The sequence below is a fragment of the Mesoplodon densirostris genome, chromosome 5, assembly GCF_025265405.1.
Source record: "Mesoplodon densirostris isolate mMesDen1 chromosome 5, mMesDen1 primary haplotype, whole genome shotgun sequence".
Lineage (NCBI taxonomy): Eukaryota > Metazoa > Chordata > Mammalia > Artiodactyla > Ziphiidae > Mesoplodon > Mesoplodon densirostris.
This window is the reverse complement of record NC_082665.1, coordinates 19,606,373-19,750,551: the sequence shown is the minus strand read 5'-3', so window position 1 is coordinate 19,750,551 and position 144,179 is coordinate 19,606,373. Positions and strand designations below refer to the sequence as shown.

The window sequence follows — 144,179 nt, the reverse complement described above, 5'->3', positions numbered from 1 at the left end:
ATTCTGTGCACTTCTGTTTTCCTTGTTTATTCATTCCAACTTTTATATCCAATGATAGTGCCTTAGGCTTTGCCTTCATAACAGTTTTTTATGCGTAAGAACTTTTTCATGCTCATCCCATGAAGACAGGCTATTTCTGTCTTTTTTACTTCTCTACCCTCAGTACAAACCCATTAAGACTCTCAATATCTGGTGAATGATTTAAAGAATAAGTGAATGAGTGATATTTATAATCTCTTTAAATTCTATAATCTACAAGAGTTTTAGGAGTATTCCATAGTAGACCAGATACCAACTCATCAAGGAAGGGCAAACATGGAACCCAGGAGGTCTAATACTGTATCTCAAGGAATCTGCTTATTTACCTTTCCTGAAACAACAGGTAATTAATATTCCAGGAAAATTTGTTTATTTTCATAATCTAGAAAGTATACATTTTAAGTGGTTTATTAGAATTTTTGGATATTTATGAATATTAAGGATTCATCTCAAGCTTCATCTCTATATAAAAATAACTGGAAATATGGGAGACCAGTTGCTCCTCTCCAAGGTGTGAACCTCTTCTCTAACATGTATCTGGGGCCTCTGAGGCCTACACGTTTTCTGGGGTGGGAGGTGGTTATGCCCACCTAATCAGCATTCTATCTGCAATGCTCATGGTGTTGGCTGTTGATTGAACCTGGCCTTGGCCAGAATGTCAGCAGTGCAGTAGCTTGTCTTGGTTTCCAATTCAACAACAGTAATAAAACTAGGTGCTTTGTTTTCACTTTTAGTTTTGTAAAATTTGGTAAAGTTTAAATTTTATGTGTGAATTACATTTTAATTTGAATACCAACAAATACGTGATATACTTTTCCAGAGGAATAATCCTTGGACAATTTTTAAATCATTTTTTGTAGAATTGGTGGTCAATTGGTTCAGGTACATCTATATACTGAAGAGGGCTGAGTTTAGTTATGACTTAGAGCAGAAAGTTGCAAAGTAGTATATAAGTTTAGGAAAGCAGCTTATTTTTATGGAGCAAATCAAAGCTAACCAGTCCCTCTAGAATATTCAATTTGAAAATTTCATTCTTTCCACAAACACTTATTGAGTACCTACTATGAGCCAAATATTGCTCTATATGTTAATCCCAAATATCAAGGAACTAAAAATCAAATGTCCTATTTATACTAAATTATATTGGAAAGCATTTTAAAGCCTCAAAACTCACGCTAGGCCTATAAATATAATGGGATCCACCAGAAATCAGTCGGTATAAAACAAATTTTTTATTTCAAGATTTCAACAAGCAGAGAAGAAGAGTTCTGAATGAGTTTATTAATATGGTACAGAGCTATGTATCAGAAATTGGGTCAGTTTCATGCTTTAATAGGTAAGCTTTAAAAAATCAGAAAAAAATTATTCTAGGAAATTGATTTTCTTATATAAAAAATATTACTAGATATTTCAATATGAAAAGAATGCTTTCAAATTTTGAATGTGTCTCTCTCACTTTAGACACTCTTTTTCATTCTTTTTTTAAATATCTTTATTGGATTATAATTGATTTACAATGGTGTGTTAGATTCTGCTTTATAATAAAGTGAATCAGCTATACATATACATATATCCCCATATCTCCTCCCTCTTGTGTCTCCCTCCCACCCTCCCTATCCCACCCCTCTAGGTGGTCACAAAGCACCGAGTTGATCTCCCTATGCTATGCAGCTGCTTCCCACTAGCTATCTATTTTACATTTCATAGTGTATGTATGTCCATGCCACTCTCTCACTTCATCCCAGCTTACCTTTTGCCCTCCCTGTGTCCTCAAGTCCATTCTCTACATCTGCACCTTTATTCCTGTCCTGTCCCTAGGTTCTTCATAAGCTTTTTTTTTTCTTTAGATTCCATATATATGTGTTAGCATACAGTATTTGTTTTTCTCTTTCTGACTTACTTCACTCTGTATGACAGACTAGGTCCATCCACATCACTACAAATAAGTCAAATCCATTTCTTTTTATAGCTGAGTAATATTCCACTGTACATATGTGCCACATTTTCTTTATTCATTCATCTGTTGATGGACACTTAGGTTGTTTCCATATCCTGGCTATTGTAAATAGAGCTGCAATGAACATTGTTGTACATGACACTTTTTGAATTATGGTATTCTCAGGGTATATGCCAGGTAGTGGGATTGCTGGGTCATATGGCAGTTCTATTTTCAGTTTTCTAAGGAACCTCCATACTGTTTTCCATAGTGGCTGTATCAATTTACATTCCTACCAACACTGCCAGAGGCTTCCCTTTTCTCCACACCCTCTCCAGCATTTATTGTTGGTAGACTCTTTGATGATGACCATTCTGACTGGTGTGAGCTGATACCTCATTATAGTTTTGATTTGTATTTATCTAATGATTACTGATGTTGAACAGCCTTTCATGTGTTTGTTGGAAATCTGTATATCTTCTTTGGAGAAATGTCTATTTAGGACTTCTGCCCATTTTTTGATTGGATTGTTTGTTTTTTTGATATTGAGCTGCATGAGCTGCTTGTGTATTTTGGATATTAATCCTTTGTCATTTGCTTCATTTGCAAATATTTTCTCCCATTCTGAGGGTTGTCTTTTGGTCTTGTTTATGGTTTCCTTTGCTGTGCAAAAGATTTTAAGTTTCATTAGGTCCCATTTATTTATTTTTGTTTTTATTTTCATTTCTCTAAGAGGTGGGTCAGAAAGGATCTTGCTGTGATTTATGTCACAGAGTGTTCTACCTATGTTTTCTTCTAAGAGTTTTTGTAGGGTCTGACCTTACATTTAGGGCTTTAATCCATTTTGAGTTTATTTTTGTGTATGGTGTTAGGGAGTGTTTATTTCATTATTTTACATGTAGCTGTCCAGTTTTCCCTGCACCACTTATTGAAGAGTCTGTCCTTTCTCCATTATATATACTTACCTCCTTTATCAAAGATAAGGTGACCATATTTGTGTGGGTTTATCTCTGGGCTTTATATCCTGTTCCATTGATCTACATTTCTCTTTTTGTGCCAGTACCATACTGTCTTGATTACTGTAGCTTTGTAGTAGAGTCTGAGGTCTGGGAGCCTGATTCTTCCAGCTCTCTTTTTCTTTCTGAAGATTGCTTTGGCTATTCAGAGTCTTTTGTGTTTCCATACAAATTGTGAAATTTTTTGTTCTACTTCTGTGATAAATGCCATTAGTAGTTTGATAGGGATTGCATTCAATCTGTAGATTGCTTTGGGTAGTAAAGTCATTTTCACAATGTTGATTCTTCCAATCCAAGAACATGGTATGTCTCTCCATCTGTTTGTATCATCTTTAATTTCTTTCAACAGTGTCTTATAGTATTCTGCATACAGTTCTTTTGTCTCCTTAGGTAGGTTTATTCCTAGGTATTTTATTCTTTTTGTTGCAATGGTAAATGGGAGTTTTCCTTAATTTCTCTTTCATCACTAGTGTACAGGAATGCAAGAGATTTCTGTGCATTAATTTTGTATCCTGCCACTTTACCAGATTCATTGATTAGCCCTAGTAGTTTTCTGGTAGCATCTATAGGATTCTCTATGTATAGTATGTCATCTGCAAACAGTGACAGCTTTACTTCTTTTCCAATTTGGATTCCTTTTATTTCCTTTTCTTCTCTGATTGCTGTGGCTAAAACCTCCAAAACTATGTTGAATAATAGGGGTGAGAGTGGGGAACCTTGTCTTGTTCCTGTTCTTAGTGGAAATGGTTTCAAATTTTCACCTTTGAGAAGGATGTTGGCTGTTGGGTTGTCATATATGGCCTTTATTATGCTGAGGTAAGTTTCCTGTATGCCTACTTTCCAGAGGGTATTTATCATAAATGGGTGTTGAATTTTGTCAAAAGCTTTTTCTTCATCTATTGAGATGATCATATGGTTTTTCTCCTTCAATTTGTTAATATGGTTTATCACATTGATTGTTTGGCGTATATTGAAGAATCCTTGCATTCTTGGGATAAACCCCACTTGATCATGTTGTGTGATCCTTTTAATGTGATGTTGGATTCTGTTTGCTAGTATTTTGTTGAGGATTTTTGCATCTATGTTCATCAGTAATATTGGCCTGTAGTATTCTTTCTTTGTGACATCTTTGTCTGGTTTGGGTATCAGGGTGATGGTGGCCTCGTAGAATGAGTTGGGGAGTGTTCCTTCCTCGGCTATATTATGGAAGAGTTTGAGAAGGATAGGTGTGAGCTCTTCTCTCAATGTTTGATAGAATTTGCCTCTGAAGCCATCTGGTCCTGGGCTTTTGTTTGTTGAAAGGTTTTTAATCACAGTTTCAATTTCAGTGCTTGTAATTGATCTGTTCATATTTTCTATTTTTTCCTGGTTCTATCTCAGAAGGTTGTGCATTTCTAAGAATTTGTCCATTTCTTCCAGGTTGTCCATTTTATTGGCATAGAGTTGCTTGTAGTAATCTCTCATGATCCTTTGTATTTCTGCAGTGTCAGTTGTTACATTTCCTTTTTCATTTCTACTTCCATTGATTTGAGTTTTCTCCCTTTTTTTCTTGATGGGTCTGGCTAGTCATTTATCAGTTTTGTTTATCTTCTCAAAGAAACAGCTTTTAGTTTTATTGATCTTTGCTATTGTTTCCTTCATTTCTTTTTCATTTATTTCTGATCTGATATTTATGATTTCTTTCCTTTTTGCTAACTTTGGGGTACTTTTGTTCTTCTTTTTCTAATTACTTTAGATGTAAGGTTCGGTTGTTTATTTGAGATGTTTCTTGTTTCTTGAGGTAGGATTGTATTGCTATAAACTTCCCTCTTAGAACTGCTCTTGCTGCATCCCATTGGTTTTGGGTTGTCGTGTTTTCATTGTCATTTGTTTCTAGGTATTTTTTGATTTCCTCTTTCATTTCTTCAGTGATCTCTTGGTTCTTAAGTAGTCTACTATTTAGCCTCCATGTGTTTGTATTTTTTACAAATGTTTACCTGTAATTGATATCTACTCTCATAGCATTGTGGTCAGAAAAGATACTTGATATGAATTCAATTTTCTTACATTTACCAAGGGTTGATTTGTGACCCAAGACATATGATCTATCCTGGAGAATATTCCATGAGAACGTGAGAAGAAAGTGTATTCTGTTGTTTTTGGATGGAATGTCCTATAAATATCAATTAAGTCCATCTTGTTTAATGTATCATTTAAAGCTTGTGTTTCCTTATTTATTTTCATTTTGTATGATCTGTCCATTTGTGGAAGTGGGGTGTTAAAGTCCCCTACTATGATTGTGTTACTGTTGATTTCCCCTTTTATGGCTGTTAGCATTTGCCTTATGTATTGACATGCTCCTATGTTGAGTGCATAAATATCTACAACTCTTATGTCTTCTTTTGGATTGATCCCTTGATCATCATGTAGTCTCCTTCTTTGTCTCTTCTAATAGTCTTTATTTTAAAGTCTATTTTGTCAGATATGAGAAATGCTACTCCAGCTTTCTTTGATTTCCATTTGCATGGAATATATTTTTCCATCCCCTCACTTTCAGTCTGTATGTGTCTCTAGGTCTGAAGTGGGTCTCTTGTACACAGCATATATACAGATCTTGTTTTTGTATCCATTCAGCCAGTCTATGTCTTTTGGTGGGAGTATTTAATCCATTTACATTTAAGGTACCTGTCAATATGTATGTTCCTCTTACCATTTTCTTAATTCTTTTGGGTTTGTTATTGTAGTTCTTTTCCTTCTCTTGTGTTTCTTGCCTAGAGAAGTTCCTTTAGCATTTGTTGTAAAGCTGGTTTGGTCACACTGAATTCTGTTAGCTTTTGCTTGTCTGTAAAAGTTTTAATTTCTCTGTCAAATCTGAATGAGATCCTTGCTGAGTAGAGAAACTTTGGTTGTATGTTTTTCTCTTTCATCACTTTAAATATTTCCTGCCACTCACTTCTGGCTTGCAGATTTTCTGCTGAATGATTATCTGTCCACATTTTGGGGATACCCTTGTATGTTATTTGTTGTTTTTCCCTTGATGCTTTTAATTTTTTTGTATTTAATTTTTGATAGTTTAATTAGTATGTGTCTTGGCGTGTTTCTCCTTATATTGTCCTGTATGGAACTCTCTGCACTTCCTGGAATTGATTGACTATTTCCTTTCCCATATTAAGGAAGTTTTCAACTATAATCTCTTCAAATACTTTCTCATTCCCTTTCTTTTTCTCTTCTTCTTCTGGGACCCCTATAATTTGAATATTGGTGCATTTAATGTCCCAGATGTATCTGAGACTCCCCAATTCTTTTCATTCTTTTTTCTTTATTCTGCTCTGTGGTAGTTATTTCCACTATTTTATCTTCCAGGTCACTTATCTGTTCTTCTGTCTCAGTTATTCTGCTATTGATTTCTTCTAGAGAATTTTTAAATTCATTTATTGTGTTATTCATCATTCTTTGTTTGTTCTTTAGTTCTTCTAAGTTGTTGTTCAACATTTCATGTATTTTCTCTATTTTATTTCCAAGATTTTGGATCATCTTTACTGTCATTACTCTGAATTCTTTTTCAGGTATACTGCCTATTTCTTCTTCATTTGTTTGGTCTGGTGAGCTTTTACCTTGCTCCTTCATCTGCTGTGTTTTTCTCTGTCTTCTCATTTTGCTTAACTTACTGTATTTGGGGTCTCCTCTACACAGGCTGCAGGTTCGTACTTACCGTTGTTTTCGGTGTCTTCCCCCAGTAGCTAAATTTGGTTCAGTGGGTAGCTAAAGTTGCTTCAGTTGGTTCAGTGCTTCAGTTGATTCAGTGGTTCAGTGTAGGCTTCCTAGTGGAGGGGACTGGTGCCTGTGTTCTGGTGGATGAGTCTGGATCTTGTCTTTCTGGTAGGACAGACTGGGTCTGGTGGTGTGTTTTAGGGTGTCTGTAACCTTATTATGATTTTAGGCAGCCTGTCTGCTAATGGGTGTGGTTGTGTTCCTGTCTTGCTATTTGTTTGGCATAGGGTGTCGAGCACTGTAACTTGCTGGTCGTTGAGTGGAGCTGGGTCTTAGCATTGAGATGGAGGTCTCTGAGAGAGCCTTTGCTGTTTGATATTATGTGGATCCAGGAGGTCTCTCGTGGACCAATGTCCTGAACTTGGCTCTCCCACCTCTGAGGCACAGGCCTGACACATGCCTGGAGTACCAAGAGCCTGTCAGCCACAAGTCTCAGAAGGAAAGGGAGAAAGAAAGAGAAAGAAAGAAAGGACAGAAAGAAAGAAAAAGTAAAGAAAGAAAGAAAGAAAGAAAAGAAAAGAAAAGAAGTTATTAAAACAAAAAATTAAAAAATATTAAAAATAAAAAAAAATTTGAGTAATAAAAAAGAAAGAAAGAAAGAAAGAAAGAAAGCAACCAAACCAAAAAATATATCCACCAATGATAACAAGCACTAAAACCCATACTAAAAAAAAAAAAAAAAAAAAAAAAACGGACAGACAGAACCCTAGGACAAATGGTAAAACCAAAGCTATACAGACAAAATCACACAAAATCACACAAAGAAGCATACACATACAAACTCACAAAAAGAGAAAAAGAAAAAAATATATTTTTTTAAAAAAATGGAAGAGATCAACCAAATCAATAAACAAATCTACCAGTGATAATAATCTCTCAATACTAAACTAAGATAAACATAAAACCAGAAACAAATTAGGTGCAGAAAGCAAACCCCAAGTCTACAGTTGCTCCCAAAGTCCAATGCCTCAATTTTGGGATGATTCATTGTCTATTCAGGTATTCTACAGACGCAGGGTACATCAAGTTGATTGTGGAGATTTAATCCTCTGCTCCTGAGGCTGCTGGGAGAGATTTCCCTTTCTCTTCATTATTCGTACAGCTCTTGGGGTTCAGCTTTAGATTTGGACCTGCCTCTACGTGTAGGTTGCCTGAGGGCATCTGTTCCTTGCCCAGACAGGATAGGGTTAAAGAGTAGCTGATTAGGAGGCTCTGGCTCACTCAGACCGGTTGGAGGGAGGGATACGGAATGCAGGGCGAACCTGCAGAGGCAGAGGCTAGCGTGACACTGCAACAGCCTGAGGTGAGCCATGTGTTCTCCCAGAAAAGTTGTCCCTGGATCACAGGACCCTGGCAGTGGCAGGCTGCACAGGCTCCCGGTGGGGGAGGTGTGGATAGTGGTCTGTGCTTGCACACAGGCTTCTTGGTGGCTGCAGCAGTAGCCTTAGCATTTCATGCCCGTCTCTGGTGTCTGCACTGACAGCTGTGGCTTGTGCCAGTTTCTGGAGCTCACTTAGGTGGTGCTCTGAATCCCCTCTCCTGGCACACCCCAAAACAATGGTCTCTTGCCTCTTAGGCAGTTCCAGACATTTTCCTGGGCTCCCTCCCAGCTAGCTGTGGTGCACTAGCCCCCTTTGGGCTGTGTTCACACAGCCAACCCCAGTCCTCTCCCTGGGATCTGACCTCCAAAGCCCGAGCCTCAGTTCCCAGCTCCCACCTGCCCCAGTGGGTGAGCAGACAAGTCTCTCATGCTGCTGAGTGCTGGTTGGTACCAATTCTCTCTGCAGGAATCTCTCTGCTTTGCCCTCTGCACCTCTGTGGCTCCGAAGCTCCCCCCCACCTCCCATCTCCACCCACAAAGGGGCTTCCTAGTGTGTGGAAACCTTTCCTCCTTCACAGCTCCCTCCCCAAAGTGCAGGTCCTGTCCCTATTCTTTTGTCTCTGCTTTTCCTTTTTTCTTTTGCCCTACCCAGGTATGTGGGGAGTTTCTTGCCTTTTGGGAAGTCTGAGGTCTTTTGCCAGCATTCAGTAGGTGTTCTGTAGGAGTTGTTCCACATGTAGATGTATTTCTGATGTATTTGTGGGGAGGAAGGTGATCTCCACGTCTTACTCCTCTGCCATCTTAAAGGTCTCTGGTCTCTGTTTTTCATTCTTTATGGCAAAATGCTTGAATATATTTAATTTACAGTACTTTAAAACTTTTTAAAGGATGATTCTGGTCTAATTCATTGATCTAGTAATTATAATAATATAATACAAATAATTATATTAATTTTACCTAATCATTCTTATCAACAATGTGATCATCTTGACAGTTATATGAAGGAAAACAGAAAAATCAAATCCAAATTATAAATTGAGGTAAAATTTTGGACCAGAACCTATTCATGTACCTTAGGAAATAAATGCATAACTATAGAATTTTTAAATTACTACGGACAGGGCTTACCTGGTGGCGCAGTGGTTAAGAATCCACCTGCCAATGCAGGGGACATGAGTTTGAGCCCTGGTCCAGGAAGATCTCACATGCCACAGAGCAACTAAGCCTGTGTACAACAACTATTGACCCTGTACTCTAAAGCCCGTGAGCCACAACTACCGAGCCCGCAAGCCACAGCTACTTAAGCCCGTGCACCTAGAGCCTGTGCTCTGCAACAAGAGAAGCCAACACAATGAGACGCCTGTGCACCACAATGAAGGTTAGCCCCCATTCACTGAACAAGAGAAAGCCCACACACAGCAATGAAGACCCAATGAAGCCAAAAAAATTTTTTTTAATTACTAAGGACAATATCCTATCTAACCAATCTCTTTCTTCCTAGTATTCCTTTATAGCCATGTTTTTCTATTTTGCATTATTTTAGACCAAAGTCTATACTTTAAGTATAGATGTGTACTTTTTATTTACCACTCTTCTTTCTCCTCCTTCAAACACCTCTTTTTCTGTCTCCCTGTCTGTCTCTGTCTCTTTCACTCTGTCTCTCTCTTTCTTTTGTTTTTTCTTACATACCTACACCCACACACACACAATCTTCTTGAGTCTTATAATCAATAACCCATGAAACATTTGTTCATGGTCTCTCCCTTTTTTACTTTTCATAAAAAGAATATGACAGTATCTGTTTCTATATAAGAAAATCAGTGGAAATTTGAAGTAAATTTCTAGATGATTGTCCATAGTATACAATTTTTTAAATATTAAAATGTAATACTCTTAATTACTCAAATTTTACCTTCATTGTACTTATACAGAGGGACACACATGAATTAGAAGCAATATTTGTAGTCTTTCTCCTCAGTTACATTGAACATATATTTTATCATGGAGCTACTAGAGAAAAAAAAATATTCTCCAGTTGTTGACCCAAAATCAAATTCCTTTTTCCAGAGAACTGTTTCATATTTGTTCCTAAGGTAATAAGAGTTTATCATGTACAAATGACATACCGGAAAAAGATATGTAATTGCCAGGAAGAACTAAAATTTTTTTCAAAAGTTTTCTGGGTTCTTTCATTTCTACTTATAAAGTCACTGAAGTGACAAGACTTCAAAAAGGAAATTCCCTTCTGATTGTAACTTATACTGGGTAAGAGATGCCTAGAAGAGTAGATATGGCCTGGGACAAACCGTAGGAGGTTACCAGTAATACAGTAGTAAGTTTCCTCCCTAATGTAAAAAATATCCTTCAGGACTGACAAGTCCCTATGAGAGTAACTTGAACTTTATGTGTCATATGAAAACAACATGCAACTTCACTCCTCTCTGCCTTTTCTATCCCTAGCATCATAGAATCAATCTATTTCCAACTAAGTTATTTTCCTCTATATTTTCATAAACCTAACTGTAAAAAAAGAGGGTCCATCCTGTTGTTTTTGTGGGTATGTTTGTTTATAAACTTCTAAATTTTTAAAATTTTTTATAAGGAAAAGGATTAGATCTTTGAAGTTATGCAGAATGTAACAGTAAAAAGGAGGGAGAAAGAAAGGAGACAGAATATAAAGAAAAGTATCCCTGGAATAAAAATCTCTTATTGAAAAGATCTGTAAAAATCTCAGCTACCACTTAAACATGTATCACAAAATCACTAAGTGTAGTCTTAGTAACAGACTCCACACCCACACAGCTGGAACTCACAGCAGTCATCATCCCCTTCTCCAGGGGAACTGAGCCATTTAAAATAGGTCTCTGACTTTCCAAGGTGTACCTCTTAGTCTTTAATTCCTTGCTGTTTTCAGCAGGGTAGAGACAACAAAGTAAATACAATGGGTTCAAAAAGCCAGGAACACATTTTCCCAATACTATAGCCTCCATGGTTCCCATAATCTCCAGCATATAAAACCTACAAATGGCTCCCATCTTGGAATAAGGCCTGGGTGAGGATGAATGAGAAGAACTGTTTATGGGTAAGGGCTGTAACTTCAACACACACTTTGCTGGTGGCACCCATAATTAGTACTTTTTTTTTAATTTTTAAATGTTGCTTATTTATTCCTTTTTCAACATCCACATTAAAACTGGCTCTTCTGTAGTCTTTCCAAAACATATTTTTTTTTTAGAGTATAGATGATTTACAATGTTGTATTTGTTTCAGGTGTACATCAATGTGAATCTGTTATATATATACATATTGGGATTGACATATACACACTACTATATATAAAACAGATAACTAATAAAGATCTACTGTATAGCACAGGGAACTCTACTCAGTACTCTGCAATGGCCTATATGGGAAAAGAATCTAAAAAGGAATGGATATATGTATATGTATTAGTACTTTTTTATAGTTGGTATTTAACATATATCTGTTGGATACAATAAAGGAGTGAATGAATAAAAGCACAATAACAACATATCAAATAAAGCTGATATCTAGGGCTAAAAATATGCCCTCTTGGAGACGTATTTCCTTCAGATAGACTAAAATAAAATACTGGTGTTATCCAATTGTCTCAGTTGTAATTCACCCACATTTGGCCCTTACCTCTCAGCCGGCAAAATTCCTGCAAGACTTTATTAGCTTTTTTACTTCTCCCTTTTTATGATTTCAAATTTTTCTCATTATTAAGCAATTCATTGTATTTTTTTTGTTTTGTTTTGTTTTGTTTTGTTTTGTTTTTTTGCGGTATGTGGGCCTCTCACTGTTGTGGCCTCCCCCGTCGCGGAGCACAGGCTCCGGACGCGCAGGCTCCGGACGCGCAGGCTCAGCGGCCATGGCTCACGGGCCCAGCCGCTCCGCAGCATATGGGATCCTCCCAGACCGGGGCACGAACCCGCATCCCCTGCATCGGCAGGCGGACTCTCAACCACTTGCGCCACCAGGGAGGCCCCATTGTATTTTTGGATTGAAATTCCCCTTTGGATTCTGATAGAAAAAATTGAGGTGCAAAAACAAAAGTCATTTGCAAGGGCACTACAGTGACTCAGCTGCTGAAAAGACTTCAAACTGAGCTTTCAATATTCTGACATATAGCCCCCAATAGTATCATAATTATTGTTTGATCACCACCAGAAGCTTTCCAAGTGACCTTGTCCAGAATAGAATCTTAGTCATTTCTCAACCAGACAACACATGAACAAGTCTATGTACTTTCTGAGACTAATCTAGGTATACTAGGTAGGAATAAGACAAATAGTTCTTTCTTTCAACTCAGTGAAAAATTGCTCCCTTTTTGTGTGGATTTGTATCAAGGAGCATGTTTCATTTATATATATATATATTTTTTTTTTCTTACTGAATTTACAACTTATTTGAGATTTAGTTTGGATTTTTTCAAATAAAATAACCTGAAAGTTTAGGAAAGCTTTCTCAATACCATACAAAATAAAGTATTTCTTCAACATAGAATTGGCCACCCATGGATTTTTTTCTAATTAACTGCACAAATCAGATTTTAATGAAAGTAATTATATTCAGCCTTAATTGCCTTCTCCAAATTGTGAATCATAAAATGTTTGCTAAATATCCAATTTTAATGTCCCAGAAAAAAAATTGTTTATTCATTTCTTAACCAGGGTTATGGAGAAACATATTAAATGGATTAAGTTCCAAAGCCAAATAATTAACAAAAAAGAGGAAAAAAATTTGTGTAGTATGTTTGTTTTATATGACCCCCAATATTTAATACATTTAAATCTCATATTCCTATTATGTCTCTTAATATTATTAAATAAACTTAGCTTGACAATAAACACAAGTTCCCAAATAAGTATTACACCACTCTAAGGTGTAAAAGTATTTCTTCTCCAATGTTTACCTATGTTTTGTTTTTCATGTACAAAATTGACATTTTTTAATGGACATGGTAATTAATTATTGAGTATTTAAGTTTCACAGAAGAAATATCAATTTGAGTGCTGTCCTCAAAGTGCAAATAAGCTGCTCGAGAACAGTGTTTTCACAGAGTTCAAAACAGATTCTAACCTGAATGTTACAGCACAAAAGAAATATAGAAAAGGGAGTTGTCCTTATTGACTGGAAAGTAGTAAAATCTAAGAAAGAGATGAAAGTAAGAGATGAAAAATGAGAAGATAGCAGGGGTTCAAGGTACTTAGAAATATGAAGGTTGAGCACAAGTTAAAAACTCAGAACACATGAAGATATGATACTTTTCATCATCAAAGTTATGATGAAAACTCTAAGTAAATAAAACTCTGTGAAGAAATTAGTGTATAAAAGAAAAAAGAAAGTTAAAGACTAATCCTTGAGAGACTCCACTGATTGGGATGTAGGGGGAAAAGAAGTGCCAGTGGGGAAAAAATTGGGTATGTTGTAGTGACACAGAAAAGGGTAAGAGATTTTTTCAAGAAAGAAGTTCTCAATAGAATCACATGCAGCAGAATAGCCCAAGAGGTTGAGAATTTTTAAAGGTCACTGATTTTCACTAGAAATATGTCACCAATGACCTTCCCATAAGCAGTTTCACGAGAGTAAGATTCCATGTCAAAGTTTATGAACAAAACAGATAATGGAAAAATGAGAGTGAGTGTAGACTATTTCTTGAAAGAGTTGGTCATGAAAAGGAAGAAAATAAGTTCAAAGTTCATTCAATAGGCATCAGGTTCCAAAGAAAAGCATTAATTTGTTTAAAGTAATTGACCACTAGGCATGACTAATAGCAAGAAAGATTTTTAAAAAGAAAGAAACAAAAAGACAGATTGAGTACCCTAAGGAGAATGGGTTATGGTGAGGTATGGGAGCAATGCATGAAAATCCATTCAAGGATGGGTTCCAACGCAGAGAAGAAAAATTAACTTTAGAGATTAAAGTAGAAATAATAGTGGTTAACATTTATTGAGCAGTGGTTATGTGCAAAGAGCTCTACATTATCTCTTTAAATACTTATAAAAACCTTGTCATCATTCCCATTTCACCTACGAAGAAATTGGAACTAAAAGAAGTAACTGCCTAAGATCACCCAGAAAGTACGAGGCATTATCCACACACAAGCTTACCTGACTTCAAGCTTAACCTTGAAAATTCTTACTTCTGATTAATTGCCTGGTGTCACAAGGCATAAAAGCACAATTCTCATTCAGTGTGATTAGTAGAAGTTATATTCTTAAAACTAATCTACAAACACATAATTTGGACACACACAACTTCTGATACTGAAAATACAGACTCTTCATCCAATGTTTGCTGCATAGCTTATATTCAGAGAGGCTCTGAAGGTGGGTAAGAATAAACCCTTATTCCTGCAGCAGTCTCCTTCTAAGGAGAAGTCCCTTGATCTCCATGAGTGGGGTGCACACATAGAGAAATTATGTGAGGCTGATTTCAGTAATCTTACTTCAAGAAGCCAGAAGAAATACTTTTCTACCATGCTACCTCTTTATGGATATTGGAGTGGTGTGCAAACCCTAAGTTGACACCTCTCTCCCCAGTCATCTCTAACCACACAAAGCCCTATCCCAGTGAGGAAAGTGAGCAACAAAATTTGTCATTAAACTAAAGACAATGTTATTTCAATCTTCCCCCTATTGCTAAATTCAAAGGATGCTTTTCAATCTTTTCTCACTTCTCTGTAGAATTTGAAGAAGTTCCATACATACTCTTTTTGGAAGTTCTCACCTCCTTTTGCTTTATTGACTATAGTCAACCCTGGATTATTTTCCACCTAGCTGGTTTTTCCTTCTCTTCACTTTTCAGATGCTCCTCTTCCTCTGCCCATCCTTTAAATGTTGGAGCTTCCTCTACTCATCCTCTTCCTTCTCTTTCTTCACACTATCCCTAAAACATCTCATTCCCTCTAAGGACCTGAGTTACCAAATCCTTTATGCTGATGAGTTCTAGAAGCACATCTTTAGCTTGGACCTCTCTGCTGAGCTCCAGATCCACTGGTACAACTCTAAACCTCCCCCTCTGTGTGTCCTGTAGAAGTACCCCATCATTTTCCTAATAACCTGTTCCTCTTATGTAGCCACTCCTTTGATAAAACAGTCAGCCAATACAGAAAACTAGCAATCATCTTTGAGGTTTTCTTCTTTTTCATCTCCTCTTTACATTCAATCCAATCACCAAATTTAGTAAATCCGATTCTCAACATCTCTCAAATCTTCTCTTCCTCTTCATCCACAGCATAAATATCATATTTGGGGACTCATCTCTTCTTGCATAAATTACTTTTTAACAACAAAATATGTCTGGGTGTCAACTGCAGAAAAATAGTATGTCATTTCCAATATGTGCACATGCCCTTCCCATGCCTGAAATATGGTTTTCTTCCATCACTATTGACTGATTCTTACTTATCAGCATGATCACTTTCTCCAGGGTACCATGTCTTATCGCATCAATCAAGTTTTTTTGTCTCCCCCATATTCTCTTAGTGTCTGTGCTTTCCTCCATCATAATCTGCTTGATTGATTACTAACAGGTTTACTACTATGACTCGAATTTCAGTCCCTCTGTTATCAAACTAGTTTCTTTTTGCCCGATGTACTTCAAGCCAAAATGCTGAGACACAGAAATCTGCAGTAAAGAGAGGGTTTATTTGAAAGGTAACCAAGCATAGAGACAGGAGAAAACCCTCAAATCCACTTCCCTGAAGGCAAGGACTTGTGGTATTTATGGCATAAAGAGTAAAGAAGCAGGGTGGGGAGCATGGGGAGCATAGATACAGGTGATTGGAAAATGTGTCATAGTGATCATCCTGTGTAGGTATAACTAGGCTACAAGCCTCTGCACATTCAAAAGGTCACCAAGCAGACACTTGCACATGCCCAGCTGAAGGGTCACTGGTCCCATGCAGTCTTAACCAGCTCAGCTCAAACTAGACAGAACTGTTTCTTGAAAACTATTTATGGTTTAAGCAAACATCTTATTGTTTAGGCTATGTGCAACTTGGAGGACATGCAAGTCTTTTGTGGCAGCAATTAAAATGACCCTGACTAGTAAAGGCAGATTACAGGTGAAATGGATTTAATTAATGATTACCCATGGTTTCACCTTGAAGGCAAAAAAAAAAAAAAAAGGTATTTGGAAGCAGTAGGTATATTAGTTAAGAGCACCAGATTAAGAATAAAATAAACTTGGATTTGAATCCTGAAGTTTCCACTTAATTGTTATGTGTATTTGTGTAGAGGGGAGCAGGCAGTCTCACCTCTTTAAACTCCAGCCTCTGTATCTGTAAAATATATTTCAATAATATCTTCTTTTTAGGGTTTCTTTTAAGATTAAACCAAAATAGTACATAGGCTTTGACACAGTGCCTTAAATATGATAGAGTGACATCATATTACCCATTTTGCCCAACTGGTAACTGGTACATAGTAGATATTTAAAGGATATAAACATTTGCTATGGATGCCCCCTTGTTGACAGCAGTGGTCAGTGAACTCCAGAAGCAATGGCAAGCAGACAGAGAACTAGTGGAGCCTTCAGAATCTTGACACACTTTTTTTGATCCTAGAGTGCCTGAATGATTGCGGGCATTGATGAAAGGCTATACAAAGTCTCAAGCTCGGCTTTAAGGAAAACACTTTCATGAAGGTCTGCACTTTTATCTCATAATAAAAAGTTCCCTCCAAGCTCAGTCCCTCTCTAATCACCATAGAATCTACATCCCATTGTATGCAACATATTGCTTGTCAGGAATAAGAACCATAATCCCTCATATCCAATCTTTACTCCCAGTTCAGAGATATTGCCTTTGGGGCTCTAAACCAGAAATGTTATCTTCTTAAAGGCTCTTGATGTGAACTCTACACTCATCATTTACCCTTGGGAAAGTTCCAAAATCACCCTATATCCTACTGATATCTGGTACCAGGGATATCACATAAAAAAGATGAAGATATCTGTTCTAAATTACTGAAAAAACATTTCAAAAGGAACTGCAGGTCAACCCCGGATTTTCTCATCCATAGACAAGGCCAGATATTAGAGAGCTATGAAGAACTGAGGTTCTGCAATAAAGAAAATAAAGATGATTATTCTTTTGTAATTTTTTAAATTTTTATTTTATATTGGAGTATAGTTGACTTACATGTTGTGTCAGTTTCAGGGGTACAGCAAAGTGATTTAGTTATACATATACATATATATATTGAAAAGAAAGATGAGTCTTCTGATTTCAGATCTTTAACCTTTGAGTTCAGCTCGATCTTTGTTTGAATAACCCCCTCTGAAGGCCAATTAAAAGGTTTGTGAAATAAATGAAATACATTTATAATATTATCCAGCGTAGTTCTCTATGCTGTAGAAAACAATTTTTCTAAAAACACTTGTTCATACAGCTACAGGGATGAAACTTTCTCATAAGGAATGAGATCTAAGGACTAGGTCAATTGATATTATTGCTGTATCACTAAATCTTGAAGTATGGTCAGAGGTGATCTCTTTGGTTGTCCATAAACTGCAAGAGCTCAGACTAATCCCTTCTGAAGGAAAAAGGGAAAATCCAACTGAATGACTTCTAAAATCCTCTGGATTGGAAATAAATGATGCTTGCTTGTACACTTGTGCTGATTGTCTAAGATAAAAACCCATCTAATACATGCATTTCATACCTCATTGAAGCAACATCTTCCTTTGCTTGGCTACTGGTTTTTCACAATCTATTTGGGCAACATGAAATAAATTTCTGTTCTGAAACCTAAATTTCCCAAGAGGAAGAATAATTCATTTTTTTCAATAGTTGGTCTTCATATTTATCTTTATAGTTTATCAAAGAAAAGGAAAAAACCCCAGATATATCATCCCATTTAATTCTTGTCTTGGTCAGTGATTGTTTGGTGGTGAGGGAAAACATTTTCTCCAACAAAGGCAAATAAAAGGAGTTTTATTAGAAGGCTACAAAAGGAAATTTTCATGGATATTCATAGGTAAGATATAAAGTATAGCAGGGCCTCTTAGAAAGAGATTAGGAACTGGAAATTCAGTAACTGAAAACATCTCTCCTGGTCAACATGATTTCTCACCTCCTTCTCTCTAACAGACTTTACTTCCATCTATTAGAGATGGTAAAATTTTGTCAATGTATTTATTTATGTACTTGAATTAAACCATCTTGCTTTTCACCTCAATGGATCTGTTTTTCTTGCAGAATATCTGGAATAATCTTTCTATTCATTAATAAAGATTTTTTCTCAGTTTTCTGAGTCTATATTTTTCTTCCACTTAAACAAAAATATCCAGAGGTCCTGGTTATGGGACCATCAGAGGTGATTTTCTCTTAATCACATTTCATTAAAAATTCGTCCATTTATTTTTCCAAAACAAACAAAAAAATGCATGTTCATAGAAAACAAACTTATGGTTACCAAAGGGGAAAGAGGTGGGTGAGGGAGGGATATATTAGGAATTTGGAGTTAACTGATACACACTACTGTATATAAAATAGATTTTAAAAGGACCTACTTAATAGCACAGGGAATTACATTAAATATCTTGTAATAACATAAAATGGAAAAGAATCTGAAAAAGTATACATATATAAATATATAGAGAATACATATATATATATATATATATATATATATATATATATATATATATAAAACTGAATCACTTTGCTGTAACAAACCTGAACAGTTATACTTCAAATAAACAAATAAATAAAACTGTTCTCTCCAAAACAGTTAATTAATAAGCAAAAGAAAACCAAAAAATGCATGTGCATAAATAAGTACAGTCCCTGAGAGCCTAGATGTCCAGCATAATCACTAACAAAAATAAAGAGGAGATGGGCATAGTCATGTGGTTCTTTTTCCCCAAGCTTAAGAAACAGGGAGGTCTAAAATAAAGTATGGAAGAGTAAAAACAGCATGACCTGATTTCAGCTCCACGTTCTTCTACCTACCAGTTTTGCAATCTTGGGCGTGTCAGTAAACCAACTGAACGTCTCTGGCTGCACATGGAAACTGTGGAATGAAAGTAGCTACGAGGGAGAGTTGACATGAGCACTGATTGAAACAATACACTTATTTATCCTTCTCTGTTAGAGCAGAGATACAATAGAAGGGGAAAAAAGACACAGGCCTTTTTGGACTTCTGAATGCTTATATTCCAGTGGAGGACACAGATAATAATCAAAGGATCACATGAACAAAGGTAATGAATAATTAAGGTAAATTCTCTGAAGGAGAATAATTCTCTGAGAACATAGGGAAGGGGGGTGAAGGCAGAGGAATAGGTCCTATGGCCAAAAGTCGCATGATTGGAACAAGGTAATGGCAAAAGATCTGTGTGGTCAAATGACGAGAACCCTGAGTTGTAGTTAGGGTCCAGAAGGCTGCAGTTGTAGTTAGGGTCCAGAAATTACAACCTTAATTTATCCAATGAACATGAGAAATATTAAACATTTTTAGAAGAGTAATGATATGATGAGATTTGAAATTCAAAAATACCAGCCTGGCTACAGTGTGGATAAGAAGTTAGAAGGGGGTCAAAAAGAGTGCAAAGATTAATCCAGTGATCCAGTGAGAAACAATGGCAGCCTTGGATTCAGAGGAATAGAACTAAGTCTTGATGTTGTGTTGGATTTGGAGAATAAAGGAGAGGAATAAGGTATAACTCATAAGTTTCTGCTTTGTAAGATACAAGTTGGAAACACTGACAATGAACAAGGTGTATGTGATGGGGAGAGGCAGGCGAACACGTTTTAAGACTGGAATATGAGATGTCTCTGAGACGTAGAGTGGAGGGAATCAGGTACGCATTTGATTATTCAGATCCGGAGCTCAGTGGAAAAGTTTGGACTCTAGCTACAAATATGTGAATCATGTGCAGTATATGTGGTAACCAAGGCCTTGCATGAGTATGTATGGAATTTTCTAGGAAGAGAGCTTAAAATGAGAAGAATAAGGAGATAAGGATTGAACTTGACCCAGAAGAGGACAAATTGTGCAAAGGAGCCAAAGTTGGAGCACACAGGAGACTGGAGAAAACCAGGAAACAATCATGCTAAAAATCCAGTGTTTTGAAAAGAAGGCCATGGTCAGCACTGGTGAGTGCTGCTGAGGTCAGGTACAATCAGAACCAAAAGGAGTGCCAAGAACAGTGCCAAGTGCATTCACCAAATGATACAAGAAGTCAACTCAAGTTGGTTGAACTCTAAGTCACAGAATATATTAATTGAGACCCAGCTGCTGATTTCCCTGTGGTAAGACAGAAAGTGAAGACCAGAGAAGAGAGTCTGATGTTCCCTTCACTGGAAATTCATCCCGTTTCAATAAGCCCTTCAGGATCTATCTAGCTCCCCATCCATCCAGATTCTGCTCAAGCACAACCTTCTTTAAGTAATATTTACTGTAATACACTGAAATACACTGTCTCAGACGCTGTTCTAAATATTTTAATGTATAAAATCATTTAAACTACATAATAACCCCATGCAGGAGGCTTAATTACTACCCCCATTTTACAGATAAGGAAAACAAGGCACAGAGAGAGTAAATTTCTTGCTCTAGTCCACCCATCCAGTGAAGTGACAGAGCAGAGATTCAACCCAAGCATTCTGGTTCCAGGGTTTGTACTTTAATCATCTTACCATCCCTGCAAAATCTTCCTTAACAGCCTCAAATAGATGTCAATGTCTTTCTTTTATGTTCACATGGCACTTTGTGCATATATCTTCTATGAAACTTGCTATCTACTTTCATAAATGTCTAGAGCAGTAGAGTCCAATAGAAATCTGATGTGAGTGACAAATGTGAGCCACATACAAAATTTTTGATTTTCTAGTAATCACGTTTTAAAAAGAAAAATGGAAATAATTTTAATTGTATATTTTATTGAGCCCAAGTGTGATGGTTAATTTTGTGTGTCAGTGTGGCTAGGCTATGGCACCCAGTTGTTTGCTCAAACACTAATCCAGATATTACTGTGAAAGTATTTTTTAGACGTGATTAACATTTTAATCAATAGATTTTAAGTAAAGCAAATTACTCTCTATAATGTGGGTGGGCCTCATCCAATCAGTTGAAGGCCTTAAAAGCAAGGATTGAGATTTCCCAAAGAAGGAATTCAACCTCAAGATTGCAACATAGAAACCCCGCCTGTATTAGTTTCTTAGGCCTGTCTTACAAAATACCACAGACTAGCTGGCTTAAATAATAAAAACTTATTTTTTCACAGTTCTGGAGGCTGGAAGTCCAAGATCAAGGTTGGCAGTTTAATTTTTCCTGAGGCCTCTCTCCTTGGCTTTCAGAGAGCCTTTTTCTCACTGTGTATACACATGGCCATTTCTCTGAGTTCATGCATTCCTCATGACTCCTCCTCTTCTTATAAAGACACAAGTCATATTAGATTAGGGCCCCACCCTTATGACCTCATTTAACCTTCATTACCTCTTAAAGGCCATATCTTCAAATATAGTTGCACTGTGGATTACTGCTTCTACATATGAATTGTTAGGGGAGGGAAAAGAGGTGGGAACAATTCAGTCCATAACACTACCTGAGTTTCCAGCCTGCCTGGTCTGCCCTGCAGATCACAGACTCAAGACTGCAATAGCAACTTTTACCTGAATCTCCAGACTGCCAGCCTACTCTGTAGATTTCAGTCCTGCCAGCCCCTACAAACACATGAGCCAATTCCTTAAAATAAATCCCTTTCTCTCTCTCTTCTCTGTCTGTCTCTCTGTCTCTTTCTCTATCTCTGTGTCTCTCTGACAGATAGATAGATAGATGAAAGATAGATGATGATAGATGATACATAGATAGATAGATAGATAGATAGATGATAGACAGATGGACAGATAAGTACTATGGGATCTGTTTCTCTGGAAAACCATGACAAATACATCAGTATATCCATAAATTATCAATTCTACAAGTAATCAATATAAAAATTATTAATAAGATATTTTACATTGTTTTTCATACTATGTCTCTGAAATCTGCTTTGCAGTCTATGCTTATAGTACATCTCAGTTTGGACTGGCCACATTTTTTTTTTAATGTAATTTCTTTTTTTAACATCTTTATTGGAGTATGATAGCTTTACGATGGTGTGTTAGTTTCTGCTTTATAACAAAGCGAATCAGTTATACATAAACATATGTCCCCATATCTCTTCCCTCTTGTGTCTCCCTCCCTCCCACCCTCCCTATCCGACCCCTCTAGGTGGTCACAAAGCACGGAGCTGACCTCCCTGTGCTATGTGGCTACTTCCCACTAGCTATCTATTTTAAGTTTGGTAGTGTATAAATGTCCACGCCACTCTCTCACTTTGTCACAGCTTACCCTTTCCCCTCCCCGTATCCTCAAGTCCATTCTCTAGTAGGTCTGTGTCTTTATTCCCATCTTGCCCCTAGGTTCTTCATGACCATTTTTTTTTCTTTAGATTCCATATATATGTGTTAGCATATGGTATTTGATCTTCTCTTTCTGACTTACTTCACTCTGTATGACAGACTCTAGGTCCATTCACCTCACTACAAATGACTCAATTTCATTTCTTTTTATGGCTGAGTAACATTCCATTGTATATATGTGTCACATCTTCTTTATCCATTCATCTGTCGATGGACACTTAGGTTGCTTCCATGTCCTGGCTATTGTAAATAGAGCTGCAATCAACATTTTGGTACATGACTCTTTTTGAATTATGGTTTTCTCAGGGTATATGCCTAGTAGTGGGATTGCTGGGTCGTTCTATTTTTAGTCTTTTAAGGAACCTCCATACTGTTCTTCATAGTGGCTGTATCAATTTACATTCCCACCAGCAGTGCAAGAGGGTTCCCTTTTCTCCACACCCTCTCCAGCATTTATTGTTTCTAGATATTTTGATGATGGCCATTCTGACTGGTGTCAGATGATATCTCATTGTAGTTTTGATTTGCATTTCTCTAATGATTAATGATGTTGAGCATTCTTTCATGTGTTTGTTGGCAAGCTGTATATCTTCTTTGGAGAAATGTCTGTTTAGGTCTTCTGCCCATTTTTGGATTGGATTGTTTTTTTTTTTGATATTGAGCTGCATGAGCTGCTTGTAAATTTTGGAGATTAATCGTTTGCCTGTTGCTTCATTAGCAAATACTTTCTCCCATTCTGAGAGTTGTCTTTTGGTCTTGTTTATGGTTTCCTTTGCTGTGCAAAAGATTTTAAGTTTCATTAGGTCCCATGTGTTTATTTTTGTTCTTATTTCCATTCCTCTAGGAGGGGTGACAAAAAGGATTTTGCTGTGATTTACGTTATAGTGTTCTGCCTATGCTTTCCTATAAGAGTTTGATAGTGTCTGGCCTTACATTTAGGTCTTTAATCCATTTTGAGTTTATTTTTGTATATGGTGTTAGGGAGTGTTCTAATTTCATTCTTTTACATGTAGCTGTCCAGTTTTCCCAGCACCAGTTACTGAAGAGGCTGTCTTTTCCCCACTGTATATTCTTTCCTCCTTTGTCAAAGATAAGGTGACCATATGTGCCTGGGTTTATCTCTGGGCTTTCTATCCTGTTCCATTGATCTATATTTCTGTTTTTGTGAACTGGCCACATTTCAAGTGCCTAATAGCCACATGTATCTAGTGGCTATCATATCACACAATGTGGCTCTAGAACAAAGCAACAAGGTGAAGTAGAAAGCAGAAAATGTGTGAAGGTATAAACCCCGTTTGAACTCCACTCTGTCACTGAGGCTCAGTGAATGCTAGCCTTAATTTCCACTGTCCTAACTGGAGGATCTCTCTGAGCCTAGGTGTCCTCATACATGAGAGAGGGATAATAGTACCTACTTTAGAGAGCTCTTGGGAAGATCCATTGTAAAGTCTTTAACAGCACCTGGTAAAGCATAGAAGCTCCATAAACACCAGGCACTTTCTTTTTCCTCTTAGCCTTCATATCTGTTTTCCTATCTTCCGTCTTTAAGGAAAGGGTCTGTGTTTGTTTCATATTTGTTTCTCCAGTCTGATACATTGGTACGTGCCCAATAAATGCTTGTGGAATTAATGCATGGTCTTTTGTTACCATCATGGAGTATGTCAACTTGTTGATTTATATTTTCCTTTAATACATGAGTCTTAAAAATACTTTTGTAGGGCTTGCAAGTTGTGGAATTGTTGACATTGTAGTGGAGAGATGAGTCAAGTTTGAGTTTGGGGATTTGAGGGAAGAACCTATTAAGCTAAATTAAATATGGCAGCATCACAAATAAAACCAGCCAGGTGAGATGTACCACAGGTACCTCTGACATAAGAGGACACCAAACTTTTAAGTTCATTACTTTATATAATTTTCCATTACTGATTTAGATTTGACAAGTGTTAATGAGATGGGATGTATTCTCATTAAAGAAAAAAATAAGAAACATATTCACACTGAGTCACAGAAAAATCTAGTGTAGATTAAAACATTTTTCCCCTGCCAGTGAGTACATTAAGGACCTAATTCATTTGCAACAGTAAAATGTTCTTGTGATTGCCATTTCAGGAAGACTCTTGATGTATTTAGTCAGGGTTCTCTAGAAAAACAGAACAAATAGGAGGTATATAGATGGGGAAAGAGACTTATTTATAAGGAACAAACTCACATGATTATGAAGGCTGACAAGTCCCAAGATCTTCAATCGGCCAGCTGGAGACTCACTAGAACTGGTGATGTAGTTCCAGTCTGAATGCCAGCAGACAGACCCAGGAAGAGCCGATGTTTCAATTAGAGTCTGAAAGCTGCAAAAAAACCGATGCCTCAGCTCAAAGGCAGCCAGGGCAGAAGGAGTTTTCTCTCATGCAGGAGGTTCAACCTTTTGTTCATTCCAGGCCTTCAACTGATTGGATAAGACCCATCCACATTGCAGAGGACTGCCTGCTTTACTGAGTCTACCAATTCAAATGTCAGTCTCATCAGTAAACATCCTCACTGACATCATCATCATCATCATCAATAATGTTTGACCAAATATCTGTGTACCCTATGACCCAGCTAAGTTGACACATGAAATTAACCATCATACCTGACAAGGTACCATATATCGGAGCTTAATATGTCAATAAAGCAAGGATGCTGAATGCTCTCTTTTTTCTCTCTGCTCTGCTTCTTCTCAGTACTCTGTTTTCTTTCCTTCTTCCTCATGTAAGTGGTGCACCACTATATGCCACGCATTTTACCAGATACACTTTCATCAGTCCCCATAAGAAATGAGGAGAGCCCATCAAAGTGGTGACACCCTTGGGGAAGCCATTGCAGCTCAATCTGTTGCTCAACTTTGTCTATTTGAAAATTCAATTTCCTCAGTGTCCCAGACTTGTTCAGACTTGGGAATTGTAACTTATTCAAGCTACATTCAAGAGAGTTCTGTACAAACCAGGGGAAAAAATCTCTTATTAATTATAATGAGAGATATAACTGCCAAAGTGTCCTCTAGCCGAAGCATTCCTTCCTTGTAAAGTTATATCAGAAATCAAATTATAATAAAAATATTACTTAGTGAATATGAATTCAGAGTCAGTGAGGGTTGATATAAACAAGATGTTTAATGACATCAAGCAAAGAATAATGCTACAATTTCAACAATCAGCACTAGAAAGGACAAATCGCAGGAACAAATGTCTCTGGAATTCTCTGCCAAAGTGTACTTCATAGGTTCTTTGTTTTCTTCTTTCATATGCCAGGCTGACGAACTCGCTTTCTTTTTAACTTACTATTTCTTTAAAAAGTATTTAACAGGTTATAAATCAAGTCTTAATGGCTTATAAGCTATTCTGTCTCAGTAAGATTACTTCCAATTTCTGCTCTTAATTTTCTTAAGTTTTCAAAGAGAAGCTCACTGTTTGACATTCTTTTCAGTAATATCCATTTAATCTTTATAGCAATTTTGTTGTGATAATCTATTGCTGATTAATCTTTTGCTATCCCAAAATGTAATGGTTTAAAGAAAGAACCTTTTTTTTTTTTACTATCACTGCTATTCTCAGCATATTCTCAATGTTATTTTCAGCTCAGGTTATTGGTATAACTGGCATTGGGATGTTTTAATATTTTTAAATGATGTTTAGGGGCTTCCAGACAATTTTTGGAAGGAGTAACTTTTCTATTTCCGACTAAACAGTCTTCTAAACATTTTTCACTCCTTACCACTTATACAGTCATATCCCTCCTGTGTTCCGACCTCTTAGAAATACAAAGAGTGACTGACTAACTGGTCTGTTAGATTACCCCATTTTAAGATGTTAATTATGGTTTAAAATAGAAGGGTACCTCCTCTCTTAGATAAGATCATTCTTCAATGCCTTAAGCTAAAGGAGCTGTTAGATCTGAAGTACAAACATTAAAACAGTGTAGATAGAAAAATATCTTTAGTCTGAGAAGGAGACATTTCATTTTGAGGAATTCATTCATTCATAGGAAACACATATTGACCCACAAGACATAATTCTTTGGTAGGAACTGTCCTTTGGTGACAGACAGCCAAGGAAAATAAATTTATACTTAATGAAAGATATTTTAAATCACATTAGTCTTTAGAAAGGGTTTATAATCTTTGGGAAAATTCCCATTCTACAAATAATGTTAAATGAAGAATCACAAGGCATTGAGGCATCTAGTTTTAGACCTCATAGCTTATGATACCCTTAAAGTAACATTGCTACATTAAGGATCTCGTAAGAGAAGGATCTCATTAGATTCCTGATACTTCTTGGTTACTAGTATGCTGAGACCTCAGAACACATTTTTTTCTTGTGGTTTTCCACAGAAAACCATGAAGTTCAAGAAGTTGCTTTTAACCTGCTGTGTTTATTTACTCAACAAATATTTGTTGAATGTTGCTTTGTGCCAGGAACTGGCAAAGGTACAAGAGACAGAGCAATGAACAGGCATGACACCTGCCCTAAGGAAACTTAAAGTATGAATAAAGGCTCTCAAGCCTGGAATTATGTTGGAAATTTCCATATGGTTATTTTTTCTTTCTTGCTCTTTCTTTCTTTCTTTCTTTCTCTAACTAGCTAGCATCATCTTTCTACCATAGTGTAATTGTTAAGATAACAAATACTAGAGGTAAAAGGCTATGATTCATAAACCAGTTCCATGAAGAAAGAGTATTAAAAGATTTATTGATAGATAGATGACAGATAGATAGATAGATAGATACACAGATGTCAGAAGGAATCATAAGCAATGCTCCCATGTAGAGCAGAACTCTGACAATCGTCACGGTTAAATCCCAGATTCACTTTCTAAGAGCAATTTTTGGGTCACAACTACATACTTTTTCCCTTAAGAAATGGTTTTCACAATATTCTTAGACAATAAACCTTAAATATTTTGTAAATTATTATATCAACGATATTTTTCTTCTCCCTAGTGAACTGTTTGCCAGTGAAACACAGTTTCACTTTCACTTTTTCAAAATGATAGTATAAAAACAGAAGTGAAAGTATGAATCATAATATAATCAGGAGTTCATGGTGAGCTATCCACTTATAACTCAGAAACCACGGGGTATTTCCAAACTGATGTCATTCATAGAAAGAATGCCATGTGTTGTGGGAGAATAAGAAAAATTACCTAGGCTAACTGGGGGCTTTAGAATGCATGTGGGATAGTCCCAACTAATTTCTTTTTTTAATTTTATCACAAAGATCAAGCTGTATTTCAAATACTTATATTGACGCTCACCTTGGAAATTACACCCTGGATTCTGGGTTACACTTTTTAATTCTGAAAACTTAGATGTACACTGAGATTTTACTTCAGAAGGCATAATACTAGTATAAATGCTTTTTTTTTTAAGTTGAAGTGTAGTTGACTTACAATGTTGTGTTAATTTCTGGTGTACAGCAAAGTGAATATATCTATATTATTTTTCATATTCTTTTCCATTATAGGTTATTACAAGATATTGAATATAGTTCTCTGTGTTCCAGTATAAATGCTTTTTATAATTCAATGTTTTATTTTCTTTAAAAAGCTGTATAAATACTAAAATTACTGTGAAATTTCTTGTAGTTGTTTTACTTATAGGACAAAATTGTAATCTCTGCTCAAATAGTTAAAATTGATTTTATTTTTGTTTTAGAAGGGGAGAAATAAATATAAATTTTATGTTTTCCAACTAAACAATTAAAATAGTATATTTCTTTTCTCTCCACTGTGTTGAGTTTTTTAAAAACTTAAAGAAGACTACAGTGCATGTTAAATAAATTAGTGACATTACAGAGAGGAAACATTATCCAGAAAATGCTTTCCTCTGGATTGTCTACATTTGGTTGGATAATACTTTGGCTGTGTTAGCTCTGCCATATTTGCTGCTATGTTTGCTGGTAGGTTTGTTGTTTTGACCCAGACCCTGATATCCAGTTGTGAGTCTAGGCCCGCTGTATACTTTTTCAATCAGTTTAATGTCCCTGGTTCCCCATTAGTTAATGTTCATGATATGGGGGATTCTACAGAGGTCATTCCACTCACTAATCCAGGTAACACCGCTAGTTCACTGTTTGGTTTATGAAGCTCATCCATGAGCCCAGTGGTTTACTCACAATGCTCAGTCCTGATGCCTGCTATGAACTTCTTTGCTACCCTCGATCTTTCAGTGTGGCTGCAGGTGAATCTGCCAATAGGATGGGTTGACCTCATGTGATTGAGGAACAAATTTTAAAATGTATCAGAATATTGAATTCCTCCTCATTCCATACACAAATAGGAAGAACACATGGATTAAAGACTTAAAGGCAACCCTCAAAAGTTTTAGAAGAAAATGTAGGAGACAATCTCATAACATTGAAGTAAGGAAAAATCTCTTAAAAATTAAAAAGGTTCATCAATTGTAACACATGTATGACTCTGGTGGGGCTATTGATAATGGAGGAGGCTGTGCATGTATAGGGGTAGGGAGTATATGGGATTTCTGAGTACCTTCTTCTCAATTTTACTATGAAGCTAAAACTGCTCTGAAGCAAAGTCTTTTAAGAATAAAAAAACCAAGCCATTAAGTACAGACTAAAAGATGAATAAATTTGATAACAGAAACATTTTAAATATCATACTTTAGATGTCATAAACAAAGTTTAAAAGGCAAGCTAGAGACAGAGAAAATACTTACAAGGCATTTGAGAAATAACTGCCATCTAGAATATATAAAAATATCCTATAAGTAAGAAAAAGATAAAAAGTCCAGTAAAGAAATGAATATAAAACTTCAGTTCACAGACAAGAAGCTCTATAGGACCAATAAAGATATGAGGAAAAAAGTTGTAACTTACTAATAATAGAAGCATGCAAATTAAAACAAGATACCATTTCATATCGTCACACTGGAAAAAATTCAAAAGTTTGTCAATGACAAGTAGTGGTAAGGAAGTCGGGGAAACGGGAACTTTCAAAGTCTTAATTACCCATGATTAATGAGCAGTGAAGTTTTACAATAGGGAGTGTAGTTTAAATTTAAGAAGAAAAAGATCAAGCGTTTGAGAGAGAAAATTGGTATAATGCTAAAAACTTTTTGCAATATCTAGCAAAGTTTGAAGGTTAGGACACAGAAAGTCAACTTCTAAAATATAAATTCCAAAAACATCTAGTACAGGGACACAAGGATAATTCATTGCAACATTTTTTTGTAATACCAAAATGTCTGTCATTGGGGAAATGGATCCTCTTAGTTTCATTTGTTTCAATACCAAGCATCCATTTTCTGCATGGAGTCTTACTACTCCCTTCTTAACATAGTTGGAAATCAGGAACTGACCCTATCTCCTTGCTCCTACAGACCCCTCCCTTCATCTCCTCCCTCCACTTCCCTATTCCTATCGGAAGCACTTTCTAGCTTGGAAAGTTCCACCCCCCATCATATCTCTGACCCAGATACTTACTTGGTCGAGGTCCATATTCTCTTTCTTTTTTGCCTTTTCTGGCAATCTTGCCTGATTTCTCCTTCAAATTTCGGTCACTGGCAATTAATAGCCAGAAAAAATATCCTGCCTCACACTTCCCCAGGATCTGCTTAAATGAAGAGGAACAGAAAGATGAAAAGATATATACAGGGAGAAGAAAAAGTATGGATTAATAACTTCAAATATTATCCTACTATATTCTTCTCCTAGAAAATCTTTGGCAGTCAAACCCACACAAAAATTGGTGCCTAGCTCTGTGGGTGGGATGAGGAGGGAATCATGGATATGGGGCAAATTTCTTGACTCATCTAGAAGTTTTGACTCATACCTGGAGTAGATGTACTTTCATCTATCAATAACCTTATGCTGCCCTCATCCTCCCCACCCTAGGAGCTTGAGTTTGTCACTGGTAAGGGCAGAACATCTCCTGAGGCAAGGTATTACTGGGTGGTTGCACATAGCTGTGAAAAGAGTTGCACTGGGCAACCTAAAAACAACTGTACAAGGGAGAGGGGCTGTCAGTAAGTGCAAGCAATTTGGGAGGTCCAGCCATTCTCTTCCTTCTCAGGCAACATCCTTCTCCAAACCTCTGTGCTTAAAAAGAGGAAGCCCCCTGCTCCTATATATGGAGGAGATGATGAGGTTGACTGCCATATTGGTGTCCAGCCCTCTTCTCACCCAACATCCAACACCAGGAGAGTGTTCCACCTCTTTTCTTCTACTCTCTGTGTCTTCCATTTTTTAATATAATGAATAAATGAATGAATGACAAGTAAATAATTCCCCATATCTCCCATAGTTAACACATGTGAAGAATTGGATATATACTTGTCCCATTTTCTCTTTTGTTAATCACATAATTTGTTTTTTTTTTTTTGGTGGGGGATGTTTGTTTTACATTTCAAATTGAAAGCAGTCACTGTTTATTAACTGACTAGATTACAAAATGAATCAAGGTAGACACCTTATTTCATCCTTCTAATAAGCCTGTTGATTTGATCTTTTCTGTTGTCAGCATCTCTACCGTCTACAAAATAGATGATCTTCATCATCTTCATTCTACCTCATGGAAAAGATCATTTGAAGGGCCAGCAGAAGTTGTTGGTTTCTTGAAAGTATTGTTCAACAGTATAGATCTAGTGAATCAGATCTTCCATGCAGATGATTCCAAATTTAACAAGAGAGCCAGCAATCAATGTGTTGTCAATTTATGTGCAATATGTGGTTCCACAATCCTCAGCATGTTAACTGAAACGTTGTTGATCTTCACAAAGGTACCCCTGAAGATATGGCAATGATGAAGAAGCTGCAACACTTTTCAGACCTTTGGGGTCACACCATGGATACTGATCCTGATGACAAATGCCAGTATGGGTTCTGCAGGTACATGGAAGTTGCCAGCTTATCTTGCCATCCTAACCATTCTTGTGTCAGTTCTGTACATCTGCCCATATTCCTTGTGATTGGGCTTACCTTTTAATATATAACATTTGTCCTTGCCTTTCAAAACATCTTTTGGGCAAAATTCTTTCTCAGGTGCCTGATCTTGAGCTCTGTGAAATTCCTTCACTGTTTTTAGGAGTTTCAGCAGGAACCATCTTTTCTTCTCTTCTGCAACCTCCATGGTTCCAGCTGGAAAAAAGGACTACATAGCCTATTTTTAGGTTTGGGTTTTTTTAAGGTTGATATTATTCACTTTACTTTGAATTTGCTTTATTTAATCTCATGGTATATTGTGAACAGTCATCCCATTTGGGACATTAATATATCCCAATATATCATTTTTCAGTGTGTGTGCGTGTGTGTGGTATGTGCCTGTGCATGCTCACACACATGTGCCATGATTTATTCAATTCCCTACTCATGAACATTCAATTTGTTTATGTTTTTTTGACACTATAAACCATAATAAAAATAGCATTATGTCCACATAGTCCTTTATCAGGTGTAGTTTTTTTTTTAATGTAAGGTAAAATTCAAGAACTGGAATTGCTTGCTATATAATGTATAGTAATTTTAATTCAAATAATTGGTGCCAGGTCAGTTAAGGAATTCACATTCCTACCACTGAAGTAAAGGAACGTTCACATCCCTGAGTATTTGCCAGCGATGGCTGTTATTGCTTGTTTAAAACATTTGCAAATCCAACAGGTGAAAAAAAATGATTTATCATTATTGTTCCAATTCAGCATCCCAGGCTAGGGGCAAAGATGTAAATCCCAAGCACAGAGAATTCTGCCTGAGAACCTGAAATTCTTAATTGTACCCATTGGTAGCTCTGTCTCCACCTGATCCTGGTAGGGACCTGCATTCCTCCTTACAGAGGTCTGAGAAAGTTGGAAATAGCCAGCGTTTTCCTTAATAGTGTTTTCTTTCAGCTCAAGAGGATTATGTCAACTGTTATTACAAGGAAAGGCCATCGACATACCAGTTTAAAAAGGAAAAGGTGTGTCCACCGGCTAAAATAAATAAAAGAGCAAAACACATAGAAAGAGTTTTAAACCCCGACACATACAATAGTACTGAGGAAGCTGGTAGGACAAAGCCAGGCTTAATGCTTGTAAACTCAGGGTACTCCTGACCTTTTACAGCCTCACTTGGGAAACTAACCATAGAATAGCCTTGAAAAGGTCTGATAGTGGCATCAATATTCAAAAGTGTATTAACTGTGGTCTTTTGGCCACTCTTGATACCAACAATTTCAGAACTATTTGTGACGAATGAAAGGGTAAAAAAAAGCATAAATTACATAATACACTGATGTATGGACACACACAATTTCATTTTACATCAAAACGGAAATTGACACAATTGCAAAACTTTAATGCTTGCTTAATTTTATTTCAAAAATCTGTGAGAAAATGTTCTTCAGCAGTGCCAAGTGATTCAACTCCAATTAAAAACAGCCTTATCAAAACAATATGGAGGTTCCTTTAAAAACTAAAAACAGAGTTACCATACGATCCAGCAGTCCCACTCCTGGGCATATATTCAGACAAAACTCGAATTTGAAAAGATACCTGCACCTCAATGTTCATAGCAGCACTATTTACAGTAGCCAAGACTTGGAAGCAACCTAAATGCCCATCGATGGATGAATGGATATAGAAGATGTGGAACATATATACAATGGAATATTACTCAGCCATAAAAAGAATGAAATGATGCCATTTAGATGGACCTAGAGATTATCATACTATGTGAAGTAAATCAGAAAAAGACAAATATCATGATATGACCTATATGTAGAACCTCAAAAATGATACAAATGAACATATTTACAATACAGAAATAGACTCACAGACATAGAAAACAAACTTACGGTTACCAAAGGGGAAAGGAGAGGGAAGGAATAAATTAGGAATCTGGGATTAACAGATACACACTACTATATATAAAATAGGTAACCAACAAGGACCTACTGAATAGCAGAAGGAACTGTATTCAATGTCTTGCAATAACCTATAATGGAAAAGAGTCTGAAAAAGAACTGAATCACTTTGTTGTACACCCAAAACATTGTAAATCAACTATCCCTCAATTTAAAAAAACAGTCCTATCCGTTGATGGGGAAATGAATTAACTTTTCAAGGATGTGAAAATCATCTAAGCATTCTAAATCATACTGATCATATATCGAGGAAGAGAAAAGATTGAAGAGAAATGATGCCACAAGGATAGCCTTTGCCACAGTCACTGAAACAAGCGAAAATTCCGGCACAAGATCCTAAGGCAGATCAGATATAAAATGTTCTCCCTAAAACCTAATACAGTTTTCTTGTGGCTCAATGGACAATATGTGCTATATCAGAGGTCAGAGCAGAAAAAAATGGACTGCTACTATATAAAAATATATATATCATGAATTAAGATATACTGATGGGAAATACAGTATAGAGAGAATTTTTTTGCTGAATTAGCATGTGCACATTTCTATTTGCTTCTCACATGGTATTATGATGTTTGTGGGTATACACATCAATCTCACCCATTAGACTGTAAGCATATAGGCAGAAGACTCTTGTTCATCTTTATAACACCCAAGGTCTAGCACAGTGTCAGGTACAGAGTACATGCTCTGTAAATGTTGCTTGTAGAAACTGAAACATTGTGCAGGATACTAAACCACTGGGAATATTCATATTGTTATGTCTGATGCTATATCAGGACTATGGACTGAATTGTGTCCCCCTCAAATTCATATGTTGAAGCCCTAAGCCCCATTGTGATTGTATTTGGAGATGGGGCTTTTAGGAGGTAATTACGGTTAAATGAATTCATACAAGTAGAGTCCTGATCCAATAGGATTGGTGGCTTTATATGAAGAGGAAAAAAGAGAGATCCCTCCAAATAAACACACCAAGGAAAGCTATGTGAGCACACATCTACAAGCCCTCTTGCCAAAAGAGAGCTGACCCACATTTTGATCTTGGACTTCTAGTTTCCAAAACTGTGCAAAAATAAATTTCAGTTGTTTAAGCCACCCACTCTATTGCATTATGTTCGGACAACCAATAACCCAAACTTCTGATGTTTTTCATTGATTTTATGACAATAAAGAAAACCAGGAGAAGATGGCGGAGGAGTAAGGAGAAGATGGCGGAAGACTAAGACATGGAGATCACCTTCCTCCCCACAGATACATCAGAAATTTATCTACATGTGGAACAACTCCTACAGAACACCTACTGAATGCTGGCAGAAGACCTCAGACCCCCAAAAAGGCCAGAAACTCCCCACATACCTGGGTAGGGCAAAAGAAAAAAGAATAAACAGAGACAAAAAGATAGGGACGGGACCTGCACCAGTGGGAGGGAGCCGTGAAGGCGGAAAGGTTTCCACACACTAGGAAGCCCCTTCACGGGCGGAGATTGCGGGTGGCGGAGGGGGAAAGCTTCGGAGTAGCGGAGGAGAGCACAGCCACAGGGGTGCGGAGGGCAAAGCGCAGAGATTCCCGCACAGAGGATCGGTGCCCTCAGGCACTCACCAGCCCTAGAGGCTTGTCTGCTCGGCCGCCGGGGCGGGCGGGGCTGGGAGCTGAGGCTCGGGTATCGGCTTTCAGTCGGAGCGCAGGGAGAGGACTGGGGCTGGCGGCAGGAAGAGAGCCTGAAGGGGTTAGTGCACCACGGCTAACCCGGAGGGAGTCCGGGAAAAAGTCTGGAGCTGCCGAAGAGGCAAGAGACTTTTTCTTCCCTCTTTGTTTCCTGGTGTGCGAGGAGAGGGGATTAAGAGCACTGCTTAAAGGAGCTCCAGAGATGGGCGCGAACTGCGGCTAAAGGTGCGGACCCCGGAGATGGGCGTGGGACGCTGGGGCTGCTGCCGCCGCCGCCAAGAGGCCTGTGTGTGAGCGCAAGTCACTGTCCACGCCCCCCTTCCGGGGAGCCTGTGCAGCCCGCCACTGCTGGGGTCCCGGGATCCAGGGACAGCTTCCCCGGGGAAGTGCACGGACCGCCTCGGGCTGGTGCAATGTCACGCCAGCCGCTGCTGCCGCAGGCTCACCCCGCACTCCGTACCCTTCCCTCCCCTCGGCCTGAGTGAGCCAGAGACCCTGAATCAGCAGCTCCTTTAAACCCGTCCTGTCTGGCGAAGAACAGACGCCCTCCGGCGACCCACACGCAGAGGCGGGGCCAAATCCAAAGCTGAGACTGGGGAGCTGTGAGAACAAAGAAGAGACAGGGAAATCTCTCTGTGCAGCCTCAGAAGCAGCGGATCAAAGCTCCACAATCAACTTGATGTACCCTGCATCTGTGGAATACATGAATAGACAACGAATCATCCCAAATTGAGGAGGTGGACTTTGAGGACAAGATTTAAGATTTTTCCCCCTTTTCCTCTTTTTACAACGAATTATCCCAAATTGAGGAGGTGGACTTTGAGAGCAAGATTTACGATTTTTTCCCCCTGTTCTCTTTTTGTGAATCTGTATGTGTATCCTTCTGTGTGAGATTTTCTCTGTATAGCTTTGCTTCCACCATTTGTCCCAGGGTTCTATCCATACGTTTTTTTTAATTAATTACTTTTTTATTTTAATAATGCTACTATATTTTATCATACTTTATTCTATTTTATCTTCTCTCTTTCTTTTTTCCTACCTACTCTTCCTCCCTCCCTCCCTCTGTCCCTCCTTTCTTTCTTGCTTTCTTTCCTTCCTCCCTCCATCCCTCCCGCCCTTCTTCCTTTCACTCTTTCTTTTTCTTTCCTCCCGCCCTCCCTCCCTTTCTTTCTTTCTTGCTTTCCTTCCTTCCTCCCTCCCTCCCTCCTATCTTTCTTTCTTCCTTCCTTCCTTCCTTCCTTTCTTTCCTTCTTTCTTTCTCTCTTTCTTTCCTTCTTTCTTTCTCTCTTTCTTTCTTCTACTCATTCTTTCTTTCTACTTTTTCTCCCTTTTATTCAGAGCCGGGTAAATGAAAGGCTCTTGGTGCTGCAGCCAGGAGTCAGTACTGTGCCTCTAAAGTGGGAGAGCCAACTTCAGGACACAGGTCCACAAGACACCTCCCACTTCCACATATCAAGCGGCGAAAATCTCCCAGAGATCTCCATCTCAACACCAGCACCCAGCTTCAGTCAACGACCAGCAAGCTACAGTGCTGGTCACCCTATGCCAAGCAACTAGCAAGACAGGAACACAACCCCACCCATTAACAGACAGGTTGCCTAAAAAAATAATAAGGCCATAGGCACCCCAAAACACACCACCAGACGTGGACCTGCCCACCAGAAAGACAAGATCGAGCCTCAACCACCAGAACACAGGCACTAGTCACTCCCACCAGGGAGCCTACACAACCTACTAAAACAAACTTAGCCACTGGGGACAGACACGAAAAACAATGGGAACTACGAATCGGCAGCCTGCAAAAAAGGAGACCCCAAACACAGTAAGATAAGCAAAATGAGAAAACAGAAAAACACAAAGCAGGTGAAGGAGCAAGATAAAAACCTACCAGACCTAACAAATGAAGAGGTAATAGGCAGTCTACCTGAAAAAAAATCAGAATAATGATAGTAAAGATGATCCAAGATTCTATTTCCAAGATCCAAAATCTTGGAAATAGAATAGACAAACTGCAAGAAACAGTTAACAAGGACCTAGAAGAACTAAAGATGAATCAAGCATTGATTAAAAACACAATAAATGAAATGAAAAATACTCTAGATGGGATCAATAGCAGAATAACTGAGGCAGAAGAATGGATAAGTGAGGTGGAAGATAAAATAGTGGAAATAACTGCTGCAGAGCGAATTTTAAAAAAAGAATTGAAAGAACAGAGGACAGTCTCAGAGACCTCTGGGACAACATTAAATGCACCAACATTCGAATTATAGGGGTTCCAGAAGAAGAAGAGAAAAAGAAAGGGACTGAGAAAATATTTGAAGAGATTATAGTTGAAAACTTCCTTAATATGGGAAAGGAAATAGTTAATCAAGTCCAGGAGGCACAGAGAGTCCCATACAGAATAAATCCAAGGAGAAATATGCCAAGACACATATTAATCAAACTGTCAAAAATTAAACACAAAGAAATCATATTAAAAGCAGCAAGAGAAAAACAACAAATAACACACAAGGGAATCCCCAACAAGTTAACAGCTGATCTCTCAGCAGAAACTCTACAAGCTAGAAAGGAGTGGCAGGACATATTTAAAGTGATGAAGGAGAAAAACCTGCAAGCAAGATTACTCTACCCAGCAAGGATCTCATTCAGATTTGATGTAGAAATTAAAAACTTTACAGACAAGCAAAAGCTGAGAGAGTTCAGCACCACCAAACCAGCTTTACAACAAATGCTAATGGAATTTCTCTAGGCAAGAAACACAACAGAAGGAAAATAACTACAATAACGAACCCAAAACAATCAAGGAAATGGGAATAGGAACATACATATCAATAATTACCTTAAATGTAAATGGACTAAATGCTCCCACCAAAAGACACAGATTGGCTGAATGGATACAAAAACAAAACCCATATATATGCTGTCTACAAGAGACCCACTTCACACCTAGAGACACATACAGATTGAAAGTAAGGGATGGAAAATGATATTCCATGCAAATGGAAATCAAAAGAAAGCTGGAGTAGCAATTCTTATATCAGACAAAATAGACTTTAAAATAAAGACTATTCGAAGAGACAAAGAAGGACACTACATAATGATAAAGGGATCGATCCAAGAAGAAGATATAACAATTGTAAGTATTTATGCACCCAACATAGGAGCACCTCAATACATAAGGCAAATACTAACAGCCATAAAAGAGGAAATCAACAGTAACACACTCATAGTAGGGGACTTTAACACCCCACTTTCACCAATGGACAGATCGTCCAAGATGAAAATAAAAAAGGAAACAGAAGCTTTAAATGATACATTAAACAAGATGGACTTAATTGACATTTATAGGACATTCCATCCAAAAACAACAGAATACACACTTTTCTCAAGTGCCCATGGAACATTCTCCAGGATAGATCATACCTTGGGTCACAAATCAAGCCTTGGTAAATTTAAGAAAATTGAAATTGTATCAAGTATCTTTTCCGACCACAATGCTATGAGACTAGACATCAATTACAGGAAAACATCTGTAAAAATTACAAACACATGGAGACTAAACAATACACTACTTAATAACGAAGTGATCACTGAAGAAATCAAAGAGGAAATTAAAAAATACCTAGAAACAAATGACAATGGAGACATGACGACCCACAACCTATGGGATGCAGCAAAAGCAGTTCTAAGGGGGAAGATTATAGCAATACAACCCCACTTTAAGAAACAGGAAACATCTCGAGTAAACAACCTGACCCTGCACCTAAAGCAATTAGAGAAAGAAGAACAAAAAAACCCCAAAAGTTAGCAGAAGGAAAGAAATCATAAAGATCAGATCAGAAACAAATGAAAAAGAAATGAAGGAAACGATAGCAAAGATCAATAATACTAAAAGCTGGTGCTTTGAGAAGATAAACAAAATTGATAAACCATTAGCCAGAAACATCAAGAAAAAAAGGGAGAAGACTCAAAACAATAGAATTAAAAATGAAAAAGGAGAAGTAACAACTGACACTGCAGAAACACAAAAGATCATGAGAGATTACTACAAGCAACTCTATGCCAATAAAATGGACAACCTGGAAGAAATGGACAAATTCTTAGAAATGCACAACCTGAAAAGACTGGCTCAGGAAGAAATATAAAATATGAAAAGACCAATCACAAGCACTGAAATTGAAACTGTGATTAAAAATCTTCCAACAAACAAAAGCCCAGGACCAGATGGCTTCACAGGCGAATTCTATCAAACATTTAGTGAAGAGCTAACACCTATACTTCTCAAACTCTTCCAAAATATAGCAGAGGGAGGAGCACTCCCAAACTCATTCTATGAGGCCACCATCACCTTGATACCAAAACCAGGCAAGGATGTCACAAAGAAAGAAAACTACAGGCCAATATCACTGATGAACATAGATGCAAAAATCCTCAACAAAATACTAGCAAACAGAATCCAACAGCACATTAAAAGGATCATACACCATGATCAAGTCGGGTTTATTCCAGGAATGCAAAGATTCTTCAATATATGCAAATCAATCAATGTGATACACCATATTAACAAATTGAAGGAGAAAAACCATATGATCATCTCAATAGATGCAGAGAAAGCTTTCGACAAAATTCAACACCCATTTATGATAAAAACCCTGAAAAATGTAGGCATAGAGGGAACTTTCCTCAACATAATAAAGGCCATATATGACAAACCTACAGCCAACATCGTCCTCAATGGTGAAAAATTGAAACCATTTCCACTAGGATCAGGAACAAGACAAGGCTGCCCACTATCACCCCTCTTATTCAACTTAGTTTTGGAAGTTTTAGCCACAGCAATCAGAGAAGAAAACAAGTAAAAGTAATCCAAATTGGAAAAGAAGAAGTAAAGCTGTCACTGTTTGCAGATGACATGATACTATACATAGAGAATCCTAAAGATGCTTCCAGAAAACTACTAAAGCTAATCAATGAATTTGGTAAAGTAGCAGGATACAAAATTAATGCACAGAAATCTCTGGCATTCCTGTACACTAATGATAAAAAATCTGAAAGTGAAATCAAGAAAACACTCCCATTTACCTTTGCAACAAAAAGAATAAAATATCTAGGAATAAACCTACCGAAGGAGACAAAAGACCTGTATGCAGAATACTATAAGACACTGTTGAAAGAAATTAAAGATGATACAAACAGATGGAGAGATATACCATGTTCCTGGATTGGAAGAATCAGTATTGTGAAAATGACTCTACTACCCAAAGCAATGTACAGATTCAATGCAATCCCTATCAAACTACCACTGGCATTTTTCACAGAACTAGAACAAAAAATTTCACAATTTGTTTGGAAAAACAAAAGACCCTGAATAGCCAAAGCAATCTTGAGAACGAAAAACGGAGCTGGAGGAATCAGGCTCCCTGACTTCAGACTATACTACAAAGCTACAGTAATCAAGACCGTGTGGTACTGGCACAAAAACAGAGAGATAGATCAATGGAACAGGATAGAAAGCCCAGAGATAAACCGACGCACATATGGTCAACTTATCTTTGATAAAGGAGGCAGGAATGTACAGTGGAGAAAGGACAGCCTCTTCAATATGTGGTGCTGGGAAAACTGGACAGGGACATGTAAAAGTATGAGATTAGATCATTCCCTAACACCATACACAAAAATAAGCTCAAAATGGATTAAAGACCTAAATGTAAGGCCAGAAATTATCAAACTCTTAGAGGAAAACATAGGCAGAACACTCTATGACATAAATCACAGCAAGATCCTTTTGGACCCACCTCCTAGAGAAATGGAAATAAGAACAAAAATTAAAAAATGGGACCTAATGAAACTTCAAAGCCTTTGCACAACAAAGGAAGCCATAAACAAGACCAAAAAACAACCCTCAGAATGGGAGAAAATATTTGCTCATGAAGCAACTGACAAAGGATTAATCTCCAAAATTTATAAGCAGCTCATGCAGCTCAATAACAAAAAAACAAACAACCCAATCCAAAAATGGGCAGAAGACTTAAATAGGCATTTCTCCAAAGAAGATATACAGACTGCCAACAAACACATGAAAGAATGCTCAACATCATTAATCATTAGAGAAATGCAAATCAAAACTACAATGAGATATCATCTCACACCAGTCAGAATGACCATCATCAAAAAATCTAGAAACACTAAATGCTGGAGAAGGTGTGGAGAAAAGGGAACACTCTTGCACTGCTGGTGGGAATGTGAATTGGTACAGCCACTATGGAGAACAGTATGGAGGTTCCTTAAAAAACTACAAATAGAACTACCATATGACCCAGCAATCCCACTACTAGGCATATACCCTGAGAAAACCATAATTCAAAAAGAGTCATGTACCACAATGTTCATTGCAGCTCTATTCACAATAACCCGGAGCTGGAAACAACCTAAGTGTCCATCATCGGATGAATGGATAAAGCAGATGTGGCACATATATACAATGGAGTATTACTCAGCCATAAAAAGAAACGAAACTGAGCGATTTGTAATGAGGTGGATAGACCTAGAGTCTGTCATACAGAGTGAAGTAAGTCAGAAAGAGAAAGACAAATATGGTATGCTAACACATATATATAGAATTTAAGAAAAAAATGTCATGAAAAAGCTAGGGGTAAAACAGGAATAAAGACACAGACCTACTTGAGAATGGACTTGAGGATATGGGGAGGGGGAAGGGTAAGCTGTGACAAAGCGAGAGAGAGGCATGGACATATATACAGTACCAAACATAAGGTAGATAGCTAGTGGGAAGCAGCCGCATAGCACAGCGAGATTAGCTCGGTGCTTGGTAACCGCCTGGAGCGGTGGGATAGGCAGGGTGGGAGGGAGGGAGACGCAAGAGGGAAGGGATGTGGGAACAGATGTATATGTATGACTGATTCACTTTGTTATAAAGCAGAAACTAATAAAAAGAAAAAGAAAACCAAAGAAAAATGGCTTTTTAAGTCATTGTAACTATCATCCAAGAAAGAATTTTAGCACAATATTTGACATGCATGAATTTAAGAGTGACCCAAAAGCTTGAGAATACTTTGTAACAAAGTAGAGAAGAGAAGATAAATTAAAATATGAGTTAGTGTAAAGTAAACATAAAAAGATTTTGTTCTGGGCCTCCCTGGTGGCGCAAGTGGTTGAGAGTCCGCCTGCCGATGCAGGGGATGCGGGTTCGTGCCCCGGTCTGGGAGGATCCCATATGCCGCGGAGCGGCTGGGCCCGTGAGCCATGGCCGCTGAGCCTGCGCGTCTGGAGCCTGCGCGTCCGGAGCCTGTGCTCCGCAGCGGGGGAGGCCACAACAGTGAGAGGCCCGCATACCGCAAAAAAAAAAAAAAAAAAAAAAAAAAAAAGATTTTGTTCTATATGGAAACTTTTATTCAGCCTGCATCTCATTTGACAGGAGACTCTTTGATTAAGTTTGATTAACCTTGAGGAAGTTTGAAAATCAATTTGACCTAATGCAAATGCTCCATTCTTTTCTTAGATTTCATCAAGAATTGGTAACCAATTGCATAAGTGTTACTTTTAAAATATAACCCCAATTCATTTTCTAAATTGGAGAATGGAAACCCTTCAGCCTATTTTAGAAAGCATAAGATCTACAGAAAAAGAAAGATTTATTTCTCATATTTGTCTCATGATATTACATGTATTTATGTAAAGTTGATCATCAGAAATTTGCAAATCAAAATTAGTAAGATAACAATGTGCAACTTCACCCTCATTATGGACTCCTTGAATGAAAGTTGCCTTTATGAATTGAAGGGATTAACTGAGAAATTTGACACATGCTTTACTCATTTACCATTCTTGTGCTCAATAACATACTAATGTAGGTTTAGAAATCCAGATCTAGTTGTTTTTTTTTTTTTTTGGTAAGCAAAATAATATCTTTTTGTTTGTTTGTTTTATTTTATTTTTTAACGTCTTTATTGGAGTATAATAGCTTTACAATGGTGTGTTAGTTTCTGCTTTATAACAAAGTGAATCAGTTATACATATACATATGTCCCCATATCTCTTCCCTCTTGTATCTCCCTCCTTCCACCCTCCCTATCCCACCACTCTAGGTAGTTTATTTTCACACTTTAACAACTTTTAAAGCAGTAAATGGAAGGATGTTCTAAGCCATGATCACAAGGATACTTGACATCTTTATAACAATGCAAGCAATTGAAGAAGGACAGTGGTTTGGTTCTTCTGAAGATAACTTTTTCTTTGGTTTGCTTTGCTTTTTTCCTTCAAAATTTGGATCTGCCTCAGTCAGTTGATGGCCTAATATGCTGCTTATTTCTAGGCTAACATATTTGTCATCACCATCTCTCCAACAACTTTAAGAATGGTCACAGTAGTATGTGAACTGTTGCAAACTAAAGCTCGAAAATGTATTCTCTTATATTTTCTATGCCTTTTTATTGAGAATTATGAGTCTCATGAATTGAATTTGTATTTTTTCCTTTGGCAAAAACTTTGAAAGTAAAATTCTGAGTTTTATTTTTCGTTATATCATTTTACTCTAAAGTATATGTTCCAATAAATCTTCCATGCTGTGTAGTATTGCACCATGCAGAGAACATTTGTAACTAGGTCAACATACACAGTTTCTAGGCATCACCAAGGAAATCACTTTGGTCTACCCATATTACAATATTACCAGAGTAACAGGACAAAAATGACTCATGGGGTTCTTTGTTGGGGTACTCGGTGCTGCAATTGGTGCCAAGTTGAGTGCTCAGAAGACTGATGCAATTGTGGATGTCTCTTTGAAAGGGCATAAGTGACTCTCTTCCAAAACACAAAAGCATCAACTAGGACAGTGTGTTGGACTGAGAGAAAAGGAAATGTGGAAAGCTTCTTCTAAGAAGAAGCTTTATTCAAAAGCTTAGAAGAAGCACAGGAAGCTGGTCCCCACAAAACCTTGTCCTGCGTGATCTAGAAGAATAAAGGAATTACCAGTTGCTGCCTTTCAGAGCTAGAGCCACCAGTGTTAGAATAACAGGAGGACATCTGGAAGAGACACGTGGATGTGAAAAGGAAGACTCTTCCTCTCTGCTCTCTGCTTCATATACAAGCTATCGATGCAGTGATGACATTATTTTATTTATTTAGTCAGTACTGATTATTGCTTCCTGTGGATGAGATGCTAGAAAAGGATACAACCTGAACAAGCACGTAGGACTCCTGTCTCTACACAGCTTACTATCTAATGAGGAGCTAGATTCCACGCTCACTTGCCTTTTCTCGTTTTTTCCCACCTCCTTTGCCGGTTCTTCCTTATCTCCTGATGTCTAGATTCTGGAGTGCTCCAGAGCTCAGTCCTTGATTGCTTCTCTTTCATCTACTTTTCCTGTAGTTGATCTCATCCAGTCTCAGGGTTGTAAGTACTATCCACACACTAATGACTCCTAAATTTACATCCCCAATCAGAATCTCTCCTCAGAATTCTAAATGCCTGCCCAACAAATCCACTTGGAAGGCAGTTCAAACAAAATGACTAAAACCCAACTCCTGATAACTACCTATCTTCCCCTCTCCCCCAAACTCCAGACCTGTCCCTCTCCAGTCTTTCCCATCATATATAGTGGCAACTCCATCCTTTTAGTTATCAACCAAACACTTCAGGCATCCTCCTTGATGTCTTTCCTTCTTTTAAACTCTACACAAAACTTGTCAGCAAATTCTATTTGCTCTATCTTCAGAACATATCCAGAATCTGGTTGTTTATCACACATCAACCCAGTCCAAGACACAATTATTTTTGCCTGTATTATTACAGTCTCCCCCTAACTGCCTTACCAGTTTTATATGTTTGTCCAGATTCAGCATATTCTCCAAACTGCAGAGATAGAGATTCTATTAAAATATAATCTAATTCCTCTACTCACAAATTTCTATGTCTCCCCAGGTCACTCAGAATAAAAGTTAAATGTCCTTACCATGATATATGGGGACCTATGAGATCTGATCCACATTTTTTCCCTGACTACATCTCCCCCTATTCTTTCATTCCACCTTAACTCAATTGGCTTCATCACTATTCTTTCAACAAAGCAGGCAAGTCCCTTGTCCAGGGAGGGCTTTGTCCTTAATGTTCCCTCTGCCTGAAATGCTTTTCCCCCCAATAATCCAAATGATCTCAAGAAGCCATGGAGTGCACAGTTAAAAGTTTAAAATTTGCATTTCTTTTAAAATGGGAGAACACAGGTTGACATATACACACTACTATATATAAAATAGATAACTAATAAATACCTCTGGTATAGCACAGGGAACTCTACTCAATATTCTGTAATGGCCTATATTGGAAAAGAATCTAAACCAGAGTGGATATATGTATATGTATAACTGATTCACTTTGCTGGACACCTGAAACTAACACAACATTGTAAATCAACTATACCCCAAAAATAAAATAAAATAAAATAAAATGTTAGAATGCAGACTACACATTATTTTGTACTGACCTCAAGCCCAATTTGGTTATATTAGCAAGATCCTCATATACAAATACTTTACAGACACTTTAATTCTTGCTCTAAGTATTTTTGTCCACTCAGAGAAGCCTAATTATATCCGTCAAGACCATATACTTGACACTCATTTTTGCCAGATCCCAATTTTAACATAAACCATGGTTTAACATAAATCATAGTTAATAGAGCCTGACTAATGGCATTAATTATTCCACAAATGCCATAGCTGAACTTGAAAATTTGAACAAAAAAGGATAATTTTCTTGCCTTTAAAATTCTGTCAAGGTGGCAGGTTTGTTCATATATTTTTCTCTAATACTTTACAAACCCTGCTGATAAAAATGTATGAAAAGGAATAAAGTCATTACAGAGAAGATAATGTGGTAAAGAAATGGTTGGGAGAGTGTTTTGCTAACAAACAAGAAATATTAACATATTTCTGAAAGATCAAAAATGAATGGGACTGGGTTGATGAATAAAACAAGCCAGGAAAGTCTTGAATAAACTGCTCAGTAACTACAAAGTGAAAAGCCAGTCATATGGATAAGACATCTTATATCATGCTTTTCCCAAGACAGTCTTTAATCCTAAAAACATTTTGTTAAGTGAAAGAAGTCACAACCTAGCATATGATTCCATTCATATGAAGTGTCCAGAATACTAAAACATAGGCACAGAAAATAAACTAGTGCTTGTCAGGGGGTGGGGGAGGGAGCAAATGAGGAGTGAATGCTAATGGGTATGGCTTTCTTTTGGGGGTGATGAAAATGTTCTGGAATTGGATAGTGGTGATGGGTGCACAATTCTGTGAATATACTAAAAACCACTTAACTGTATACTTATGAGGGTGAATTTTATGGTATGTGAATTATAGCTCAATAAGGTTGTTATTTAAATAAATGTAAAGGTTAATAAATATTGAAAGCATTTATATAAATAACTATTAAACAGGAAGAAATGGTAAGACAGACACACACCAAAAAATCCTCATCAAGGTTCAGAAAAAAGGATCATCACTTTCAACTGGGATTATTATGGGGTCCTATGAAAGATATAGCAATAAAGCTGAACACTGAGAGATGGATGGTATTGGGATTTTTGTTTAACGAGAAGACAAGGTAAGAAAAGTAAACACCAATGAGGGAGGAAAATGTATAAGCGAAGACCCAAAGATGGGAAATGGAGAAGAGGAAACATTTTTTAAATCCCATGCAGTTGTAAATGAAGTGTAGATGAGGACAAGTTAATTATTCATCTATTATTCTTTAGACCAGGTTTTTTCAACCTCAGTACAATTGACATTTGGAGCCAGATCATTTTTTTCTATAGCGAGCTGTCCTGTGCACTGTAGGATGTTTAACAGCACTCTAGGCACACCCTGCCCTAGTTATGACAGTCAAATATGGCTGCAAATATTGCCAAATGATCCCGAGCAGGGGTTGGGGGTGGGGTGAGGTAAGCAGCACCAGCTGAGAACTGCTGCTTTAACAAAAGAGAGTCATTGATGATTTGAACCAGAGGATGACATTATAAAAACTAAATTGAAGAAAGATTAAACTGGCAAGACTTCAAAAGCTAACCTGGTAGAGTAGGTGGGAGAGAAAAGCTAACATATTTTTGCAATGTTCCTAGTCAAAGGTAATAGGGTTCTGAAATATAAAAGAGCTCACAGAATCGGAAGTGAGCGATTAAATGATATTTAATTTGTGGAGGGAGAGAGACACTCATTATGGGTATACACTCAGACAGGCTTATTAACATTTGATGTTTTGACAAGAGACAGGAACAATGGGAATCAAAGGTGACCTTGATATATTGAGCCTAAATGACAAGGTAGTAGTTGTACTGAAAATGGGAAACGGTGATAGACACAGATTTAAAAGGGAAGACAAGAAGTTCAGTTCTTTGAATTGCTAAATAGAATGTGCTAGAAGGATAACCAGACAGAAATGTCAAGCCAGAAATTGGAAAATTGAGACTGAACTTTGGAGGAAAATTCAGGAGTATAAACATGGATTTGGAAGCCGTTTACACAGAAAGTAAAGTTGAAGCCATGGAATTATATTGTCCAGGAGGAGAGCTCAAAACAGAGAGAAAAGGAAGCAACAAGGAGTAGATGTTCCTTGGACTCCCATATCTAAGTGGATATCACACTTAAAAAAGTAAAGAGGGGCTTCCCTGGTGGCGCAGTGGTTGAGAGTCCGCCTGCCGATGCAGGGAACGTGGGTTCGTGCCCCGGTCCAGGAAGATCCCACATGCCGTGGAGTGGCTAGGCCTGTGAGCCATGGCCGCTGAGCCTGCACGTCCGGAGCCTGTGCTCTGCAACGGGAGAGGCCACAACAGTGAGAGGCCCGCATACGGCAAAAAAAAAAAGTAAAGAGAGTGGTCGGAGGAGTAGCATAAGAACAATATAAGAACATGTCTGAAGTGACACAAAGGAGAGATTTCAGCAAAGAAATGATGTGTAGGTGGATTGGTTAATGGTGTCAATTAATACTGAAGGTTAAAGAATATGACAACTGAAAAAATGGCTGGATTCAGGGAATAGTAATTTGTTGGGGGTTGTGAAGAATGCTGTGTAAACCTGATGGGGACAGAAAATAAATTAGAACAAATTTAAAACCACATCACTGCTGATGAGGTGGATATTTAAGAAATTCATTGGTAAAAGCAAAAAAGAAATAGAGATATTGCATTTCTCAGACTGAAGTGAATCATATTTGTAAGTGATGGTGAAATTAAGTGAGTGATTGAAAATGTAAGAAGGCTCGATAGAGGCAAACAAAAGTGATACATAATGGAGCATAGTTCCAGAGGAGATGAGAAAGTTTGAAATTAAAAGCACAAGTGTTCGACATATACACACTACAATATATATAATAGATAACTAATAAGGACCTACTCTAGAGCACAGGGAACTCTTTTCAATACTCTGTAATGACCTATATAGGAAAAGAATCTTTTAAAAAGTGGATATATGTATATGTATAACCAATTCACTTTGCTGTACAGCAGAGACTAACAAAACATCATAAATCAACTATACCCCAATAAAATATTTTTTTAAAGCACAAGTGTTTGTTGTAAAACAGGAATGTATCATTCTCTAAAATGGGAGGAAAAGGAATAAGATAATACAGTTTTGTAACATGATAAATTTGAGGATGATTCTCCAAACAATATTTTATATGTAGTTTAATCTAAAAAATATTTACATAGAGAAGAGCTTTTTAAATGAAACAGTTGGTCATGATTTTTGTCTTCACTGTAACACTTGGAAAGAGGAATCCCTTCCACCAGTCTCGGAGCCAGGTATCCACAGACTGAAGCCAGATTTTTATGGTGTACTTTATTACTTTGTTCCAACTAAATTCCCAGAACATCAGCACATGCTCAGTTAAATATGATATGAAAGCACATTGCAAATACAGAAATGTTATTTTTGGATTATACATGGATTTTGGTCTATTTCTACCTCCATGCTGCCCAATGATGGTAACTAATCATGTTATTATAGTAAAATATCTTCTATTACAACTTACCCTGCAAATACCCAAGGCTTGGCATAGAGAGAAAAGAGAGGGGGAAAAAAAAAGCAGAAATGTTGTGCAATCTGGGTTTCATTTCTTAAATTCTCTGAGAAAAGCTGACTATTTCTCCCATTCCCTTTCATTCAGCTTTCCCTTATGTACCGGCACAAGAATAAAATAAGAGAATCCTATATTGTGAGACAGTTAATACAAAATGTCAATGAATCATAATGGTAATTATATAAATTAGGCAAGACTTTAATACCCCCAACTAAATGAGAGGAAAGCACTAGTATCCTTTTTGCTTTGTTAGATTATTAACTTTTTGTTCTTTAATTTGTATTATATGAAACTACTACAATTACCCCAAAAATGAAGCTTAATTAGTCTTCACAAATAAAAATATTTTCCTCCAACAAAAGATACATCAAAACAAAAAATGAGGGTGTGAACAAATAGATGTATCAAGATTGGTAAAATACTAAGCATTGTTGAAGTTGGGTGATGGATACTTGGATTTCTCTTGACTCTTCACTCTATTTTTGAGTATGTTTGAATATGTTCATTTATAAGTAAATAATATACATAATAAAAAATTCTTATTACAGATGTTTGTGAACACTCTCCCTTAGTTTCAAAAGACAAAAACATCATATTCCTGCTCTAGAATTAAGGAATGCAGTAGGCAAGCAAAATAATGAAGGCCTTGTATGGTTTGGTAGGCAGAACGGGCCCCAAAATATCCACACCCTAACCCTGGAACTAATAAATACATTATCTAATGTAATGGTTATTTTCACGTGTCACCTTGACTGGCCATGGAGTGCCCAGATTAAACATTATTTCTGTGTCTCTGAGAGTATTCCTGGATGACATTAGCATTTGAATACATGGACTCAGTAAAGTACAATAGATTCTCCTCCCCAGTATGGGTAGGCATCATCTAATCCATTGAGGACTGGGATAAAACAAGAAGCAAAGGAGGAAACTGATTAAAAATCTTCCAACAAACAAAAGCTCAGGACCAGATGGTTTCACAGGCGAATTCTATCAAACATTTAGAGAAGAGCTAACACCTATCCTTCTCAAACTCTTTCAGAATATAGCAGAGGTAGGAACACTCCCAAACTCATTCTACGAGGTGACCATCACCCTAATACCAAAACCAGAAAAAGATGTCACAAAGAAAGAAAACTACACGCCGATATCACTGATGAATAAAGATGCAAAAATCCTCAACAAAATACTGGCAAACAGAATACAACAGCACATTAAAAGGATCATACACCATGATCAAGTGGGGTTTATTCCAGGAATGCATGGATTCTTCAATATACACAAAACAATCAACATGATAAACCATATTAACAAATTGAAGGAGAAAAACCATATGATCATCTCAATAGATGCAGAGAAAGCTTTTGACAAAATTCAACACCCATTTATGGTAAAAACCATCCAGAAAGTAGGCATAGAGGGAACTTTCCTCAACATAATAAAGGCCATATATGACAAACCCACAGCCAACATCATCCTCAATGGTGAAAAACTGAAACCATTTCCACTAAGATCAGGAAATAGACAAAGTTGCCCATTCTCACCACTATTATTCAACCTAGTTTTGGAAGTTTTAGCCACAGCAATCAGAAAACAAAACAAATAAAAGTAATCCAAATTGGAAAAGAATAAGTAAAGTTGTCACTGTTTGCAGATGACACGATATTATACATACAGAATCCTAAGAATGCTACCAGAAAACTACTAGAGCTAATCAATGAATTTGGTAAAGTAGCAGGATACAAAATTAATGCACAGAAATCTCTTGCATTCCTATACACTAATGATGAAAACTCTGAAAGTGAAATTAAGAAAACACTCCCATTTACCATTGCAACAAAAAGAATAAAATATCTAGGAATAAACCTACCTAAGGAGACAAAAGACCTGTATGCAGAAAATTATAAGACACTGATGAAAGAAATTAAAGATGATACAAATAGATGGAGAGATGTACCATGTTCTTGGATTGGAAGAATCAACATTGTGAAAATGACTCTACTACCCAAAGCAATCTACAGATTCAATGCAATCCCTATCAAACTACCACTGGCATTTTTCACAGAACTAGAACAAAAAATTTCACAATTTGTATGGAAACACAAAAGACCCCGAATAGCCAAAGCAACCTTGAGAACGAAAAACGGAGCTGGAGGAATCAGGCTCCCTGACTTCAGACTATACTACAAAGCTACAGTAATCAAGACAGTGTGGTACTGGCACCAAAACAGAAAGATAGATCAATGGAACAGGATAGAAAGCCCAGAGATAAACCCATGCACTTGTGGTCACCTTACCTTTGATAAAGGAGGCAAGAATATACAGTGGAGAAAGGACAGCCTCTTCAATAAGTAGTGCTGGGAAAATTGGACAGGGACATGTAAAAGTATGAGATTAGAACACTCCCTAACACCATAGACAAAAATAAGCTCAAAATGGATTAAAGATCTAAATGTAAGGCCAGAAACTATCAAACTCTTAGAGGAAAACATAGGTAGAACACTCTATGACATAAATCACAGCAAGATCCTTTTTGACCCACCTCCTAGAGAAATGGATATTAAAAAAAATAAACAGGGCCTCCCTGGTGGCGCAAGTGGTTGAGAGTCCGCCTGCCGATGCAGGGGATACGGGTTCGTGCCCCGGTCTGGGAGGATCCCATATGCCGCGGGGCGGCTGGGCCCGTGGGCCGTGGCCGCTGAGCCTGCGCGTCCGGAGCCTGCGCGTCCGGAGCCTGTGCTCCGCAGCGGGGGAGGCCACAACAGTGAGAGGCCCGCATACCGCAAAAAAAAAAAAAAAAAAAAAAAAAAAAAAAAAAAAAAAAAAAAAAAATAAACAAATGGGACCTAATGAAACTTAAAAGCTTTTGCACAACAAAGGAAACCATAAACAAGACTGAAAGACCACCCTCAGAATGGGAGAAAATATTTGCTCATGAAGCAACTGACAAAGGATTAATCTCCAAAATTTACAAGCAGCTCATGCAGCTCAATAACAAAAAAACAAACAACCCAATCCAAAAATGGGCAGAAGACCTAAATAGACATTTCTCCAAAGAAGATATACAGACTGCCAACAAACACATATGAAAGAATGCTCAACATCATTAATCATGAGAGAAATGCAAATCAAAACTACAATGAGATATCATCTCACACCAGTCAGAATGGCCATCATCAAAAAATCTAGAAACAATAAATGCTGGAGAGGGTGTGGAGAAAAGGGAACCCTCCTGCACTCTTGGTGGGAATGTAAATTGATACAGCCACTATGAAGAACAGTATGGAGGTTCCTTAAAACCTACAAATAGAACTACCATACAACACAGCAATCCCACTATTGGGCATATACCCTGAGAAAACCATAATTCAAAAAGAGTCATGTACCAAAATGTTCATTGCAGCTCTATTTACAATAGCCAGGACATGGAAGCAACCTAAGTGTCCATCATAGGATGAATGGATAAAGAAGATGTGGCACATATATACAATTGAATATTACTCAGCGATAAAAAGAAATGAAACTGAAGTATTTGTAGTGAGGTGGATGGACCTAGAGTCTGTCATACAGAGTGAAGTAAGTCAGTAAGAGAAAAACAAATACCATATGCTTACACATATATATGGAATTAAGAAAGAAAAAAAAAGGTCATGAAGAACATAGGGGTAAGACTGGAATAAAGACACAGACTTACTAGAGAATGGACCTGAGGATGTGGGGAGGGGGAAGGGTAAGCTGTGACAAAGTGAGAGAGTGGCATGGACATATATACATTGCCAAACATAAAATAGATAGCTACTGGGAAGCAGCCGCATAGCAGAGCAAGATGAGCTCGGTGCTTTGTGACCACCTAGAGGGGTGGGATAGGGATGGTGGGAGGGAGGGAGACACAAGGGGGAGGAGATATGGGGATATATGTATAACTGATTCACTTTGTTATAAAGCAGAAATTAACACACCATTTTAAAGCAATTATACTCCAATAAAGATGTTAAAAAAAAAGAAATTGCATTAGAGCCACTGTATGATTTTTCCAAGAAAAAGTTAATGATGTTAATTATAACACCAATAATATATTTTATAATTATTCCATGCCTCTTATACCTAATCATTGAGTAAAATAGTAAGTTAATTTAGAGGCAAGATTATTAAAAGTGGTAATTCAGCATGCAGAGGAGACAAGATAAATTACAATCTTATTTTCTCTAAGACCCTTCAATTTCTTAGTGTGTTATTATTCTTATTTCATTATCAACAGTTGGCATTAACATCATCACACATACAAAAAATAAGGCAAAGGAGAAATTTGCTCCTTTTTTCTGCCTCACTGATTGATGCAGTAGGACTAGGGTTTATAACAGCTTCCCTGGTTCTAAGGACTTTGGCTTAGATAGGTTGACAGATGATAGATAGATAGATCTATATATATATGCACAGATATAGATATAGATATATAGATATATATCTCCTATTGCTTGTTTCTCTGGAGAATACTGACTAATACACCTTACATGGCAAAAGGGGCTTTGCAAGTATAATTAAGTTTACAGACCTAAAACAGGGATATTATCCTGGCTTATCCTATGCAAGTGAGTCCAATCTAATTACATGAGTCCATAAGAGCAGAGAACTTTCTGGAGGCAGAAAAGATGCAGCAGGAGAATTCAGAGAGATTCAAAGCATGAAGAGGACTTAACGGGATGTCGCTGCCTTGAAGATGGAGAGTCAACATGATGAGGAATTCATGCGGATTTAAGGAGCTGAGAGAGGCTCCTGGCTGACAGCCAGCAAGGAAACAGAGACTTCAGCCCTGCAGCCCAAATAACTGAATTCTGTCAACAGCGTGGACGAGCTTGGAAACAGACTCGCCCTCAGAGTCTCCAAATAAGAGTCCAGCTTGCCAACAACTTGATCTCAGCCTGCGAAACCCAGGCCAGAGGAACCAGCTGAGCTCACCAGACTCCTGACCTACAGAACTGTGGGATCATAAATTAGTGTTGTGTTAAGTGGCTAAATTTGCAATAATTTTAAGGTTTTAATACGTAACAAATACATCCTACCCAATAGCTAACAACATTTTAAAAGACTTATTCCTAGTACAAATAAAGATAAATAATTTTAGTTTAATGTTTTACTATTTATATTAGGAAAATGTATAAAAAGAAATTGTGGCTGAGGAGTGCATTGCGTCATGTGTGATGAGCTCCTGATGGCCATATAAATTGGCCCAAGGTTTTGGGAAAGATATAAGAAAATAAATATAAAATATGAAGAAAACTTAACCTATAAAAATTATGGTCATGTAGATATTATAGCATGTAATAGAAAAAATTTGTAATAATATAAAGATCCAACAAAAGGGATTGGTTAAGTTAGGGTACACCCACATAATGAAAGGCTGTAAATTCAGTTAAAATCATGTGGGAATATGTACTTATTGACATGTAAACATATTTTAAGGGGAAAAAAATCAGGTAACAAAAATAGCAATACATTAAAGTATCTGGAAGTATATGCACCAATATTACGTTCTTTCTGTTGTTCTGTATCTTTTGATTTTTTTCTTTTATGATTACAGGTTTGGTAATAAACTAACAAAAGAGGTTTAATTTTTAATAAGGTTTACATTTCTGTGCTCATATATCAATTTCAAGAAAGTTATCTACTCAGGACAAAAAGGATTATATATATTTCAAGACAAAAGACAAAATATTTCTTCTTTATTTGGAGCAAAAAATTAAGACAAACAATGTCCTCCTATTTCTCAGATGAGTTGCAGCTGTTATATAAGAAAATTTATCACTAGTTTTATCATATCCAAAATAACCTCTACTATCATTATGGCCTTTCCTTCTGTTTAAACTATGCACCAAATTTCATTGGTCAGACTCATTCATCTAAATCCAAAGTTTACACAGTTTAAGAGCTTTCATTGAACTTAGACTAAAATAAGAAACGCTCTCCTGCACCAAATCCCCATCTCTTCCTGCACCATCACAGAAACTGTATCTGAAAGTTTTGTGTCCAAACATTGGCTGGAGGACAAAACATGATTCTATTGATTCTGAATATATCAAAGATTGTGATAAAATTTGGCTTTCAAGAGAGAAAGGAACTGAAAAATTAGTTTTGGGAGATAAGTACTTATCTGAGACAAAACTGAAATACACATTTAAGGAGATTTCTCTCAATTTCAACCTTCAGTTCTTGTATTGACTGGCCTAGGATGACGTTTGAAATCAAAAGATGATATTTGTAATATGGTGTGTATTGTTTCTAAGTCCCTAATTTCTATTTAAGCATGGGAAGCAAAAATTAGGGTTGATTCTTAATTTTTTTTAAAGTCCATTTCTGTTTAGCCCAGTGGTATGCTGGAGAGTTGATTATTCACTTGTTCAAGTTGATGCCTTGAAACCAGTAAATGCTACAAATCAGGATTTTCTTTTTTTCTTGGAGATCCGGGTAAGGTAGCAAGCATCACAGTTTATGCAGTCACTTGGACCCTTGGCTTTTAGTCTCCATAGTAGCTTTGTTCACCTGAGAATCATGGATGTCAGCAACATCTATTGCATCCCACTGAATTTGTAGTACCAAGGGGGCTGCAAAGACAGTACTCCTTGGCTAGTACTTCTAGACCCTGCTTAGGATGCAAAGATATATCAGGTGGATTAAGGATCATGTAACCACAGAAACCAGTGGTGCAGAACATGTATGCAGGAGTATACTTCAGTACTAGTACAAACAGGCAAAAATGTTATTTGGATACACCAGGGTCTGTCAATCTTTATTTATAATTGGACCAAATTCTTAATATTATCTTATTAAGTAACATTTCAATGTTACTTATGGATGGACTGGAAAACAGGCAAACAGGAGGCAAATAAAAAGTAATAGCATTGTCAGAGATGTCTTTATTCTCTTGAACCTAAGCCAATTCAGCATGTGGCCAATGTGCAATTCTTCCAAAAATAATATATATTTCTCAGATTTCCTCATTTCCTTCTTCATCCCTCCTATTCTTTAATGCTTGGGCATTTTAAACTGTTATGTGTTATCTGTCAATTTAATATTACATTTGGGAATTACCTATGGATTTTATACAAATGGGATGCTCCTCTCTATTGCAAGCTAGCAATTGTTCAACATAAATATACACCAGAGTGAAAAGGGAGAGAAGAACTAGATTTTTTGTGTGTATGATCACAGATTTTTCTGGTGCAGAATTTCAAGTATAAGGAACCAAGTAAAGCACTTCTGTAAATAGAAACAGATTTATTAATCCAACATGTTTATTGAGCAAATAGTATATATGAGACAACGCTTGTTGCTGTACTGAGTCAAAATATGGAAGGTAGTCCCAACCCTGAAGGAGATGAATAGATGATATTTTTATTTATTTATTTTGGGCTGTGTTGGGCCTTCGTTGCTGCCCGCAGCCTTCAGTAGTTGTGTCATGTGGGCTCAGTAGTTGTGGTGCATGGGCTTAGTTGTTCCGTGGCATGTGGGATCTTCCCAGACCAGGGCTCAAACCCGTGTCCCGTGCATTGGCAGGTGGATTCTTAACCACTGAACCACCAGGGAAGCCCTAGATGATACTTTATATTGACCATGTGTAAGACAAGCAAAATGGAAGTGCAGAAAAAAAAAAAAGCAAACAAAGAAAAAATACCTTTACAGAAGAAGTCACATTTAAACTAGACCTAGGAGGATGGGGAGGTTTTTCATATAGTGGTTTTGAGCCACAGGTGCCTGTATTAACATAATAACACATCTAATGAATATTGTTCACATCAATATATACCCAATATTAACATGCAAACAACCTGGTCTACTAATAAATAACAAATTATGTATCATTCCTTTCTCATACTTATTTAGAGCAGTAATTCTCTAGCTGAGCATGCATCAGAATCTCTTGAAAAGCTTGTTGGAACACAAATTTCTGCTCCTCCCACAATGCTTCTGATTTCGTGAGTTTGGGGTAGGACCCAAGCACTTCGGTTCCCAGATGATGCTGATATTGCTGGTCCAACAACCACAATTTGGGAACAATTCATTTAAAGCACCTGCTTTGGTGCTTTATAGCACCTAAAATGGAACCCTGGCTTGAAAACATGCTAGCTGATCTTCAGAAAATTCTCAACCTCTAAGGATATAATTTTACCATTTATAAAGGTAATAACAATACCTATCTTGTAAGCCTGTTCTGAGAATTAAATTGAGTTATGCATATAATCCAGAGCCTGATATTACTACTTCCCCTAGTAGTAATCATTCCCCAATGATTACTACTAGGGGAAGCTAGTGGGTGAGGGTATGCCAAGTGTTATGGACTGAATATTTGTGCCCCCCCAACCAAATTTATATTAAGGCCCTAAAGCCCAATGTGATGGTTATTTGGAGGCGGGGCCTTTGGGAGGTAATTAGGTTTAGATGAGATCATGAGGGTGGTGTCCTCATGATGGGATTAGTGCCCTTATAATAAGGAGAAGAGACACCAGGGCTCTCTCTCTCCCCCATCCCTCTCCTTCTTTTCTCCCCATCTCCCCTCTCCTTACTAGCACACACTAAGGAAAGACCACATGAGCACCCAGCTAAAGGTGGTTGTCTACAAACCAGGAAGCAGGTCCTCACCAAACTCTGAATCTGCCAGCAACTTGATCTTGGACTTCCCAGCCTCGGTAACTGTGAGAAATAAATTTCTGTCATTTATGGGCTTGTTACAGCAGCCTGAGTAGACTAAGACACCAAGGAAAGAGTGTGATGTATGGTACAGAGATGGAAATGGATCATTTGTGTTCAGAAAATGGCAAGCAGTTAAGACAAGCTAGGATGGAACATTCATGTTGGGGAGAGGAGAAAAATATCAGAGGACCTGAATGAGGACTGAGAAACCTGGAATTCCTTGAGTACCTCTTTCTTCCTAATTGTCTAATGTTTCTGGCAGTTATTGGCCTCTATTTTCACTTGAAATGCCCACTATTTCTAGAAGGGCAACAGGAGTACTCAACTAACCAGCGATCATAGGTGGAAATGACTTTAGCTGCTCATTCAGAGTATGTCCTAAATATAATTGAGCAAAGAAGAGCTCAATATTCCCAAGGCAGAAGAGAAGTGAAAATTCTACATCCAAGAACTCTATTAATATTCCAAGAGGACACTCACGATGACGCTTTGCAGAGAACTTTATTATAAAGATGCACTTAAACATCCTTTTCGTTAACCTCAGACTGCAAGCTGCTATCCTTTTGCTTTCAAATTGACCTCTAGTGATTTGCAGTTATTTTGGAAGTGTCTTTATTTTAACAGATAGATCTACTCTTCCAGCTCTTTTTGCTTTGTGTTGTTATGATTAATTGCTTTATGCTCAGAAATCCTTAGCATGTGTATGACTCCTCATGGTCACAAGAAGACCATGCCTGGGTTCCAGGCAGAAGAAAAGAAGTGGAAAAGCAAAGAGCCTGATTCTGCCTGCCTTTTTAGAGGCTGTCTGGGAAACCCTACCAGGAACATTGGCTTTCATCTCACTGGTCCACAACCAGACCTCAGGGCTTCAATGCCACCACAAACAAATTTGTGTTCTGTTGGTAATAAAGAAAATATAAGAATGATACTGTGGGCAACAAAGAGTACCTGCTACCCCTGGACTCTCTCCTGAAGTTTATACTTTTGACAAACCTAACACAATCATTGACACTGCCATGTGCTTCCTGTTGCTTTGTGCAGTACACTTTAAAAATAGGGATGAGATTCTGGGATAATCATGGCATTCACTGAGCACTTGCTATGTACCAAGTCCCAGACTAAATACTTTACATACATCATCAGATAAACAAGCATTCCATAATGCTTGGTATATCTTACATCTTATGTCTTATATCTTATTATATCCCATATTTAAGTGTTATATGTAATATCTGTTCTATGATCAACCCAGTTAGGGTAGATACATTCCCCAAAGTCATCTTTCATGTCTTGTTCCAGATTAGAGTTGACCAAAAGGGGAACATGTGAGAGATTCTGGTACAGAGTGAAAATGATAAAACTTGTTCTTTGAAAGTCCTTTTGAAGTCAGAGGCAAGGTTGCCCTACAGATCTCAGCTTGACCTCACTCTCATCTGCTCCACATTACATATCTTCTTCCCAATCACTGGCCCTGCTGACCAATAGTGGCCCCAGGGCCACTGATATTTGGCTGAAACTCACACAGGTGGTAGCTATACAGAGGAAAGCTTTCCATAGACTTCTCTATAGCTTCTCCTTCAAGGTGCCATGGTGGCTGGACACATCTTTTCAGCATTCCCCCTCGCATGTTCTTATTTGTCCACCAGAATTTCAGGAAGGCTAGTTAGTGACTGTGACTCTCATCTTCCATTTTCCCCTTCTCTTCACTTACTTAGCTGCTTGTACAATTAATAAGATCTAGTTCCTGTAATAGACCCCTTATCTCATAGCTCTCGTCATGGCTCTGCTTCCCTGACTGAGTGCTGACTGCTATAATCCAAACAGTGATGTCTTTCCAAGCCTGCTATAAAAATGAATCAACTTGATAGAAGTTAGATAAACAAATTAAAAAATGTTTTAGTATTCCACCACAAAAAGAACTTGAGTACTGAATTTTTAGTTCTCATATAACTTAAACTATTCCTTGATATTTGTATAATTTTCATTGTGTTTAGTCGTGCATCATTTGTTTTTATCTTCCTCTAGTCTTTCCTCACTCAAATATGTATTCCACACCACTGCCAGACTAACTGTCATTGGACAGCTCTAATTAGGTCAGTCCATTAAATCCTTTGGTGGTTGTAGACTGCCTAATGAATAGAATTCAACTTATTATGTGGAAAAGAATGGTCCTTCCCAAAGGTCCTGATATTTCTTTAGAGCAACAACTCTTACTACTGTCCCCCAAATACTCTATTCCCCTCTGACACCAAGCTCATTCCTCTTTTTACATCTGACTTTTTCCCACAGATGTGCCTTCACATATAACCTACCATCAGCCTAGTCCTTCCTCTGTTCTCTGGCTGGTGAAATCCTATTCATCCTTCAAGGTCCAGCCCAAATACAAACTCCTCTGTGATGTCTTCCCAGCCCTGCTAGGTTAATAGATATCTCCTTTGTGTGCCTATGTGTGACAATGTCCCATAACTTATTTGCTTAAGTATCTGTGGGTTTCACTCTATTTTGAGCAGCTGGTAGTACCGCTAACTAGCAAAATTCCTGACACATAGTAGGCATACAATAAGCATTGGTTTAATTAATTAATCTTCTCAGACATTCTGAGAAAATATTTCTTTTTCTTAGCAGGGTTACTTTGATTATTTGTAAGTTATTCAGATACATGATAGAAGTGTTTCAAATATAAATTTGAGATTTTGAATATGTAAAGATGCATTAAAAGTTTAAGGAAACAGTATGAAAATACAAATATATATGCTGTGTGACCATATATATGCTTTATATAAAACTGAGCTTGATTATACTTAATCCATAATTTAAAACCTTCTCACAAAGAAAACTCTGGGCCCGGAAGAATTATTACTAACATTTAAGGAAGAAATAATATCAAACTCACACAAACGTTCTCAGAGATTAAGGAAAGGAAGAATGTCTCCCAATGTATTTTATGAAGTTGGCATAATAATGATACAGTGAAAAAAAGAAAAGCATAGGCCAGTATCTCTCATGAATATAGATACAAAAATCCTTAATAAAATATTAGCAAAGAGAGTCAAATAATATATAAAAAAGAGGAAGTGGGGTTTATCCCAGGAATACAAGGCAGTTTTAACATTTGAAAACCAATCAATATCATTTAACACATTAATAGAATAAAGGGGAAAAAGCAATTGTACCAAAGGATAGTGAAAAGGCATTTGATTAAAGAAACACTTGGTCATGATAAAAACTGACAGCAAAAAAGAATTAAAGGGAAATTCCTTAATCAGACAAATAGAAGTCCCTTAATCTGATAATCTGATAAAACTGCGCCTACAAATCACCTACAGCTACCATTATTAGTTTCATTCAACATTGTATAGAAATTCTAAAAAGTGCAACAAAGTAAAAGGGTGGAGGAGTGGGTATAAAGATTGGAATGAAAACTGTAAAACTGTCACTATTTGTAGATGACATGGTAGTATACATAGAAAATTCAAAGGATCTATATTACAAACCATCTGAATTAGTAAGTAAATTTAGCAGAAGCTCTGGTACCAGAATAATATGTAAAGATCCGTTATGTTTCTATACACTAGCAACAATTAGAAAATGCAATTTTTATAATTTATAATAGCATCAGAAATAAAATATCTGGGAATAAATCTAATGAAAGTTAAGCCCTCTAAAATGAAAACTATAAAACATTGCTGAGAGATTTTTTTTTTTTTTTTTTTTTTAGATTGACCTGATATATTCTTTTTTTTTTTTTTTTTTTTTTTTATTAGTTTCTGCTTTATAACAAAGTGAATCAGTCAAGACCTAAATAAATGGACAGATATCCCACAAGTATGGATTAGGAGACTTAATATTATTAAAATTTTAATTAGCCACAAATTGACTTGTAGATTCAACGTGATCCCAATCAAAACCTCAGTACAGTTTATTGTGGAAATAGACAGGTAATTCTAAGACTTATATAGGTAGTTAAAGGACCTAGCATAGCTAAGACAATAATGAAGAATGAAGTTGAAAATTTTATATAATTCAATTTCACGACTTACTATCAAGCTACAGTAATTAACACTAGGTTTTGGGTATTAATATGAGAATAGATAAATAGACCAATGAAACAGAAATGCAGTGGGTTGAGTGGTGGCCCCAAAAGGATATGTCCAGAACCTGTGAAAATAATCTCATTTGGAAAAAGAGATCTGATTAGATCATAGATGTAATTAAATTAAGGTAGGCCCTATATCCAATAACAGGCATCCTAATAAGAGAAAAGCAGAGGGAGATTTGAGACTCAGACACCCTGGGGAGAAGGTAGCAATTAGAGTCACGTAGCTCTATGCCAAGAAATATATGGAGCCACCGGAAGCTGGAAGAAGCAAGAAAGGATTCTCCCCTGTAGCCTTTGGAGGAGCTTGATCCTGCCAACACTTGATTTCAGAATTCTGGCCTCCCTAACTAAGAGGGAATACATTTCTTTTGTCTTGAGCCACCAGTTTATGTTATTATATTAGTGCCACTGCAGGAAACTAATAGGAGAAGAAACAGAAGAGACTCCAAATACAGACCTACCTTTACAGAGTAACTTGAACAACAACACTGCAATGCAATTCAGTTAAGAAAAAAAGGTCTTTTCAATAAAGGGTTTGGGGATCAATTGAATATTCATGAGGGAAAAAAAAAAACCTTATCTCACACTATACACAAACTTAATATAGGTCATAGACTAAAACATGAAAGCTAAAATAGTCAAGCTTCTGGATGAAAACATAAGAGAATATATGTTTATATCCTTAGGACAGTCAGAGATTTAAGGAAAAAAAACACTAACTATTAAAAGAAATATATTATTAAATATGATGTGGTATTATTAAATATTATTAAATATGAGTAATAGCCCCCTAAAGATACCCACATCCTAGTCCCCAGAACCTGTGAATATGTTAGATTATGTTGTAAAAGTGAATGAAGTTTGAGATGGAATTAAGTTTGCTGGCTTTGAAGATGGAAGATGGGAACACAAGCCAAGAAATACAGAAGCTACTTTCCTAGAAGGTGGAAAAAGCTAGGAAAGGAATTCTTTCCTAGAGCCCCCAGAAAGGAACACCACCCCTCTGACACCTTGATTTTAGCCCACTGGGACCTGTCAGACTTCTGATATACAGGACTGTATGATAAGAAGTGTGTTGTTTTAGCCACGAAGTCTGTGGTCATTTGTTCCAGCAGCCATGGAAAACAAATGCATCTGACTTCATTACAATTAAGAACACCCATTTATGGGACGACCATTAAAGACTGAAAAGGCAAGACACAGACTGGGAGGAGAGATTTATTACAAATATATCCCACAATAGAACTGTATCCAGAATATAAAAGTAACTTCTCCAGGGCTTCCCTGGTGGCGCAGTGGTTGAGAGTCCGCCTGACGATGCAGGGGACACGGGTTCGTGCCCCGGTCCAGGAAGATCCCACGTGCCGCGGAGCAGCTGGGCCCGTGAGCCATGGCCACTGAGCCTGCGCGTCCAGAGCCTGTGCTCCACAATGGGAGAGGCCACAACAGTGAGAGGCCCACGTACCAGAAAAAAAAAAAAAAAACCTCCCCCAAATCTATAATAAAACGACAGACAACCCAACTTTAAAAATGGGCAAAAGACTTGGAAAGGGACTTCACAAAAGAAGAATCGAAATGGGCAATAAAAATTAAAAAGAGAAATAGTATCATTATTTGTCAGGGAAAGACAAATCGTAACCATATGAGACAACCCTACATACCCACAGACTGTTTAAAATTTAAAAAGACGACAATGTAAGGCATTGGCAAGGACATCGAGCAAATGGAAAGCTCAAACATTGCTGGTAAAGTGTAAATTGGAACAACCACTTTGGAAAAGAGTTTAGTAGAATCTACTAAATCTAGACATAACTATTCACCAATCATATTTCTACACTAATCCTAATTAGAATATTCAAGGCAGCTTTATTTAAAATAACCGGAAATAATCCAAATGTCCCAAATAAGGAAATGGATAAATTGTGATTATACAATGGAATACTACATTGGAATAAAAAGAACAAATACACACTCAGGGCATGGGTGCATCTCATAACCATTATGTTGAGTGAAGGAAGCCAGACACAAAAGTATATATAATATGATTCCATGTGTATGAAGTTCAATAATAGAACTACGAAATAATCATAGAAGTCAAAATAGTATATTTTTCTGACGAAGGGGTGGTTATTGTCTGAGAAGATACATGAGGGAAATTTATGGGATTGTTTGAAATATTCTATATCTGATCTGGATAATTTAAATACTCAATGAGACTTACAGTTAAGATACTATTTTACACACTTTACTCCATGTGTGCTATATTTTAATTTAAAGAAACAAAAAGTGAAGTAAAATAAAATATTATATCCAGATTGCTGGAATGTAGGAGATAGGGATTTCCAAGCATGTAAATGCACAGGCATGTAATAGATAGAACATAATATACGATCATGTTCAATTTCCCTAAAGTTCCTAAACCAACAGAATAAGAGGAGAAATTAGCTTTGATCAAAAACATAGTCAAGTCTTTGAATTCTTTATTGTGTAAGCCATCAGGTCCTGACATAGCTAGATTTTCAAGGAGATTTCTATAGAACACAGAAAAAGTGAGAAGCCCAGGTACACTGTCTATTACTGGCTGGGACTTTGAACTCCAAAAGTTGCTTAGCACCACCTAAACAGCCACCTAATTTTGACCACCTGTGACCCAAAGGTAATACAGATACAGGCATACCTCAGAGATATTGCAGGTTTGGTGCCAGACCACTGCAATAGAATGAGTATCACAATAAAGCAAGTCCCATGAATTTTTTGATTTCCTGGTGCAAATAAAAGTTATGTTTACACTATACAGTAGTCTATTAAGTGTGCAATAGCATTATGTCTAAAAAAACAATGTACATACTTTAATCAAAAAATACTGCTGAAAAATACTAACCATCATCTGAGCCTTCAATGAGTCATAATCTTTTTGTTGGTGGAGGGTCTTGCCTTAATGTTAATGGCCACCGACTGATCAGGGTGGAGGTTGTGGAAGTTTGGGGTGGTGGTGGCGATTTCTTAAAACAAGACAATGAAGTTTGCTGCATCAATTGACTCTTCTTTTCATGAATGATTTTTCTGTGGCATTCAATGCTGTTTGACAGCATTTTACCAACAGTAGAATTTTCTGAATGGGAGTCAGTCCTCTCAAACCCTGTCTCTGCTTTATCAACTAAGCTTATGTAATATTCTAAATCCTTTGTTGTCATTTCAACAATCTTCACACCATCTTTACTGGGAGTAGATTCCATCTGAAAAAAACATTTTATTTGCTCATCCATAAGAAGCAGCTCCTCATCTGTTTGTGTTTTACCATGAGATTGCAGCAATTCAGTCACATCTTCAGGTTCCACATCTTCTACTTTAAGGCTCTTGTTATTTCCACCACATCTGTGTTACTTACTTCATTAAAGTCTTGAATCCCTCAAAGTCATCCATGAGAGTTGGAATCAGCTTCTTCAAAACTCCTGTTAATTTTTACATTTTGACTTCTTTGTATGTATCATGAATGTTCTTAATGGCATCTAGAATGGTGAGTCCTTTTTCAATTTACTTTTCCCAGATCCATCAGAGGAATCACTATAGAATCACTATATATGGCAGCTATAGCCTTAAGAAATGCATTTCTTAAATAATAAGACTCGAAAGTCCAAATGACTTATCCAGGTTTGTTGTTCCAGTTATAGAGCATGGGCAGAGTAGAGTGAGCATAATTCTTAAGGACCCTAGGATTTTTGGAATGGTAAATGAGCACTGGCTTCAACTTCAAGTCACCAGCTCCATTAGCCCCTAACAAGAGAGTCAGCCTGTCCTTTGAAGCCAGGCATTGACATCTCCTCTCTAGCTATGAAAGTCACAAGTAGATAGTATCTTCTCCCAATATATGGCTGTTCTGTCGACATTGAAAATCTGTTGTTTAGTGTAACCACCTTTGTTAATTATCTTATCTAGATCTTGTAGATAACTTGCTGCAGCACTTGCTGCTTCACCTTGAACTTAGATCTTATAGAGATGGTTTCTTTCCTTAAACCTCATGAACCAACTCTGCTAGCTTCAAACTTTACTTCTGCAACTTCCTCACCTCTTTCAGCCTTCAAAGACTGAAGAGAGTTAGGGCCTTGCTCTGGATTAAGCTTTAGCTTAAGGGAATGTTGTGGCTGGTTTGATCTTCTATCCAGACCACTAAAATTTTCTCCATATCGGCAATAAGTTTGTTTCACTTTCTTATAATTTGTGTGTTCGCTGGAGTAGAACTTTTAATTTCCTTCAAGAACTTTTTTTTTTTTTGCATTCACAACTTGGTTAACTGTTCGGCAGAAGAGGCCTATCTTTCAGCTTATCTCAGCTTTCGACATGCCTTCCTCACTAAGCTTAATCATTTCTAGCTTTTGATTTAAAATGAGGGATGGGGACTTCCCTGGTGGTCCAGTGGTAAAGAATCTGCCTTCCAATGCAGGGGATGCGGGTTCCATCCCTGGCTGGGGAACTAAGATCCCACATGCTGCGGGGCAACTAAGCCTGTGTGCCACAACTACTGAGCTCAAGCGCCTCAACCAGAGAGCCCACGTGCCACAGACTACAGAGCCCACGTGCTCTGGAACCCTCATGCCACAACTAGAGAGAAGCCTGTGAGCTGCAACTAAGAGCCCACATGCTGCAACAAAGACCCGAAATAGCCAAATAAATAAATAAATAAATAAAATAAATAAATAAATAAATAAATAAATAAAATGAGGGATGTGTGACTCTTTCTTTCACTTGAACACTTTGAGGCCATTGTGAGGTTATTAATTGGCCTAATTTCAATATCCTTGTACCTCAGGGAATAGGGAGGCCCAAGGAGAGGGAGAGAGATGAGAGAATAGCTGGCCGATGGAGCAGTCATAACACATACAACATTTATCATTTATACGTTCTCCATCTTATATGGGCAGTTTGCAGTGTCCCAGAACAATGACAATAGGAACACCAATGACCACAGATCACCATAATAAATATAATAATAATGAAAAAGTTTGAAATATTTCAAGAATTACCAAAATGTGATATAGAGACATGAGATGAGAGAATGCTGTTGGAAAAAATGGTACCAATAGACTTGCTCAGTGCAGGGTTGTCAGAAATCTTCAATCTGTGAAAAACAATTATTTGCTAAGTGCAATAAAACAAGGTATGTGTGTATACAAATGCATCCTCCTCCTCCTTTTTCTACCCTGGACTCCAGAAGGTTTCCTCCTTGGCTTTCTAAGGCCCAGGATTCCTCTGAAGTGGAAGGTGGTGCAAAGCCAGACATCTTATGTGAAAATGAAAAATCTCTAAAAGAGGCCATGTAAAACAAAAAGGGAAATGATCTAATTTGGAAGCAGGAGAGAGTGATAGAGATCAAAATTAAAAGAAAACTCCATAATGAAGGTAAACTTTCATTCCTTTATTGCTATTTTCTTCTTCATTCCCCAAGCCCAATTATGTGGCCTTGTCCCATGTCCTGAATCTCACACCTTTCTCCTTAGAGATGGATGGGGGGTAGCAGAACACCCCTAGAGATGTTCAATTTCCTCTAGAGGTAAGAACATTTGACCAACACGAGCTATTTTTTAAAGTGCCTCAGAAAAGCAACCTATCAAGTTACAGAGTGAACATCTCAACTCTCACCCCTGCTTTTACAACCCTTCTTATTTTAAATAAGATCCAAAAGTATTGACCAAAGTTATATAAAATTGCTTAAAAAGTAAGCCATATTTCATATCTCCAAGCCCCAACCTACCCTTTCCCACCTTAACTCTCCTTACACTCCTTATACACTTCCTAAGTTCCAATCACACAATGCTCTCAATAAACCAAGTGCAACCCTGAGGCTCAAAATAAATTTGCTGAATACACAAATGACTACGCACATTCCCTCAGTGTGCCTAGAATCACCCCACATTATTGTCCTCTCCCATACCCACCTTTAGAAATGTGGCTTCTTCCTCAAGGTGCACACATTTACATCTTTTCTGTGAAGTATCTCCTGATCCCCTGGGTTAAAATTCTCTCTTGTCCTTGTGCTGCCAAAAAAAAAATAGTTTGTAATACTGTTATAAAGCTTGCTATATCTTTCTTTATGGTCCATGCTCATGCCATCTCTTCTGATGAGGAAAATCAGCCCTCCCCATCACAATCAACAGAAACTGATTTTATGTGTTCAAAAGTTAGCTCAACCTACAGACAATATCTTACATGCTTCACTCCCTAAATGTCATAATTCTCTTTGTTCTCTGGAACAAACATGGTGGCTCTGTTTGTTTTGTTTTCTAAATAGACCTGAAAATCTTCCCATAGATGTATTTTTGCATTGTTTACTACAACTCCTTTTCTTTCCAAAATATAAATTTCAATCTCTTCATATATATGTTTGACCTCCATTACATTTGCTCCACCCTTTTTTCAAAATATATACTTGAATCTCTTTTCAAACGTATAATAGAAGTTTATAAGTTCATTTCTTTGTGACTACCAGGGTCTCCCTCACCTTTGGATCCAAAAACAATGCCCAGAAAGATGAGGGGAGTCGGGTTTTATTCGTGTATAAAAGAGGACTAAAGTATAATGGTCCCTGGACTCCAGCTGGCAGTCAATCCTCCTCATTTCTCCTTGTTTGCAGATTTTTAAGTAAATGTTGAGTCTATGGGCTTATTTTCACAATAATCTGATGTTGCTGACAGGATATGGAACAACACAGACCCTGATGATGGTGGAGTGACCTATGGGGTGAGAACTAAGTGAGCATATAAGACCTCTTACTGTCCTGCTTCCATTGTCTCCTCCCTATCTTCCCTCTACAGCCAAGGAATTCCAGCCAAAGCTCTATCTCTGAGATGCTTTCAATTCAGAATGGCTTTCGTCCTTTCAGATAGGGATTGTAGAGCAAACCCATCTGTTTGTCTAAGGTCTGTGTCACCCCTTTTCACTTCTTAAAAAAATAAATAAAAGTAAAAGATAAAAAGAAGAGGAAGAAAGGAAAGAAAAATGGAAAGGAAGTTGAAATTTAGGACGATTTTTTTAACATCTTTATTGGAGTATAATTGCTTTACAATGGTGTGTTAGTTTCTGCTTTGTAACAAAGTGAATCAGTTACACATATACATATGTTCCCATATCTCTTCCCTCTTGCATCTCCCGCCCTCCTACACTCCCTATCCCACCCATCCAGGTCGTCACAAACCACCGAGCTGATCTCCCTGTACTATGCGGCTGCTTCCCACTAGCTATCTATTTTACGTTTGGTAGTGTATATATGTCCATGCCACTCTCTCACTTCATCCCAGCTTAGCCTTCCCCCTCCCCATGTTCTCAAGTCCATTCTCTAGTAGGTCTGTGTCTTTACTCCCGTCTTGTCCCTAGGTTCTTCATGACCTTTTTTTTCCCCTTAGATTCCATATATATGTGTTAGCATATGGTATTTGTTTTTCTCTTTCTGACTTACTTCACTCTGTATGACAGACTCTAGGTCCACCCACCTCACTACAAATAACTCTATTTTATTTCATTTTATGGCTGAGTAATATTCCATTGTATATATGTGCCACATCTTCTTTATCCATTCATTTGTTGATGGACACTTAGGTTGCTTCCATGTCCTGGCTATTGTAAATAGAGCTGCAATGAACATTGTGGTACATGACTCTTTTTGAATTATGGTTTTCTCAGGGTATATGACCAGAACTGGGATTGCTAGGTCATATGGTAGTTCTATTTGTAGTTTTTTAAGGAACCTCCATACTGTTCTCCATAGTGGCTGTATCAATTTACATTCCCACCAACAGTGCAAGAGTGTTCCCTCTTCTCCACACCCTCTCCAGCATTTATTGTTTCTAGATTTTTTGATGATGGCCATTCCGACCGGTGTGAGATGATATCTCATTGTAGTTTTGATTTGCATTTCTCTCATGATTAATGATGTTGAGCATTCTTTCATGTGTTTGTTGGCAAGCTGTATATCTTCTTTGGAGAAATGTCTATTTAGGTCTTCTGCCCATTTTGATTGGGTTGTTTGTTTTTTTGATACTGAGCTGCAAGAGCTGCTTGTAAATTTTGGAGATTAATCCTTTGTCAGTTGCTTCATTTGCAAATATTTTCTCCCATTCTGAGGGTTGTCTTTTCGTTTTGTTTATGGTTTCCTTTGCTGTGCAAAAGCTTTGAAGTTTCATTAGGTCCCATTTGTTTATTTTTGTTTTTATTTCCATTTCTCTAGGAGGTGGGTCAAAAAGGATCTTGCTGTGATTTATGTCATAGAGTGTTTGGTCTATGTTTTCCTCTAAGAGTTTGATAGTGTCTGGCCTTACATTTAGGTCTTTAATCCATTTTGAGTTTATTTTGTTTTTAACACTTGGAAGTCTTGAGCCTATTTATAGTCATACTAATAGAGAAGCTCCAATAGCAAGAGAACATTTAAAGAAACAGCAAAGAGAGGAAATCAGCCTTGGAGAACCTACAAAGACCCAGAATTCTGGGACATCTCCCTCTGTGCCCCCATTTTTATATCTATATTGGCAGTCTCCATAAGAGCAGGGAGACCCCCTGTCTTGCTAATTAAAATAATACCAGTACTTACCAGAGTGGGAGCCCATAATAAGTGTTCAAAGGAGAGGAGGGAAGAGAGGAAGAGAGAAAAACAGAAGGAGGGAGAGCGGGATGAAAGTGTTATTTTTGCCCTCATTCTATATCGCAAGCAAACTTTTCCTTTTGAGTAACAACCACAATCTACCCTACATCAAGAGATTGGTCTTAGATAACCATTATAGAGATTATAAATATATTTTTCCATATCATAACTCTTACATTTATACTGACTTTTGTTTTGTTTTGTTTTTAGCTGTGTTGGGACTTCGTTGCTGTGTGCAGGCTTTCTCTAGTGGCAGCGAGCAGGGGCTACTCTTCCTTGTGGTGCACGGGTTTTTCATTGCAGTGGCTTTTCTTTTGGCAGAGCACAGATTCTAGATGTGCGGGTTTCAGTAGCTGCAGCAGGTGGGCTCAATAGTGGCGACTCACGGGCTCTAGGGTGCAGGCTCAGTAGTTGTGGCACACGGGTTTAATTGCTCTGTGGCATGTGGGATCTTCCCAGACTAGGGCTCGAACCCATGTCCCCTGCATTGACAGGTGGATTCTTAACCTCTGTGCCACCAGGAAAGTCCTTGTATTAACTTTTAACCAACCTCAATATCGTTTATCTCTATTTCATATTTTCCCCCTTATAATCTTTACTTCTTTGAACATTTCAACAGGCTTGGTAATATTTACTGATAGTATTTCTAGGGTAGCTTCAATATATTATCGGGCCTCACAGCCTCTTAAAAAGTCTTCCCTTCTCACCCTAATGTTGACAAGAAAAGGTGAAAGAATATTCACCAATTCTTCCCATTATGTATAGACTCTTCTTTAGTAGTCCTTGGACTTAACAGAAAAACTTAGTTTTCAGCACCTCTTGAGTGCATGCTATTATAGCTTGGGAATGTATGCATTTAGAAAATACAGCTTAGGACTTCCCTGGTGGCGCAGCAGTTAAGAATCCGCCTGCCAATGCAGGGGACATGGGTTCGGGTCCTGGTCCGGGGAGATCCCACATGCCACCGAGCAACAAAGCCCGTGAGGCACAACTACTGAAGCCCGTGCGCCTAGAGCCCGTACTCCGCAACAAGAGAAGCCACCGCAATGAGAAGCACGCGCACCGCAACCAAGAGTAGCCCCCGCTCGCAGCAACTAGAGGAAGGCAGCGCACAGCCACAAAGACCCAACACAGCCAAAAATAAATAAATAAATATTTTTTAAGAAAGAAAATACAACTTAAAGGGATACTGACTGGAAAAATTCTTCTTTGAGACATAAAAATTACATCAATTATCTGGAATATAATTAGTATAGCTAAATTATTATCTGTTGTCTGGAGGGCAAAAAAATTATGCTTCCTCCTAGTTTATAATTTTAAATTTAGTGAGTGCCAGTGATAAATGCCTTTATACGTACAGTCTTCATGCAGTGTAAAATTAAAACTTAAAACCATTTGAACAGAAAGAGGTTTGGACCTCAGTAAGGCAATTATCTGAAACAGTCTAAAACCTTAAGGTCAGTTTTTCAGAGCTCGACCAAGTCAACGCATAAATTTGTTTTTGATGCGGTCTTGAATCAGCACAGGAAGATTTTGAGTAACAACATGGACCAAGACTTATCCTGAAGTGCATAAATCACTTTTGACATATATGTTCATAACAACAGCCTTCAGAAGAAAAGGGAACAGTGAAAGTTCTAAGAAACTGGGCAAGGATACTTCCTAACGTTCGGTGGTTTGGATGAGTTGCTAAATTCTAAGTTGTAAAAGTGTATGTAGTTTGCATGAAAAAAATAAATAATTTTATTCACTATGCAGACAAAAAGTCCCTTTGAACATGCTCTATTTGGGGGTAATTTTGTGACTCAAAGAGTTCTTCATATTTCCCCAGGGATGCTTTAATCATTTTACCCTTTAAAGACCTCAAAAAATCCGGTTATGTGTCATAAATGTACATGTGTACCAGAGACATTCAGAATATATATTTCCTGTTAAGTAATTAGGAGTGGAAGAGCAGGTTTCTGTGAGCTAAAAGATAGCTTTCCCATATAGTTGAAAATAGACCCTTAAAACTCAATATTTCACAATAACTCCTTAGTATTCATTAAGGGATCAATGTCCAAACCAAAGTATTCTGGTTCTGAGAGATTTTCTACATTGCACAGTTCAGCCAGAGGACACATTTTGGTGCAATATCTGAGGTCTAGGGAAATTTAATGGAAAAATATATTTTTTTAAAAAAGCCCAAATCTTCACAAAAAAGCCAAGCCAGGAAATGTTTGGATTTATACACAGTGACTTTAACCCAAAGGGGTATTTTTTGGAGAGTGAAAGTAATTTGTGTGTCCTCTTAAACCAGAATTAGCTACAACATCCTATATCTGTCATTACTGGATGGGGCAACAATATTTTTCTTCTGTACTTGCCATTATTTGTTCTGATACTTCCTTTGCTCATTCTCCATATTTCAGGGAAATTGATAAATCTCTCCATTATCAAAACTTTCAATTATTTCAATTAATTTAAATGTGTTTTTAGTTTGGAAGCATAAATTTATGTAAAATGACATTCATCCATCTTGATCTTTATTCCCTGTGCTTGCTGCTGCTTATAATATTTCCAGTCTGAAAGGTTTGCTTTCTTTCTGTCAACAATTATATTATGCTAACTTCCATAAGTGGAGGGATGGCCTCTATCTTGTTGGTTTATATTTCTTTTTCCTACTGAGGGTCTGAAAGTCCTTTGGGACTGTTAGAATTTTTCTAAGCCACAGCTTCTTCTGACCTCACACAATTCCTGACGTTCATCTCCCTCATTCCACTTCTCCAAGAGTGTGGAGAAGTGTCTACATCCTGTTCATTTTTCTATTAAAATGTAAATATATCCAAGAGCCTCTTCAATGCTCCTCCTTTCTTGTTAGAGATTTATAGTTATTGTTTAGAAAGAGTCTTCTAATTCCTCTTAAACCACGTGTCTATGTACTAGGATCCCTGCTATGGAATTACCCACTTTTTTGTATTAGTTGTATTTGAAATTTGTTTCACGAAAAACCAGAATGACATTTCTGAGTGCCTGGAGTTGCACTCCCTTGACTGTTTTGATTTCCAAGAACAGGCTATTCACATACTGTTACTTCTATGCAGAATGTCCTTCCTCCCCTTCTTTTCTGGCCAACTCTCTGTCATCCCCAAAGAGAATCTACTTAGTAATCACTTTTTCTCTGAAGCCTTCCTGTCCCCCTTTTCCGTTTTTCTCCAGCACTTTACATCTGCCTCTATTAACACTTAGCACATTTCTCTGAAATTAGTGACCTAGACTGAGTTCTTGCAGCAAACTCTTAACCTCGAAGTCCCCAGTGCTTATACATTGTATTCATTAATCCATTTATTTACTCATTGAATCATGCATTTTAAAATACTTTTCAAGGGACTTCCCTGGTGGTGCAGTGGTTAAGAATCTGTCTGCCAATGCAGGGGATACAGGTTTGAACCCTGGTCCAGGAAGATCCCACTTGCCGCAGAGCAACTAGGCCCATTCGCCACAACTACTGAGCCTGCACTCTAGAGCCTGCAAGCCACAACTACTGAGCCCACGTGCCACAACTACTGCAGCCCGCATGCTTAGAGCCTGTGCTCCACAACAAAGAGAAGGCCCCGTTCCGGCAACTAGAGAAAGCCCACGCACAGCAATGAAGACTCAACACAGCCAAAAAATAAATAAATAAATTTATTTTTAAAAAATACTTTTCAGGGCCTCCCTGGTGGCGCAAGTGGTTGAGAGTCCGCCTGCCGATGCAGGGGATACGGGTTCGTGCCCCGGTCTGGGAGGATCCCATATGCCACGGAGCGGCTGGGCCCGTGAGCCATGGCCGCTGAGCCTGCGCGTCCGGAGCCTGCGCGTCCGGAGCCTGTGCTCCGCAACGGGGGAGGCCACAACAGTGAGAGGCCCGCATACCACAAATAAATAAATAAATAAATAAATAAATAAAAAATACTTTTCAAGTGCCTACTGTACGCCAGCAGTTTCTTTGTCTCCAAAGATCACCAGTGAATGACACAAATAAGATTTCTGTTCTCTGGAAGGCTTTATTTTAGTAGGAAGAAGCCTGACAATGAGCAAGTAAACAAATAAATGAACAAGATAATTTCAATTGTTAATTTGTGTCCACAAAATATATAAAACAGGCCAGTATAATGTGACAGAAACGGTACTATAGATAGGGTGGTGAGACCAAAACTCTCTGGGTGATGGTATTTGAGCTGCAGTCCAAATGGTGTGAAAAAACATCACGAAGATCTGGTCAGAGAAATGCAAACCAAAACCACAATGAGATATCACCTCATACCTGTTAGAATGGCTATTATCAATAAACAAGAAACAAGTGTTGGCAAGGCTGTGGAGAAAAGACAACTTTTGTGTATTGTTGTGGGAAAGTAAATTGGTTCAACCTCTATGGAAAACAGTATGGAGGTTGCTCAAAATTTAAAAATAGAACTACCATAAAATCCAGCAATTCTACTTCTGAATATTTATTCAAAGAAATGAACTCACTATCTTAAAGAGATATCTGCACCCCCATGTTCACTGCAGCATCATTTACAATAGCAAAGATGTGGAAACAACCTCAGTGTCCACCAAGAGATAAATGGTTAAAGAAAATGTGGTGCATTTACATACAATGGAATATTATTCAGCCATAAAAAGAAGGAAATTCTGCTTTTTGCAGCAACATGGATGAAGCTTGAGGGCATTATGCTAAGTGAAAGAAGTCAGACAGATAAAGACAAATACTATATGTTCTCACTTATATGAGGAATCTAAAAAAGTGAACTCAAAAAACAGAATAAAATGGTAGTTGCTAGGTCCTGAAGTGGGGAAAATGGGAGATGTTGATCAAAGGATACAAGCTTTCAGCTAAAGATAAAGAAGTTCTGGGGATGTAATGTACAGCATGATGACTATAAGTAATAATACTGTATTACATACTTACAAGTTGTTAAGAAAAGTAGATCTTAAATGTTACCACCATGCATAAAAATATGGTAATTATATGAAAGGATGGAAGTGTTAACTAACTTTATCCTTGTCATCATTTTACAATACATGCATGTATCAAGTCATCATATTGTACATCTTAAACTTACATATGTTATGTGTCAGTAATATCTCAATAAATCTGGGGGGAAAATATTCTGAAATAATTTTTTCAAAAAAGAAGAAGCTATGTACACAGACCTTATAGCAGGAGCATGCCCAAGGAGCAGAAAGAGGCCTAAGTGGGTGGATCTTAGCAAGTAAAAAAGAAAGAGAGGGGACTCCCCTGGTGGTCCAGTGGTTAAGACTCCGTGCTTCCACTGCAGGGGCCATGGGTTCCATCCCCAGGTGGGGAGCTAAAATCCCACATGCTGCTCTGTGCGGCCAGTAAAAAAAAAAAAAAAAAAAAAAAAAAAGAGAGAGACAGAGAGAGAGGTAGGCAGAGGACAGATCAGGTAAAACCTTGAAAGCCATGGTTAGGAATTTGGATTTTGTTCTACTGCTATTGCAAGTCACTACAGGGCTTTAAAAATAGTGATACAATCTACCTTGCATCTAAAAACACAGTTGTTCCATAATTGTTGAATAAATGAATACATTATGATCCCTTCATTTCCATATCATCAGCAAATTCTTTGTGTTAATTTTTAAATCTTGAATTGAGGTTTCAATATTGGAAGAAGCTGGAGAAGAACATTGGTGCCCTAGTCTTGGCTGCCAGCATTCTTCATCCCAGAGTCTGCCCTCACTTCATTGTCTTGATCTCCAAGAATGGCTTTTTCACACAGAATAAGCCAGAATGTCATTTCTCCCCTTCTTTTCCTGACTAACTCTTGGTCATCTCCCAAAGAGGCCTACTGAGTAATCGACATCTGAAAGTTGACTACATCCTCTTAGTTAGTGGATGACAATTATTGGTCTATATTGACTGAATAGAGCTAACATTGCAAAACTTCTACACAAGAAGGATTTGGCATCTTTCTTCTCTTTCTCCCCCTCTCTCTCATACTCCTTCCCCTACCCCAGCAAGGTGGCAGTCTTAGTTGATTTTCCTTTGGATTTGTTCTACCAAAGTTTAGATTGGGGCACACAGATGGGCAAGAGAATAGGGTAGGGATTTGATTGTTGTCCCACATCTAAGTCATAACCTTGAATCCAACTTTTATGAGTAAAAAAAATTGATTATGTTAGTATCATTTGCCTGACTCTTGTATCTACCCTAAAACTGGTTCTGAATTCAGAGCAAAGTAAAACTGTTTCTGAAATTCCAGCAAGATATAGTGTGATATGGCTGGCCAACACTAAATTGGAAGTTTGTGAACCAGCTGGACTTGGGATCCAGATGCAACATTAGTGCTAACTTTCTGTGGAACTGTAGGTCAGTCCCTCAAAACCAATAACTAACTCTATGGCAGGCACTCATTAAGCATTACATCGGTTATGTCATTAATCTTCAAAACAATCTGAGATGGATACAATTGTCATCTCATTTTACACATGAGAACTTGGGCAGAGTAAGTCTGATAGCTGCAACGTGAACCCAGACAGCTTGATTCAAGAGCCTAACTCAGGGCCTCCCTGGTGGCGCAGCGGTTGAGAGTCCGCCTGCCGATGCAGGGGATACGGGTTCGTGCCCCGGTCTGGGAGGATCCCATATGCCGCGGAGCGGCTGGGCCCGTGAGCCATGGCCTCTGGGCCTGCGCATCCGGAGCCTGTGCTCTGCAACGGGAGAGGCCACAACAGTGAGAGGCCTGCATACTGCAAAAAGAAAAAGAAAAAGAAAAAAAAAAAAAGAGCCTAACTCAGTGTCTACAAGTTACCATTTTATTCACCTATAAAGTGCAAGGGTTGGATCAGACAATCCCTAAGATATATTTCAAGCCTAAATTTCTCTGACACATTTCCATTGCCTCATCTATCTTCCTAAAGATGAAATGTCCATCTTCAATGCTTTGATTTTGACAAATTAGCCCCATTTCTCTGTCATTTTCTTGTGGAAGATGGGGATCCTCCTTTACAATGGTATTTACTTCTGTGAGTTGTTTGTGGAAGAAGACACACTATTTAGCTTGACAATTGTAACTGTAACTTAAAATGAATGTAAAGCTAATTTGATCAGGTCAACAAACCTGACCTTTGTATTTTCCCCAATATTTATCATTTCAACACTGTCTTTTGCCAGAACCTGATGACTCTAAAAATCAAATCCTATATATTGACATTTTCTATATCTCCAACTATTCTCTCTCCATATCCTCTTTCTCTTCCAAGCTGTAACCTTCAGCTGGAAATATTTATTAATGCCCCACAAGCAGTTTGCCACCCAGACTTTAAAATCACCAAATGCACACTGCACTTTACTTCCTACCATGTTGTTTGTTTCCATGTGAGATACATACTGACTGTATCCAACTGTGGTTATTTGGAACCATAATCACACACTTCTTACCAACTGCTCTTATTTAAAATGACTCATCCTGTTCCCCACTCAACTCTTTGTTACATAGGAAGTGAGTTAATGAGTCTTGGCAAACTCTCCATCTTAACTCAGATGTGCCCCCTGAAAAATCAGCACTTCTCCTAAATGGCCATGTTATGTCTTCCAGGGTAGTTCATGGCCCTCAGCTCAGAGCCACCATCACACACTCTTGTCTTCCTGGAAACTGTAACAGAATCCTCCCATGGTCTAGTGTCCATTGGTCCTTTTTTTTTCTTCCGTGAGTTATAGAATGCATCTTATTTTTTGAAGGTAAGGTTCACACAACATGGGATGAACCAGAGAACTATGGCTAGCTCTACTGAGTTCTGATTGTTTTGCCCTATTATTTCTGCTTTGCCAAATTTTCTCACTCTTGACATTAGTTTATAATACATGCTAATAACTTAGGCTCTTCTTCTTGGCTTCCTCCTGACTAAACCATTATGCTGCACTGTCTTTAGTGTACAAAATGTTTAATAAAAATAGCTAATATATGCTCACCAAAAGACACATACTAGAACATTTAAGACAGCACTATTCACAAGCACCCCAAACTGGAAACTAACCAAATGCCTTTTAACAGTAGTATGGGTAAAAAAATTGTGGTATATTTCCACAATGTAATACAATATGAAGAAACACACTTAACTACATGCAATAATATGGGTGAATCTCACAAACGTAATTTGAGTGAAAGAAGCCTGACAGAAACAAATAAAACTATATGCTTCTATTATATAAGGAACAAAATCAGGTGAAAGCAAATTGATGCTCCTATAAGTCAAGATTCCTGGGGACTGAGGGGATAGTGCCTGGAAGGGGGCAAAAGGGGTCTCTGGGTACTGACCATATTCTATGATTACATGGGCGTGTTCAATTGGTAAAAATTCAATGAGTTCTACACTTTAGAATATATGCCCTTTCTTTATGTAGACTTCACTTTTTTAAAAGTTTAATAAAGTAAATGAAAAAAGACATAAAATTTGAAAACAAACTGAAAAGAAACTAATAGATATCCTTTATTAAGTACTTGGTTTTGTTCTAGTTGATGTTTATGTCTTTTTTACATTCATTGCATCTATAGTAATGGAGCCAAATCTGGTATTCTAATGCAGACAGTCTGAGTGCTGATTTAAATCTGGGCTTTGTACTTTCTAGGTGTTTTGTTTTGTTTTTGTTGTTTTTTCATCTTTTGTTTTTACTTCTTTAATCCTTGGTTTTCTCATTTGCAAGATAAAGGCAATAATAGTGGCTACTTTGTAGGTTTGTGGTAAGTGTTAAATGAGCAAATCTTTGTAATGTACTTAACAGGATGCCTAACATGTGGTTAAGTCCTCAATAAATCTTTACTAAATGATAGTTTCTGGTTTATCTTGCTTAGAAATACTCAACTTTTGTAAACTCAAGTATTGTGAGATAGTCCACAAGACGATTCACCTTCAAATATTAGAAACTAAAAAGAGAGTAGCATGCCATGCCCTGCACAGGAATGAATGAGTGAAGGAAGGAAGGAAGGGAAGAGGAAGGAAAGAAGGGAGGAAGGAAGGAAGGAAGGAAGGAAGGAACAAATGAACTAGAGAAGGATGCTATCCTAGCATGTGAAGATGGTGATTTAATAACAGTAAGAATGGGAGCTGACAGATGGAAAACCATCAAGATACATCATCATCATTATCAGATCTTCTTAAAGAAAAATTAAGGTAAAGGAGGAAGCACAATTGTGCTTTTCTCTGAATCCTGACATTCATTACAATTTTGTATTGTACATGCATGGCAGGCAGGATGTGTAGTGGTGAGACTGCTGACTCAGAGACAGAGTACACTCAGGACTTCCTTGGTGGGGACACGGGTTCGATCCCTGATCGGGGAACTAAGATCCCATGTGCCACAGTGCAACTAAGCCCGCGCACTACAACTACTGAGCTCGCGCACCTCAAGAAGAGAGCCTGCAGGCCGCAAACTACAGAGCCCACGTGCCCTGGAGCACACGTGCCACAGCTAGAGAGAGAAAACCTGCACGCCACAACTAGAGAGAAGCCCGCACGCCACAACAAAAGATCCCACATGCCGCAACTAAAACCTGATGCAGCCCCAAACATAATAAATTAATTAGTTAATTAATTAATTAACTACAAAAGAAAAACAGAGGCAGAGCACCCAGATTTAAGTAATGGCTACTTGTAACATCTGGGAAAACAACTTCCCCTTTCCTCAGTTTCCTAGCCTGTATGATAAGGATAATACTAATACTATCCAACTCATAGTTTGAGGTTTAATACAGTTAATATTTGTAAATAACTTGGAATCACTGGCATACAGAAAGCACCAATAACCATTTATGAAATACATTAAATATATTAAATGTTCACGATTTACTCTGGGAAAAATTGTAAAGACAAACTTTTCTTCTATCCTTTCTCGATTTTCTTTGAAATACTTCTAACCTTGCTCACTCCATGTCCCTAGAACACACAGGCTAGCCCCTGGTAACTCAAAGTCCTCCCCAGAAAGTACCCACCCTGACCTGCCTCTTCTCCATCCTGGATTTCTCCTTGGAATCTTTATAAAATTTACCTGTGCTATCTATGTTTCATTCCACTGAAAACAAATCTGAAAACAAAATGTAATCCTTTCTAAGAGATGATAATGGGTACATTTTTCTGAGATGACACTTCTGATTTTAACAGAGCTTCCTGAAATCTGCTTCATAACCACATGAAGTGACACAAATAGTACAAACGTCCAGCCCTATTTCTTGCCAACTGGGAGATATTTTCAATCAGAAAAATCTTGTCATTCTTGATGACAACAAATATATGACTACTTATTATAACCTTGATTATTTCAGAGCTGTAAATTGCAAAATAAAAAATTAATTTTCTCTTGTCTACTCTTTTACATTCAACTAAGGGGGAAAAAGGTGGAGAACTAAGAGAAGGAATGTGTTCTGATCTTCTGTTGAGTTTTAATTTCCCCAGGAAATTAAATTTGAGCTGATTTGTGTAACTCGTTCTCTTTCACGTTAAAAGACTCGACAGGGCTTCCCTGGTGGTGCAGTGGTTGAGAGTCCGCCTGCCAATGCAGGGGACACGGGTTCATGCCCCAGTCCGGGAGGATCCCACATACCGCGAAGTGGCTGGGCCCGTGACCCATGGCCACTGGGCCTGCGCGTCCAGAGCCTGTGCTCCACGATGGGGGAGGCCACAGCAGTGAGAGGCCTGCATACAGCAAAAAAAAAAAAAAAAAAAAAAAGACTCGACATATATACACTACCGAATGTAAAATAGATAGCTAGTGGGAAGCAGCCGCATAGCACAGGGAGATCAGCTCGGTGCTTTGCAACCACCTAGAGGAGTGGGAGAGGGAGGGTGGGAGGTAGACACAAGAGGGAGGGGATATGGGGATATATATATGCATATGGCTGATTCATTTTGTTGTACAACAGAAAGTAACAGTATTGTGAAGCAAATATACTCCAATAAAGATTTTTTAAATAAATAAATAAATAAAAGACTCTATATTTCCCAATATTCTGGAAGCCTAAGAGATAGTTCCTCCTTCAACCTCACCCTGAGTTTCTCTGATTGATTCCAGGAGCAACCAACATATGCATGCCCACACATGTGTACATAATCACATGAACACATATTCTGCATTGCCATCCCTATTCCAGTGCTACAGTACATTTCCCCAAATGGAAAAATAAAATAAAATAATTCTGATGACCCAGAATGCACAACCAGGACCTCAGTGGTACCCGGGAATCTTAAAATAATTTAGTTAAAAACAGAGACCTGTTTGAGTTGCAGAAGCTCAGGTTTTATTTAACTGCACAATGCATCCCAGAAGTAAGGCAATAACCCAAGCTCAGTTCAGAAGACCAACCACCCACGTCATATGCTATTGCAAACTTCAGGATGGCTCATTTAATCTGCACTTGTATTTTAGTCCAAAACGGCATTGAGAGTGTTATCAGTGATATCAGTAGTCAAAAGAGATCTCTAGGGGCTTCCCTGGTGGCACAGTGGTTGAGAGTCTGCCTGCCAATGCATGGGACACAGGTTCGTGCCCTGGTCCGGGAAGATTCCACATGCCGTGGAGCGGCTGGGCCCGTGAGCCATGGCCGCTGAGCCTGCGCGTCCGGAGCCTGTGCTCCGCAACGGGAGAGGCTACAACAGTGAGAGGCCCGCATACCGCAAAAATAAATAAATAAATAAAAGAGATCTCTGACTTTAGGAAAAGATTGAGTGGCAGTTAACCCCAGAGGTCCAAACACCTCACCCTTCTCTTTCTCCATAGATATCTGGCCTAGCGGACATTCATTATAACATGAACCCATCAGAGTTTGAAAGCCCCATATGGGTCAGGGTGTTCCAGACATTCCCTGGCACTAGAGATACTCTCCAAAGAGTAAGCATCAATATAACAAGATAGAACTGACACCAACTTTTCCTAGAGAACAGACACCAGTCATCAGCAGGGAAAGAATGTAAATTCTCATCATGATATAATCACAGAAAATGACTTGTAAATGTTCCGAACATTGGTTTAAAACATGTATCTCATGAGGCAAACCTGCACTAACCGATGACTCAGAAAGTACCAGATATAAACAATTACCCATGTACAGAAAGCACTTCCAAGGAAACTGAATCAGATCAAGAAGGAAGGACGGTTCAGGACATCCAGTGCGAAACTTTCTCCTTCATTTAATCTCTGGGCAGAAAAAACTGTTTGTAATGCTTTTAAAACTCCTTCAGTGTTTTGGATTTCTTATGTATAGCTTACACGTGGGTATTCTATAATACCCACCATTCCAATAATCTGAATCCTTAAAGTCCCAATGTAGCCATCTACCCTAAGGTAGCCTCCCTGGATGAGAGCCATATGCTATCAAGATCACATGACCTGGTCCAGCCCCCGACACTGACTCAGCCAGCCCCCTAATTCCCTCCTGGCAGAAGTCCACAGCCAGTCTCAGCCCCATTCATTCTTCAACTAACCACAGCACTTTCCACCCATTTGCACTCTAATCCGAATACAGCCTCACCCTCTTGTGGACCTCTGCAGTGTGAAGAAAAGAGCAAGGTAAGACTTTGGCTGCGCTACTCGGGTTTAAAAAAAAATAGGTTGAATATTTGCATACCATAGCTTAAGGCATCATTGCCCTTGACCGGGGTGAGGTCCCAGCCCTGAGCCCTGTGTTCTAGAGGGTTCACTCTAGCCCCCCTTCTTTCCATGCCCCTCCCAAGGCAAAGAGCTTATGGAGGTAAACTTGCTCATGTGGAACTTTTGCCTCCCCTTATAGACCAGGCTCTGGGTACCTGGGACCCTGGAATTCCCCACCCAGACATCACTGAGCCTGCTTCCGAGGCCAGAATGGAACTCTTCACCAGAAGTGTCTCCTGCAAGCAGATGGCACTTGCCTTTTGTTCCTCCCAGGCCAGAGGAGGGGCTAAGGGGCTGCTGTATTTAGGGACTATGGACACAGCTTTGAAGTGCAGCCTGGATTGTCCACACACACGTAGTGAGGCTCCTCTCAGCACAAGGGAGTGCTAGTCACAGGGGAGGAAAGAGGAGTTGGGGCCAGCGCTCCCCAGGATGCCATGTTTTAGCACAGAATTCTGAGAAGTCTGAAAATCATAAATTTGCACCTGGCCTCCCAAATCAACATAAAGGTAGATTTGCCAAGGAAAGAGGACAGAACAAGTTAACAGATTATCACTTGAGTTATATTTTTTTTAATATTTAGACATATAACTATATGGCCTCAATTAGCACTCTTGTTCTGGAGACAAAATTAGGGACAGGGCATCCCTGGTGGCGCAGTGGTCGGGAGTCCGCCTGCCGATGCAGGGGACACAGGTTCGTGCCCCGGTCCAGGAAGATCCCACATGCCGCAGAGCGGCTGGGCCCATGAGCCATGGCCACTGAGCCTGTGCGTCCGGAGCCTGTGCTCCACAATGGGAGAGGCCACAACAGTGAAAGGCCCATGTACCGCAAAAAAAAAAATTAGGGACAGACCTGATGAAAGATACATTTGTGTAAAGTTTCACCATCTTCAGAAACTAACTTCTGCAAGGAATATACTCCTAAGAAGCCTCAAGTCACAAATTAAACTCTTTAAGATTTTCCTTGGACCAGCACCATTGCTCTTCAAAGTAACGTGGTACCCAGTAAGCACCATTCCCATCAATCCTGAGGCGTGATGTACTGCAGGCAACCTCCAGGACTCGGTCCTGAGTCAGTCACCTTCTCTGCTAGCCCTCCCCTTGGATCACATTTCTAAAAATCAACTGGTGTCATGTGCAGTGAAAACCAAAATCAGTTTCCATACTGCTGTGCATCACCTAAACATAGAGACAACAGGAATAAAATTAACAATCACACCCACTCTCAGGTCTGTTTGCTCCCATTAAGAAGCATTATGACAAATATCATGATATCTCTTATATGTGGAATCTAAAAAAAAATGGTACAAATGAACTTATTTACAAAACAGAAATAGAGTTACAGATGTAGAAAACAAACTTATGGTTGCCAGGGGGGAAAGGGGGAGAGAACGAATAAATTGGGAGATAGGGATTGATATAAACACACTACTATATATAATAGATAGCTAAAAAGAACCTACTGTATAGCACAGGGAACTCTACTAAATATTCTGTAATGACCTATATGGGAAAAGAATCTAAAAAAGAGTGGATACATGTATATGTAAAACCTATTCACTTTGTTGTGCAGCAGAAACTAACACAACATTGTAAATCAACTATACTCCAATAAAAATTAATTTAAAAAACACTGTAAATCAACTATACCCCAATAATTTTTTAAAAAGAAGCATTATGTTACTAACAATCCTAAAAAAATTAACAATTTATTATGAAAATCAAGGTAATGAGTAAGGGAGAAATACTGGATAAACTAAAAAGTCTAGCCGGGTTCAACCTGGAAAGGACAGAGAAAAACGAGGGATGGAAGGTGTGGATTGGAAAGGAAGCACGGGGGAGATGAGAGAAACTATTTGAGAGACAGAACTGGAGTGGGGTAGGTCTGGGCAGAGTTGGGAGTGAGAGAGGAGAGAGATTCAGGAGCAGCGACCATGTGTGAAGGATACTGAGAAAGACAGGCTGTTAGAGGATTAAAAACGGCCACAAATGTCACTACACCTATCAAGAGAGAGATTCTTCTTCGATCCCTTTGAATCTGTGACTTGCTTTGGCCAATAGAATGTGACAGAAGTGACACTGTGCAACTTCCAAGGCTGAATCTGAAAAGATCTGCACTGGCCTTTTACACACACCCAAATGACCTTCCAAAAGACCGCAGCACCAGCCAACAGCATGAGAACAGAACTACTGCCCAGCCAACATCATCAACCCAGTTATTGATGTTCAGCCACTAAATCTAGGAGAAAAAGATTTTTAAGATATTTAACTGGATGTTGTGGATGTATGCTCTCTCTGTTTTCAAGAGATTGCACTAAAAAGAATTAATTTGCTTTTCAGTTATCTCTAGATGTCAGCTGAGTGTCAAGATGGAATGAGACATGTGTGCCTTAATGGTCTACACAATGTAATGTCAGCCAGGAGGTCTGAATAGTTAGCATAAAAATCGTGTTTTCCATGCCCATGTGAAAAGTACTGAATTTTCATGCTAACCACTCAAAAAAAATGATAAAAGTACAACATGAAAAAAATCTCTAACGATCCATAAAATTTGTAGTAACTACAAATAGTCAAAATTTCATGGTCATCTCCATACTCCTCTCCAAAGAACACTATCCATCAACTGTTTTATTGTAAAGGATGTAGAAACTAAGGACTCCCACTTGGTATACTATTTTGAACAGAACACCCAGCCCTCAGCATCTAGACCCACGCCAATATTATAGTCTGGTAAAGAAACCTGGACTCTTCAGCATATGGGTCCCTAATGCCACTGATCCTCACACTTTAGTATATTTGAGAAAGGTTTCAAGTACTCAAGGGGCCATGCCATTCAATTTAGGCAACCATCACTCACTGTGGGATTCTTGTCCCTCCATCCAATCCTTTTGGCCGCTTGGAAATGACCACATCTGCTGTGAGTCAGTGTTATTTAACAACAGTTTGCAAAGCTGCCAAGTTTGGATCAGTGAAGTTGTTATTTTTGCTGGGTAATTCAGATCTTTGGCTTATTTGCATCCTGGACTGCCACACCCACACAATTAAAGATATTTAACTGTAGTCATAGGAGAGCTAGATAAGCACTTAGCCATGTCTGCTTTCAAATAGGGGTTTTGAGATCATGACTGATTCAATGTATTTGCCTATGCATCAGATAAACTACTTGACAGTATCATTGAAAACAGTTTCTCTTCTCCATAAGCAGATTGGCCAGCATCCCAAACCCCAGTAGTTCTGCATCGTGTAACCAGAGCTGCTGCCTTCTGCTTCCTGAGCCAAACTCCAAGACCCACAGGAATCAACTATAGTCCTGGAAGATCCAGACACTGCCCCATGTGCAGATTCCTGCAAAAATAAATGGAGTCCCTGCCTTAGTCAGTGCCAGGAAAGCACCAGCAATAGCTAGATCATATGTCATCCAACCACAAGACCAAACTGTCTCTTCAGATGTTAGAAACACCTCAATCCATAAAGTAGGAATTAGATAGAACCTTAGACCCAGTGTCTGAACAAGGGAGACTAGTAATTTGGCTCCCCTTCAAATCAATGTTCTTTGAATATTTGTTCAACAGTCCTTTAGCAGAAATACGGAGGTACTAATTTTCCATTCTCACAAATCATCTACAACTCTCTTCTTTACCAGTGAGAAAATTTATTGAGAAACATATGAAACCATTTAATATGTAAATAAGCAAGCCACATATTTCTGGTAAACCACACTATAGTGTACCTTAATTGGGCAATAAATTGAAAGCCATCATCCATATGGTCCAATATGAATAGTGTGTCAATCAAGGAAACAAAGTCCAGTGACTAAAATTACCCATTTGTCACCTTCTGTATCAGTTAGGATTGCAATTGATTGAGCAGCTTAATTACCCTACACTGGTTTTTATAAATTAACTTGAAGTTAAGAATGGATTAAATTGGGCTTCCCTGGTGGTGCAGTGGTTGAGAGTCCACCTACTGATGCAGGGGACACGGGTTCATGCCGCAGTCCGGGAAGATTCCACATGCCGTGGAGCGGCTGGGCCCATGAGCCATGGCCACTGAGCCTGCACGTCCGAAGCCTGTGCTCCACAACGGGAAAGGCCACAACACTGAGAGGCCCGCGTACCGCAAAAAAAAAAAAAAAAAAAAAAGGCTTAAATTATTAACGTGTGCTGGTTAATCTCAATCTCCCCACTTACCTTCACCAACGTCTGCCCTGTTCCATGTCCCAGGAGGCTGACCTCCATAAACAGCATCTCCCAAGCTCTTCTGCCCTGTGGCTTAAGTGGGAAGAGAAAGGATCGCATATTTATTTACCATAATCTCCACCCCCACCCCTTTACTTGCATAGCTATAGTTCTGGCAGAGTTACTTTTCTTTGTAGTCACAGACTATATGAGGCAGCATCTCTTCTGATTCAAGTTCTTTCTAGCTCCAGTGAAAACCATTCCCTCCCTTAACCCATCAAAATCGCCACCATTTCTAGTGGTGTTGCACCATCTCTTGTTAGTTCCTATGATGGTTAATTTTATGTATCAACTTGACTAGGCCACAGGGTTCCCAGAAATTTTGCCAAAAATTATTCTGAGTGTGTCTATGGAGGTGTCTTGGGATGAGCTTAACAATTACGTGGTAGACTGAGTAAAGCAGATTGTCCTCCCTAATGTGGGTGGACCTTATCCAATTAGTTGAAGGCCTGAATAGTACAAAAACGCTGGCTCTTCTCCAAGTAAGAGAGAATTGTCCTGCCTGGTGGCCTGTGAACTAGGACATCAGTTCTTGGCTCTATTGCAGCCTGCTGGCCTTCAGACACAAACTGTGATCTTGGCTCTGCATATCATGGACTTGCCTACATCCATAATCACATAAGCCAATAGAGAGAGAGAGAAAGGGAAAGAGAGGGAGAGAGAGAAAGAAGATGTTCAATTTTTAGTTTTTTAAGAAAGCTCCATACTGTTCTCCATAGTGGTTGTATCAATTTACATTCCTACCAGCACTGCAGGAGGGTTTGCTTTTCTCCACACCCTCTCCAGCATTTGCTGTTTATAGATTTTCTGATGATACCCATTCTAATTGGTGTGAAGTGATACCTCATAGTAGTTTTAATTTGCGTTTCTCTAATAATTAGTGATGTTGAGCATCCTTTAATGTGTTTGTTGGCAATCTCTATATCTTCTTTGGAGAAATGTCTATTTAGGTCTTCTTCCCATTTTTGGATTGGGTTTTTGCCTTTTTGATATTGAGCTGCATGAGCTGCTTGTATATTTTGGAGATTAATCCTTTGTCAGTTGCTTTGTTGGCAAATATTTTCTCCCATTCTGAGGGTTGTCCTTTTGTTTGTAGTTTCCTTTGCTGTGCAAAAGTTTTTAAATTTCATTAGGTCCCATTTGTTTATTTTTGTTTTTATTTCCATTTCTCTAGGAGGTGGGTCAAAAAGGATCTTGCTGTGATTTATGTCATAGAGTGTTCTGCCTATGCTTTCCTCTAAGAGTTTGATAGTGTCTGGCCTTACATTTAGGTCTTTGATGCATTTTGAGTTTATTTTTGTGTATGGTGTTAGGGAGTGTTCTAATTACATTCTTTTAAATGTAGCTGTCCAGTTTTCCCAGCACCACTTATTGAAGAGGCTTTCTTTTCTCCATTGTATATTCTTTCCTCCTTTGTCAAAGATAAGGTGACCTTATGTGTGTGGGTTTATCTCTGGGCTTTCTATCCTGTTCCATTGATCTAAATCTCTGTTTTTGTGCCAGTACCATATTGTCTTGATTACTGTAGCTTTGTAGTATAGTCTGAAAGATTGCTTTGGCTATTTGGGGTCTTTTGTGTTTCCATACAAATTGTGAAATTTTTTGTTATAGTTCTGTGAAAAATGCCAGTGGTAGTTTGATAGGGATTGCACTCAATCTGTAGATTGCTTTGGGTATTATAGTCATTTTCACAATGTTCATTCTTCCAGTCCAAGAACATTATATATCTCTCCATCTGTTTGTATCAACTTTAATTTCTTTCATCAGTGTCTTATACTTTCCTGCATACAGGTCTTTTGTCTCCTTAGGTAGGTTTATTCCTAAGTATTTTATTCTTTTGGTTGCAATGGTAAATGGGAGTGTTTCCTTAATTTCTCTTTCAGATTTTTCATCATTAATGTATAGGAATTCAAGAGATTTCTGTGCATTAATTTTGTATCCTGCTACTTTACCAAATTCATTGATTAGCTCTAGTAGTTTTCTGGTACCATTTTTAGGATTCTCTATGTATAGTATCATGTCCAATCATGTTTTTCTCTTTCATCACTTTAAATATGTCCTGTCACTCCCTTCTGGCTTGCAGAGTTTCTGCTGAAAGATCAGCTGTTAACCTTATGGGGATACCCTTGTGTGTTATTTGTTGTTTTTCTCTTGTAGCTTTTAATATTTTTTCTTTATACTTAATTTTTGATAGTTTGATTAATATGTGTCTTGGCGTGTTTCTCCTTGGATTTATCCTGTATGGGACTCTTTGCACTTCCTGAACTTGATTATTTCCTTTCCCATATTAGGGAAGTTTTCAACTATAATCTCTTAAAATATCTTCTCAGTCCCTTTCTTTTTCCATTCTTCTTCTGGGACCCCTGTAATTCGAATGTTGGTGTGTTTAATGTTGTCCCAGAGGTCTCTGAGACTGTCCTCAATTTTTTTCATTCTTTTTTCTTTATTCTGCTCTGTGGTAGTTATTTCCACTATTTTATCTTCCAGGTCACTTATTCATTCTTCTGTCTCAGTTATTCTGCTACTGATTCCTTCTAGAGAATTTTTAATTTCATTTATTGTGTTGTTCATCATTCTTTGTTTGCTCTTTAGTTCTTCTAGGTCCTTGTTAAACGTTTCTTGTACTTTCTGCATTCTATTTCCAAGATTTTGGATCATCTTTACTATCATTACTCTGAATTTTTTTTCAGGTAGACTGCCTATTTCCTCTTCACTTGTTTGGTCTGATAGGTTTTTACCTTGATCCTTCATCTGCTGTGTGTTTCCCTGTCTTCTCATTTTACTTAACTTACTGTGTTTGGGGTCTCCGTTTTGCGGGCTGCAGGTTTGTAGTTCCCATTGTTTTTGGCGTCTGCCCCCAAAGGGTAAGGTTGGTTCAGTGGCTTGCATAGGCTTCCTGGTGGAGGGGACTGGTGCTTGTGTTCTGGTGGATGAGGCTGGATCTTGTCTTTCTGGTGGGCAGGACTGCACCCGGTGGTGTGTTTTGGGGTGTCTGTGACCTTACCATGATTTTAGGCAGCCTCTCTGGTAATGGGTGGGTCTGTGCTCCTGTCTTGCTACTTCTTTGGCTTAGGGTGTCCAGCACTGTAGCTTGCTGGTCGATGAGTGCAGCTGGGTCTTAGCATTGAGATGGAGATCTCTGGGAGACCTTTCGTCTTTTGATATTACATAGAGCCCGGAGGTCTCTTGTGGACCAATGTCCTGAATTCAGCTCTCCCACCTCAGAGGCTCAGGCCTGACACCTGGACAGAGCACCAAGACACTGTCAGCCAAACAGCTCAGAAGAAAAGGGAGAGAAAAAAAGAAAGAAAGAAAGAATAAAATAAAATTAAATTAAAATGTTATTAAAATAAAAAATAAAAAAATTATTAAAAATTTAAAAAATTTAAAAGTAATGACAATTTTTAAAAAACTAGACAGACAGAACCCTAGGACAAATGGTATACAGACAAAATCACACAAGGAAGCATACACATACACACTCACAAAAAGTGAAAAAGGAAAAATATATATGTATGTATATATATTTTTTAAAAAAAGGAAGAGAGCAACCAAATCAATAAACAAATCTACCAATCATAATAAACTCTAAATACTAAACTAAGATAAACATAAAACCAGAAACAAATTAGATGCAGAAAGCAAACCCCAAGTCTACAGTTGCTCGCAAAGTCCACTGCCTCAATGTGGGATGATTCGTTGTCTATTCAGGTATTCCGCAGATGCAGGGTACATCAAGTTGACTGTGGAGATTTAATCTGCTGCTCCTGAGGCTGCTGGGAGAGATTTCCCATTCTCTTCCTTGTTCGCACAGCTCCCAGGGTTCAGCTTTGGATTTGTCCCCACCTCTGCATGTAGGTTGCCTGAGGGCATCTGTTCCTCCACTCAGACAGGACAAGGTTAAAGGAGTAGCTGATTCGGGGGCTCTGGCTCACTCAGGCTGGGGGAGGGAGGGGTACGGAGTGCAGGACGAGCTTGCGGCGGCAGAGGCCGGCGTGATGTTGCACCAGCCTGAGGTATGCAGTGCGTTCTCCTGGGGAAGTTGTCCCTGGATCCCGGGACCCTGGCAGTGGCGGGCAGCACAGGCTCCCGGGAGGGGAGGTGTGGAGTGTGACCTGTGCTCACACACAGGCTGCTTGGTGGCAGCAGCAGCAGCCTTAGTGTCTCATGCCCGTCTCTGGGGTCCGTGCTGATAGCCACAGCTCGTGCCCGTCTCTGGAGCTCATTTAAGCAGCACTCTGAATCCCCTCTCCTCTCGCACCCTGAAAGAATGGTCTCTTGCCTCTTTTTCAGCTCCAGACTTTTCCCAGACTCCCTCCCGGCTACCTGTGCTGCACTAACCCCTTCAGGCTGTGTTCATGCTGCCAACCCCAGTCCTCTCCCTGGGAACCGACCCCCGAAGCCTGAGCCTCAGGTCCCAGCCCCAGCCACCCCAGCAGGTGAGCAGACAAGCCTCTCGGGCTGGTGAGTGCTGGTTGGCACCAATCCTCTGCGCGGGAACCTCTCCACCTTGCCCTCCGCATCCTTGTTGCTGCGCTCTCCTCTGTGCCTCTGAATCTCCGCCTCCCCACCCCGACATCCCCTGTCTCCGCCAGTGAAGGGCCTTCCTAGTGTGTGGAAACCTTTCCTCCTTCATAGCTCCCTCCCAGAGGGGCAGGTCCCATCCCTATTCTTTTTTTTTTTTTTTTTTTTTTTTTTTGCAGTACGTGGGCCTCTCACTGTTGTGGCCTCTCCCATTGTGGAGCACAGGCTCCGGATGTGCAGGCTCAGTGGCCATGGCTCACGGACCCAGCTGCTCCAGCGGCACGTGGGATCTTCTCAGACTGGGGCACAAACCCATGTCCCCTGCATCGGCAGACGGACTCTCAACCACTGCGCCACCAGGGAAGCCCCCCATCCCTGTTCTTTTGTCTCTGTCTTTTTCTTTTTGCTTTTGCCCTATCCAGGTATGTGAGGAGCTTCTTGCCTTTTGGGAGGTCTGAAGTCTTCTGCCAGCATTCAGTAGGTGTTCTGTGGGAGTTGTCCCACATGTAGATGTATTTCTGATGTATTTGTGGGGAGGAAGGTGATCTCCACATCTTACTCTTCTGCCATCTTGAAGCTCTTTAGTTTCTTAAAAAACTAAAAATAGAGTTACCTTATGCTCCTGCAATCCTGCTCCTGGGCATTTATCTGGAAAAGATGAAAACTCTAATTCAAAAAGATACATACACCCCAATGTTTATAGCAGCACTATTTACAATAGTAAGACATGGAAGACAGATGAATGGATGAGGAAGATGCAGTATATATATGCATACATATAATATATAACTACTATACAATCCAACAACTCCACTACTGCACATTTATCCAATGAAAACAAAAACACTAATCTGAAAGATATATGCACCCAAATGTTCATTGCATCACAGTTTACAATAGCCAAGAAATGGAAGCAATATAAGTTGCTTCCAAAAGATGAATGGATAAAGAAAATGTGCTATATATATACAATGGAATATTACTCAGCCATAAAAAAGAATGACATAATACCATTTGCAGCACCATGGATGGACCTAGAGATTATCATACTAAGTGAAGTAAGTCAGACAGAGAAAGAAAAATATCATATGATATCACTTATGTGTGGAATCTAAAAAAAAAATGATAGTGGGCTTCCATGGTAATGCAGCAGTTAAAAACCTGTCTGCCAATGCAGGGGACATGGGTTCAATCCCTGGTCTGGGAAGATCCCACTTGCCATGGAGCAACTAAGCCTATGCACCACAACTCCTGAGCCTGCGCACCACAACTACTGAGCCCGTGTGCCTAGAGCCCATGCTCCACAACAAGAGAAGCCACTGCAATGAGAAGCCCATGCACCACAATGAAGGGTAGCCCCCTCTCACCACAACTAGAGAAAGCCTGCACTCAGCAATGAAGACCCAATGTAGCCAAAAATAAATTAATTAATTAATAAAAAAATTATACAAATGAACTTATTTAAAAAACAGAAATAGACTCACAGAAGTAAAAAACAAACTTATGGTTACCAAAGGGGATAGGAGGGTGGGAAGAGGGGGATCAATTGGGGATAAGAAGAGATAAATCAGGAGTTTGGGATTAACATATACCCACTACTATACATAAAATAGGTAAACAACAAGGACCTACTGTATAGCACAGGAAATTAAACTCAATATTATGTAATAACCTATAATGGAAAGGAATTTGAAAAAGAATATGTATATGATATACATGTATAACTCAATCACTTTGCTGTACACTTGAAACTAACACAACATTGTAAATTAACTATACTTATAAAAAATAAAAATAAAAAACCAAATAAATAAAAAGAGCATTTTAACGAGAATACCCCAATTCTGCTTGCATTAGGCACAAAGGGTGAAAATACACCTCTCTCCTGTTGCTGTCATTGTTTTTGTTGTCTTGCTTCAGGTTTGTCTAGTAATTGACCCTGTCAATGAACTGTGGAATGTATATACTGGAATTTCTTTTTTAATTCATAATTTTCTGCTTTAATATGTTTTGCACTGTCCTACTTTATAGATTTATGATAAAATGTCTTGAACTAATTTTAGCTAAGAGTTCTGAAGTTATGCTAAGGATTGGGATTAATTGATGAATAGCAGGCTCAATTCTCCCTGTATGTCAAGAGCTAGCCAGCACAGCTACACAGCTATTGTAGGAGGAAGCTCTCTGGTTTTATCTTATTGGTTAGAGAAATGGCCTGACCAGTGCGGATAATTTAACAGGAATAGGAAGCTTCTAATACAGTCGTATGGCCTTGCTGATTATGCAGTAACCAGAAGAGCACGCCTACAGATAAAGTAACCAATTCACCTGGGTTTGCCCAAGACTTTCTCAAGCTTAGCCTTTAAGTCCCACATTCCAAAAATCCTTCTTTCGTGGGAAAACTGAAAGAGTTGGTCATCCAAGAGCCAGTGCTGTCTTTGGCCTTGGGTGAGGCCACCCAAAGTGGAGGCAAAAAACAGAGGCTTCAGGAAAAGATAGACATATTCCAACTCTGCCTCCTGCACTTTCAGTGCCATCCGGGACAAGCCATTTAAACCGAAACCCTATTTTCTTTACCTGTAATATAAGGGTAATAGCCCCATGACTTGTTTGAGAATTTAATGAGAAGTCATGAAACGTTCCTAGAAAAGTGTCTGGCATAAACTAGTTGGCCAGGAAATAGTAGGTGTTATTACTATATTCCAGAAATTCTAAAATAAAATAATAACTATAGCAACTGCATCTAGACGGGTGGGTTTTCGTTTTTGTGGTTTTTTTGAAGGGGATTATCTGTGACCATGATTATTTCCATTTTTAAAAAGTCAATTCATTTGACGGGATTTATTTGTCAAAAATCCATGTTGACTCATGCCAACTGCTGTAAGATCAAGCACTTTCAAACTCATTTATGAGTAACATCCAAATCATCTCTTCTAAAGTAAATATTTAAGTTAACAGTATAATTGCCTGCTACTCACAGAAGCGTTATCCTTTCGGTAAAATTTTAGGAAGAAAGAGGTACACAGAAACAAAATTATCCAAAATGTCTAATTATCTCGCTTAAGCTATGATGTTCTACACTAACATAGGTTTTTATATAACAAAGCTCTGTTTTATACTAAGTACATTTTTGAATGTTAACTAGAAAAGAACTAATGTATAATCTTATGCTTTAAATTCTTTAAATTGACAAATTCTTTAAATAGGTTTCCCAGAATAAGATCCATTAAATTTTATGATTTTGACTTTTGTATTAAAATTAAATAATTCATTTTTCACCAATGATTACTTTTGTGTCCTCTGTTGTTCTCTCAGTACCAAATACAATTTTCTACACTTGAATTTTTAATAGCATAAATAGGAGGCATTTAGATTAATTAATTTTAAAATCCAATCTCTGATTATCTATCTTCTGCTATATAAGGGTTTTAATTCATAATCTCAAGTATGGATGGAACAGTGATGCACTGGAATCTATTCTATCTACTTAAGAATTCTTTTCTCTTCCACTGAGTACTACATTTAATAAGAATTTTCAAACCTTACCCAATATTGTTATTACTAAAATTATTTTTCTACTTTATTTTTAAGAACAATTTTACATTTGAGCCCATAAATTCTTCAGTTTATGACATGATACAATTCAAGCTAGGCAGTTAAAAGATTCTAAGAAGGAAACTTGAATTGCTCAGAGAAAGTGTGAAATCCCATGTGTTACTAAAACTCAAAGGACTGTCTTGATCAAAATTTTCTGTATACGTGGCAAGTGGATAATTCACTTAAAAAATTCCCCACCCACATTGTTCTCTGAAGCGTGTCTCAAAGTCCCATTCCTTAGCATAGAAGACACGTTGGTTTCTTTTTCTCAACATGTACTTTTTTAAACTCAAACATATAACATTCAGTCTTGGGACATTACAGGAAATGTGATTTAGATTCTTCTCATTACTGCAACATAACACACACGCACACATAAAAAATCCCCTCTCCTTACTGCTGATGTTCCTCTTAAACATCAGTTCTTTATTTTTTTAATTTTTTTTATTGAAGTATAGTTGATTTATAATATCTTGTAAGTTTCAGATGTACAGCACAGCAATTCAGTGTTTTATATACATAATGTGTGTGTATATATATATATATATATATATATATATATATATATATATATATAGTTTTTCAGATGCTTTTGCCTTATAGGTTATTACATAATTGAGTATAGTTCCCTGTACTATACAGTAGGTTCCTGTTGGCTACATATTTTATACAAAGTCGCGTGTATATGTTAATCCCAGCCTCCTAATTTATCCCACTCCCCACACCCCCTTTCGCCTTTGGCAACAATCAGTTTGTTTTCTGTGTCCGTGAGTCTCTTTCAAACATCAGCTAAGTAAAATTCTGTCAATATTTTAAGAAATGAAGGACTTCCTTTTGCATTCATTTTTTTAATATATTTCATATCATGTCTTATTAGTTCTCTGCTCCCAGATTTCTGATAACTCTAGGACCTATGAGATGAGTCCAGGTGATACATTCAGTGACCACGTTAAGCATTTTCAGCCCAGGGCCCAGAAAGTTTGAGTATGCTTCAAATTGGGTAGAGAAGGTCCTGAATAAAAGTCTTTTTCTTCCTATTAACACTTGTCAAAAAGCACAGTGGGTCTGTCAGATAAGCAAATATTTACTAATCAGATTTGTTGCCAATGTAACAAGCAAATTACAAATGGCTTATTGGGAACTTCAGGAGCAATAAGAATTGCTCAAGTGACTTATTCACTCAAATGTTTTTAAACCATATTGGATTACTGCGCTGCAATTCCATCCACTAAATTGAACCACCCAAGGAAAACCAAATTCACCTGAATGCCTAGGAGAGCTCATCATAAATTGGTGGTTCAGTTTTGAGCCTTAGGAGAAAACCTAAAATGAATAATACAGATTGCTCTAACTATTCTCCAATACCATCAGGATATCAAACTTTCATTAAATCAAACATGCATCACCACCACCAAACAGAATTCATTTACTGGAAGGACAAAAGTGGGTAGGTTTCTGAGAGGTCATGTTGAGACATGTATTTTCATTATTTTCATACCTCTTTTCTAAATTGCTATTTACTGGCAAAATGAACTGAAAGTCCACGAAAGACTTTCTATTCTTCCACCTGATTTGGTTATGAAACTTGGCCTTAATCTTAGAGGTAGATAATTCAGCCTAAGGGTAATCAAAGAAACTAAACCAGGTCTACTTTTTTCACCTAGAACTTGTTATGGTATGTATATTGTTCCTGCTGACAACTTGACCTGTTTTTTAAAAATGGAAAAATTTTAAAAACCATGAAATTACGTGTTATTTTCTCATTTTTCCTCATTGATCACTTTTCATTGAAATATTTTATATTTTAGAGAACCTTGAAACTGGTTTATTGTAGTAATAAAATATCAACCTTCTAGGTAGGTTTAGTTTCTGTCCACAACAAACGTAAGGTTTAGAAACTTAATTTGTAAGAATAGACATTTCTTTGCCTGTTGAATAAAGACAAAAGAAAAATGAGTATTATCGGTAATTAAAATAGAACATAACCAAATTGTTCAAATTGCCATTTTAGAAAATTGGTATCATCGATGTACCTTTAGGTCATCTTCCTCATTTATTGGAAATCCAGATTTCTAATACAATGGAATAAAATACTTAAACCATATAACAAAATATTCCCAAATCACTGAAAAATTCTTGAGCTGTGAATTCAATAGGTTTTTGTGATTTGTTGTGAAATTTTCACCTAATCTTCATGTTTGTTAAGTGTAAACTAAAAGCTTCCTCACTGTTTTCACATGATTAATGGCTTATTTGACTGGCACTTTTTCTTAAAAAAAAAAATGTTTTCTCTACTAACCTTTCCTCTAAGTGCAAATAAAAATAATCTCCTTGATTCTAAGTACTTTGCAAACCTTGTAAAAATTTAAAATAATGTCACTGCTTCTCATACTCTCTGGCTCTGTAAATCCTTCCTCATAAGCCATTTCTAACACTGTTCTTACTGTGGTAAAGCTAATTGAAAAGTAAAGCGATGAATGAGCTTGCACTGAAATTTTAAGAACAGCAGCTATTACCGTATAACACCAAGCAGAAGGGCAGTAGCTGTCCTTTCTCACAGCTGGAAACCATAGAAGGGCTTATTATCATCACTTGCTATGATTAACTCTCTACCTTTTTAACCACGTAACTCACAATACTAGGAAGAATAGAATAGCTCGCTTGTCCAAACACAAAGTATAAGATGTGCCTTGAACTAAAAAATGTAGCTGATAACAGAGGATGGAAAAAACAGCCAGAAAATGTCAGGCCTGGGAGTCAGCTAGGCAGGTCGGGATGGGAGATAAGTGAGGTGTAAAAAGGATGTGGTCAGGGGGAGGGGGCCACAGGCAAGAGATCAACTCCTCTAGAGAGAGGAGTTCCTACAGGGAAAAAAATCAAGAAATCAGACTTTTATGCCACCCACTAAGAAAAGACAAGAAGCAGAGTCCAAGGAATCATGTGGTAGACAGAATAATGGCCCCAGCAAAGATGTCCACGTTCTAATTCCTAGAACCTGTGACTATGTTATGTCACATGGCAAAGGGAATTAAGGTCACAGGTGGAATTAAGGTTGCTATTCGGCTGACCTTAAAATAGGGAGATTTGAGGCTTCCCTGATAGCACAGTGGTTGAGAGTCCGCCTGCCAATGCAGGGGAAGCGGGTTCGTGCGCCGGTCCGGGAAGATCCCACATGCCGCGGAGCGGCTGGGCCCGTGAGCCATGGCCGCTGAGCCTGCGCATCCGGAGCCTGTGCTCCGCAACGGGAGAGGCCACAACAGTGAGAGACCCGCATACCGCAAAAAAAAAAAAAAAAAAAAAAAAAAAAAAACGGAATTTCGAGGGGAGATCCGCGACGCGTGAGTGACGTCACTTCTGCACGACTCTTACTTTTGCCTTTATGTTTTCAGACTGCTGCTCTGAGCTATGCCTAAAGTAGTTTCCCGGTCCGTAGTCTGCTCCGACACCCGGGACTGGGAGGAGTATGACACGGCGAGAAGCCCCTTCACGTCTACTACTGTTTATGCGGCCAGATGGTCCTGGTGCTGGACTGTGAGTTGGAGAAATTGCCCATGAGGCCCCGGGATCGGTCCCGTGTGATTGATGCTGCCAAACGCGCCCACAGGTTTTGTAACACAGAAGACAAGGAGACTGTGTATTTTCGGAGGCCTGAAGGCATCGAACGACAGTACAGGAAGAAATGTGCAAAGTGCGGGCTGCCACTCTAATACCAGTCCCAACCGAAGAATGCTCCTGTGACCTTCATTGTGGATGGAGCAGTAGTCAAGTTTGGCCAGGGTTTTGGGAAGACGAACATATATACTCAGAAACAAGAGCCTCCTGAGAAAGTGATGATGACGAAACGGACTAAAGACATGGACAAGTTCAGCTCTGTCACTGTGTCTACTATTGATGAAGAGGAAGAGGAGTTGAGGCTAGAGAAGTTGCTGACTCGTATGCGCAGAATGCCAAGGTGATTGAAAAGCAGCTGGAGCGCAAAGGCATGAGCAAGAGGCGGCTGCAGGAGCTGGCTGAACTGGAAGCCAAGAAAGCGAAAATGAAGGGAACCTTGATTGACAACCAGTTCAAATGATCAGGACCTTTCTGTGAACCCAGACTGGAGGCAAGCATTTAGATCAGGAGGAAAAAAGAGCGTTTTCTTGACTACATGGACTGGTTCCTACCTTTATGCCCCAGCAGAAGGCTTTACGTGGCTTCCCAGTGATTCTCCTACATTCAGTGAGGTCTTTGAGTCCTTCTGACCTGCTTTCTAGAGATGGATTTTTCTCAATCTTTCTGTGTATAGGTCTTCTGTACTATTTTTTGTCCATTTGGTATGAACTTCATCTGTGTCGAAGCTCTGTGAATAGATCAGTGCTTCAGTGTGTCTAGTTTCTAAAGGAGCTATTCTTATTCCTTCTTCAAAGTTAATAAAATGTTCAAAGATTTTTGAAAAAAAATATGGTGTCATAGAAAAAAGTAACATGAATTACATTTAAAGTTACAGCAAGCTAGATCCTTTTAAGTGGCTCTGTTTCTTTTCTTAGACTGGCAGGTATTGGCTAGGGTTTGAATCAGAGAAAATCCATAACAAGCCAGAATCTGCATAAAGTTTCCTTTACCTCAAATGTTAAAACTCTAGGCATGTCAACCCTTGTCAGATGTTGTACGTACAGAAAGAAAAGCCAGATTCAAGTGAGGGGGTAGGATAGCTCTGATCTGAATGAAAATAGGATCTTGGTAAGCAACCCAAGGGAGCTACCATCCTGTCAAGCAGCTAAGAGCGTTGCTTCCATGTGTGGGCACGTGGGAGGGAGACATGGTAGAGTAAGAAATTACACCGACTCTAGGTCCATCCACCTTACTACAAATAACTCAATTTCATTTCTTTTTATGGCTGAGTAATATTCCATTGTATATATGTGCCACATCTTCTTTATCCATTCATCTGTTGATGGACACTTAGGTTGCTTCCATGTCCTGGCTATTGTAAATACAGCTGCAATGAACATTGTGGTACATGACTCTTTTTGAATTATGGTTTTCTCAGGGTATATGCCCAGTAGTGGGATTGCTGGGTCGTATGGTAGTTCTATTTGTAGTTTTTTTAAGGAACCTCTATACTGTTCTCCATAGTGGCTGTATCAATTTACATTCCCACCAACAGTGCCGGAGGGCTCCCTTTTCACCACACCCTCTCCAGCGTTTATTGTTTCTAGATTTTTTGATGATGGACATTCTGACCGGGGTGAGATGATATCTCATTGTAGGTTTGATTTGCATTTATCTAATGATTAATGATGTTGAGCATTCTTTCATGTGTTTATTGGCAATCTGTATACCTAGAGTCTGTCATACAGAGTGAAGTAACTCAGAAAGAGAAAGACAAATACCGTATGCTAACACATATATATGGAATCTAAGAAAGAAAAAAAAAAGGTCATGAAGAACCTAGGGGTAAGACGGGAATAAAGACACAGACCTACTAGAGAATGAACTTGAGGATATGGGGAGGGGGAAGGGTAAGCTGTGACAAAGTGAGAGTGGCATGGACATATATACACTACCAAATGTAAAATAGATAGCTACTGGGAAGCAGCCGCATAGCACAGCGAGGTGAGCTCGGTGCTTTGTGACCACCTAGAGGGGTGGGATAGGGAGGGTGGGAGGGAGGGAGACACAAGAGGGAAGAGATATGGGGACATATGTATATGTATAACTGATTCACTTTGTTATAAAGCAGAAACTAACACACCATTGTGAAGCAATTATACTCCAATGAAGATGTTAAAAAAAAAAAGAAGAAGAAATGACACGGAGATAAACAAAAGTTGTCTGTTGACTGTCTTTTTTTTTTTTTTTTTTTTTTTTTTTTTTGCAGTACGCGGGCCTCTCGCTGCTGTGGCCTCTCCCGCTGCAGAGCGCACAGGCTCAGCGGCCATGGCCCACGGGCCCAGCCACTCAGCGGTATGTGGCATCCTCCCGGACCGGGGCACAAACCCACGTCCCCTGCATCCGCGAGCGGACTCTCGACCACTGCGCCACCAGGGAAGCCCTTGTTGACTGTCTTTTATTTCACATTTGCTATTTGTGGAGGAGTGTCATATACATAAATATTTAATGTCACACTGCTTCAGTGATATTAGTATGTAGTGTTTGTACCCATGTTTTTATCTGTTCATCTGTATTGCAAGGTGTTGGGACAGGAAGGTGTTTTAGCCTCTTCGCATTATTTACATGGCTTGGGTGCTTAGTAGGCATCCAAGGCATGTATGTGAGGTGCTGCTGGGAAACAGTAGGGCATTTTTCTTTGCTTTTTTCCCCCCAATTTCTGAATTTGGAAGGAAAAGTAGGTTGGAGTGGGGGTAGATGTGAGCTAGCAAGAACTGGGAGAAAGAGGGGTGGGGGGTCCTGGGAAAGCCCAGGGTGGGGCTGTGTGACCAGCTTCCCAGTTACTCTCCTGCATCCAGTGGGGGCTTTGCAACTGAGTCTTCCTCTCTACCTCATTTCCTGGTCCTCATGTTGAGAGATAACTAGGCATCGTGTGGATAAGCAACCATAACCTCCTCACAATTCCTTGACCACAACTCCAAACAGTGACCTTTACCTTCACCCCCCTTTAGCCACAAACTCCTTGGATATCATCAACACCACCTGTGAGAGCCAATACTCTGCTCTGACCACAGCCTCCTACCATTGCTGCTCTTTCATACTTACTTCCACTAAACCTGTTTTGTTTTGTTTTTAGATTTGAAGAGAGATTATTATTTTTTTCATTGAGGTATAGGTGATTTACAATATCGTGTTAGTTTCAGGGGTACGACAAAGTGATTTGGTTATACATACATATGTATATATATATTTTTTCTATTCTTTTCCATTATAATTTCTTATAAGATATTGAATATAGTTCCCTGTGCTATGCAGTAGGACCTTGTTGTTTACCTATTTTATATATAGTAGTGTGCATCTGTTAATCCCATACTCCCAATTTATGTACCCACCCGCCCCCCTTTGGTACCCATAAGTTTGTTTTCTGTGTTTCTGAGTCTGCTTCTGTTTTGTAAATAAGTTCATTTGTACTATTTTTTAGATCCCACATATAAGTGATATCATATAACATTTGTCTTTCTCTGCCTGGCTTCACTTAGTATGATAATCTCTAGGTCCATCCATGTTGCTGCAAATGGCATTATTTCATGCTTTTTTATGGATGAGTAATATTCCTTTGTATATATGTACCACATCTTTGTTATCCATTCATCTGTCCATGGACATCTAGGTTGCTTCCATGTCTTGGCTATTGTTAACAGCGCTGCAATGAACACTGGGGTGCATATATCTTTTCAAATCATGGTTTTCTCTAGATATGTGCCCAGGAGTGGGATTGCTGGATCATATGGTAACTCTATTTTTAGTTTTTAAAGGAACCTCCATACTGTTTTCCACAGTGGCTGCACTAATTTACATTCCTACACCCTCTCCAGCATTTATTATTTATAGACTTTCTGATGATAGCCATTCTGACTGGTGTGGGGTGATACCTCATTGTAATTTTGATTTGCATTCCTCTAATAATTTTTGAGCATCTTATCATGTGCTTTTTAGCCATCTGTATGTCTCTTTTTAAGAAATGTCTATGTAGATCTTCTGCCCATTTTTTGATTGGGTTTGGATTTTTATTATTGAGTTGTGTGAGCTGTTTATATATTTGGGAAATAAAGCCCTTCTTGGTCACATCATTTGCACATAAAAAAAATAGGGAGATTTCCTGGATTATCTGTGTAGACCCAATGTCATCACAAGGGTTCCTAAAAATGGAAGAGGGAAAGAGAAAGGAATCAGAAAAAGAGATATGACAAGGCAAGCAGGGTCAAAGAGGTGCTATGCTGTTGGCTTTGAAAATATAAAGGGGTCCTTCAAGCCAAGGAACGTGGGCAGCCTCTAGAAGCTGGGGAAAGCAAGGAAACAGATTCTCCCTATAACCTCAAGGAAGGAATGCAGGCTTACCAATACCTTGACTTTAGCCCAGTGATCAGTGTCATATTCTGACCTATAGAACTGTGAGATAATAAATTTGTATTGTTTTAAGCCACTAAGTTTGTGGTAACTTGTTGGCAGTGGTAGAAAACTAACACGGATCTGTGCCCAATGACTGAGAACAAACTAAAGGGGACGAACAGGCTATTCAATCAGTGTTTGTTGAAAAAAATGGAGAAATGAGTGAATAAAGGAATAAGAGGCATTTGGCAACCACATTCTGGGGTCCATCAAAGATAAGAGAGTCATCAGCCACTGAACATGATAATAACAATTGATCTATAGGCTCAGCATCAATTTCCCTGAACTTTCCCATCCTACGGAGTATGGATAAAACATGCCTATTGAAGAATATGTGTTAAAAGTCAGGCTTAAACAAATACATGAAGAGATGCTCAACATTACTAATTATCAGGGAGATGCATATCAAAATCACAATAAGCTATGACCTCACACCTGTTAGAAAGGCTATCATCAAAAAGACAAGAAATAACAAGTTTGGCAAGGATGGGGAGGAAAGGGGACCCTTGGGCACTGTTGGTGGGAATGTAAATTGGTACAACCACCATGGAAAACAGTATGGAGGTTCCTCAAAAAATTAAAAGTAGAACTACCACATGATCCAGCACTTCCATTTCTGAGTATATATCTGAAGAAAATGAAATAACTACCTTGAAGAGATATCTACACCTTTGTGTTCATTACAGTATTATTTACAAGAGCCAATACATGGAAACAACCTAAGTGTCTATCGGTGAATGAATGGATAAAGAAAAATAATAATAAAATATATATATATATATATATATATATATATATATATATATATATATATATATATATATATCCAAAAGAATATTATTCATCTGTAAAGAAGAAAGAAGTCCTGCTATTTGTAATAACATGGATGAATGAAACTTGAGGGCATTATGCTAAGTGAAATAAGTCAAACAGAGAAAGAAAATATGGTGCGATCTCACTTGTATGTGGGCTCTTCTATATTTCTCATAGAAACAGAGAACAGATTGGTGGTTGCCACAGGTGGAGGGTGGTAGGTAGGGGAAATGGATGAAGCTGGTCAAAGGGTATAAACTTCCAGTTATAACATGAAAAAGTCCTGGGGATGCAATGTACAGCATGCTGACCATAGTTAACAGTACTGTATTGTGTATTTGAAAGTTGCTAGGAGAGTAGATTTTGAAATTTCTCACCATAAAAGAACAACTGTAACTATAGGAGGTGATGGATGTGTTAACTAAGCTTTTTGTGGTGATCAATTTGCAACATATACATAAAAAAATCACTACATTGTATACCTTAAACTTACACAATGTTATATGTCACTTATATCTCAATAAAGCTGGAAAAAGTAAAATCAGGCTTATCTCCCAGTTTCCCAGGTTATTGTGGCAGTTGATCAAGACTGACATAATGGTATTACCTTACAGCTGCTGACCTTTGTCCAGCAATTAGCTCAACCTCACTCCACTCCCTTCCTCCCACCATGAAAAACACCTACCAGTCAGATCACCTTACCATGCTCTCTGTCTCCTAGGTCTTCAAGCTTGCTGCTGCCTCTGCCTGGCAGTCTCTCATTGCATATTCCCATAGATGCTCACATCCTCTACTTCATGACATTTGTTTAGTGACTGGTATTTTCCAGTACACCCTAAATCAGGAACACCGGTACAGCCCAATAGTACAGAAGAGTGCCTGGGTCAACCATATTTGCATCAATATGAATCTACCCTTGCTGATTTAATTGGACCAAACTTGCTCTCCTGGGCTGTCACAAATGCTTGTAAAAGGCAGGGATAATATCCATCTTGCTCATCATTCACTCCTCAACATCTAGTACTGACACAAGATGGGTTCCCAGCAAATTTTTGTGGAATGAAAACACTAAAAGACCAAAACAATAAAATCTTGATCTTTTTGAGAAATTTATTCTTGGATTCCAATTTTGATTCCTGCCACCAAGGTGAGTGTTTGGGGCTACTATTGATATTCTCTTCAAAGTTAAAGTGATAACTGCCTTTTATACTTTTTGTTTCCAGCAAGAAGAATAAAAAATATTTTATAATTTCTATTTTCAGCTTTAATATATGAATAAAATGAAAGTCTATTATGTCATATGTGTGTACATATAAATATACACATACCCTGTATTAGTCAGCATTCTGGAGAAAGAGGACCAATAGGAGACAGATGATAGATAGATAGATAGATAGATGATAGATAGATAGATAGATGATAGATAGATTGATAGATAGATACATAGATGATAGATGATAGATGATAGATAGACATAGATAGATAGATGACAGATAGATAGATAGATGATAGACATAGATTAGATAGATGATAGATAGATGATAGATGATAGATTAGATAGATAGATAGACAAAGATAGATAATAGATGATAGATAGATAGATGATAGATTAGATAGATGATAGATAGATCAGATAGATAGATAGATAGATAGATAGATAGATAGATAGATAGAGGCTTATTGTAAGGCATTGGAGCACATTATGGACTATGGAAGCTGAGAAGTCCCACAATCTGTCCACAGGCTGGAGACCCAGGAAAGCCAGTAGGGTAGTTCCAGTCTGAGTCCAAAGGCCTGAGGACCAGGAGAGCCAATGATGTAAGTCCCAGTTCAAGGGCATAAGATCCATGTTTCAGTTCATGCAGTCAGGCAGAGACAGCAAGTTAGCCCTTACCCCAACTTTTATTCTACTCAGGCCCTCAACAGATTGGATGATGTCCATCCAAATTGAGAAGGAAAATCTTCTTAACTCAAATCAATCTATGAATTCAAATGCTAATCTCTTCTGGAAACACCACACAGACACACCCAGAAATCACGTTTAACTAAATATCTGGGCACCCACTGGCCCAGTCAAGCTGACACATAAAACTGACTATCACACACATATATATATAACTTATTTTATTTTCAAATAGCCTTTATTTTCACTAATGTGTTTTGATTCTAGACTCATGGAATGCTCCTTCACTCTCATATCCGATGATTTGATAAGCAAGAGATTTCTGGATTCAGATGGCTAAATGAAGCTATAGTGATTCTCTCTCTTCCAATACACCATGATTTAAAGCACATATATTCAAAATAAACAAAATAAGTTCACCAATATACTCCCCCAAAACAGCAGAGTCTAAATATATATTCTTTCCAAGAAAGGTACCCAAGAAGAACCTGAAGCAGAATCAGGTAGCGGAGCAGAGTGAACCCCACCCCTACCCCCTCCCATCCTGCTCACAGACCAGTCTAGTCATCAAAATTGTGACATTTCTGGGGCTTCCCTGGTGGCGCAGTGGTTGAGAGTCCGCCTGCCGATGCAGGGGACACGGGTTCATGTCCCAGTCCGGGAAGATCCCACATGCCACGGAGCGGCTGGGCCCGTGAACCATGGCCGCTGAGCCTGCACGTCCGGAGCCTGTGCGTCCGGAGCCTGTGCTCCACAACGGGAGAGGCTACAACAGTGAGAGGCCCGCGTACCGCAAAAAAAAAAAAAAAAATATTGTGACATTTCTAACTAATATATCCATGTGTTCATTTTCTATAGCTTCCATAACAAATTACCACAAGTTTAGCCACTTAACACAACACTAATTTATGATCCCACCGTTCTGTAGGTCAGGAGTCTGGTGAGCTCAGCTGGTTCCTCTGGCCCGGGTTTCACAGGCTGAGATCAAGTTGTTGGCAAGCTGGACTCTTATCTGGAGGCTCTGAGGGAGCATCGGTTTCCAAGCTCGTCCAGGCTGTTGACAGAATTCAGTTATTTGGGCTGCAGGGCTGAGGCCTCTGTTTCCTTGCTGGCTGTCAGCCAGGAGCCTCTCTCAGCCTGAATTCCTCATCACGTTGTTCCCACAACTGCAAACCAGCAACTTCCTGTTAGGTCCTCCTCATGCTTTGAATCTCTCTGAATTCTCTTTCTACCTCATCCCTTCTGCCTCCAGCTGGAGAAAGTTATCTGCTTTTAAGGGTTTATGTGATTAGCTTCGGTCCTCTTGGATAATCCAAAATAATCTCCCTATTTGATGGTCAGTAACTTTAATTACATCTGCAAAGTCCCATTTGCTATGTAATATAACCTATTCACAGGTTCCAGGGATTAGGGCATAGACATCTTTAGGGGAGGGAAGGGACCTTATGCCAACCACAACCCACATCTCAAAGGAGCTAAATGCAGAGGATTAGAGGTCTCATCTTTCCCCTCTGCTGACTCTAGAATACTATAAAGGATTTGTAGAAATTAGTAAAAAAAAAAAAAAATTGTCAGGAGACAAGATCCAGAGTTACACATACCAAACCGGGGGCGGGGGGTAGAGATCCCACCTAAAATGCAAAGATATTCTCCCCCAGGGATGGAATACAACCCCCAGTTGGGTAGAGTGGGTCCTAGAGTGGCTCCACTGGTTTACACAATCTTGGAAAAGACAGCAGAGCTCACGTCTTCCAATAATGATGGCACACCCCCTTCTTCAGAAGCTGAGCTCTTCCTCTCAGTCACCACTGTGTTATGGTGCTACAAAAAGTAGATGGACCACCAAAAATTAAGCCCTCAAACTGTGAATCAGTGGAGTAAGGAAATGTGTCAAAGGTATGGTGGAAAGGGGGTATGAATCTGCCCACACTCTCAGACTAAATGAAATTTCTGGTCAGAGCCACAGAAGCATGAGTAAGCTAGAAAAAGGAATGGCATGGCACGCATGCAAGCTACATGGAGAAAGGAAGAAAGACAGCAAGGAAGGGAGGGAGGACAGAAAGGGGTGAGAGAGAGAAAGAAGAAAATATACACAACCAAGGGAAAAAAATTCCCAAGTGCTTCAAACTATTTAGAACATTAACAAAAATGCTCAAACTTTTTTTTTTAAAGAATGACATGAGATCATTGCAGGTTTAATTAAACAATTTGAGGACCTAAACAGTATTATCAAAGACCTAATGGATGAATTTTTAAAAACAGGAAATATAATACGCATGGCTACAGACTGAATAATTGTCATGGAGGAAAGACAGAGCTAGTCACAAGGAAGACAGATGAAAGAGAGATTAAAGCAATCTGAGAAAAACTGAAAATGATGGAATCTAGGTAAAGATAACCTGTCATATTGATGTCTGGAGCAGAAAACCCTCCAAATAATGTTGGGACAACCCTTTTAATGGAAAAAAGTATTCAGGGACACTTGTTAAAGATAATCAGGCAGACTTTATTTGGGACCATTGTAACAGGTATAGGGACCACTGCAATGGAATTCTACAGCAGGAGAAAGAGATTAGGCTCAACTCTGAATACAGCACAAGCAGGTGGGAATTTATAGCCAAGGGACAGGGTGAGGGTCAATGGACAGAAAATTACTAAGAGGAAACATCAGGGGTAAGGCAGATTCTGGCTGAACTGACCTGACAAGATCCTTTGCTGAAGACAGGGCAGGATGAGAAAACCTCACCTGCGGGATGGGGAGGGTGAGGGTGAGGAACCTGATCAGAGATCGAAGGTGATCAGACATCAGGTATGCAGGGTTCTTGTCAAACTGACTTAGCAAAGTTCTTCCTAAAACTAGATTTTACAAGGAAGGGCGCAGATGGGCCTAGGAGGAGATTCAGGAACCTGACTAAAGTTTGCTCAAGCAAAGAATCTCCTGCTCGTCTTTCTACTGAGAGGAGGGAAGCTCTACTCAGTTCCCTAAGAGGAAAAAATATGAAACAACCATTTCATCTTGAGTCTGTTCTTTCATTCTGTTTTCCCCAAGGAGAGATTGATTTACCTGATGGGTGAACTTGGAATGAAGGACTGGAAAGGGGTGGATCTGTGTCTTTTGGCCCTTGCTTCTGACCTTCCTGTTTGTGGAGAGGTACAGCCAGCTCTGCATCTCAGGGCAAGTTAGAGGGCTGACTGAGGGGCATGAAACACGTTGAGCAAATCTGTCTAATTCAGGAGGAATATCATAAACCCACTTGGCCTCAGCTCTCAGCACATACTTTCCAGCTTTATTATAATAAGGCTAACACCTTAAACTCTATTAATCTGTCTCCTGGGTCTTATTTCTTTCTTGCTTTCAAATTTGAGAGGGAAAGAAATGGGTAATATTCACCAGTCCTCCTAAATTCAACAAAATATTTTTATTAAAAATACTCAAAGAGGGCTTTCCTGGTGGCTCAGTGGTTGACAGTCTGCCTGCCAATGCAGGGGACACAGGTTCGAGCCCTGGTCTGGGAGGATCCCACAAGCCACGGTGCAGCTGGACCCATGCGCCACAACTGCTGAGCCTGCGCTCTAGAGCTTGCAAGCCACAACTACTGAGCCCACTTGCCACAACTGCTGAGGCCTGCGCGCCTAGAGCCCATGCTCTGCAGCGGGTGGGGCGCCCACGATGAGGGGCCCATGCACCGCAGCGAGGGATGGCCCCCCTCACCGCAGCTGGAGAGAGCCCGCACACAGCAACGAAGACCCAATGCAGCCATAAATAAATAAATAAATAAATAAATAAATAAATAAATAAATAATCAAAGATATACTATAGAAAAATCTTTTGAAAGTGAAGAAAGAACTTGACTATGTCAAGTAAAAGAGTATATGTGTTTCAGGTACATCTGTTGCAGACTATGACTCACTCATAACTCACTCATATCCTTTTTAATTGATTGACTTCAAGGATAAATCAAAAAATATTCATATACTCCCAAAGAAAAGGCAAATCTCTCTGAAAAGGGCATAGAAATGAGTCTGGCCAACATTTCCTGAAGGCAACTATCCAGAGCCCTAGAGGAGAAAGGGCACACTCCAAGATATTGTTTAACAGAAGAGGCAAAAATCAAAAGTTTTTGATTTATTTCCTTCTTACAGCTTTTGATTTACTCCTTTGACATTATCCTTACAAAGCCTTTCTTTGTAAGATTATTCTTGATTATATAAATATTTGCTCATTGTTTTGCAAAATCTCTATGCTTTCCTTTTCTATTTAAACAGTTAATCCAACTAGAATTTATTTTAGTTATTTTGGAAGCAAGGAATGGAACTTAATCTTTTTCTAAATTTTTAACAGCTGTCTCAAAATAATTTTTAACTGATTTATTCTATCTTATATTGCTTTGAAATATCAAATTAAGGAATATAGTAGAAATCTATTGAGAAGTAGATAGTTCAGGTTCACTATGCTAAATTCTCTTCAATAAATCATTCATCATCATTAACACACACAAACACTTCTATTTCTGGACTTCCTACTCTGTTTCTTTAGATTGACCATGTATTCTTGGACCAGAAATACGCTAGTTTTATTAACATAGCTTTACAATGTATTTTAATGCCAAGAAGCTTAAATCCTATTCCTTAGTGCCTTCTCTCCTCCCCCGCACACACACATATTACTCTTCTATTTAAATTTTTCTTTAGTTTCTCTCTCTCATTAAATTTTCACAATGAGTTTTAGGTGCATGAAATTGAATTAATCATAATTCTTGGTCAATCATAGTTGTTGGAATAGACCTATATTACTTTATTTATTTAGCATTTATTCATTTATTATTTAATAATAAAACGGATACCCATTAATCTATCACCCAGCCCAAGAACAGGAACATTAACATTCACTTACATCTACCTATGTACTCCCCATCCTATTCCCCTGCCTCTCCTTTGCACACACACATCTGGAGGTAACCACTATCCTCAGTTTTGTGTATATTATTTCCTTACTTTTTTTTTTTTTTTTTTTGGCTGCTTTGGGTCTTTGTTGCTGTGTGCGGGCTTTCTCTAGTTGCGGCGAGCGGGGGCTACTCTTCGTTGCCGTGTGCAGGCTTCTCATTGCAGTGACTTCTCTTGCTGTGGAGCACACGCTCTAGTCGCACAGGCTTCAGTAGTTGTGGCATGCGAGCTCAGTAGTTGTGGCTCGCAAGCTCTAGAGTACAGGCTCAGTAGTTGTGGCGCACGGGCTCAGCTGCTCCACGGCATGTGGGATCTTCCCGGACCAGGGCTCGAATCCGTGTCCCCTGCATTGGCGGCAGATTCTTAACCATTGCACCACCAGGGAAGCCCCTATTTCCTTACTTTTTAAAACAATTTTTACATATCAGCATGTTTAACTAAACACTTTATTTTACATTTTTTTAACTTCAGAAACGTTATTTTTATAGATGACTTTAGAATTACTTTGTCAAATCTGTCCCTGAAAAAAATTTACAATTTTAATTGAAATGCATTATATTTATATGTAATTTGGGGAAGAATTATTACCTCTATAATAACGAAACTTCAGGAATTAGTGGTTATGACCACTTTGATTTAAAATCCCTCTCTCTCTTTCTTTTGCTCTCTATCCTGTTGCTGTTACTGTTTTTGTTTTGCTTGAGGTTTGTCTAGTAATTGATCCTTTCAATGAAATGTGTTTGGAATGTATATACTAGAATTTGGTTTTAAATTCATAATTTTCTGCTTTAATCTTTTTGGTTCTGTTCTACTGATGTTCCTAGATTCCTTGTATAACCCTCTTTTAACTCCTTGTATTAACACAGCCTGCTTAAGCTTTATTTTTTCTTATTTAATAAAATAAATAACACATTGAAAATCTTGAGTACATTCTTAGTACTCTGGTTTTCACTCTATTCTAAATATCCTGTAATTGCAATTTTGTTTTCCTCTAGACCTTGAAGTTACTCAGGATAATTTTTTTTTTTAATTTCCAAGTTATTGGGTCTTTAAATCAAACTTACAGTGTTAATTTCTGTTTGTCCTATGTTGTGTTCAGGGGTTGGGTCCTGTAAACTTTGTTTTTTTATAACATGTTGAGTTTATGTGTTCTAATACGTGATCATCTTTTAATATCCTATGAATTTATTCTTTGTGTGTGGGATACAAAAATTGATATTATCTACATTATTTAAGTGGTTATTAGTGAAAGAATATGATCTCTGGAATATGCCTTAAAACACAACAACAATAACTCACTAATGAAATGCACACACACATAAAAGGGGTAGAGAGCGATGAAAAAATGAGGGCAAAATGTGAATTTACCCTTTATCAACATAGATTGGTAATGGTTTTGCTTTGGATTCCAGCTTTCTTTTTGTTTGTATTGATCTTTGCTCATTCTTTAACTTTTAACTTTTTTGGTGATTCTGCTTAAATAGTATCTTTTTTCAATATTATTTTGTTGAATTTTTAAAACCCTACATGAAAATATTGTTCATTTAATAGAGAAGTTTAACTCATTTATAAATATTGTCATAATTTATATATTTCATATTAAATCTATCCGTTATAGCTATTTTTAATCATGTCTTGTTTATAATGTACAATATGATTCAGCTATCTATGCTAGTCTTTAATATATAGGAAAAATATGTCCTCTTTTTTAAAAAAAATCTATTTATAGTTACATTTATGTATTTAAATCATTTTTAATCTATAAATCCAAATTTCAGAATCAAAAATGAAACTCATACATTCAGTCAACAAATACACACTGAACCCTTATGCTATGCCAACTACTATAACAAGATTTGAAAATCAAATGGCAGAAAAAGATAAACCTAGTCCTTGTCCATACATAGCTTAAAATCTATTTGAAATATAAGCAAGTGAACAGGCAGTTACAACTCCGCATTACAAGGGCAACTATAGGAAAGCAAAAGATGCTATGGAAGCATGTAGGAGAGACCCCCCACCTTGACTAAGATGTTCAGAGAACATTTTATGGAGGAAATGACATCTCAGCCAAGACCTTGAGATTGAGTGGGAGTCAGTTAAGACCTTTTAAGCTTTATTATTTAACTTAGAACTTGTTGATCCTCTTCCCTACCATCACTACTTCTCAGTTGTTATTAATATTATCTGATGTTTTATACTTAGATATTTGCTATTAGTTTACCATTTTGCATTCAGGAGAAAATGCTGACTTTTTTCTCAGATTTGAACAAGGTAAGTTAAATGTACCTTTATTTCAACAAGTTTTAGTGCTCATATCTAGGTCTTTTAAGCCACTATCTTGCTATTCTTTAGGTGCCATTTTCCCTGAAAAATTTTAAATTCTAAAAGGTAAACGGCTAAATATATTTTCCTGAGGTCTGTATCTAATTCTTCCTCCATATCTTTAGGGATATTGCTAAATTAATTATCCTCTCTTGACCATATATCTAGCTCCCCTTCTCTTTCTAGCTCTTTTCCTTCAGCGTATAAATATCATCACCACCTTTTCTGTTTGAAAAGTCGTGTTTTTGACCCCTTGTTTCTTGTAGCTACTACCCTACATCATTCTCTTCAATGCCAAACTACTTCCTACTTGAAAAAGTTGTCTACACTCTTATGTCCAATTTATAAACACCCGTCTGCTCTTAAACCACTGCTGTAAGCCAGTTTCTATCCTCAGCTCTCGCTTGACACCGCTGTCACCAACATCATCAAAGATCTTCCTGTTGCGAAAATCAAAGAAATTTTGATGTTACTTGACTTCCCTGCCACACCTAAATCTGTAGAGCAGCTCCTGTGTCACTAAACTCTCTCCTAAGTTGGCTTTTAAGACACTTCTGTGGTTTTCCTCCTTCCTTGTCCTTCTACTTTTCCCTCTTCCTTCAATCATCACTTAAGTATTGAGGTTCTCAGACTTTTTGAGCTTAAACGGGACTTTTTTTCTCATCTATTCTCTTCTTACACTAGTACTTTTCCTGTCTGATATGGTATAATCTCCATGGCATCAAATAATGTCTATATACCAGTGACTCCAAAATATATATATCTGAAACCAAAATTAAAGCTCTGGGCTCCAGAGCATTACACGTAATTGTGCATTCGGGTCTCCACTTGGATATCCAATAAGCATCTTAGTTCAATGTGCCCATCTTCCTCCCAATACTCTTTTCCTATATTCCTTGTGTTTTTCTCTTCTTCGAAACCAGAAACCTAAGAATATCCCTGACTCCTTCTCCCTGACCCATATGGTCAGGCATCAATTACTACTATTTCTACTTTTCAAATTTATAGCTTCTTCTCTGATTCCCCACAACTGGCTTAATTCAAGTTCTCATAATTTACCAAATTGGATCATTGCCAAGGTCTTCCATCATCATCATTCTTGCTCCACTCTAATCCATTCATTAGATTCCTCACAGAATTATTTCCCTAAAACACAAATATGATCATGCCACTTATATATTTCCATCTTTTGATAACTCTTCACTGCCTTGAACAGAGTACTCAAATACCTAACCTGGTATACAAGGTAGTTTCTGATCTAGTCCCTTCCATTAACTGCAGTCTCATCACTACCCCAACTCATACGCACAGGCTCATGCAACCATTTTCCCTAACAAAGCACTTTCTCCCTTTGCATATATAGTTCCCTCTAACTGAAAATTTAAAAGTCACCTTTTCTTCCTTACCTGAGCAATTCCTACTTATCCTTTCAGATAGCTCATATGTTATCCCCTATCCTCTCTACTAGTTTGGTTCTGACAATTTCATCACCCAATCTGGGTTATATTTTTATTCAAGTGTTTATATCATCTTTATAATCATTTTTATTGTCACATTTATAACATTTTAAATAACTGTCTCCAATATTCAACTAAGAATTCAATGAGGGCAGGAATCATGTCTTACAAATCCTTCTGCCCTGAGGGCCTGTCACCAATGCCCCATGATCAAGATATAGATTTATATGAATGAACAACAAGTAGTTCAGCATAGATGTATTATGAAGACATACAGGAAAATAGCCAGATCATGAAAAAGCATGTGTGTCAGACAAGTCATCTTAACAGGAAAGGATATGACCAAATGTACATGTTTAAAACCTCATACTCATGGCCATGTGGTAAATAGACCATAGAAGAATAGAATTGGAGGAAGCAAGTGCTTTGAAATGGTTCGAGTGAACAATTATGAAAACCAAACTGATGACAGCAAGGATAGAGAGTGGGAAGCAGATATAAATGACACGTGGAAAGTAAAGTGAATAGGAGTCAATGGCCAATTCAATATAGGAGTTAATGAGGCATGAAGAACCATGAGCAACTCCAAGACTTCTGGCTTGACTGACTCGGAAGATAGATTACTCATGTTGTAAATCATCAAGTCACATTAAGCATGTGCTCTAAACGGGCAATGTACCGGGTGCTTATACCATGAGATAAATAAATAAATCATAGCCTCTGCCCTTCACAGTGTGCAGTGAAATAGAAACATAATCAATGTTATTATAGATCTGTAGGCAAGGTCCTATGGGGGAAAAAAAAGAAAGAAAGTGCTAAACTCTGCTTGGGAATAAGTAGTTTGTAAAACTACCTAGAGTGAAATAAATGCCAAGAAGAATGAGATACAGTCAACTGAAGTAGGGAATTTAGGAAATGGAGTAGAATCTGAAGGAGGAAGGGAGGACAATTGGAAGTTGAGATTGAGGGGCCTTTGGGTAATCCAAGTTGCAGCCATCAGGCAGCCAGAATCCAGAATTCATGGGAAAGAGCTGAGCTAGAGACTTCTCACACCAGGATTACCACAAGGGCTTAGTATTATTTTTTTCTGAAGCTGCCGTAACAAACTACCATAAACTTGGTGGCTTGAAACAAGAGAAATTTATTCCCTCAGAGTCTTGAAGGCCAGAAGTCTGAAGTCAAGGTCTGGGCAGGACCGTGCTCCCTCTGGAGGTTCTAGAGGAGAATCTTTCCTTGCCTCTTCCAGCCTCTTCTGGAGGCTGTCAGTGTTCCTACATTTGTGACCTCACCACTCCAATCTCTGCTTCCATGGTTACATTGCCTCCTCCTCTTCTATCTGTCCCAAACCTTCTTCTCTCTTTCTCTTACAATTCAGGATGATCTCCTCATCTCAGGATACTTAATTGTATCTACAAAGACCCTTCTTCTGAATAAGGTAAGTTTCATAGCTCTGGGGATTAGAATGTGGACATATCTGGGGGGAGAACCACTCAATCCACTAAAAGCATCCTAAGTGAACTCCTTGCTTTCACCACTGTGTCCTTCAGTCAATCCTCAAAACTGCAGCCAACGAGACTCAAAACTTAAGTCACAGATGTAGAAAACAAATTTATGGTTACTGGGCGGGAAGTGCGGGGGGGAGGGATAAATTGGGAGATTATGATTGACATATACACACTACTATATATAAAATAGATAATTAATAAGGACCTACTCTATAGCACAGGGAACTCAACTCAATACTCTGTAATGACCTATATGGGAAAAGAATGTAAAAAAGAGTGGAGATATATGTGTGTGTGTGTGTGTGTGTGTGTGTGTGTATAAAACTGGTTCACTTTGCTGTACATCTGAAATTAACACAACACTCTAAATCAACTATACTCCAATAAAAATTTTAAAAATAAAACAAAACAAAACAAAACAACTTAAATCAGATCAAGTCACTTCTATGCTCAAATCCCTCTACTGGCTCACACTTCCAGTAACAGCCCAATGGTCTACCAAGATTGAGTATATCTGGCCCCCAGTTAGCTCTCTGCCCTCATCTCCTACTTCTGTTCTTCATGTTCACTCCATTCCAGATACACCAGCCTCCTGGCTATTCTTCAACATGACACACACACTACACCTAATAAACCATTGTATGATGGTTAATTTAATGTGTCCCCTTGACCAGGTCATGAGGTGCCCGTACATTTGGTCAAACATTATTCTGAGTGTGCCTGTGAGGGTGTTTCTGAATGAGGTTAATACTTGTTTTAATTTTATCAATAATTGATTGTCAGTAAGAAGACTAGCTAATGGTAGTTTTCAGTAAAAAAACCTTTATAAGACCACTGCATCACAAGTATACAGACACTATAAAAAAAAAAAAACTGGGTCATGGTGGTTTTGGTTTTAAACAGGTATGCAGAAGGTCCCCCTTACACATTCCAATAATGAAAAATGCTTATAATTCTAAATTACAGCAACCCATTTAAGACATGTCCATGTATCAGATCTTTCCTCATCTTACATATCACTAGAAATGAATGATTATATTGAAATGTATCAGTGAGATGTCATACTTCAGTGGAAAATGGCAAATAGTGAAACCCCAATTATATTAAAAAATCAGGGTGCTAGCCTGACTAACACACTAACACCATCAAAATTCAGCCAAAGACAAATGCACAAAATATCTTGAAAATCTAGTTAAAACTATAAAAAATCAAATCTGTATATAAAATTTATCTAAGAAAACAGGAAAATTAAAATGATAGAATCTATATAAATACATGAATCATGTTAACAAGATGTCAAGACTGATTTTCATTTCATGATTTTAACACAAATGTAAATACATAAAAGATGTTCATAAATGGCACCATCAATGTAAATCTCAACCAGTGACAGTAGGTTAGTGCACTAGAAATGATTCACACATCAAGAACTGTGGAATTCAGTACAGCCATGCCCATTTTAGCTCACCAAGAAAAAGCACTTAAGCACAGCTGCAAAGAACAATGCAGAAAATTACTTATATAATCTCTGGGTTCATTAAAGTCCAGGCACTTTGGGGGGAGTTTGAGCATCAGACTTCCATATGTTGTTATGAATCTAGTGGAGGAACTGTCACCTCTTCAAAGTGGCCGTCACTGCACTCTCATGGACACTCATCAAGACCTCAGACTCTGAACATGCCAACATATCTGGGGAGGAAGGTGTGGGCATGTACACAGACATAGGCATGTTTGCTACAGTGGAGGTTTCAAAATTTCTTTGATACTCTGAAGAGTAAGGGGCATAGGGTTCTCTACTAGTACTGTTCTCACCAGTGCCTACTTTTTGAGGTTCAGACGTACTGACACGATAGAAACTGGGCAGATGAGTGATTCAAGTTGAACTTTGTCTGGTTTCTCAATGAAGAACCCAAACTACCTGCAGCAAGCATGTTTCTTCGAGGGTTTATGGATTCAAACTGATCACTAAATTCTGGAGGTCATGTTGATGGTTCATCAGGCACACGAAAGTCTTCTAGCGATGGCAGAAAATCACTTTCAAAGTCATAACCTCCAGGGTTATAGTCTGTATCAACGGCATTTGGATATGATGAGTACAGGAGTGTCTGCTCATCAATAATTGGGGAATTCTTATATATGTGGCATAGGAACATTTGGCATCCAATCCGATGTATGCCAGTGATACCCAGTCTCATCACATGATTCATACAGAAAGGAGCTATGGGATTGCCCTTCAGACAGGCTTTCCCAGGCACTGTATAAGTGAGAAAGCCTTTCCTCTAGAGGTTTCCTGGAGAGGCAAGGATCTAGATCCGCTACTTTAGTACCATGGTGGATGTCTCTGTTAGGCTCCTCTATTGAGTCACTGTCAGAAGGAGAGTTCAAAGGATGAGAGGGAGGCAAGTTTGGGGCTATGTACAGACATCTACTGCTTTTCCATGTCTGTGCACAGGCCCAGGGTTAAAGGTGTTGAATTCAGGATGCTCTGGTATAACAGATGCTTCAAAAGAATTTCAGGAAAGATTGTTCCAAGAGCTATTTGGAATGCTTGGAGTGTAGGAAATAGGATGGATAGACACCCGGGGTGGTATGTCTGAGTAAATGTTCTTAATTAGGTTTGAATCAAACTATGGTCTTGGTAAAAAAGCTGTGGTTGGTCCCAAGTGTCTGTCTTCAGTTTCAGCCTGGTGTTTCTTCTTTCAGCTAAACATCTTATGGCAAAGGATGAACACCACCACCAGCAAAAATATCCTTCTTATAAAAAATATTCCTATTCTTGGGCTTCCCTGGTGGTGCAGTGGTTGAGAGTCCGCCTGCCGAGGCAGTGGACGCGGGTTCGTGCCCTGGTCCAGGTGGATCCCACATGCCATGGAGCAGCTGGGCCCGTGAGCCATGGCCACTGAGCTGGCACGTCCAGAGCCTGTGCTCAGCAGCAGGAGAGGCCATGGCAGTGAGAGGCCCGTGTACCGCAAAAAAAGCAAAAAAAATTTTTTTAAATTGAAAGTTCTGCTTTCCAATAAAAGATGGTTGACTAAACATACTTATTTCCTTTTCTTCCCACCACAAATCTCTCTGAAGTAATACAATATAAAAATATGAATAACTATGGTAATGCAGGAAAGCCAGGGATGCTTGTACAGAAACAATGAGGATTTCTTGAACATATACAGGAGATAAAATGGATGTCAAATGTCTTTCAAAACAAGATATAAACAAATTAGGTTTTAACTCAAAAAGTGAGTCTTTTTTCAGATGAAATCCTGAAAAGAAATCCTAAAAGGAGAGAGGGCAGACAGCAAAAGCAAGAAGAACTACAATCCTGCAACCTGTGGAACAACAACCACATTCACAGAAAGATAGACAAGATGAAAAGGCAGAGGGCTATGTACCAGATGAAGGAACAAGATAAAACCCCAGAAAAACAACTAAATTAAGTGGAGATAGGAAAACCATCCAGAAAAAGAATTCAGAATAATGATAGTGAAGATGATCCTGGACCTCACAAAAAGAATGGAGGCAAAGATCGAGAAGATGCAAGAAATGTTTAACAAAGATTTAGAAGAATTAAAGAGCAAACAAACAGAGATGAACAACACAATAACTGAAATGAAAAATACACTAGAAGGAATGAATAGCAGAATAACTGAGGCAGAAGTATGGATAAGTGACCTGGAAGACAGAATGGTGGAATTCACTCTTGAGGAACAGAATAAAGAAAAAAGAATGAAAAGAAGTGAAAACAGCCTAAGAGACCACAGGGACAACATTAAATGCAACAACATTTGCATTATAGGGGTCCCAGAAGGAAAAGCGAGAGAGAAAGGACCTGAGAAAATATTTGAAGAGATTATAGTTGAAAACTTCCCTAACATGGAAAAGGAAATAGCCGCCCAAGTCCAGGAAGCACAGAGAGTCCCATATAGGATAAACCCAAGGAGAAACACGCTGAGACACATAGTAATCAAATTGGCAAAAATTAAAGACAAAGAAAAATTATTGAAAGCAGCAAGGGAAAAGTGACAAAAAACATACAAGGGAACTCCCAAAAGGTTAACAGCTGATTTCTCAGCAGAAACTCTACAAGCCAGAAGGGAGTGGCATGATATACTTAAAGTGATGAAAGGGAAGAACCTACAACCAAGATTACTTTGCACAGCAAGGATCTCATTCAGATACGATGGAGAAATCAAAAGCTTTACAAAAAAGCAAAAGCAAACAGAATTCAGTACCACCAAACCAGCTCTACAACAAATGCTAAAGGACAAACTCTAAGTGGGAAACACAAGAGAAGAAAAGGACCTACAAAAACAAACCCAAAACAATTAAGAAAATGGTCATAGGACCATACATATCAACAATTACCTTAAACGTGAATGGATTAAATGCTACAACCAAAAGACACAGGCTTGCTGAATGGATACAAAAACAAGACCCATATACATGCTGTCTACAAGAGACCCACTTCAGACCTAGGGACAGACTGAAAGTGAGGGTATGGAAAAAGATATTCCATGCAAATGGAAATCAAAAGAAAGCTGCAGTAGCAATACTCATATCCGATAAAGTAGACTTTAAAATAAAGAATGTTACAAGAGACAAGGAAGGACACTACATAATGATCAAGGGATCAATCCAAGAAGAAGATATAACAATTATAAATATATATGCACCCAACAAAGGAGCACCTTGATACATAAAGCAATTACTAACAGCTATAAAAGAGGAAATCGACAGTAACACAATAATAGTGGGGGACTTTATCACCTCACCTACACCAATGTACAGATCATCCAAAATGCAAATAAATTAGGAAACAGAAGCTTTAAATGACACAATAGACCAGATAGATTTAATTGATATTTATAGGACATTCCATCCCAAAACAGCAGATTACACTTTCTTCTCAAGTGTGCACAGAATATTCTCCAGGACACACCACATCTTGAGTCACAAATCAAGCCTCAGTAAATTTAAGAAAATTGAAATCATATCAAGCAACTTTTCTGACCACAATACTATGAGATTAGAAATCAATTACAGGGAAAAAATGTAAAAAACACAAACACATGGAGGCTAAACAATATGTTACTAAATAACCAAGAGATCACTGAAGAAATCAAAGAGGAAATCAAAAAATACCTAGAAACAAATGACAATGAAAACACAATGATCCAAAACCTATGGGATGCAGCAAAAGCAGTTCTAAGAGGGAAGTTTATAGCTATACAAGACTACCTCAAGAAACAAGAAAAATCTCAAATAAACAATCTAACCTTACAGCTAAAGAAACTAGAGAAAGAAGAACAAGCAAAACCAAAAGTTAGTAGAAGGAAAGAAATCATAAAGGTCAGAGCAGAGATAAATGAAAGAGAAACAAAGAAAACAATAGCAAAGATCAGTAAAACTAAAAGCTGGTTCTTTGAGAAGATAAACTTGATAAACCATTAGCCAGACTCATCAAGAAAAGGAGGGAGAGGACTCAAATCCATAAAATTAGAAGTGAAAAAGGAGAAGTTACAACAGACACTGCAGAAATACAAAGCATCCTAAGAGACTACTATAAGCAACTCTATGCCAGTAAAATGGACAACTTGGAAGAAATGGACAAATTCTTAGAAAGGTATAAATTTCCAAGACTGAACAAGGAAGAAACAGAAAATATGAACAGACCAATCACAAGTAATGAAATTGAAACTGTGATTTAAAATTATCCAACAAACAGAAGTCCAGGACCAGACGGCTTCACAGGTGAATTCTATCAAACATTTAGAGAAGAACTAACACCCATCCTTCTCAAACTCTTCCAAAGAAATTGCAGAGGTAGGAACACTCCCAAACTCATTCTATGAACAACCATCACCCTGATACCAAAACCAGACAAAGATATTACAAAAAAAGAAAATTACAGGCCAATATCACTGATGAATATAGATGCAAAAATCCTCAACAAAATACTAGCAAACAAAATTCAACAACACAGTAAAAGGATCATGCACCTTGATCAAGTGGGATTTATCCCAGGGATGCAAGGATTCTTCAATATACACAAATCAATCAATGTGATACACCATATTAACAAAGTGAAGGATAAAAACCATATGATCATCTCAGTAGATGCAGAAAAAGCTTTTGAAAAAGTCAACACCCATTTATAATAAAAACTCTCCAGAAAGTGGGCATAGAGGGAACCTATCTCAACATAATAAAGGTCATATATGAGAAACCCACATCATTCTCAATGATGAAAAACTGAAAGCATTTCCTCTAAGATCAGGAACAAGACAAGGATGTCCACTCTCACCACTATTCTTCAACATAGTTTAAGAAGTCCTAGCTATGGAAATCAGAGAAGAAAAGGAAATAAAAGAGATACAAATTGGAAAAGAAGAAGTAAAACTGTCACTGTTTGCAGATGACATTATACTATACATAGAGAATCCTAAAGATGCCACCAGAAAACTACTAGAGCTAATCAATGAATTTGGTAAAGTTGCAGGATACAAAATTAATGTGCAGAAAACTCTTGTATTCCTATACACTAATGATGAAAAATCTGAAAGAGAAATTAAGGATACACTCCCACTTACCACTGCAAAAAAAAGAATAAAATACCTAGCAATAAACCTACCTAGGGAGACAAACGACCTGTATGCAGAAAATTATAAGACACTGTTGAAAGAAATTAAAGATGATACAAACAGGGCTTCCCTGGTGGTGCAGTGGTTGAGAGTCCGCCTGCCGATGCAGGTGACATGGATTTGTGCCCTGGTCCGGGAGGATCCCAAATGCCATGGAGCAGCTGGGCCCGTGAGCCATGGCCACTGAGCCTGTGCATCCAGAGACTCTGCTCCGCAGCGGGAGAGGCCACAATGGTGAGAGGCCCATGTACGGAAAAAAAAAAAAAAAAAAAAAAAAAAAGATACAAACAGATGGAGAGATATACCATGTTCTTGGATTGGAAGAATCAACATTGTGAAAATGACAATACTGTCCAAAGCAATCTACAGATTCAATGCAATCCCTATCAAACTACCAATGGCATTTTTTACAGAACTAGGACAAAAAATCTTAAAATTTGTATGGAGACAAAAAAGACCCCAAACAGCCAAAGCAGTCTTGAGGGAAAAAAATGGAGCTGGAGGAATCAGACTCCCTGACTTCAGACTATACTACAAAGCTACAGTAATCAAGACAACATGGTATTGGCACAAAAAGAGAAATATAGATCAATGGAACAGGATAGAAAGCCCAGAGATAAACCCACACACATATGGTCAACAAATCTATGACAAAGGAGGCAAGGATATACAATGGAGAAAAGACAGTCTCTTCAATAAGTGGTGCTGGGAAAACTGGACAGCTAGATGTAAAAGAATGAAATTAGAACACTCCCTAACACCATACACAAAAATAAACTCAAAATTGATTAGAGACCTAAATGTAAGACTGGACACTGTAAAACTCTTAGAGGAAAACATAGGAAGAACCCTCTTTGACATAAATCACAGCAAGATCTTCTTTGATCTACCTCTTAGAGTAATGGAAATAAAAACAAAAATAAACAAATGGGACCTACTGAAACTTAAAACCTTTTGCAAAACAAACGAAACTACAAACAAGATGAAAAGACAACCCTCAGAACGGGAAAAAATATTTGCAAACAAATCATCGGACAAAGGATTAATCTCCAAAATGTATAAACAGCTCATGCAGCACAATATTAAAAAAACAAACATCCCAATTAAAAAATGGGCAGAAGACCTAAGTAGACATCTCTCCAAAGAGGACATACAGATGGCCAAGAAGCACATGAAAAGCTGCTCAACATCACTAAGTATTAGAGAAATGCAAATCAAAGCTCCAATGAGGTATCACCTCACACCAGTTAGAATGGGCACCATCAGAAAATCTACAAACAACAAATGCTGGAGAGGTTGTGGAGAAAAGGGAACCCTCATGCACTGTTGGTGGGAATGTAAATTGATACAGCCACTATGGAGAACAGTATGAAGGTTCCTTAAAAAACTAAAATTAGAATTACCATATGACCCAGTAGTCCCACTATTGGGCATATTCCTAGAGAAAACCATAATTCAAAAAGACACATGCACCCCAACGTTCATTGCAGCACTATTTACAATAGCCAGGTCATGGAAGCAACCTAAATGCCCATTGACAGACAAATGGATAAAGAAGTTGTGGTATATATATACAATGGAATATTGCTCAGCCATAAAAAGGGACAAAATTGGGTCATTTGTAGAGACGTGGATGTATCTAGAGACTGTCATACACAGTGAAGTCAGAAAGAGAAAAACAAATTTCCCATATTAATGCATAGATGTGGAACCTAGAAAAATGGTACAGATGAAAAGGTTTTCAGGGCAGAAATAGAGACACAGATGTAGAGAACAAATGTGTGGATACCAAGGGGAGAAAGCAGTGGCAGGTGGGAGTGGTGGTGTGATAAATTGAGAGATTGGGATTGACATGTATACACTTTGTGTATAAAATGGATGACTAATAACAATCTGCTGTATTAAAAATTTTTTAATTTTTAAAAAATTTAGAAACCCTAAAAGCATAGGCAGTTAAAGCTGACCCATCTATTAAGCTATGAGTTGGTTGGTAAGGAGATTAAAGCTCCATAAGGCTCCAAATTCAAGTTGTAGTTGAGTACAGCTTAATTTTCTCTATCTGCCAAGGTCCTCTTACAGCATAGTAAACCCACAGCTGAGAGAACAGGAGGATTACTATCAGTAAATAAGGGATTCAATAAATTTCTGGAACACAAAAAGCATAAGAAGGAATAGCTATTGATGATGCAGAACAGAGGAAGGTATAGCCTAAAACACACACATACACACACACACACACACACACACAGAGGCTGTACCACTGGGAGGTGTCTACCTGGTCTGTTGGTAAGACTCAGAAATACTATACTTGGTACATCAGATGGTTGAAGGGAGGTGCAGGCCCTAAAAACAAGAGGCTGCAGAGAAACAGTCAATCCTCTCCTGACAGCATGGTGTTTCTCCTTAAGGAAGAAAAAAAAAAGTGGGGAATTCTCTTTAAAAATGGAATAAACTCTCTGGGAAAAACTGAAGTAGCTGGGAATCAGCACCCGAGAGACCCCACCACCACCTCCAGGTTCCCTAAAAGAAAATTTGCCAGGTGACAGGTCCCACCCCTGTTCACAGACCTCATGGTCAGCTTTTCTATTTTCTCATTTTGAAATACGAACGGAAAACCAAGGATCACCAGACATTTGTGGAAAAAAACATAGTACACTACAAAGAACCTCAAGGAAACAGATAAAACTAAAACAAACAAACAAAAAAGGCAGAAAATAACTTAGAAAATGCTAATTTGTACCCTAGGAGAAATTAAACTAAGATAAAAATCTCGGTTTTGTGTAACCTAAAGCTTAATCAATACTGGGGGTCTTTTTTAAAATATAAAATTAGAAATATAAAACTTGCTGCAAAAATGAATATTTATATATGAAAAATATGTCACAACTTAAATTACATGATCTTAGAGATTCCAATCCCTCTTTTTTGAGATCTATTCAGCCAGAAGAGCTTTCATAAAACTGTTTCCTGATTGTAACATAGCTTTACCTGCCCACTTAGAATACTCTACAACTCCCAGCAACTTTCTGAACTCAAGTGTGGGGTCATTAGTTTTGTGGTAAATTTATTCTGGCAAAGATAAAAAAGGAGGGGGAGGAGAATGAAGATTAGAGAGCAAGAAAGAGGTATTTTTAACGTTACTGCCAAAAAACAAAAATCAATAAAATTTGGAAAGACATAGTTGAGGAAACCTCTCAAAAAATAAGTCAAAGAACTCCTCCTCAAAAAAGAGAGGAAAGGGGTTTCCCTGGTGGTCCAGCGGGTAAGACTTTACGCTCCCAATGCAGGGGGCCTGGGTTCAGTCCCTGGTCAGGGAACTAGATCCTGCACGCTACAACTAAGAGTTTGCATGCCGCAACTGAGGGGTCCACATGCCACAACTAAGACCTGGTACAGCAAAAATAAATAAATAAATATTTTTTAAAAAGAGAGAAAAAGAAAAGATTAGACACAAAGAGAATTAATCTAAGTGGCCCATCATCAGACCATAAAGAAAGGTTCCAGAAAAATGATTAGAGACAGCAGAACAGAGATAAGTATAAAATGAAAGAGGAAAATTTCCCTGGGTTAAAGACACACTCAGATTTTCAGACTAAAATATCCCCCCACATGCCCAAAAGTTGATGAGTAAAGACCCACACCTGTACATACTATTGTGAAATTTTAGAATGCAAGAATTAAAGACAATATTCTAAATATTCCCAGTTAGAGAAAAATCAAAACATAAAAGGAAGCCACATACAAAGAAATAAGAATTAATCCAGCATCAGACTTCTCATTTGCAACACTAGATGCAAGAATACAACAAAACGTGGCTTCAAAGTCTAAAGAAGGGATTGGCAAAGTACATCCCATGGGCCAGACGCAGCATGCTTCCTCTTTTGAAAATGAAGTTTTACTGGAACACAGTCAGGCTCATTCATTTACCTCTTGTCTATAACTTCTTTTATGCTACAAAGGCAGAGTTGAGTAGTTGCAACAGAAACCACATGGCTCACAAAGCCTAAAATATTTACTATCTGGCCCTTTACAGAAGTTTGCTGACCACTGCTCTTCAGGAAAATGATTATCAACCTAGATTTCTACAACCTTCCAAACCATAATGCAAGCTGGAGGGTAAGATATATTTACAAACATGAAAGAACTAATAGCTTAATCTATCATTCTCTCTTGGAGAATGGAATATGCAAGTGGAGTCATAACACAGAAAAGAAAAGGACGTGTGATCCAGGAAACAATGGCTCTTACATCAGAGAATAGTAAGAAAAGTGTAAGGATGATAACTGTGCAGCAAGTCAGGGCACCCAATCCATACTGTGTTGGGAAGACAGAGGAGAGGTCTATAGGAAACAGAACTTGACAGGACTGACATAATGAAGAGACTGAGGTAGCGGGGAAATGAGGCTACGGTGAAGGCAATACTCTTCAAGGAGATAACTCTATTTTCTCTAATAATGTAAATACTGACTATTGAATTTCAATGTGTACCATGAGCCTGTAAGCAAACATGGAAGATTCAATCATGACTGCAAAAAAGAAAGTAAATGTCATCAATCATTACAGTGTAAAAGGAAAAATACAGATCAAAAAGGCTGAAAGATTAAGGGGAGAGGAGACTTAAAGGAAAACTCTCTTCTCTTTGTAATATCTTCATCTTACAGAGTGAGGCAGGACTCTGATGTATCAAGTAATAAAGGTACAATGCTGACCAATACAGAAATCAAAAGTGATAATGGAACTATACTGTAAAGAGAGAAAAGAGGGAGTATGTGGTATAAGTGAATTAAAATGTCTAAATCTGATCAAGTAAGTCACAGTGATATAAATGTGTCATTTAGAAATAGGGTTGAAATCACCTAGGGAAAAAACAGGTAAAAGTGTTTAAAATGGCTCTGGGAAGCAGAAGTGGGAGTGGGAGGGATGGGGCAGAATTGATGTTTTTAAGCATAAGTCTTTCTGCATTTGATTTTCTAATGATGTGCTTGGTAAATGTTTATTTTAAATGAATAACAAAGTTGTTATTAACCTCTGGATAATGAAATGAAATAATGAAATGGAATGAAATGAAATGAAATGAGCTGGACTGCATGCAGAGTAGATTCACCCCTCCTACTCTCACACCAGCATGCTGCTGCAATTGTCCCTGGGATAAATAAAGCAAATTTGCTCCATATTGCTTCATTATCTCCTTCTGTACTGTTACTATCAAATATACTATTTATTGTCAAATATATATTTTAATGCATATATTTTCATATATATAGTGTATACTCAACAATATGGTGTTATAATTATTTCATTATTGATTTAAACATTCTTACATTTTTAAGGAAATAAAAAAATGGAAAAATACATATGCAGACTGTTACACATACCTACATATTTAACATTTCCTGTGGTCTGCATCTTTCCTGTGGATCTGAGTTAAAATTTTCTATCATTTCCTTCCTTGCTGCTGGACTTTTTTTAGTATTCCTTAAAGGGAAAGACTGCTAGCAATGAATTCTCTAAGCATTGGTAGATCTAGGAATGTCTTCATTTTATCTTATAATTTTTGAAGAATAATTTTGTTGGCTATTGGCAGGTTTGTTTTCCCCAGAACTTTGATTATGTCATTTCACTGTCTTTGGATCTCCCTTGTTTCTGATGAGAAGCCAGCTGTTTATTTCTGTATTGTTAATGCTCTCTGTGTGGTAAGTTGTTTTTTTTCTTGTGGCTTTCAAGATTTCTCTTTATTTTTGGCTTTCAGTAGTTGCGCTATGATATGTCTAAATGTGATTCTCTTTATGTTTATACTAGATTCATTGAGATTCTCAGATGTGTAGGTAAATGCTTTTCATCAAATTTGGGAAGTTTTTTAAAACAAGTAGCTGTAAATATAGGTCAGTATATATGAACCTCATGGTAACCACAAATCAAAAACCTAAAATAGATACAAAAATAAAAAAACAGAGAGAAAGGAACCCAAACATAACACTAAAGAAAATCATCAAACCACAAGAGAAGAAACTAAAAGAAGAAAAAAACAGATAACTATAAAAACAATCCAAAAACATTTAACAAAATGGTAATAAGTACATACCTATCAATAATCACTTTAAATGTAAATAGACTAAATGCTCCAACCAAAAGACATAGGGTGGCTGAATGGATAAAAAACAATACCCATCTATGTGCTATCTTAAGACTTCAGAACTTAAGACACATACAGACTGAAAGCAAAGGGATGGAAAAAGATATGTGGTGCAAATGGAAATGAATAGAAAGCTGGGGTAGCAACACTCATATCAAACAAAATAGACATTAAGACAAAGTCTATAACAAAAGACAAAAAAGAGCACTAATGATAAAAGGGTCAATTGAAGAAGAGGATATAACATTCATAAACATATATGTACCTAATATAGGAGCACCTAAATAAATAAAGCAAGTAATAACAGACATAAAGGGAGAAATTGAAAGTAATACCATAATAGTAGGGGACTTTAATACCCCATTTACATCAATGGGCCGACCATCCAGAAAGAAAATCAATATGGAAACAGTGGCCTTAGATGACACATTAGACCAGATGAACTTGATCTCTATTGAACATTCCAACCAAAAGCAGTAGAATACACATTCTTTTCAAGTACATGAAACTTTTTTCAGAGTAGATAACATGCTAGGCCACATAACAAGTCTCAGTAAATTTAAGAAGACTGAAATCATATCAAGCAGTTTTTCCAACCACAACAACATGAAATTAGAAATCAACTACAGGAAGAAAGCTAGAAAAAACACAAACACAAGGAGACTAAAAAAGCAAAAAAAAAAAAAAAAAGCATGCTACTAAAAAACCAATAGGTCAATGAAGAAATCAAAAAGGAAATCAAAAAATACATTGAGAAAAATGAAAATAGAAACACAACTTTCAAATCTATGCCAAGATGGACCAATATCTGGAAAATAATCAATGTGATACACTACATTAACAAAACAAAGGAAAAAATCACATGATCATCTCAATAGATGCAGAAAAAGCATTTGACAAAATTCAACATATATACATGATAGAAACTAACAACAAAGTTGCTATAGAAGGAACATACCTCAACGTAATAAAGGCCATTTATGACAAACCCACTGCTAACTTCATACTAAATGGTGAAAAGCTGAAAGCATTGCCTCTGAGATCAGGAACAAGACAAGGATACCTTCTCTCACCACTTTTTAAATATAGTATTGGAAGTGCTAGCCACAGAAATCAGACAATAAAAAGGGATAAAAGACATCCAAATTTGAAGGGAAGAAATAAAGCTGTCACAACTTGCAGATGATATGATACTTTATAGAGAATAAAGACTCCACTAAAGAAGTATTAGATCCAATAAATAAATTCAATAAAGCTGCAGGATACAAGATTAATATACAGAAATCTGTTGCATTTCTATACACTAATAATGAAATATCAGAAAGAGAAATCAAGAAAACAATCCCATTTACAATCAAATCAAAAAGAATAAAATACCTAGGCATAAATTTAGCTGAGAAAGTGAAAGACCTGTACTCTGAAAACTATAAAACATTAATGAAGGAAATTAAATGCAATACAAATAAATGGAAAGATATCCTGTGTTCATGGATTGGAAGATTAATATTGTTAAAAATTCTATACTACCCAAAGCAATACGCAGATTCAATGCAATCACTATCAAAATACCCATGGCATTTTTCACAGAACTAGAATAAATAATTCTAGTATAAAATTTGTATGGAAACACAAAAGACCCTCAATAACCAAAATATTCTTGAGAAAGAAGAATAGAGCTGGAAGAATCATACTCCTTGACTTTAGACTATACTACAAAGTTACAGTAATTAAAAGAGTAGGGGTATTCACTGGTGGCGCAGTGGTTAAGAATCCACCTGCCAATGCAGGGGACATGGGCTTGAGCCCTGGTCAGGGAAGATCCCACATGCCACAGAGCAACTAAGCCTGTGCACCACAGCTACTGAGCCTGCGCTCTAGAGCCCATGAGCCACAGCTACTGAAGCCCACATGCCTAGAGTCCATGCTCCAGAACAAGAGAAGCCACTGAAATGAGAAGCCTGTGCACCACAACAAAGAGTAGCCCCCACTCGCCACAACTAGAGAAAGCCCGCACCCAGCAACAAAGACCAACTCAGCCAAAAATAAATAAATACATAAATTTAATTTTTTTAAAAGTATGATACTGGCACAGAAACAACCACATAGATCAATGAAACAGAATAGAAAGCACAGAAATAAACCCACACACATATGGTCAACTAATCTATGAAAAAGGAGGCAAGAATATACAATGGGGAAAAGACAGCCCCTTCAATAAGTGGTGTTGGGAAAACTGGACAGCTACATGTAAAAAAATGAAACTAGAACATTTTCTCAAAAATAAACCCAAAATGAATTCAAGACTTAAATGTAAAACTGAAACCATAAAACTCCTAGAAGAAAACATAGGCAGTATGCTCTTTGACATTGATCTTAGCAATACTTTTTTGGATATGTCTCAGGCAAGGGAAACAAAAGCAAAAATAAACAAATGGGACCTAATTAAAGTTAAAAGCTTTTTCACAGCAAAGGAAATCATCAACGAAATGAAAGGGCAATCTACTGAATGGGAAAAGATATTTGCAAATGATATGTCTGATAAGAGGTTGATATCTAAAATATATAAAAAGCTCATAAACTCAATATCAAAAAAACAAACAATCTGATTTAAAAATGGGCAGAGGACTTGAATAGACATATTTCCAAAGAAGACATAAAAATGGCTAACAGGCACATGAAAAGATGCTCAACATCACTAATCATCAGGGAAATGCAAATCAAAACCACAATGAGATATCACCTCACACCTGTTAGAATGGTAACAAGTGTTGGCAAAGATGTGGATTAAAAGGAATTCTCACGCACTCTTGGTGGGAATGTAAATTGTTATAGCCACTATGGAAACAGTATGGAGGTTCCTCAAAAAAATTATAAATATAACTACTATACAATCCAGCAATTCTACTCCTGGGTATTTATCCAAAGAAAACAAAAACACTAATCTGAAAGATATATGCACCCCAATGTTCATAGCAGTATTATTTACAATAGCCAAGATATGGAAGCAATATAGTTTGCTCCCAAAAGATGAATGGATAATGAAAATGTGCCATATATGTAAAACAGAATATTACTCAGCCATAAAAGAGAATGAAATTTTGCCATTTGCAACTACATGGATGGAGCTGGAGGGTATTACATTTAGGGAAATAACTCAGAGAAAGACAAATACTGTATGTTTCACTTACATATGGAATCTAAAAAATAAAACAAATGAACAAATATAACAAAACAGAAATAGACTCACAAATACAGAGAACAACTTAGGGGTTACCAGAGAGGAGTGGGGTGGGGGCGGGCAAAACAGGTGAAGGGGATTAAGAGGTACAAACTACTAGGTATAAAATAAATAAGTTACAAGGATGTAATTGTACAGCATAGGGAACTTAGTCATTATTTTATAATAACTTTGTATGGAGTGTAATCTATAAAAATATTGAATTACTATGTTGTACACCTGAAACAAATATAATATTGTAAGTCAACTATACTTCAATAAAAAATTAAGGAAGTTTTTGGCCCTTAGTTCTTCAAATCTTTTTTTTTTTTCTACTCTTTTCTCTCTCCTCTCTTTCTGGAACTCCCATTACATGTATGCTGTACACTTTATGTTGACCTAAGGTTTCCTTTTTCTTCAATTTTCTTCTTTTCATTTTTCAGATTGAGTTATTTCTATTGATCTTTTTCTTCCTTCAAGTCTCTTATTTTTTTCCTCTGCCATTTCAAATATGCTGTTAAGCCTGTCTGATAAAATTTTTTATTTCAGTAATTGTATTTTTCAACTCTAGAATTTACATTTTGGGTTTTTTTATACTTTATAGTTCTCTATTTATATTTTCTGTGTATTAAGTCATCATCATCACATTTTCCTTTCATTATTTGAACAAAATTTCCTTTAATTCTTTGAAAATATTTATAATAGCTGCTTTGAAGTTTTTGTCTATAACCCCAAACTTGGGCTCACTCTGAGCAGTTTCTGTGGACTTCTTTCTTTTTTACTTTTTTTTTTAACTGAGTATGGGTTATATTTTTCTGTTTCTTGCATATCAAGTAAATGTTTTTTAAAAATGAACATTTTTAGATAAATATTGTAGGAATCCTTGATTCTGTTTTATCTTTCTTAGGGTTGTGGAGTTTTTTCAACTTTTTTTTTAGTAATTTATCCAGACTTAAGCTGTGGAATCACTGATGTCTATTCTCAGTTTTTAAATTATTTTTTTAGACTATTTATCTAAAGGTCTCCCTTTTATACACATAGCTTATTGGTAAACCAATGATGTGGGCAGAAGTTGAGCTCAAATTCCTCATTCCCATAGGACTTCCACTTCTGTCAATTGATCTTTGTGTTGTTTGCAAAGTTACAACCAGTTCTCAAGTTTTCCTTGACTTTCACTTTTCACCAGGTTCTCTCACGTTTCCCCCATGCATGTATAGTTTTATAGTTAGTCAAGAATGTATGGGCCTCCCTGGTGGCGCAAGTGGTTGAGAGTCCGCCTGCCGATGCAGGGGATACGGGTTCGTGCCCCGGTCTGGGAGGATCCCATATGCCGCGGAGCGGCTGGGCCCGTGAGCCATGGCCGCTGAGCCTGCGCGTCCGGAGCCTGCGCGTCCGGAGCCTGTGCTCCGCAACGGGGGAGGCCACAACAGTGAGAGGCCCGCATACCGCAAAAAAAAAAAAAAAAAAAAAAGAATGTATAGAGAGTTTATATCGGGTTTTCTATGGATAACTCATTTCCAGGGTCTCCCCATTAAATTTCTGGCTAGTCTACCATTCACCCTAACCAGAACCACAAAGTCAGGCTTGCAAAGCTATAGCTATTCCCCATTTATTCCCAACCATGTCCACCACTTTTAAACAACAAAGCCAAGTATTTTCACCCCCCAACCAAATTTAGTTCACTTCCCTTGCAGCAAAGCTGTTTGTTTCAAGATCATCCCCATGCTGATAAAACTATCATTCTTTCCAGCCAAGTTCGGGTGGGGCAAGTGCAGGAAGGATGAATACAGTCCCAGTCAAAAGGCCACACTCTACTGTCCTTACCTGAAGTTCTAGCATTTTGTCGAGAATAAATGCTTCTCAATTTGTTATCTGACTTTGGATGATTTCCAGTGCCCAACCTCTTCACAGCTTCAAAACTGGATTTGCCTTCCCTCAAAGAGATTTGAGAAAAAAATACCACCTAAAAACACAAGAACAGACTGTTATAAAACAAATCAAACCAAAAATCTAGCCACTTAGAAATGTTTGAGTCTTATGAAAAGTGCTTGAATACTAAGAAATTTAAACTCTGATTATGGACTAATTAGAAATTAATAAAATTAGGACAACACATATAAAAACTAATGAAATTGTGCCAAGGTGGTATGCAAAGAAGTATTTTTAGCTTTACAATTATTTATAAGAAAGAAAGAAAGAGAGAGAGAAGGAAAGGAAGAGAGAAAGAAAAGGAAGGAAGGAAGGAAGGGAGGAAGGATGAAGGGAGGGAGAAAGGTCTTAAGGAATTAGAAAAAGAACAATAAAATAAACCAAAATAAAATAGAAGGAAGAAAAGCATACAGTTAAAAGAAGAAAGTAATGAAATATGGAAGAGAAAATTAATCTTGGAAAATAAATATAGGAACTGGTTCTTTGGAAAAGAGCAATGAAATACACAAACTCCAAGCAAGTCTAATGAAGGAAAACATCTCTAGAATTAAGCTCCATGAGCGCCTTATTTGCCACTGCATTCTCAGCACCAAGAAAATTGCCTGGTACATATAGGTACTCTGTAGATATTTGTTAAATCAAAAAAATGAATGAACAAACATTAAATTTCTTAAAGAACATAGAAACAAATACAGAATAGAACTTTTAAAGCACATGTTTCTCACTTGTAGGTCTGCAAGTTGGCTACATATCTGCTGGACTATGTTGAGTTCCAGATTCTGGGGTTCAAGCTCTAAGCCCCAAGGTTCCAGGCTAAATGCTATGTTCAGTTCTATTCCATGTATCTTCATCTTCATCTTGGACCAGAGACTGCTCGTTGCATTCTCTTCTCGTGACAGATCACAGGCATACAAGAGGCCAAGCAAAATTATGCAGGCACACTTAATGCCTTTACAAGCATCCATCCACTAACATTCTATTGTCCAAAGGTAGACAATGGGGCAATGTCTTAACCAGTTCAGGCTATAACAGAGTACCATAGATTGGGTACCTCAAACGACATATATTTCTCACAGTTTTGGAGGCAAGATCAAGGTGCCAGCATGGTCAGATTCTCTTCCAGTTTGTAGATGACTGCCTTCTTGCCGTATACTCACATGGTGGAGAGATCATCTCTCATGTGTCTCTTTTTATCACAGCACTATTCCCATTCATGAGGGCTCCACCCTCATGTCCTAATTACCTCCCAAAAGCCCCACCTCCAAATATTATCACACTGGGAATTATAACTTTTACATATGAATTTTAGGGTGCAAAAGCATTCAGTCTATAGCAGGCATGAAAATATACCACACCCACTCCAGTGTACTGTATGGTTATATGCCAGAAGGAAGTAGTAATGGATTAAGAACAGTAATCCAATGTACCACAAAGCTCAATTTACCACAATAACTGGTATGAAAAATAAGACTACAGTGAGGTAACATTTCTTACCTATGCAATTGAGAAAAATCCTAAATATATTTTCTTGGTGAGGCTATGGGGAAACAGGCATTCTCATACGTTTGTAGTTAGAATACAAAACAGTCCCTCTGAAAGGGAATTTGGCAACCTCGAGAAAAATTATATATGCATTTATCCTTTGACCCAGAGATTCCACATCTAGCAATCTGTGCAAAAGACACATTGGTGTGACTATCAGTTTTTATGTGTCAGCTTGGCTAGATTATAGTCCTCAGTTATTCATTCAAACACTAATCTAGGTGTTGCTGTGAAGGTATTTTGTAGATGCGATTGATGGCCATAATCAGTTTACTTTAAGTAAGAAGGATTATACTAAGTAGTTTGAATGGGCCTGATTCTTTCAGTTTGAAAGTTTTAAGAGCAGAAGTTTCCCTGAGGAAGAAGAAATTCCCACCTGTGAACTAGAACTTCACCTTACGAGCAAGATTTCTAGTCTTCCTGACACCCTGCCCTGCCAATTTCAACTAACCTAGTCAGTCTCAACAATCACTCAAGCCAATTCCTTGCAATAAATATCCTACTAGTTCTGTTTCTTTGGTGGAACCCTGACTAATAAAATTGGTAAAAATACCAAAAGGCATAACACAAGAGTATTCATTATAGCACTATTTATAATTGCAAAAAATTGAAAATGTCCATCAACATGGGGACTGCAATGGAGGGCTATTGCTATGGACTGTATGCTAGTGTTCCCCCAAAGTTCATATGTTGAAACCTTCATCCCCAATGCGATGGTGTTTGGAGATGGGGCCTTTAGGAGGTAATTAGGTCATAAGAATAGAACCCTCCTCATGAGATTAGTGCCTTTATAAGAAGAATCAGGAGACAGTTTGCTTCCTCTCTCCATCGTGTGAGGACACGAGAAGGCAATATATAAAAACCTAGAAGAAGAGTCTTATTACACCCCAGATCTGCTAGCACCTTGATCTTGGACTTCCATCCTACAGAATAGTAAGAAATAAATTTCTGCTGACTTAGTCTATGATATTTGTTATAGCAGCCCAAACTGTATAAGACAATTATGCATCTAAAATAAGGAATAAAGACTAACTCTATCTTCTGCTACAGTGTGATATCCAAAATGTATTGCAAATCAAGAAACACAAGATAAAGAAAAGTGTAGACAGCATACTGACATTTATGTAAAAAGGAAGATATATGTTCAAAAATTGAAGCATAAATTATAAAAATATGTTTTAAGGAAAGTAAAATAAGAAACAGAGAGAAGACAGGGAGAAAAGATAAACTTCTCTAAACATACTTGTTTTCTAAATTTGAGTTTGAAACCATGCAAATGATTTATGAAAATACATAAAACCAAAATAACTCAAAATAAAAAAGCAATACCTAAAAATTGAAAGTAAATTAAAGAAGTGAACTTAATTGTGAATCACATTATTAGCCAACAGGGAGAAATTACTTCAAGCAACTTTAAAACGAAGTATTTGGACTATACATCCCCTGTGGGCTATCCTCTGAGGACAAAGAGAAGTGAAAAAAATTATAAAGTATTAAGCTGTTTTCAGTAGTAATATTACCAGCAACAGTGTTGGTGTTATACACTCTGGTGTGTGTGTAGTAGGATAAAGTAAACAATTAGTAATGTAAAGATACCTGGCATGGGAGAGAAGAGATACAGGTGTGACATCAAAGTAAAGTAATACCATGTAGTTTTAAATATGAATTAGAAATATTAGTGAGAGGTAGTAGTTAATGATAAGGGTTAACTTGTCCAAGAATGGTCACCTGCAAGGAGAAGGAGCTGGCCTCTGCAAAGCTATGTGACAGCTGGCTACAACCCAGCCACCCAAGGCAATCAGTCCTGGCCAAGCATGATGTTTAGACCTAGCAACTCCCTCTGTATTAGTTTCCTATGCTGCTGTAACAAACCTCCACAAACTTAATACTTTAAAACAACATAGATTTATTATTCTACAGTTCTGAAAAGCAGAATTGTAAAATGGATCAGCAGAGCTCTGTTCCTTTAGAAGGCTCTAGGGGAGAATCTGTTTTCCTGCCTGTTCCAGCTTCTAGAAGCTGCCCACATTCCTTGGCTCATGGCCTTCTTCCATATTCAAAGCTAGTGATGGCTGGGCCAGTCTTTCTTACATCAAGTTATACTCTGATGCCAACTTTTTTGTTTCCCTCTGTTACATTTAAATGACCCTTGTGATCAAATTGGGTCCACCTGAAGAATTTAGTATAATCTAATTTTAAGGTCAGCTGATTGGCAAATGTAATTCTAACTAAAACCTTAATTCTCACTTTCCATGAAACATAACATATTCACAGGATTCAGGGATTAGGACAAGGACATCTCTGAGAAGACCATTATTCTGCTTACTAAACACCTCACCCAGGACATGCCAGGAAAGAGGTTTATGTTTCCCCAACTACGAATGCTAATGTGGTGAATTCTGTCACTAACTTGTTATATCGTACAGCTACAACCAGAAGGCTTGGACCCTGGCCCCCGATCACATCAGGAGAAAGGCAAGTGCCTCCCTAATCATGATGCTTAAAGCCACACAGCCCAGGAGTCAGTTATCACTCTCCCAAAATCTAAGTCTTTTCCTATCAGGTTGCTGTGACCTACCTTAGAATGTGAATGGTAACAAGGAAACTTCACATCTGTTGCTGCCAATGTACTCATGAATTTTCCCCAATGAACACCAACCCAGCAGCTTTGGTGCTATTAAATTATTTGCTCCATGGAAATTGAATACAGCCTAGTGCTTAAAGCATTCAATCGTGGTCAATCAAAATGCTTGGAGTCTGCCCCATCAGATAATTTTGATAAGAGCAAACAAAAGTACTTAATGCTCTAGCGAATTAAAGCAAACATTTTACAGAAGACAGTAATGCAGTAATGAGAAGAGAAAAGAACGATGACAGAAAACCTATACTATCCAGAACCCATATTCACACAACCCAGAGAGACAGGGACAGTAAAACCGAATGGGTCGTCAGCTACAGCAAGAACAGGGCTCTTGTAGTTTCTCTCACTGGGATGAGACAAAAATGATCTTACTATTTTGCCAAATGATCTTATTATCTTCATACCTTCGTACCAGAAGCCTTCGTACCAGGCTTCTTAAATCCCTAGAAGTCTCATAATTAGTTACACCGGTAGCTATTTCTAGAGCTAAGTTTGCCTGTTGCATAACATATTTTTTTAAATTTAAGAATATGCAGCATGAACAAAATTAATTCAAAATGGATCAGAGACCTAAATGTAAAATGCAAAACTCTAAAACTCCTAGAAGAAAACATAGAAGACCAAGAAGATCTTGGGTGTGTTGATGACGTTTTAGATACAACCCTGAAGGCTACATGATACATGAATGAAATAATTGATAAACTAAACTTTTTTAAAATTAAAAACTTCTCTGTGAAAGACAATGTCAAGAAAACGAGAAGACAAATGACAGGCTGGGAGAAAATATTTGCAAAAGACCTAACTGTTGAAATACTGTTATCCAAAGTATACAAAGAACTACTAAAACTCAACAATAAGAAAATAAACAATGTGATTAAAAAAATGGGTCAAACACCTTAACAGATACCTCACCAAAGAAGATATACAGATGGCAAGTAAGCATATCAAAAGATGCTCTACCTCATATGTCATCAGGAAAATGCAAACTAAAACAGCTAGATACCACTACACACATTAAAATGTCCAAAATCCAGGACATTGACAGCAAACACTGGAGAGGATGTGGAGCAACAGGAATTCTCATTCATTGCTGGAAAGAATGCAAAATGACACAGCCACTTTGGAAGACAGTTTGGCAGTTTCTTACAAAACTAAACATAATTCTGCCATACAACCCAGCAATCATGCATCTTGGTATTTACCTAAATATCTAAAACCTAATTACCTAAATTCCTAAAATGACCCTAAAACTGAAGATTCATGGCCACTCAAAAACCTGCACACAGATGTCTACAACAGCTTTATTCATAATTGCCAAAACTTGGAAGCAACCAAGATGTCCTTCAGTAGGTGAATGAATAAACTGTAGTACATCCAAACAATGGGATATTATCAGCACTTAAATGAGCTATCGAGCCATGAAAAGACATGGGGGCATCTTAAATGCATATTACTAAGTGAAAATAGCCAATCTTAAAGGCTATTTACTATATGACATTCTGGGAACTCTAAAACTATGGGGACAATAAAAAGGTCAGTGGTTGCCAGGGGTTGGAGTATGAGGCAGGAATGAGTAGGCAGAACACAGGATTTTTAGGGCAATGAAAAACTCTGAATGATACCATAATGGCAGATATATGTCTTTATACTTTTGTCCAAACCCATAGAATGTACAACATCAACAGTGAACTCTAAGATAAACTATCTATCCGGGGTGACTATGATGTGTCAATGCAGGTTCATTGGTTTTAACAAACATACCAATCTGGTGGTAATGTTAATAATGGGGCAATCTCTGCATGTGTGAGGGCAGGGGGTATACGTGAAATCTCTGTACCTTCTCAATTTTGCTGTGTCTCTGAAACTATTCTTTAAAAAGTAGAGCCTTTAAAGAAAAAAAAAGAAGGAATACACAACTTGTCCTGGATTCTCTTGTATGTCCTTGGACACTTGCCCAGTAGATTCATGATCCCAGCATATCTAATGCCCTAAAAGACTATATTAGTGTTTGCACACAATTTATTACTCCAAGGAAGCCAAAGTTATTAATAAACTAATCTATACACACTTTTTCTCCATATGAGGTGGGAATCTTCCTTTTTCTACAAATCGACCCAATGGAGGTAGAACTTCTTGAATTATTTTACATCGTTTCTCAGTATAATCTGTGAATATGATTTCCAAGTATAGTGGTAAAGAGAGCATGTAAATGCAAAAGTGATCATTTAATGGTTAGAGGAACAATAAGAATAGAACAAAGAACTTTAAGATTTAAGGCTGTCAGTCTCTTCAGCAAGTGGTGCTGGGAAAGTTGGACAGCCACATGTAAATTAATAAACTTAAAACACTCCCTCACACCATACACAAAAATAAACTCAAAATGGCTTAAAGACTTAAATATAAGACATAACACCATAAAACTCCTAGAAGAGAACATAGGCAAAACATTCTCTGACATAAATCATAGCAGTGTTTTCTTAGGTCAGTCTCCCAAGGCAATAGAAATAAAAGTAAAAATAAACAAATGGGACCTAATCAAACTTATGAGCTTTTGCACAGCAAAGGAAACCATAAACAAAACAAAAAGACAACCTATGGACTGGGAGAAAATACTTGCAAACAATGTGACCAACAAAGGCGTAATTTCCAAAATATACAAACAGCTCATACAACTCAATAACAAAAAAACAAACAACCCAATCAAAAAATGGGCAGAAGAACTAAATAGACATTTCTCCAAAGAAGACATACAGAGGGCCAACAGGCACATGAAAAGATGCTCAACATCGCTAATTATTAGACAAATGCAAATCAAAACTACAATGAGGTATCACCTCACACCAGTCAGAATGGCCACCATCAAAAAGACTACAAATAATAAATGCTGGAGAGGGTGTGGAGAAAAGGGAGCCCTCCTACACTGCTGGTGGGAATGTAAACTGGTACAGCCACTATGGAGAGCAGTATGGAGGTTCTTTAAAAAACTAAAATTAGGGCTTCCCTGATGGCACAGTGGTTGAGAGTCCGCCTGCCAATTCAGGGAACACGGGTTCATGCCCCGGTCTGGGAAGATCCCACATGCTGCGGAGCGGCTGGGCCTGTGAGCCATGGCCGCTGAGCTTGTGCGTCCGGAGCCTGTGCTCCGCAGCGGGAGAGGCCACAACAGTGAGAGGCCTGCGTATCGCAAAAAAAAAAAAAAAAGAAAAGAAACTAAAATTAGAGTTACCATATGATCCATCAATCCCACTCCTGGACATATAACTGGAGAAAACTTTAATTAGAAAAGATACACGTGCCCCAATGTTCACAGCAGCACTATTTACAATAGCCAAGACTTGGAAGCAACTTAAATGTCCATTGACAGATGAATGGATAAAGAAGATGTTATATGTGTATATATATATATATATATATATATATATATATATATATATGGAATACTACTCAGCCATAAAAAAGAATTAAATAATGCCATTTGCAGCAACATGGATGGAGATTATCATTATCACTAGAGATTATCATATCATTATCACTAGAGATTATCATACTAAGTGAAGTAAGTCAGACAGAGTAATACAAATATATGATATCACTTATATGTGGAATCTAAAAAATGATACAAATGAAATTATTTACAAAACAGAAACAGACTTACAGACATAGAAAACAAACTTATGGTTACCAAAGAAGAAAGGGCAGGGGAGGGATATATTAGGAGTTTGGGATTAGCAGGTGTATATATATATATATATAGTGTATATATATATATATATATAGTGTATATATATATATAATATATATATTTATCTATCTTATATATATAGATAGATAGATAGATAGATAGATAGATAGATAGATAGATAAACAACAAGGTCCAACTGAATAGCACATGGAACTATATTCAGTATCTTGTAATAACCTATAATGGAAAAGAATCTGAAAACGTGTATATATATATCCAAATCACTTTGCTGTACACCTGAAACTAACACAATATTGTAAATCAGCTACACTTCTATTTTAAAAATATTTTTTTAAAAACAGGCCTGGAGATGCAGAAGTGGGTACAAAAGAGTCACTGGGAATACTTAAATAATTTAAAAATAAATCTCTGAAAAGAGAAAACTGAGATTATTTTATTTATATAAAAGAATACAGAGAGAAAACCAAACACCATTATGATAGTCAATGAGTGTTATGGACTGAATTATACCCCCCAAAATTCATATGTTGAATCCCTAGCCCCGAGTGTAATTGTACTTGGAGATGGAGCTTTTAGGAGGTAATTAAGGTTAAACAAGGTCATAAGGGTGAAGTCCTAATTCAACAGGACTAGTGGTCTTATAAAAGAGAGAGACATCCCTCTCTATGTGCATGCTCTGAAGAAAGGCCATGGGAGGCCATGGCAAGAAGTTAACCATCTGGAAACCAGGAGGAGAGAGAGTCCTCACCAGGAACCAAATTGGCTGGCACCTTGATCTTTTACTTCCCAACCTCCAGAACTGTGAGAAATCGATGTCTGCTTTTTAGACCCCCCAATCTACCTTAATTTTTATGTCAGCAAGCCAACTAAGTTAACACATTAAAGTACCACTGAGTTTGCAGAATGGTTCCAGGGCCTGGTTTGTACACACTGGTCTTCAGGCAGAAACAGAACACAGGAATGGATAGAGCTGGTGCTCAGAGAAGTCTCTCTGGTCATTTCAGAGAAGAAGAAAAAAAAAAGAAAAGTCAGTGGAGAGTGATTTACTGCGAGTGACTCATCAATTCACCAACTGAAGCTAAGAACGCTGGGCCAGGCCAGTAGAGATAAGAGCTCGGCTGGGGTCAGATACTGAGTGAAGGGAGTGCCATGGGGGTTGGCTAGAGAAGTTTTCTCTATATGTGATGATGGTAGACGGGGAAGCAGGATGGTTCCCTGCCAATGTTGTTCATAAGCCAAAATATTTTTAGGATCTCCGTTCAATCCCAAGACTCTAACTCTTCCTTTATTACTTGAAAGTTTCCAACACACTGTGACAACCTGGCTTCCCAAAACATGAAAAAGGAGAAATTGTCTAAGAGCAAAAAGTCTTCATTACCATAAAGTTTAAACATTAAGGTTATAAAATAAGTTATCTACAGAAGGCAGGCAGCATATATATAGACAAAAGGATTCTCATGAGGTAATTGGTGCGTACAAATGGTTGACAATTAGGGCATAGCTAATCAGAGCCTGTAACTCAGTGCAACAAACACTACTCTCTTATTTAGATGTCTGACTTCATTCCACTGTGCTTTTGGAAGGGGTGAAAGGGAAAGACAAAGTTGAAAGGTTAATTGTAATTTGTAAACTTCATCTCTTTAATGGAAAGAGATTTAAAAAGGAGAGGGGGACACGCCTTTATCCTCTGAAGGGGAAGACAGGCATCCCAGCATTGAAGAGTATCACGTAACACTCTAAACCAGAAACCCATTTACAGAGGAAATGCCGGTAGGAAAACATAGACTTCAGATTTACTTCCAAGACGTTATAACAGTGAAAGGAATAAAAGTTAAATTATGATA

The 144,179-nt window shown here is 38.0% G+C and overlaps 2 pseudogenes; one reads left to right on the top strand and one right to left on the bottom strand.

The window, feature by feature from the left end:
* Positions 1-30,969: 30,969 nt before the first annotated feature.
* Positions 30,970-94,485, bottom strand: LOC132490412 (60S ribosomal protein L7-like; annotated as a pseudogene).
* A 4,465-nt stretch (positions 94,486-98,950) lies between these two features.
* LOC132491159 (STING ER exit protein-like) lies at positions 98,951-99,641 on the top strand (annotated as a pseudogene).
* The last annotated feature ends 44,538 nt before the right edge of the window (positions 99,642-144,179 follow it).